At 43.3% G+C, this 144179-nt stretch overlaps 1 protein-coding gene and 1 pseudogene across 1 annotated transcript; both read right to left on the bottom strand.

Moving 5' to 3' along the window:
* Positions 1-23169: 23169 nt before the first annotated feature.
* Xdh (xanthine dehydrogenase) lies at positions 23170-87924 on the bottom strand. The gene is made up of 36 exons (XM_052186300.1): positions 87769-87924; positions 82958-83015; positions 80100-80196; positions 78828-78933; positions 74921-75047; positions 73847-73908; positions 66485-66553; positions 66084-66170; positions 64817-64958; positions 61983-62075; positions 61366-61517; positions 60312-60405; positions 58575-58684; positions 56542-56726; positions 54571-54745; positions 53364-53447; positions 51589-51758; positions 50336-50459; positions 48266-48385; positions 47397-47493; positions 45855-45979; positions 44947-45080; positions 44451-44538; positions 44261-44347; positions 37821-38012; positions 37531-37676; positions 36573-36654; positions 35416-35511; positions 34785-34913; positions 34127-34201; positions 32632-32684; positions 30283-30397; positions 29404-29469; positions 27822-28010; positions 26166-26342; positions 23170-24358 (listed from the first exon to the last, which is right to left on the bottom strand). Exons 1-36 carry the CDS (start codon positions 87808-87810, stop codon positions 24308-24310), a joined length of 3999 nt encoding a protein of 1332 aa, XP_052042260.1. The 5' UTR covers positions 87811-87924; the 3' UTR covers positions 23170-24307.
* On the bottom strand, positions 71891-73829 carry LOC127687743 (40S ribosomal protein S6-like; annotated as a pseudogene).
* Positions 87925-144179: the final 56255 nt, after the last annotated feature.

Here is a 144179-nt window from a genome sequence, read left to right as displayed (position 1 = left end):
CCTAGCCTTCTGACAGATCCCATTTACGGACACTAGGTGACTAACAAGACGGACTGTCTGTCGCCATGAGTCAGAGTCAAAAGTGCCACCTGTGTCACTCCTAATGGGATTAAATAGCCACAGCACTGAAGTGTGATCTTGTGACTGCTTGAGGAACACCCACACACGTGATTGTTCATTGCCCTTTTTACAGCTCTGTGAGAAAGGCAAGTATTCGGCCCAGTCAGAGGAAGGAGGTAGCTGAGGTCTGCAGCCTGAGAGCTGTAACAGTCCCTTCAACTCTAGGGTGTTCACTGACTCCAAACCAGAAGGCTTGCCACTGGACCACACTGCCTTTCCGGCTACTAGCGCGTGGGGCAGAGCTGGACTGAATTCACTGGCCTGCGGGCTATGCAGCCTTTAGCCTATGTGGCTTATGGAGACTTATGTCTCACCAATAACTCAAAGTGGTATCCCGACTCCTCATGCATATTTCAGAAAGTCTGGCTTGACACAGCATCCAAGGAGGGAACATACAAAGATTTGTGACAACATTTAAATTCCTTTTTGAGACATCACCAGGATAGTACATATAGACATGTGTGGTCATACTGTGTCCAGGGTATGCCATCATGGACAAGGGGAGAGAACATACCAGTTGGCCTGTGAAACAACAAAGCCTTTTATTATTCCCACCACATAAGCAGAATCCATAATCATTGAAGGTCACACAATAAGGACATGGGAGCCTTGTTTCTTCTGGAAACCCCAAGTACAGGACCCCAAAGCAGGGTTTACAACCATAAAACCTTCAAGCATCTGAGCCAAGTTAAAGCTATAATTTCTACCAATCAGAACTCAGAGATTAGGGGCTTTCTCCAGTGTTCCATCATTGTCAGCTGACAGGGAGTGTGTTTTCACCTGACCAATCGAATCATTTGTTCTTTCTGTTGTTAGGAACAGACATGATGTTTTGGGTGACTATTGTTAAAATGGAGTCTAAAGCCAAAATGGCAGTGCTTAGGACAAGTTCTTTTTATCTGCTCACAATGCTATTTAAATAGCCAAGAGTAGAAATGAATCAAATGCCCATCAAGAGGTAAATGAAATAATCAAAATGTGGTGTATCTACACAATAGCGTAGTCTCAGCCAGGAAGGAATGGAGCACGGGAGATATATATAACTCATTCTCAGAAATGCCATGCTGTGCCAAGGAAGCCAGAAACAGAAAGCTGCAGTCTCAGTGTAGTAGTATGGGGCAAAACCAGAACAGGGAAGTGGGAAGGGGTGGATGGGAAAACAGGGGCAGGGAAGGGCAGGGGGAGGGAAGGGGGCTTATGTGATTTCTGGGGCGGGGGGGAGGCCTGAAAGGGGGAGATCATTTGAATGTAAATAAAAAATATATTAAAAAAAAAAAAAGATAAAAGCCGGGCGGTGGTGGCGCACGCCTGTAATCCCAGCACTCTGGGAGGCAGAGGCAGGCGGATTTCTGAGTTTGAGGAGAGCCAGGGGTATACAGAGAAACCCTGTCTCAGGGGAAAAAAGAAAAAAAAAAAAGAAAAAAAAAGAAAGCTGCAGTCTATGCGAATTATATGCAATGTTCAGAATAAATTCATAGAGATCGAAGATAAACTGGTGACTCCCAGAGCCTGGAGGGAGGTGTAAGAAAGAACGTGTGTAAGGACAGAAGTTTCACTGTATGGTAATGTCTGGGAACTAGAGAGCAGTGATGGTCACTCAATACTGTGGAAATACTGAACAGAGTTGAATTCTTCACTTCAAAAGGATTGATTTTATGTTCTGTGAATTTCACTTCAAATTATGTGCAAAAATTAAGTCAATAAATCATAAGACAAAGTTAAACAAAACAAGATACTGCCAATGTAGATCCCTCAAGAGTCTATATGCCCAGGCAATGTGGCTGTCTGGATCTCTGTTGGTAAATCAGGTATTACTCTAATGAGCCTGCCTTTATAATTATGGTGGTTTGAATAGATTTGGCCCCCATACTCTCCTGTGTTTGAGTGCTTGGCCCATAGGGAGTGGCACTATTAGGGAGTGTCCTTAATGGAGGAATTGTCACCGTGAGGGAAGACTTTGAAGTCTCTTATGCTCGAGCTACACCCAGAGTGGCACACAGTTTCCTTCTGCTGCCTGTGGATCATGATACAGAACTCTCAGATCCTCTAGCCCTATGTCTGCCTGCAAGCTGCCATGTGAGGACAGTGGACTAAACCTCTGAAACTGTACGCTAGCCCTAACTGAATTTTATTTACTTTATAAGAGCTGCCTTAGTCATGATGTCTCTGCACAGCAATAAAACCCTAACTAAGGCAATAGGTGAATTGGTCTTTTCCCCTTGTAGCTTTTAATATACTTTCTTTGTCTTGTACATTTTGACTGTTACATACAATAGGGAATTTCTTTTCTGGTCCTGTCTACTTGATGCTGATAACATCTCTTTATTTAGACTGGGGAACTTTTCTCCTATGATTTTCTTAAAAATGTGTTCTGTGTCGTTGATCTGGATTTCTTCTCATTCCTTTATACGTATTATTCTTACATTCTGTCTTTTCCTGCTGTCCCTATTTCCCAGGGTTTGTTTGTTTGTTTGTTTGTTTGTTTGTTTTGTATTGTTTTTATTTGGTTTGGTTTTTAGATTTAACATTTTCTTTGACTAAGCTATCCATTTCTTCTACCTTGTCCTCAACACCTGGAATTTTTTCTTCCATCTTTTAATCTGTCGGCGAGGCTTACCTCTGGTTTTTTTCTTTGATATTCTGAGTTTTCCATTTCCAGGTTTATTTTTCAGTTTGGGTTTCCTTTAGCAAATCTGTTTCTTTGTTAAATTCTGCTTCCATGTCTTTAATTGTTTTCATCATGTCATTGAACTGTTTATCTTTTCATGATTTTCACTAAGACATTCATTCATATCCTCCTTAGGTTTTTGACCATATTCATAATTCCTATTTTTTGGAGTCCTTATCTTGTGCTTCAACTAAATTGCTTTTCTCAGGGCCTGTTGCAATAGGGTTGCTGGCTTCTGAAGATAGGCTGAAGGGAAAGGCTGAAAGTGGCAGCAGGGAAGAACTAGGGGATCCCAGGTCCACACCAAAAGGCTAAGCACCTAGAGGGTAGAGGTGAGCGAGGAGGAGGGGCCAACACTATCCATTCTAATGAGGATACTGACTTCTCAGTGGGTGAACCTGATCATCCTTAGAAGAGGTGAAGAGTCCAGCAGAGCCCTCTGGACCAGGAAAGACGTGGTGACATTAGAAATTTTTCTTCTTCCCCTGAACATTTCCTCACTTTCTCTAAGAACTATGAAGATCAAAGAGTTCTAAACTCGTTATTTGTGGGGAAGGTTTTAGTACTAATTCTGTTCTGGAAACATCTTGCATTTTCCCTGCTGTGTTTCGTCTCTCTTACCCTGCATGTCTGCTAGGGTTTGCCTTTTGATTTTTATCTCCCTTCACCTCTCTCCTAGTAGATATGTAGGATTCATTGAAGTTCAGTTATCTGTGTGACCTGCTAAGATTGGGCAATGACATGGAAATCGAAATGGCAAGATAATCACCTACCACAAGTGTCCAGCCAGGGGTAGTGCTTTCTGTGTTGTATAGAAGTCAAATACCCCAAGAAAAGATAAAGTGAGTTCTCCCCAAAACAAACCTCTGACTTGAAGATAAAGTTCCCAGGAGTTGTCTGGCTTCCATTATCCATTGCTGGTCTGAGGACATAGCTTAATAGAGTTATGAGAGGGACAGAGGAAGAAAGGGTTTTCATACAGTGCCGTGAGGTAAGGGGTTATTTGTGTGTCTGGGGAATGTTTAAATGGCTATTGTTTGTTTGTTTTCTATTGTAAACTCAATGAAGATTGGAATTCTAGAGCCAGATTTCCAAGGATTATGGCTACCAAAATTAAATACACACATGTTCCAGTATTTATATTAATCATTTTAGGTACATAACCATCTCCATGATGGAAATGAGAAAATAAGAGGCTGGTGAGATGCTCCGTGGTAAAACACATTTGCTGCTCTTGCAGAGGATGTGGGTTCAGTTCTCAGCACCCACATAGCAGTTAACAACTGTCTGTAACTCCAGATCCTGGAGATTTTCAGATCCTTTGCTAGCACCAGGAAAGCATATGGTGCACATACATACTAGTTGACAAGACATTCATAGACATTTTAAGTGGGGAAATCCAAGTATAAAGGATTTAGCAAAATGCCCAAGTTGTATGGCAAGTAAACAAGGAATTAAAATGGAATCCCAAAGTCCTCCCTCTTCCTCCAATCCTTAACTTCTCTTCTCTCCTTCTATTCCTGTGTGTGTGTCTGTGTGTGTGTGTGTCACTGCTTCTTTCAAGTTTGCATTTCTTGAATGCAAAAGTTGTGTTCTTTAACAACACAGATTCCTTGAAGAAGCGCAACTATTCTGTTCCCTCTGTTCCAGTCTGGCCCAGCAAGACACAGGACAAAAGGCAATAGTCTATCACCCATTACTGCAACCAGGGAACTGAGATAGTTCTTAAAGATTTTCTCACCCAGGACTAAGCCACCTATACAAATCCCTCTACTAGCCAGATGAGGCAATGAACAAAGATATGTACTGTTTCAGTGGCCTTCATTTTGCCCAAATTCTCAGGGAATGACTGACTGCCTGTGATTTCTTCCCCCCCCCCCCTCCTGACACTATCTAAAGTAACTCTTCACGGTATCAAGAAAAGCCATCTTGGAGAGCCAAGATGAGCTACAGATGACAGGAGACACACGTCTTCACTGAATTCTCCAGGATCATCATCATCTTTAGGACTGTCTTAGACCTGGCTTCAGATTATATATGCTGCACATGGAGTCACTGTGTCTGTGAAGCCTTTCTAAGCTCCTTAAATGCAGGGCCAGCCCCAAGTAACAACTGAAAGAGTCAGACAGGAAGACCCACGGAAGATGGTGTATTGGACAGATTCGCCATCGTATCTTCAAGAAAGATGTTTGGTGAACGGTATTAATCCTTACTCAACATTTGTGAGTGAAGTAAATGCAAAAGAGACATACCTTATAAACAAATCCATGCTTGGCTCCACTTCCTCTGAGGGGCGTTCCTGACTCACCCTACCCCTTCTAGCATCTGACTCCTCTTGGTCGGCCATAGAGCTCCTCTGAGTACCATGTCCTAGCCTGGAGACTCGGGGGCGGGGAGCTGTGGGGGATCTGGAGCCCAGGTAGGAACACTCTCTGCCTTGACTGGCTACTGGTGGATGTAGTCTGGCATCTCCCTATTTAAAGCTCGAAATGCCTGCTCTTGTTCCACAGACAGACCCTTCATTAGGAGCTTTCCAGACCCAAACCAGCTGCTCCAAAGAGCGGCAATTATGTCAACAGACCATGACGCCTGCTTTCAGGTCTCTTCACACCTGTCTGCCAAGAGCAGAAATACCGCAGAAGAAGAGCTCTCTCGGCTGTGCTAGGTCTGGTAAACATCCTACAAATATCCAGGTCTGCCAGTGGTGAGGGAGGTGGTGGTCAGTCACATGCAGGCCTCCTTGTAAGAGCCACCCAGCAGCAGCTTACTGATATTTCTTCAGGGCTGTCATGTGCTGGGGGTGGGGGTGGGGTCAGCCACTGAGGATGGGAAGACCCTGGGATGCAGTTAGACTGCAGAGAGCAGTGGGTAACAGATGAGCAGCTCTGAGTAGCATTTACTCAGGGCCTGTTAGGCGCAGGCCTCTATGACAGAGACTTTACTCATTGTCTCAGTCCCTCCTCACGTGGATAGCATGTCCAGCCTTTCAACTCACTCATGCCCTCACTCAACGTTGTAATCTACAAAATTCTTCCTCTGGTAGTGGTGGCACACACTTTTCCTCTCAGCTGAGGCAGAGGCATGGCTGACTGCTGTGAGTCTGAGGCCAACCTGGTCTAGAGACTGAGTTCCAGGACATCCCAGACTACACAGAGAATCAAATGAGTTCTCATTCAAGGACTGGGCAATCAAGTTACGAAAAAAAGATAATTCCCCCAAAAATAAGCCTCTTATACTGTTTTACTTATTTTTTATGTTTACTTTTTATTGGTTGGTTTTATTTATTTACATTTCAAATGTTATGCCTCTTCCCAGTTTCCCCTCCACAAACCCCATAGCCCCTTCCCCCTCCACCCTGCCTCTATGGGGGTGCTCCCGCACCCACCCACCCACTCCCTCCTCACCACCCTAACATTCCCCTACTCTGGGTCATCAAGCCTCCACAAGAGTAAGGGGCTCCCCTCCCACTGATGCCAGATAAGGCCATCCTCTGCTACATATGCAGCTGGAGCCATGGCTCCCTCCATGTGTTCTCTTTGGTTGGTGGTTTAGTCCCTGGGAGCTCTGGGGCATCTAGTTGGTTAATATTGTTGTTCTTCCTATGGGGTTGCAAACCCCTTCAGCTCCTTCAGTCCTTGCCCTAACTCCTCCATTGGGGACCTCATGCTCAGTTCAGTGTTTGGCTGCCTGCATCAGCATCTATATTGGTCAGACTCCGACAGAGCCTCTAGGGGACAGCTATACCAGGCTCCTGTCAGCAAGCACTTCTTGGCATCAGCAATAGTGTCTGGGTTTAGTATCTGCAGACGGGATCTAGACCTAGATCTCTAGGTAGGACAGTCTCTCAATGGCCTTTCTTCCATCTCTCTTCCACTCTTTGTCCCTGTGTTTCCTTTTGACAGGAGGAATTATGGGTTAATATTTTTAAGGTGGGTGGGTGGTCCCATCTCTCAGCCAGGGGCTGTGCTTATCCACTGGATATGGTCTCTAGAGGTTCTATCTCCCCTTTGTTGGGTATTTTGGCTAATGTTCTCCATTCTTAGGTCTCTGGCATCTAGGACTTTCTAGTGGCTACTTATTTTTTATTTTCATATGTATGTATGTATGTATGTATATATGTATGTATGTAGGTAGGTATGTATGTACCTGCCCCCTCTTCCTGGTGCAGACTGACCATCTCGTCAGCATCCTGTGTTAGACAACAGACTGGAAAGAGGCAGGAGGAAGTTTTCCTGGCTCCTCAGAATGGAGGTCAGAGTGTCACTTTCCTTCCACAAGGCCCCCTGCAGTTTTCTGTAAATACACACAGCTTGGAATTCCTGCCCAGCTGTCAGGAAAAGAAACAATAACCATAGAGACCCCCACAACCCAGGCCCCAACTGTGCACCCACAATCCCTACTATGTTTTGGGTCTCCCTTGAGGACAGCTCAATCACCTAAGATGGGTGAGAGAACCTCACTGAGATCATTGTCAGCCTGGAAGAAAATTATACCCAAGGCCTAGGAATGCCTAGCTAGAATTAAATCCATCCAAAGCCTGCTATTCCTCCTTGTAGCTGAGACATGGAATCAAAGAACTCATAGAGGAGGGCCTGATGCTATCACCAAGAAGGAAAGCAAACTGTGTTATCTTCTCTAAAGACTCCCCCAGGTGCTACCTGCCAAGCACGTTAGGCTCTTTCTGACCTATCAGCATCCCGAGGAATGGCCTGGGCTAGTTTATGGTAGAGGGGCCCCTGGAGTCAAGCTGAGGCTGAGGGAGAATTTCAGACCTAAGGTGAATGCTATGTGAAAGGAGGTGAGGCTTCTCCATGGACATTGTCACAGCTAAATGTCCACTAAGCAAAGGGGACACCTCTGGGCTCCTCCCTTGAATCCAAGCTGGCTTCAGAGTCTTGCTTCAAACACACCTTTCTTCTCCCAGAGTAGCCTTCTCCCAAAACATCAAGGTGAACGTGACATGGCATTGGTTGAAGCACTCACTGTTTCAGTTTTGAGTTGTGTCTGATCTTTTCTTCTAGGTGTTCCTTTGAGTATCTGTACCTCCCAGGTAAGATGCCTGAGAAAGCAAAAGGAAGATGTCCTACCACCATGCTGTCTGTTTTCCCACCTACAGAGTTCTGGTATCTATGAATTATATAGCCCCATTTCTCAAAAAAAAAAAAAAAGGTACTATTTGGGAATCATGAGAAGACGTCATTAAACTGATCGATGACTGATACTTGAATATTTTGGGTTCCTGTGCTATGGAGTCAGAAGAAAGATAATGCACGCCATCCTCACAGAGGTTGTCCGTAGGGCCTGGAAGGAGTGAGTAGAGCCTGCTGCTAGCTAGGTCAGGAGGAGAGAGGGTCACACTTGGTAAGTCACATGGGTGTCTCTTGCAGTCTTGTGTTGACTTCCAACAGTGAGTGGGAAATGAAGCAGTCATGGGGCAGAACCTCTTGAAGAACATCTAAGAAGCAGTGGCTCTGAGTGTCACTAAAGATGGAGCATTAGAGATACAACGTCAAGATGCCCAGGTCCACCCCAACCCCCAGTACTGAAGGACTAGCTCTCCCAGGCTTCTATAGGTGCAGCTAACGATAGCCCCTTCAGAATGGCTCTGATGGACCAGAGTTGCCTCTTCCCGTCAAGCCACAGCCACTTCCTGAACAAGCTCCGTGTTATGACTGGTGGCATAGGGGAAAGCCTAGCCCTGGAACCCTGAACCCAGGCTGATGTTGCAGCCACCAGCCTGCACAATCTCAGTTCCCTGCTACTCTGTCAATATCTCAGACCAGTCTGAATCAGCATTTTATTTGTTTGTTTGCTTGTTTGCTTGTTTTCACAACTGATGTACTTAAAGCTATGCTTCACTGGTGGCCAGCGTTCATGGTTCACACGAGGGTTATTGGAATTGTATAGTCCATGTGTTTATTTAGTTAAGCATCTAATGATATATTTTCTACAGTACAGGATTATATGGTGCTTTTCTGCCCTGAAAACCCATGCCCCTCCCCCTTCACTTGTTTGTCCCTTGCTGTCCCCAGTCCTCTGCTAATTGCCAGTATTCATGTTGTCTCACAACTTTGCCTTTTCTAGAATGCCATATGTAGCCTTTTCAGATGAGTTTTGTTCATTTGATAATACCCATTTAAGGCTTCTCTGAGTCTTTAATGAACTCATAGTTCCCTACTTTACAGTGCTATATAATATTCCTTTTCCTAGATCAGTGATTCTCAACCTATGGGTCTCGACCACCTTTGTGGTCAAGTCACATATCAGATATCCTACATATCAGATATTAACATTACAGTTTATAACAGTAGCAACATTACAGTTGTGATGTAGAAGTGTTAGGAGCTCAGTACAATGTGAGGAACTGTATTAAAGGTTACAGCATTAGAAAGGTTGAGAACCAGTGGTTTACATGTATCATGGTTTCTTTATCCATTCGCTTACTGAAAGGCAACTTGACTTGCTGCCAAGTTTCTGTAAATATCCTACTTCAGGCTTCTGTGTGGACCCAAGATGTCTCCTTGATTGATCAAACAGCAAATAGCACACTTTCTATATTACATTTATTGTACCTTTCCTGACCTCTGTTTTCAGCAATAATGATGACTCTGTAGGACCGTTTGAGGTTTACTTAGGTAATGCACATGAAGTCCTTAGCCTGGTGCCTTGCTTGCACTTGGCAGCTGGGATTCCAAGTGTACACGGAAGGGAAAACTGTTTTTTTTTTTTCTATAGCTTGGCTTGATGGAGACATAACAGAGCCCTGCAATACATATGAGACTTCTGCCCAAGTCTCATTTCTGTTGCTGTAATAAGATAACCCAACTTGGGACAGATAGGATTTTTTGGTGTTGGTTTGGTTTCTTAGCTCATTAATTCCTGCCTTGACTTCCTTGCCATGATGACCCGGAAGCACCCAGCTGCATCTGAACAGAGAATGAACATGTGTGTGTAGATTCTCTTCGCTTAGGTAGTCCATGGCCACATGCCCAGGGAAAGGTGCTGTCCACAACAAACCGAGTCTCCCTACAATTATTAACAGTAATCAAAGCAATCCCCCACAGATGTGCCCATGGCCAGCCTGATCTAGACAATCTGTCACTTCCTTCTAGGGTGTGCCAAGCTGTCTGGTAAACAAATCACCGCAGGCTCTACCCCCTTGCCAGCCACTGCTGAAATGACTGAAGGTCCAACAAAGGTCACAAGACTAATTACAGCTGTCGGGTGTGAACACCACCTAGCTACAGCTGTCGGGTGTGAACACCACCTAACTACAGCTGGCGGGTGTGAGGGACCAACTCCGTGTGACCCAGGTCAGCTGGGTTTCTGAATTAAAAGGAACATGGAGATTTGAGTCAGTTTAGATTTAAGTCAGTTTAGATTTGAGTCAGTTTCCCGGAGTTCTGTCCCACTCTGTGAAGAAGATGGTCTTTGCAGTTGACCAGCCTTCAGCTAGGGGTAGGTGTCTTTGTCATCCTATACAAGTGCAGTGACAAATTAAACGCAAGAGCAATAAACTGGAGTAGTGACAAGAGGTTGCAATATATAGAATATCATAGTCATGGCTCATCTGTCCACACTCCTAGGCAGTACAGGGCAATAGGACATGCAGTAAGAGCGTCGTGATACCGTGGTTCTTCATAGCTACACTCAGAGACTCTTCTAGGCCGAACTGAATCATTCAGTCCCAAGCAGCCTGACCTACAGAGGGGAGGTGGAGATAAACCAAGGGTTGTTGTGTTTCCCCAGACAGGGTGCTGCTGTGCCCCTACGCATATGCTTCCTTGTGATGTCTGTTCCCCTCCCAGGGATGCCTCTCCTAGACTTCCACCACTTAATCACATGAATAAAACCATGCCCCCCCCCCAACTGAAGCTCACAGGCGTGCAAAAACAGGCATAACAGGCATACCTGTAACCATCATGATAGCTAGTGGGTGGAGGAGACAGAGAGGTCCTTAGACGTTTGTGGGCCAGGTAGCCTGGCCTCTGTGACAAAGTTCCAAGCCACTGAGAGATACTTCTTTAAACAAAAGGTAGGAATCCCCCTGGACCAGTATTCAAGGTTATCCTCTGACCATCACACATGCACTGTGCACATGTGCACTCCCATGAACACTCCCAAGCACTATACAAACATACGTGGGTGTAAACATACATTAAAATTAGTTGCTGTCCAGTGAGATTGAAAATTCAGCTCTTCATTTACACTAGACGTACTTCAAGTGCTCAGTAGTAGCGGCATGCGCTGTGACCATAGGGTTACATACAGGACGTGTCGATCATCACAGAAAATTCTTATGGACGGCAAAGTTCTGAAACATTCTTCCCCTGACTTCCTATCCATCCTTCAAGTCTCAGCTCAAACATCACTTTCCCACAGAGTCCCTCTCTGACCTCCAGTCTAAATTAAGTTTCCCTGCTTTCTCACACAGCCTGCGATTTTTCCCCTTGAGATCTTACAACTGTTTGCCAAGTGATGGCTGAGCCTTCGATCATTTCCTGTCCACTTCCAGAACACACTCCTTCCAGTGGCCCATCAGGTCCAGCCACTGCCTCAGGGCATTTAGTAAGAGCTGGCCACGTGGTAGATAAGTGGGACGATGAATACTTGTACATATGGATGAGTGATCACATCAGTGACTTGATGAAGAAGTGAAAGCTTGGCAGGGCGGTGGTGGCACACGCCTGTAATCTCGGCACTTTGGGAGGCAGAGCCAGGCAGTTCGAGGCCAGCCTGGCCTACAGAGTGAGTTCCAGGACAGCCAGGGCTACACAGAGAAACCCTGTCTCGAAAAAACCAAGAAAGAAAAGAAAGAAAGGAAGAAAGAAAGAAAGAAAGAAAGAAAGAAAGAAAGAAAGGAAGGAAGGAAGGAAGGAAGGAAGGAAGGAAGGAAGGAAGGAAGGAAGGAAGGAAGGAAGGAAGAAGAGGTGAAAGTTTGGGACCACACACTCCTGGGATGTAACTCCAACCTCCATGTTTGCCAGTTAGCCTTCAGGAACCAGCACCTTCTGTGGAGAGAGAGAATGTCCTTGCCTATCCCGGAGTGCTGTAGGTGTGGGTGGGATGGCTTATATACAGCCTGGGGCGTGGAGTCAGTGCCACAGGGATGTGCATTACTCACCCCCACCTCATTCCTTGATTATGTTTCCTATGGCCTTCTATCTGGCCTCAAGATCCCTTCCATCCTCCCTGCCTCTCTAGCCCTGACTACTAAATAGTCTTCATCCTCACCTACCTGTAAGAGGTCATTACTTGCTTTTAAATTGCCACAAATGAAAGATCAAACCAAAAACATATCCCCAATATGGACAGCCCACTCACTCTGTCTAGTGGACCCTTACCCTGTGTCCTCCCTGTCTCTCTGGGAACCGACCTAAGCCACTTCCTCACTCAGAACAGGAAGAGGCAAACTTCACTGTGGGCTTGTTCTTGGAGTAGCCAGTGCCTGCACCCCAGCCCCATTCTCCGTAGGCAGCTTGTACCTGTGAACCGCCTGCATCAGCATCCCCACCAATGTTCCATAAAATGCAGACTCTCTGGCCCCTCTAGACTCATTGGATCAGAATCTCTGAAACAGCCTGGGGCAGTGTTTTCAACCATAAGTTCCAATGATTCACTTGCCCTTATCAAAGCGTCCCAGACTACATGTAGGCCCACAGAACATAGTGCAGATTCCTTTAATAAACTACTGATCTTTTCTTAATTTTCATTAAAAGATCTTTTGCAAAATACCTCTCTAGTAGATTTTCAAGTTTATTTGATTATTCAGAATTAACATGTGGTATTATAACCTTATCTCAAACATCAACCAAAGGTTTGACCCTGAAGCTGTGGCATTAGAGGAAGATGGTGGACTCTTTTAAGGGGTGGAGCTTTGTTGAGGAGAGTTTGTCTTTATTCTGGAAGGAGAAGTTGAGATCATGGTGAGGAGACTTCCTCTAACTCATGCACCCAAGACATACTCAGATACTTTGTAGTCACAGGCCCAAAACTACTATGAACTGAAATTAAGAGCCAAAATTAACCCTTCACCTTTTTTTCCCCTCTTTTTTTTAATTTATTTTTTATTCGATATATTTTTATTTACATTTCAAATGATTTCCCCTTTTCTAGCCCCCCACTCCCCGAAAGTCCCGCAAGCCCCCTTCTCTCCCCCTGTCCTCCCACCCACCCCTTCCCACTTCCCCGTTCTGGTTTTGCCGAATACTGCTTCACTGAGTCTTTCCAGAACAGGGGGCCACTCTTCATTTCTTCTTGTACCTCATTTGATGTGTGGATTATGTTTTGGGTATTCCAGTTTTCTAGGTTAATATCCACTTATTAGTGAGTGCATGCCATGATTCACCTTTTGAGTCAGGGTTACCTCACTTAGTATGATGTTCTCTAGCTCCATCCATTTGCCTAAGAATTTCATGAATTCATTGTTTCTAATGGCTGAATAGTACTCCATTGTGTAGATATACCACATTTTTTGCATCCACTCTTCTGTTGAGGGATACCTGGGTTCTTTCCAGCATCTGGCAATTATAAATAGGGCTGCTATGAACATAGTAGAACATGTATCCTTATTACATGGTGGGGAATCCTCTGGGTATATGCCCAGGAGTGGTATAGCAGGATCTTCTGGAAGTGAGGTGCCCAGTTTTCAGAGGAACCGCCAGACTGATTTCCAGAGTGGTTGTACCAATTTGCAACCCCACCAACACCTCTTTCTCCACACCCTCTCCAATACCTGCTGTCTCCTGAATTTTTAATCTTAGCCATTCTGACTGGTGTAAGGTGAAATCTCAGGGTTGTTTTGATTTGCATTTCCCTAATGACTAATGAAGTTGAGCATTTTTTAAGATGCTTCTCCGCCATCCGAAGTTCTTCAGTTGAGAATTCTTTGTTTAACTCTGTACCCCATTTTTTAATAGGGTTGTTCGGTTTTCTGGAGTCTAACTTCTTGAGTTCTTTATATATATTGGATTCCTTTTAAGTTAAGAATCTCAGCTATTTCGTCCTAACAATGGACACTGACAGCATTTTACATGAGGAATTTAGCCAGGTTTGCAGTGGACTTGAGGCTACTGCTACAAGAGAAGGCAGCCATTCCGTGAACATTCTGTGAACATTCGTGGAGGCCTGCATCTATGAAGAGTCACTGCAAGTCCCCATTTATATTGTCTTGAGCCCTCATCCCTTCACACTGCTGCTCTTCTCCGTGAGTTCTGATAATCTACAGTCAGTTCTTCCCTCTGGATTCACAGTGCAGAGAGAAAATGTAACCCTATCACAAGCACAGTTAGAAGACTTGAAGAGGAACAGCTTACTTCTTGTCTTAATTAGGGTCTCTGTTGCTGTGATGAAACATCATGACCAAAAGCAAGTTAGAGGAGGAAAGGAATACACTTTCAGACCATAGTCCATCACTGAAGGAAGTCAAGACAGGAACTCAAGCAGGGCAGGAACACAGAGGCTGGAGCTGATGCAGAAGCCATGAAGGAGAACTGCTTGCTGGAAGGCAGGAGCTTACGCAGAGGCCATTGCGGCTAGGGGTGGGGTGCTGCTTATTGGCTTACTCCTTATGGCTTGTTCAGCCTGCTTTCTTACAGAACCCAGGGCCACCAGTCCAGGGATAGCACCGATCACCACGAGCTAGACCTTCCTGCATCCATCACTAATATGAAAACGGCCCACAGGCTTGCATACTGCCTAATCTTACGGACGCATTTTCTCAATTGTGGTTTCTTCTTTTCCAGTGACGAGCTTCTATCAAGTTGACAAAAACTAGCCAGCATACTGCTCAAATACAAATAATATATCAAAGCTTGAGGAAATGAGTGTGTACACAATCATCCCAAATTGGACTTAATAGTCAGAGCTCATTAAAGGAATCAGCCCATTTTCCACAGGGAAACATAAAGTATGGAATAGAGGAAGTAGATAAAGACATTTGAGTGACCCTGAGTCAGGTTCTGAGTATAGTTATTGTCAATTCGTTCTTTTATTGCCCTGGGGAGAGAAAAAAAACAAAAGCACCTCCCCTAGTACTTCAGGCCAAACCTCTTCCTTTAGGAGAGCCAGCTTCTCTGCCCTGTCCTGTCTCTCAGAGGCTTCTTTCAACTCCTCCCTCAGGCTCCACACTAGACAAACACAGCCTACTGAGCTGGTTGAGGTTTCCCTCGTCCTTAGAAATGAGCAATTAGTAGCATCCGCAGCCCCTATCTCCTTACCCTTCTTGCCAGGGGGTTGGTTGACTCACTGCCTCTCCACTGGGGAAACCACAGAACACAGAACCGCTGGATATTAAGCTCTGGAAAGTTCCTGCAGGTCCTGAAGAGCTGCTGTATGTGGACTCCCCTTCTCCTACCGGGAACCACAGCGGGCTTTAATGCATGGGATCCTGCGTGGTGGGGATCCACTCAGGTGAGGAAGCTGAGGAGAGGAACAGGGTGGTGTTCCGTCCATCCCCATCACCGCATGCCTGAGCCTGCTTCCAGAATGACTCATTGTACAACCCCAATCCACGTAGGAGCTGGGTCTCGGAGTAGCCCACTTTGAGTTTTTGGTTTCCTCTGCTTTATTCCATTTGTGTTAACACACACAAACACATCGAGGTCTTGATAGTTTGCAAGTTCTTGACCTGCGAGCCTACACAAAATGTCTACAGTTTTAAACATGAAAGTTTTATTCACATGTAGCAAAATGTATCCAACCAACATACAGAATGTACCCATCACCTCCTGTGTCCTTCCTATTCACTCTACATCCGCCAAAGGAAAGCCCCAGGGAAGGGACTCAGTTCTGATGAAGGGAACAGAGGCAGGAGCCAGGAAAAAGTAGATGCAGGAAAGATACTGTGTCCTCCTCCTCTACAACATGGAAGCCAAAGAAAACCCCAAAACATAAAACAAAAACAGAAACAAAAAACCCTTTATTATTTATTTATTTTGTGAGTCTGAAGATGAAAACCATATCCTTGCATATGCTAAACAAGTGCTTCCCCCCTGAGCCACACCCTTAGCCCTGTGACATGCCTATTGCCACATCCTTTCATTTCCAAAGGAAAAGGCTTTCCAGAGATGTCTCCAGCACCTTCCAGAGATACCTCCCTGGTCACTCCTTTCACCAGCTCAGCAGCCCATCAGTCTCACACCTTGGGCCATTCCCCAACCTGAGCCCACTGGGCTCAACATCTGGTACAATGATGCCTCTTCCTCTGAGGAGCCCCCCCATAATGTCACAGCCTCAGCACCTCCTCCTTTTCTTTGTATGCCAAGGGCACCACCTAAAGCCTTCAGGAGCCACTGAGTTAAGAACAGAACATGGTGGTTCTACCAAAAGCCCTCTTCTCTGTGAAGGCACAAGGCAATATACTTCCCAGCTATGACTACATCCAGATAAATACCTCTCCCACACTCCTGCTGAGGGTCTGATAACATCCTGCTTCACAGGTCTGTAAAAAAACAGCTTTGTTATGTTCACCTCAGTCTTGTTGATGATGTTAAAACAACTTGGGAGCAAGCCAAATGTCAACGCTGGGAGAGTTCATTAAATAAACTATGGTTCAATCTATACAATGGAAAATTACATACCCATTATAAAACAGCATCAAGGAAGCGTATAAATAGGCATGGAAAGCTGGGAGATATACTGCCAAGTTTTAAAGGCATCTTGCAAAACATCCAAGTGTTAACAGAGTTCCTCACAGAAGCTCAGCATTGCCGGACATCATCTCATTCATATGATAGGCTGTCGCTTTGTGTGAGGCATGAACACTATTAAGTGAAAGTTGTCTACTGACAGTGACCAGATTGACAGTTGTAACTGTGTGAGGGAAGAACACGCACAGTGGGTATGAAGTATTATGACATCAATTCCTGTGCAGAACTGACCCAGTGTCCGTTTAGCCGACGGTTGCCCATGTTTCCTTCAGAAGGCCTTTCTCTGTTCAAGAACTCACATGCACAGTTCATTGTTTGGAAGGACTGACTGGTTTGTATTGAGAGGACAGGTGGTTGTTTTCTTTGCTTCTCAGGGCTGGTTTCGAGCTCCATGGTTTTATTTCTCATCACCTCCCACCCCCATTCCTTTCCCAAAAATCCATTCCTCACTGACTCAGCAGATGCAATCCACCCACACATAACAGGCGGGTCAAAAGCTCCTTGGAGATATCCAGGCCTTAGTCCTCTGGATCTGGGGAAGTAGGTTACACAGTGTTACCAACGTGACTTTGCAAATGTTATTAAGGTGACAGACCTTGGGGCTCTGTGAGATCCAGTCCCATGAGCACATGAAAGCACAGAACTTTGTCTCTCTGGACTCAGGAGACATTCAGAAGTGGTCGGGGAGCCTGAGAGAAGATGTCTCCCAGACAGCTTGATGACTGGCAGCCAGGAAGAAGTGGGGCCCTCGGTCTTAAAACCACAAAGATGCAACCAGCAGCCCAAATGGGCTCAGATTCAGTCTCCACAAAGGAGCCCATCCTATAACACCTTGATTTCAACTGTCTGTAGTTCTAAAAAGAAGACCTAGTAGAGCCTCACTGTGTTGTCACCATGGGTAAAGAAGGTATTGTGTTCATCTGTAAAATTTTCAGTAATTTGCTATGTTAATAACTAAGAAAAATCGATGCACTCCAATGGTTTAGGTCGGTCTCCCTGGGACGTCCGTGAGAGCTTCTTTCGCCGCAGGGTAATGCTATTAGAAGTTCTACGGAGCCTTAAAAGGTGTGTCCTGGAGGCTGAAGAGGTAGTTCATCAGTTAGGAACCTTTGACTCACAATTGTGAGGATCCAAGTTTGGATCTGTCTTACTTTGGGTTTTACTGCTGTGAACAGATATCGTGACCAAGGCAACTCTTAGAAGGACAACATTTAATTGGAGCTGGCTTACAGATTGAAAGATTTAGTCCAGTATGCTTAAGGTGGGAACATGGCCACATCCAGGCAGGCATGATGCAGAAGGAGCTGAGAGTTCTACATCTTCATCTGAAGGCTGCTAGCAGAATACTGACTTACAGACACCTAGGACAAGGGTATTAAGGCACTGGCCCACAGTGATACACTTACTCCAACAAGGCCACACCTCCAAATAGTGCCACTCCCTGGACCAGGTACATACAAACCATCCCATGATCCCAACACCTATATAGCAAACTGGGCATGCCTCACGCATCTGTCCCTCAGCTCCAAGGAATATGTGGGAAGCAGGAGGATCACTGGGACTTGCTGGCTTCCAGTCTAGCTGTTGAAACACAAGGTCCAGGTTCTGGGGGAGATGCTGCCTCAAAGGAAAAGATGGAGAGTGATAGAGGCACGTCCAATGTTGTTTTTAAAGAAGTAGGTGACAGTAGGTGGTTCTGTATCGTTGGAGCCATGCCAGAGGACTTCCCTGCCCTCATGTAGCAACTCGAATGTTGGTATCTGTTCCACCACATGCTTCAGCCACAAGCTCTGCCAGAGGCCCTAAGCAGCAATACTGCCTGTTACCATTTTGTCTAGGCTCCACCCCACAGTTACCTGGCAACAGCCTGGTGTGCCTGACTCACTATAAAGGGGGATGCTTGGCCCCTCCCCTCTCTCTCTCTCTCTCTCTCTCTCTCTCTCTCTGTCTGTCTGTCTCTCTCTCTTTCTCTCTCTTGCCTTCTTGCTCTTACTCTGTCCTCTCTCTCATGCTCCCCCTCTCTCCATTCCACTCCGCCTTCTCCATGTGCTCATACCTATCTATCTATCTATCTATCTATCTATCTATCTATCTATCCATCCATCCATCCATCTATCTATCTATCTATCTATCTATCTATCTATCCATCTATCTATAAAATACAACACTAGCCAATCTTGGACTTTGAACCTCCCTAACTGTTAATTAGGCATAAACTGCCTTAGGCATTTTATCATGGTAACCTGAAGTTGACTGAAACACGGAATATCATTTAGCATCAGTACAAAGGCCACTTCCATAAACATCCTGACTCCTCCAGCCACAAGTGAGTTTTTCTTCCTCTGACCTTTCTAGTCACTCAGCTCCTGAGTGTCTCCAGCCATTGCTATAGTCTACCTGAGCTTACTATTACTTCTGCATAGGACATAAGTCTCCTCCTGGGTTCTGTGATGCTGGGAGTGACGTGTGAAGCTGACTCGTCTTCGTTTTCCTTTCAGAGCACCGCACAACAGCTAGTGTATAGTTAGTGCTAAATTTTTGCTGGAGGGATGGCTCACTAGCTGGATGGATGGTTATTGTTTAATAAAATGAGTTGCTATGACAGTTAGAAACGGGAATACGAACCTGAGGATATTGCAGATGTGGGAAAGAATAGCTAACTTGTGATGGATACTGACATGACAGAATAGAGAAAAAAAAAAAAAAAGAACAGGAAGAAAAAGGAAAAACTCTAAATATTCCAAAGGAGTCTAAAGGTGCTTGGAACTTTAGCACTAAGGTACCTAAGATGTAAATTGATAGATAAGACAAATATAGCTGCATGTCAGAATAAACGATTGTGACACCAGGTGGGCGAGGCTGATGGGCTCCTTGTCCAGTCTCATTTGTCCCACTTAGTTGTGGGGAGCCGAGAGGCAAACTTCCTCCCATGCCAGCGTGCTGGGAAAAATAACAGGAACTGAGACACGATCATCTTTCACTGTCATGTATGACACGTGATCATCCACCACTCTATCATATACATCAGTGTGTAATGATAGAAGCGGGTCTCACCTGGTTCAAGGCCCCAGTTATCCATGCTCGCCCGTTCCCCATTGCTCCACATCCCCCCATGCTCTATCGAATGCATGCCTTGGCAGCTCTGAGAATTCTGCTGCCTACAAAGTGTTTGGCAGGTGGTGGTGGAGGTGATTGTGCTGGAGATTGAACCCAGGGTCTGATGCATGCTAGGCATGTGCTCCACCATTGAGCTATGTCCCAGCCCTGCCCCCTAACCCCAAAAAGCTCCTTGTCCTCATTCACTCCTCACAGCCACAGGCAAGCCTGGCTGGCGAGCTCATCTTACTATTTTGCATGTGAATAGAGTGACAGGGAAGTGAGCGAAATAAACTTGCCTGAGAAAGAAAGGAGAGGAAGGAGAAGGGCTTGGGCAGGCTATGCCTGTTTGCTTCTGACACCTGAGAGCCAGCAGAGCCACAGGTGTCACTGTGTCAGTCTATCCCAGGTGGAAAGCAAGACAAAGAAGTGTCCACAGGGATGTCTCTGCCTAGGAGGGCAACTGAGAATATGCTACCTAGTAGGAACACAGGAACACACACAGTCACTTGTCGATAGCTCAGGCATTAGGACCATTAACTGAACAGGCAGCCCAGGCACAGGTCACTCATTCTGTCAGAAAGACACTCCAGGATCCCAGATTGATGGACAAACATGTCAGAACAAGTACAATCCCAAGATGAGAACCCTTGTTCTTGCTCCTCTTCACGGAGCCCTAGAAGAGAAAGGGGATGCTACTTCCCTCCATACTGAAAGGGGGACAGGGCAGGCAGGGAAGATGTCAAGCTGGGACAGAGGACCCAGGGCATTCCTCATGGGCCACGCTGGAGCATGTGGCCTCGTACGATGTTAGCTCCTTTTCCCATGTTCCCAATGGGGGGATACTAAACCCTCCAGATGGTCATCCTGGGTGGCCCCACTCTACCATGGTCTACTGGTCCCCTTGCTGCGTCACTGCAGGAGTGCTCCTGACCCTGGCCTTGAGCTATCCTGAGGCCTCAAGTTGACTTGACCACAGCTGGTCAAGCAGATCTTTTAGTCTGGATCTCCAAATGATCTTCATGAGTCTCCCTCCTTTCCTCCCTGGTTGGAGAGATAACACACACACACACACACACACACACACACACACACATGCATACACACCTACGCATACTCTCCTCTCTTTGTCAAGGACATGTACAGCCTTCTGGCTTCAAAAGAAACCTCTGTACAATCTCTCAAATGTAATACTCGACTGCTGTATTCCTCTGATGCGGATGATAAGCTACCGGAGGTAAAACCAGTTTCCCACCACTCCCTCACACAGTTCCTTTTATGTGACGATCTGGCACCTTGCTTTTGGAATGAGTGTGCCTGCACTTAAAGCTTTCCTCTCCACTTGCAACTTAAGGAAGAGTTAACACCTCTTTCCCAGAGCCCGGGCCTATAGGCACAGAAATCAAACATTCCCATCTATCTCAGGCCTCAGGTTGGTCCTTCCCCTCCTCTCCAAGCAGGGTAAACCTGATTCTCAGAGTGAAGGCTACAGAAGAGAAACCCCATCTCATCAGTAGATTCATGGTTTGGTTGCAAAAACAGGAACTCGGAGCTGAGAGGCAGTTGTCTGTGCCTCTGCCATTAAATGTCTGTGGGGATCTAGACAAGCTGGCTACCCACCCTGTGAGCTCGCATCTCTCATTTCAGAAGCAGCGAGTAGAACTCTGTGGTCCCCAAGTTCCTTCTGGTTTTAGGATGCTGAGTTGGTCTGGGGGATTGTAAGCGAGGCAAGGCCTTGGAAGGTGAAGGACAGAGATGACGTCAGAATCCCTTTGGGCAGAGTCTGTCACTTCCACCAGTGTCAATGGCTGCTTTGTTTCAGGGGACAGGACAGTCACAGGGCCTGTCTTCCCAACTTAGGGACATGTCCTTCTCTACTTCAGGATAGAGAAAAAAACAAAAGCTTCCTGGGTCTGGGGCCATCAGGCCGATCTTAGCCATTCAAGGAAACTGCAAGATCCAAAACAGGCAGTACTGGCCTTCCAAGTGCTCCATCAGCTAAAGACAAAAATATCACGGGCTTGGGGATGTTCCTGGTCATAAATCAATCAGCCAGAACTATTTCTGTTCTTATCTTTTGGTCCTTAAGACCTCCATCCTGCCCTCTCCACTCTGCACCCTTAGCCCTGGAGTAGGACAAGGCCTCCCAGCTTCCCTTACCACAAGTTATTATCTTATCCAATATGGGAGTCCTCTCTCGCTCACACACACTCATACACACACACACACACACACACACACACACACACACACACACACCGCCACTGCAGTAAGTGGGTAGGGATTCTGATGCCTTTATTACTTTCCTGCACAGCAGGGGTCCATTCCAATAATCCGATTGACTCCCTCCATGGTATGTCAGGTCTCTCAGCCTTTTAGGCAGAGAGCTACCCCTGGCTCTCCTGGGTTTCCAGGAGGAAGCAGTCTGGACTAAGCCACCTCACCACCACCGCCATGATGAGAGTTAAGTCTTGTCACTCTTGTGCTTACAGGGATTAGAGTACCTGCCCCTTAGGGCCACTTGGAGGATTAAATGAGGCTCTTTGATAAAGCATTAAATTTGGCACGTGGCATGTTGCAGATGTTCAAAAAACAAGAATTGCCTTCCCCTGCTAGCCTTCCATCTGGGGGTCATCCTTTCACGTCTTGAAAAAGCTCCTTTGAGAAGATTTTTGTCAGCCTGTCAGGTTCATATCCAGCTCCTGGGGAGGCCCTTGAGGATATCCGATCGACTCCTAGATCCTAAATCAGTATCCTAGTAATAACCACAGATGCCGTGCTGCTGGGCCATCTGGAGATTCCTGCCTTATCCTCTGGCTTCTTCCGCCCTCTAGAGGCTTCCATGCCACACTGCAGTTGATGTTGGCTAGCCCCAGAAAGATGGAGGAACCTGACTCCACAGACTTGAGGCACTATCTAGATTAAAGTAAGACAACAGGCAAGGCAAGATATCTAAGGAAGTCAACACTTAAGAGTAGCATGGAGATTTCTAATTCACAAAACACTTTCCGGGCGAGTTCCCGTGAATGCTTTGCTCTTAAGTCAACCTCAGCACACAAAGGAATACCAGTCATTAACTATTCACTCAGTAGAACTTCGTTAATGAATGATAAATCTCAGGTCCTATCTCACAGTCTTGCAGAAAATCATCTGAACCAGGTCTATACAGCTCAGTGTAAATACCAGCTTGGTATTTAAAGCATTGTCAACTTCAGCCATGCCGTAGAAACAACATATCTAAATTACATTGAAAGGCATTGGTTGGTTGCCTCGTAACAAAGTGCTAATGTTCATGATGCCCCAGGTTCCATTCTAACATTCCGTAAGTGGGACAAGGTGGCAGATGCCTGCAGTCCTAGCAATTGGGAGGCAGAGACATGGGGATTGTAAGTTGAAGGTTACATTCATCTATACAAGTTTGAAGCTAGCCTGGGGTCTTACCTCAAAAAAAGGTGGGGAGGGAAGGAAGGAGGAAAATGAGAAAAAAAGAGAATATGGTGTGTATGTGTGTGTGTGCGCGCGCACACGTGCGTGCGTCCATATGCTTATTTTTTTAGAAATAATGACTGGCCGCACTGTGGAAGGTGCTAGTATTGGATGGGAGAACCCATAAACATCTCTCCTATGGCAAACAGCTAACAGACACACATTTATTAGGATATCACACATAACGGACCACATCATTTCTGCTTACCCTTCTTCCACGGCCAGACATGCAGACTGTGTCTGGCAGGCTGTGGGCTTGAAAGGAAGCCACCTGAGCCCATCACTCTGCCCATTCAGCACTGTGCTGTGCTGGGACCTCCTGCCTGAGCAGTGAAGGGGGAGGCTTGTCTCTTCCTGTTCTTACCAACTGCGAGCAAATGGAAGAATCTACGCAGGGTGCATTAGGCCCAGACATTGCATAAGAGCAAAGGGGGCCAAGTCTTTGATCGTTGCAGCTCCCTTATGTAACAGGAGTTTTCGGGTCATGTATTTATAGACTTAGAGCAGGGAATGATCCTAGTGATTATTGTGGTCTAACTCTTTCATTTCCCAATTAAATGCATCACAGGAAGAGAAGGTATTTGAAAGGCGAAGATTTGAAGTCGAATTTGGGCTTTCCCCTCTGGTTGATATTGATCTCAGTATCACAGTTTCTAGGTCAAAATTATTCTAAGGAAAGTCCTTAAACAGAACCTTCTCTCTATATATATATATAGATGGGGTGGGGAAAAGGGACCCAATACACGGTAGGTATTCAATGATTGGATTGGCTGGAGTTTTGCACCAGAGAATAACCTACCCTTAATAGCTCAACTGTACTAGAATCAACCTCACGTTCATTTCACTTTTTTAATGTCTTCCAGGCTGCAAAGGGAGTTAGAGTTTTTGATCTCTCTCTGCTGTCTCTCTGAAAACTGTGAGTGTGGATCTGAGGTGACAGCATGGCGCTCCTGAGGTGGCGGATATAAGCTTCCCGGAGAAGGCATGCAGATCGACAGAGACTTCGGTTTAAGCATCAGGAGGTGTGTGAGAATCCTGGTTACACAGGCCAGGCGGTGGAGAAGGGACATAACACAAATACTTCCTAACTTCATTTCAAACATGTGATTAAAATCGACTCAAAATTATTGGTTTGTTTGCAACTCTTATTTGGATCCGAACCGTCCATTTTCTTGAGAATGCCATCCTGCCGAGTCCCAAGCAATGTGTGGAAATCTGGATACTACAGTATGCACTTGTGGCTCCAAGGACTCCTTGCTGTAGTATAAACACTGTTGGGACCTTCTCTTCAGACCCTCACAGACCAGGATTTACAGTTCTCTGATGTTCCAGTGACACACTAGAAAGAAATGAAAGAATTCTCACTGCCATGGTTTTTTTTCTGCGGTGTCCCTCCCACTCTGTCCCATACACACCACAACCAGCACCATACCAAGACAAAAATCCCTATTTTACAGTCTCGGTTATGGGGGGGGGGGGACACTTCCAGAACAGGACCCCTTAAGTTCCTAGTTCTTCCTTTATTTTTACTGAGCACGTCCCATGTAGTCCAGTGGTCCCTTTATGCACAGCACTCACAGTCCTTAGAAAGCACAACTGTCATGTGGAATCAGATGTTCATGCAAGTCCACTGAGATTAGTTGTCATCACTAGAATGCTGCTATAGAGGAAACAGTCTTTGTTCTAGGTTGGAGGTATCTGCAGGTCTCTTTAAATGATTGAGTTTTGCATCCCATTCCTTGCAAAAAGCTAACTTTGCCACCTGCCATTAGGTACCACTCTGGTTTTTAAGATATAGGGCTCAGGTGGCCATCAGCAATGGCATCGTGGTGGGTTCTGGGTCATAGGAATGAAGCAACATAGTCATGGGAGCTTCCCTGCATGAGATATGTTCTCCAGTTCTCACCTCAGAGCTAAAGCTATCAGCAGGCACGACAATGGCCGGCCTGGGAATCCACCTGTCTCCTTCACTCTTAGTATATGCACAGAGGTCTGATTTTCCTGCCATGAGAACTCTCCTATCCATTCCTCACGCGTGTCACATTGGGGACAATAAGTACTCACTTTACCTATAAACCCAAAGGCTATGAAATGTCAAATTCCACCCATCTGCCAACCCAACAGAGGCTCTGAGTATAATTAGAGCTCTCTGTGTATAGCGACTGCATCACACAATGTAGGCTAGGCTAGCACTGAGATCCCGTGAAGGAAAAAGTGTTCCTAGCACGCTTTCACCTGGCATCATCCACCAAAAGTAAAAGAAAGAGGCTTCCCAAAGGGATTCTGAGGCCCATAGAATTCCTCTACTGACGTTCTCAACCTACAGGTCATGACCCCTTAGGGGGTTGCATATCAGATATCCTGCATATCAGATATTTACATTGCAATCATAATAGTAGCAAAGATTACAGTAGCGAAGAAAATAATGCTTCGGTTGGGAGTCACCAAAACTGTATTAAAGGGTGTGGCATTAGGAAGGTTGAGGAACACTGCTCTACTACATGGCCCCTCCATGGTGGGGGTCAGTTACCACATTATGTGGTCATCTGTTTTCCCAAAAGGCTGGCTGCAAAGTCCTTGAGAGTATCTAGCTATGTCCCCAGGATCAGAAGGGCAAATGGTGATGTTGAAAGAAACATCATTAATCAATCGTATCATTTCCCTTCCCTCTCCACAGTGTCTCACATGGTGTTTTTAACAGAGGAGTCACCCAGATGATAATGACTAGCAGCAAAGACTGGATGCTCTGCAGATTTTCCCTTACCTGGAGCCAGCTGGGAAATGATGAAATTTCCAGGTAGCAAATGGCTGTACATTCCTCAACCCTCCCACAGAGAAAGAAGCCCACGGCCAAGAGGCAACTTCAAAGGGGCGTGTGTGTGTGTGTGTGTGTGTGTGTGTGTGTGTGTGTGTGTGTGTGTGTGTGTATGTGTGTGTGTGTGTGTGTATGTCCATTATTCTCTTGCAAATTCAACTCAGTATCACGAGGCTCAGGGAATGCAGTCCTTGACCCAAGCCCCACTCACCCACCCTCAGCCCTGGTGAAACAGGGGCTGAGAGTTCGCCCCGCAGCACCTTCCCCTGAAGTCTGCCAGTTAGCCCCTGTCTACCCCAGGGTGGAGTGGGAATTTGCTGAAGTATCCTACCAAAGTGGTGAACTGGTCCACACAAGCGTTTCGGATCTTCTCTGGAGTGGCAGGGCTGTCCAGCTGGAAGAGCTGTTTCCTGTTATCATCTCCATGCTGAGCTCGAGCTGCGCGGATGGCATCTTTGATGGCAAAGAAGATAGAAGAAGCCAGGAAAAGAGGCGGCTCCCCGACAGCCTGAATGGACAGAATATAGAACAGAGAGTCAACCGGAGCGACTCCTGACTTTACATCATCACGCAAGCCCAGGAGGCCAGGCTATGAGCCCTGCACTGAGACGCCAAGGGATGCCCATGAACAACTCCACCCAGCTCTGATAGAACCACAGTAAATAAGCCAAAAAGAAGCAGCCAAAAGCAACAAAGGCCTAAGAAATTAGTCCTTAAATGACTGATCTTCATAAGACTTTCTAAAGCTCATACTATGTAATTTTCTCTGATAATACCATAAAGTGCACATTAAATAATTATATGGTATATCTTTGAAAGTTACATTAAATAATCATTTTTATTACTGAGACGGGGTTTGGCTGTGAAGCCCTGCCTGGCCTTGGAACTTTTGTAACCCAGGTTGTCCTTGAACTTTTGTCCTATCTCGAAATTGTCCTACCTCGGCCTCTGAAGTACCAGGATTACAAGTGTGCACTACCATGCCTGGCTACTGTTTTATAAATCAAAAACTTGGCATGAGTTTTAGCCTCTCCCTCAGTTACTGGCCCAGGGGAATAGTCTATCTGAATCCTTGACAGCAATGCTGAATATGCACTGTAATTACATGTACAGATCTGCTAGGATTACAAGTACTTCCTAATAGAGGTTGACTTTTCTTCCCTGTGAGGCATAGATAGAAGACAACCTGCATCAGAATCACCAAGGATACTTACTAAAATGTATGTTTTAAGGCTCTGCCTTCTTGAACTACAGAACCAAAATTTCTGGGGTTATGATCCTCAGAGATACATTTTTTTTTCATGAATCTAGCGACCCTAACACATGGTACTTTGTAAGAACCCATGGCCAAGGTCACAATGCATTCCAGACCCTACCCACCCTCAACAGCATAGTGAACCATGACATGAGAAAATATTTCATCAGCTAGCTGCAAGTCATGGTTTCCTTCTTCAGAGGCATGGGACTACACTGATTCTTAACCACGGTCTGTGCTTTTTATGGTTAGGAATAACGGAAGCTCTCTGTGGCACAACTCCCCAGGCTTGTTAGCACAGTTTTAAGATTGGATCTCAACAACTAGTGGGGATGACAGAATGTATGGGAAGATGCTCCCCTCCTCTGCAGTGAATTTGCATATTCTCATAAGAACATGGAGATGCTGTATCTGTGAAATCATCTGAGGACCAAGGGCCATGATGTGTGACAGAGAGCAGCATAGCATATGACTTTGAGCCATAGGATTTGCTTAAGGAATCTCTATGAGGCTCCCTAAAGGAGCCAGCTTCAGTCAAGATGATCGAGATGTGTCCTCCTCAGCCAAGTTTCTTCCGTTCTCAGCTCTGCTGCCTTACCAAGGCCAGTGCCAACCCTCTTCCTTCTTTCAGAGGGATCCCTTGCAGAGCCACTAGGCTGGTGACTGAAACTCTTTATCACCCGCAATGGTCTCCCATCCTAAAGGTTAGAAGGCAGCACGTAGTCACAGTACCTTGGATGCATAGATGGCCCTCTTGTTGGGGCAGTCTCGGAGCAGGGATACTCTGAACTCAATAGGGATGCTGCCAAAGGCAGGGATCTTGTAGGTACTGGGGCCACGAGTATGCAGGCTCCCCTCAGGGGAGTAGTGCAACTCCTCCATAGTGAAGAGACCGAGGCCCTGAACAAATGCCCCTTCTACCTGCAAGACAGAAGGTCACCATGGTTACCACCTCCCCTCCAGTCCCCAGAACAGATACTGGTGACTACCATGGATGTAAAACCTGACCTATAGTAGGGCCTAGAAGGGACCTAAAACAGCCTTCAAATTCCTGCCTGACTCTTGCCACAGGACCAAGGCATCCCTATTGGCCTGTCGCTGAACTTGGTGTCAAGCAGAACATACCTCTGCTCAGAATGTGTCAGCAGAGTGGTAGGTACCATTTCGCACTAAAACCTGCCACTGTGTGGATGGAGATGTCTCCGTCTCACCACTGGTGATCCAACACCAGGAAAGCTCATAGGAGGGATTTCTGGAGTAGTAAATCCTTTGAAACTTACCTCTAGCCTTGTTGGGGTCCCACTCTTGCCTGTATTCTGAGAGGAAATAGCCCTATTATGGCTTACAGATCTAGGGCATCCTCTACACTATGCTGGTCCCCATCCACTCTCCCATCCCTATTCAGAAGAGTGATATGTGGTATTGCCGGGGCTGAACAAACACAAGAGGGCAAATGTCTGTATTCATAGGACTTGATGCAATGCCTGCCTACAGAGGACATTCTCCAAGCAGACCAAATGTGTGTGTGTGTGTGTTGACCAAAGACGAGATTAGCCTTTTATATATTTTTAGAAATGTACTCATATTTTCTACCCAGATGCATCTATCTCAAATTACAATTCCCCCTTCTTATCTTCTCCAGCTTGACCTATTCTATGAATCCCGTATTTTCCAAAAATGGTTTTCATTTGGGAAAGTCTTTTCCTACTCATGGTTGAGCTCATGCCTTTTGGCAGATCCCTCTACCACTCCAGTCTTGGTTCCATTTTCTTCCTAGAAAGTATTTATCTAACTGCTGGGTCAGTGGGTAATGGGGAGGCAGCCAGTTCTTCTGACCTCAGACCCTACTGTCTAGGAATCAATGCCAGTCTCTCCTTTCCCCATTGTGCTCATTCCCAGGTACTCAAACACTCCCTCCCTTCCCCCCTCTCCCTTTCTTCCCCTTTCCTATATACCTCCTCCCTTACTCCCTCCCCCTTTGTCCCATGTGTGTGTCTGTGTGTGTGTGTGTGTGTGTGTGTGTGTGTGTGTTATATGTGAGCATGCAATATTTCCTTACACACTATACTGGTGTCTGGGACAGGTGGCTTCCCTTTCCAGGTTAAATTTTATTTATTTGTTTTCTGCTTTGATGATTGAATGAATGGCCATCAATCTAACACTTATTCAGAATGAGGTTCCCCAAGTACTATGCTCTGCCTGCTTAAAAATGACGACATGCTGTGTACCTGCTGACCTTCAGTAAGCAGGGTGGGGGTGGGCACACTGCTGGCCTATTTATTCTGTTACCGCCCTGATCTCCCATAGACCTTACTTGTCCAATATCAATGGCAGGATTCAAGCTGGAACCAACATCCATGACGATATCTGTACGGAGATTCTGTGGATGGAAAATAGTTTGAGAAGAACAGAATACCTGAAATCCCACAGTGTGTTTGATAACTCTTAGATTGTAAATCCCAATCCAAATACCATATTCCCAAGCACAGAGCCCTGAGCATGTAGAAACTAGGTTCCCACCACACCTGGACTGCTACTATCAAAACTGACATTTGAGATCTTAGCATCTAAGTAAAAGTCAGGTCGGAGCTGATCTCACCACACATCCACACATGAGTGGTAAGAGAAGGTCTCCAGGGACTGGGGCTTTGAACCTGAGTCTGTGCAGATCTGTGAGAAAGCAGTCAACAAAGTATATTGTGGCTGAATCCAAAGCATGATGGTTTTATAGAGCCTGTAAGATAATAGCTACATTATTAACTAGCTGAGGGGCTAAGGGTATAATTTAGCTGGTTGAGTTCTGGCCTTGTCTGCATGAGTCCCTGGGTTTCCTTGCCCAAATAAGCAAAAGCTAAAAATAAATGACTGAAAAAATATAGGAAGAAGATATTTGTGGCACAGAAAAGTTCTCTTCAGTTTAAACTTCAATGTGCGGAAGTATTCATGTATGGAGTGGAGTCCTACACGGTTCCACATGGCAGCGCTCAGTACAGCAGCATTCAAATGGTTGAGGTAGAAACTATGAGGCTCATGGTCTAAGGGACGTGCTCTCTGGCCTTCACAGAGCCATCCCCGGCCTCTGGCATAAGGCTGATTATCTAACCAGAGAGCAGGCCTGGGCCAGCCATTCAGATTGCAATTCAACTGTTTTTCTTCTCTTCTCTCTTAGGTTAACACGTTGCAAATGTCTTACCTTATGATCCCCTGTTAAACAGTCAATTTCTACTTCAGAGCAAGCCACCCCATAACTGAAATAGTGGAAGGGATTCCCAGAGTTTGTTTCAAAGCTGTAGCCAAGGTTGGGTGTCCTGGAAGAGAAAAGAGATAAAGGTTTATGTGTGTTAGACAAACCCACCCTTTTCCACACACATTTTGTCCCATAAAGCTGTAAGCCCCAAATGTCTTCATTTTCCTCTCAGCCATCCTCCTCCAAAGCCCACACATTTTGAATACTCTGAACTTTTCATGAAAATGGGATATTCTAGAGCATTCTGCTCATGTTTCATTTTTCCAAAGCCAACGGTATAAGCATTCTGTAAAGTTTGGCAGCATTTGGCAGGAGCGTGTTGCTTTCTGTATGGTAATAACAGATACAGACATGCTAGGACTCATGGAGAATGTGGAAATCACTCCCTAACAGTGAGCCTGAATCCAGGTCCTCGGCACTGCGGCTCCGGATGGGACGGTCCCCGACTGTTCTCACAAGCTCGCCTGCTCACCTTTCTTTCTTTTGTTCTTTCTTTCTTTCTTTTAAAGATTTATTTATTTGTTATATGTAAGTACACTGTTGCTGTGTTCAGACACACCAGAAAGGGGCATCAGATCTCATTACGAATGGTTGTGAGCCACCATGTGGTTGCTGGGATTTGAACTCAGGACCTTTGGAAGAGCAGTCAAGTGCTCTTACCTGCTGAGCCACCTCTCCAGCCGCCGCCCGCCATCCCCACTTTTCTTTAGGTGAAAGGTCACAAAAGTAAGGTCTCATCCCAGCCTAGGTGCATCCCCCAGCAGAAACTCCCCATCTCCTGGCCCCTTTGGAACTTCAGCAAGTGATGTGAGAAAAATGTTATTAAGAGACACAAATGTTCTGAGTCTGAGTGCTCCGTACAATTGCCATAATGCATGGGCCATATAAACCTGTAATCACATAAAGTATGCCATCCCTATGTAATTATATATTGTACATACATTCACTATACAATGTATGCTTATGTGACTATGTATAACACTTGTATATAATACTTATATCCATATAAAGTATGCTACATAGGAATAATATGAGCTGACATGACCAAAACTCACTCTTAAATCAAACTAACACAGGCCGAGAGACAAGACTCAATTCCGGAGAAACTTCACTGTCTTTGACCTCCGACTTCATCTTGTTTATCCAGGTGATTGGGGTGGTTTGAATGGATTTGTCCTCCAGTGACCCATGTGCTTGGATGCTCAGCCGTAGGGAGTGGCACTATTAGGAGGTGTGGCTTTAGTGGAGTGTGTGTGTGTGTGTGTGTGTGTGTGTGTGTGTGTGTGGCATATAGCTCCCCGACAACCACATATTCATTCAAAACATTTTAAAACAAACTTAAAAAGCTTTAAGTTAAATTTCCCAGAATCATGGTGATGACTAATTTTAATCGTTAGCTTGACACCGTCTGGAATCATCTGGATAGAGTCTCAGGGAGGCACTGTTTAGATTGGTCTGGCCTATGGACCTATCTATGAGGGGTTTTCTTGGTTTGGTTAATTGGAGTGGGAAAAGCCATCCTGAATGTGAGCATCCTCGTGTCGTGGGCTGAGATGGAGGTGAGCTGAGTGTAAGCACGCATGCGTGCCTCTTCTCTGCTCCTCACGGTGGGTGTGCTGTGACCCAATCACTAAGGATCCTTCCTGCCACTGCAGCCATGGAGCATGGCCTGGAGCTATGAGCTCAACCCTTTCTCCCATACGTTATTCCTGTCAGGGCATTTTATTATAGCAATTGGACAGTAACTATAATCGTGTCTTTTTATAACTCCAAACAGGAATGGGAGGTGTCTCTAGCTAATCACACAGGGACACAATTTTAAGACTATCGCATGCATATGTTCCCTCCTATGCCTCACTGCACTAATAGAGTTCCAGCATACTCTGTATGTTGTAAGGAGATTACAGACTCTAAATCCTCCTGTTCTCCTAAGGGAAAGTCACTGTGAAGACATCCCATGTTCTGCACAAGGAAACAAGCAGGTTGCCCAAAACCTGTCATGGTGCAGCTCAGTGCCCGCCCCATGTAGAACATGGGGCAGATTAGTCCTTCTTCTAGGAAACAGCACACACAAATGTCTGCCACTGGAGTCATCTAATACAGCAGTTCCTGTGTTTGTTCCTTCATATTTAGTTTGTAATTGTACATAATGAAGCATCTTTAGACTGAATGAAATCAGCACAAGTCCCACTGATGTGATAAAGCTTCTAGGGGTGCTGACTTTGTCTGGTCAGGGCTAACCAGCATTCAGAACTGTCTGCGCATGGGGATGGGCAGGAAGAGGATCATACTCACTTATAAAATCCAGTAGCAGACAAGCTCACTGCACTAGTGTAGGCATCCATGACCTGAGGAAGACAATAGCCATCAGAAGGGGACAATTGTGGTTTCTAAAGACCTGGACTACTGCTAAGCTATTGCTATTCACATATTGCAGATGAGAAAACTAAAGACTTAGAGAAAACACTTTTTTGATCTAGGATCTATACTAGGCATATGATATAATACATATGTTGGACTGTGGGTGACTTGTCTATGTTATCCGCTCATAATGGATACTGGACTACAGAGCTGGTAGCACAGCACAAAGCTCAGGTTGAGTGAAAGAAAATTATCAAGGCTGTTGTGAAAAATGCTCCAATTGACTACAAACCTATGCACAAGCCACCCAAATTAAATTGGAGTTGAGCAGTCTTCATGCATATTGTACTTAAGGGCAGGAGTGTGGAAAGGGAAGTTAAGATCAGACAGGGTGTGGAAAAAGAGTAAATGTGACACAGTAGCTTGTTTTCTCTGAATCTGGTGAGATGGGTTGTATTACAGTCCCATTTTATTACTTCCCTCTTCTTGGTCCCTCCTGTGTGTGGTGTATGTGTGTGTGTGTGTGTGTGTGTGTGTGTGTGTATATACATGCACATGTGTGTATACATGCATATGTGGGCATGGGTGTTCATATATATGTGTGCATGTACATGTATACATGTTTGTATACATGTATGTATACACATACATGTGTACATGTTTGTATACATGTATGTATACATGTACGTGTATACATGTTTATATACGTGTATGTATACATGCACATGTGTGCATGTTTGTATGTGTGTGTGTGTGTGTGTGTGTGTTGCACTGCTAGAAGTTGAACCTATGACCTTGCATATGCCAGGTAAGTGTTCTACAATGAGCTATATCCCCATCCCTTGACTTCTTGAGACAGTGTCTTTCTACATAGCTCAGATTGGCCTCTAATTCATAATCTCTCTGCCTTTACATAGGATTATAGGCATGCAATACCTCTGAGAATTTTTTTGTATGCAGACATAAAGTCTAGAAAGAATTCAGACAACTGGGCTCGTTCTTATTGGGATTTTCTGTTCTATCATTCCTAGCATCTAATGGGACATCTGGGGCTCTCATGGATGACATTTCAGTTGCCCCAGACATGAAAGCTGGGTAAGAGGAGGGACTGCCAGGGAGGCCCTCAGAGACATGGAGTTTCATTGGGCCTGCTGACATATGTGTGGATCCATACCTGAGTGGGCCAAACCATCATGTGGAGGTGCTTAAGACAAACAATCCATCCTTTAAGGCTTGTGAAGGACAGAACCCTAATCTCCTCAAGCATAAGCTCATTCCTGCTCTGTGACTCCGACAGAGCTAACTGGCTACATGTAGGTGACTAGGTCATCATCTCCTCCGTGTGTTAGGTAGGGACAGAAGCCCTGCTGTAGCTGATGTACTTCTCCTTTGGGAAAAAAAAAAGCAGCTTGGACCTACTCAGACTTACCCACTCCTCCCAGGAGCCTTTGGGTTTCTTTTCCTTGAAGGGTTTCAGTCTTTTCAGTATGGTCTGACATGCTTCCTGGAGAAACCCCACCAGACATCAGACATATCAGTGTTCTGCCCTCTGTACCACCTGACACCCAAGCCACCTGCATGGCTCAATGGCCTGCACAGTAGGCCACCACTGGCCCTTGTCTAGAGAGCCCTCCTGACACCATGCCTGGGCTGAGAGAGAGGGAACTTCTGAAGGACTCACAAGGAGGTAGATTCCTCTAGTACGCTCCTTGTCTTAGGATATCTCTCATGTGAGAAAGAAGTAAGTAGCTGGGATCCAGGTGAGTCAATAGGAGAATATCAATTTCAACCCACTATCTTGTGTCAAGTTCCAACCCAGGGTAGCATTCCTTCCCAGAAGCCACTGCTTTCATTCTGATCCCCCTCCCACTCTGTACCCAACTCTCCTGGCTTTGATAGACACAATTAAGCTGGAGTTTCTCTATTAACTGGACATGTGGAGGAAGCGTATCCTCCTGGGTAGTGGAATGAAGTCATGACCATAGCCAAAGATCCTATTACAGAGCATCAAAGGGACCTCTTGAGACCTCCCCACAAGCCCAGAACCCATTCACAGCAGCTCAGGGTCCCCTAGGTTCCACACGTACGTAGATGGCCTGGCCATTGATGTCCGCGCTGGCAGAGGCGGCCGTGGGAGAGGTGTTGGGAACAGTGTTAGTGCTTGTCTCAGTTATATGGATCTTGGAGGTGGGGATTTTCAGAGCTCTGCTGGCCACCTGCAACAAAGGAGACATCACTCTCTAGGACATAGGTTATCATGGAACTTGGCTGCCCAATCTTATAAGGTCTATTCTGTTGGTTCTGGAATGTGGTCCTATCTGCCTGAGTTTGAAGGAGCACTTTTTGTGGGGTCTGCTTGGCTAAGACATCTATAAGCCCATTATAAGAAAATACTGGAATTTCTTTTTAAATCTGGATAAACCTCAAGAGCCAAACAGATGTTCCAACTGCGATCCAGCACCATTAGCCCAACTCCCCCCACAAGGTCTCACCAAGTTTGGAAAATGAGCTGCTTTCATACATATGATGAGCTCAGAGCCCAGGATGTAGGTAATGGAAATATCCTGGGGGATTGTCTAGTCAATCCTTTAGCACAGATAAGAGGGGAGAAGACTTGTCCAGGGCTGTGTGTAAATGTACTCTCTGACCTCTTGCACATCTTCATGCAGCACCTTTCTGGACACCAGACATCCCAAACGTGGTCCCCAGACTTCTCACCTGAACCATCTTGGTGTGAAGGCCTTGACCCATCTCAGTACCTCCGTGTGTCAGCAGCACCGACCCATCGGTGTACACATGGACCAGGGCACCTCCCTGAGGAAGGAGAAGGCCAGCCACAACATTTGGTAAATGCTGACTCAGTTCAAGCTTTGAAACTGAAGATACAGAGAGCCCAGGAAGAAGCAAGCAATCACCCATGGTTTAGTATGGTTTTTTTTTTTAAGATCCAGGCAAAAATTAAACAATGTAAGCCTCAATATTTAATTAAGTAGCCCTTCAGGAGTTAGAGAAATGCTTTCATCTCTCTGTGTATCTGTCCCTATGCTATACCTGAAGAAAGAGAATGAAGAAGTTGAATGTCTGTCTTGTAACCAGGAAGGGTAAGAACTAGAAGGTTGACCCCAGATCCCTGCCTCACCCCTCCTTCACACACTACACTAGTAGGGCTATGCAAATTTTATTTCAGAAGCAGAGAGAGCTGCCAGGAGCCATTCTCACATAGATCTCAAAATCTCCTCCTTTCATCTTACATGCTCAAGCTTGCTTTTAGAAGGAAAAATACTAGCTTTCAGGTTTGCCAAATAGCAAGTTTGTCAGTACATACAGAGCTCACCTGAGTTGGTTAGAACAAACAGAGCTCACCTACAGTTAGGTTACTATAGCAATCTCTTTTCACTTCACCTCCTCGTAATCAATTTAGCTTGCCAGGTTCCTTGGAATCCAGACAGTTTTGTCATGAGATTCTGAGAGACAATTCTGAGAGACTACTTCCTAGAGACAATGTTTAGAGACAGTGCTTGCCCCCTGAGAAACTGTTCCCCAGAGACAATGTCTGCCCCCTCATACCTCCTCCCTACATCCTGCTTGCTTTCTTTTATATTGCAGTGTATAAAGCAATAAAATTTGACAGCTTGATCAGAATCCTGTCTTGCTGTCTGTCTCTTGTTTCTCTTGTCCCCCATTCTCTCCTAGGTGGTCCAGGGACCCGTCGACTGTCCTGTGGGTCGGGACAGACAGCCTCCTAGTCAGGCCTGTTACCATCGATGAGAGACTACTTTTACCCCCCCCCCAAAACAAACAAACAAACAAGCAAAATCAGTAATGGAATGGTGTGCCAGTCCAGAGGATATGACCAAGTTACCTAAAGCAATTACCTGGTTCAGAAAAGGAAGTGTGAAGCTTATTCCAAACTTTGTCGGTATTATACAGAGCCCTCTCTTTTTCCAACAATTCTCCCTGGAAAGAAAACAACATTCAAGGTCCCACTCTGTGGACCTTTCTGACCTAGAACTCACAGATATCTGCCTACCTTGGCCTCCCACATGCTAGCATTAAAAGAGTGTGCTGTGCAACCTGGCCAGAAAAGAGCCTTCTTATAGAATACATACTTATGTATATTTCCATTATCATCTTTGCATTAAGTCAGAACAGGACGTCCTTGAAGCCACTTACACAGTCACTGTCATAACTTGAATTGTGCCCCAGTAGGGTAGACAAAAGTGAAACTGGTGGGAATCTAGGTCTCTGGTTTTCCACTGCAGGTGGTATAGACATCAAAGTACTATCAAATTTCCTCCCTAAGTAAAATGTGCATTTAGACAGTGTGTCCTAATGACATCTGATTGTCCTTGTCCCAAGACAGAAGATAACGGTGCTTTCTCTATATATTTGTTCAAATACATAACTGTGGAGAAGGCAGAGCCAATATTGCTATTCCCACTTTACAGATGAGTAAACTGAGGCCTGCTTCAGAGAAACTGAATGACTGCCAAAGTCAAATGCATTTGCTAATTTCAAAGGGAGGCACATAGCTGTGGTGTCCATGGCCCCCAACCAATGCTCTCGATAATGTGGTGCTCTCAGGAGACACACAAATGGATACAGATGAACCTCAATGGATGTCTGTGATGCTGAGCGAAGGCTGGAGGCTCCTTGTTCCTGGCCTAATATCATCCACAAATATTAAAGAGAAAACTGTCAATGAGCCAGCAGGTTCAGCAGTCTCAGAGGGGTTCATTAAACCATCAGCCTGTTATTTGGGCACAGAAGAAAGGCTGGACCACAGCAAACCAACAGAGCACAGGAACAGCAGGCTCCTCGCCCTAGGCCTACCTGTTGAATTTCTCCACTTCCATCTTGCGAGTGAGATACTGGGAGCTGGCTATGCATTCATCCCAGCACCTGGGCAAGGTGAACGCCTCCAGCTTCTGGTTGAAGTGGGTCAGGTCCCCTTCTTTGTACATGTTTTTTCTCCGTACCTGTACAAGAGAGAGATTAGGTCTTGTCAGCTTCTGGCCCCTCTGCAGTGCCTGGTTATATGCCCTGCCCCATGAAATGCCCCGTGTAAGGGCCACTCTACCGCCCCCCAAAGGGCTTACCCCCTGCCTGTGAGAGCAGCTCACCTCCTCTGCAGGCAGCCCACAGGTTACAGCGACCTCACTCATCCAGTGTTCTGCGATTAGCATCCCCTGAGGACCCCCAAAGCCTCGGAAGGCTGTGTTGGAGGGCAGATTAGTCTTACAAATCCTCCCGGTGCCACGAATGTTGGGGATCTTGTAGGCGTTGTCCATGTGGAACAGAGCTCGTTCCATTATCTGAGGAAGAAGAAACCAAAAACCATAGCAAAGGCAAAGCCATTGATTTCCTTTGGGATGTCAGCTCAAGAAACGCACCCAAGCCTGTCTTCCCTGGACCGGCCACCAACAACTCTATCTCAAGCCCGTGTGGTTTCTCTCCTAGAACAACTTTCACCTCTGTAGGTCCCCAACCTAGCTTCCCACATGGGAATCCTTCCCAGGACCTCCAGTTTGAACTGACTGTTGGCCTCTTTCAAAAACAAGTTGATTTTTTTTTCTTATCGGCCTCTTTGTGCTTCCACCTTATGTGAATTTGTCTTCTTTAAAAACAATTTGTGTGTGTATATGTGTGTATTTATGTAAAATAACATTTTTAAAAAATGGCCATGAATTTGAGAGAGTGTAAGGAGAAATGGGAGGGGTTGGAGGGAAGAAACGGAAATGATTTAACCATATTTTAATTTATATATAAAAAACAGTGCTTGTATTTGTTGTGTTCTCCTCCTTAACAAACCCTGAATAAAATTCTGCATTGAAGAGTTACTAATTTCCTGCTGCGTTTTAAAAGCACTTTACTGGCATGTTGTAGTTCTCAACACTGAGGCATGACGGGCTGTGCTCTCAACCTTCCTAAAGACTCTAAAACTCAGTCTCTAGCTTTCTAAATTTCACAGTGAGTCTATTTCCTGTGTTGTGCTTCTCATAAATTGTCTTTTCAAATCTTAAAATTGATATCCATTAGTTTGTGTGCATGATGTGTATGAGTATAATGTGTGTATATGATGTGTATATAATGTGTGCACACAATTGTGTGTGTATATATTGTATGTGTGTATAGTGTGTGTGTATAATGTGCGTGTGTGTGTGTGTGCGCGCATGTGTGCGCGTGCACACACACACACACACACACACACACACAGCTTATGTTGTTGCTTGATAGCCTCTGCCACTGTTTGTTCCCGTTATTTTTTTTCTTTTTCTGAGATGTCAATTATTTGGACCTCCTGAGCTGGTTCCCAATTTTTCTTGTATTTTGTTTTCTACCTGCACAACATTTTCTCTCTGGGGGACAGCCATTCAGTTCCTTTCAACTGCTCTTATGTTTGAATTCACAAGAGCTAATTTCATTCCTGGACTGGTCTAGGGTTACAGCATGCTGTTCTCTCTCTCTCTCTCTCTCTCTCTCTCTCTCTCTCTCTCTCTCTCTCTCTCTCTCTCTCTCTCCATTTCTCCCATGTGTTGTGTTTCTAGCCTCTTTGCGCTCCCACAAGGAAGGGCTATGTACTCAACACATTTATAGGATTGAACTACAAGGTTTTACAATCTTTGGGGATAACTACCGCATGCTTGTCAACCTGATTTACTCTAAAACACTAAAACATGTTACACATGGTGAGAACGCTAGAAATACTTCCTGTTTTGAACATTTGTAATAGTAGGTCTAGAGTGTAAAGTTTTCTAACTGAACTAATTAGATCCTAGCACAGAGGGAGACCCAAAAGACATAACAGGAAACCTGCTTTTCCTAAAATGTTACTTTAAAAAAAAATAGAAATCTAAATGTGTAAAATAGTCTGGTCATAAAATACTTTAAAAACTTTAAAGAAAACTTTTAAAAAATACCACCATCAACATAAATTTGATAATTCTTGCAATTTATTTTATTTCCCCCATTGCCTCTACTTACATTTTTTTCTATTTCTTTTTAAGCTGTACTTATTGGGTTACTTGAGTGGGTGTGTCACAGTACACATGTGTAGGACAAAGGACAGCTGGCAAGAGTCACTTCCCTCCACTAAGTAGATGCCACGATCAAACAAAGTTCACCAGGCTTGGTGCCAAGCACCTTTGCCCACAGAACACTCTCTTTCTGGCCCTACAAGTTATTTTATTTTAACACTTAAATTATTCCCAGCTCATCCGCCAGAGCTGTGGCAAAGTGAGAAAGGCACACAGCTGCTGGCTTATCCCTGCCACGTATGGCTCAAAGAGCCTCAGCAGGAGCTAAATACAGAAATGCCCAAGGACCACGTCTGACATGAGTCAAGGTTTTATCCTGACAGACAGATATTCAGCATTAATATACAGTATTACAGCGTGAAGACCTAGCCCAGCCCAACCAGTATCATTAGATGATAGATAGATAGATAGATAGATAGATAGATAGATAGATAGATAGATTATAGATAGATGACAGGCAATAGATAGATAGGAGAGAGAGACAGAGAGAGAGGGGGAGAGAGAAAGAATGTTCTAAATCAACAGTGATACAAAATATTCTAAAAGGCAAAGTAAAGTGGCAGAAACACTACAGTCCTTAGGAAGCAAGAAATGGTGTGGTAATGAGTTCTAGGGTTTGAGGCTTAAGGTGTTTTGTTATGCTTCTAGAACTCAAACTTTTACGAAGGTCAAGCGATTTAAAAATGTCAATGATTAAGACTAAAAAGGATAATCCCCATAAATCCTGTTCTTTCTATCCAAAAGGTCAATAAAAACGTAGCCTAGCAAAGGTCTTAGACATTAACTATTATACTCCAACTGAATGCCACACACACACTCATAGATATACACCCTTACATATACATACACTCACAGACACACACATTCACACACACACACACACACTCACACACACACACACACATTCATACAAGTTGTGACCCCATTCCTGTACACACATCTGCAAAATCTCATCAGAAACCGATGCTTCCATTTTCATGAGGCTACTATGGGGTGTCCCAACACTCTTGTTGGGGTGGTATATCAGAGAAAGTCGGGTATGGATCTAAGACTCACCACTGGCTACCTGTAGCCATTTGTAAAGCTCTACCCACATTCTAAATAAAGCCATTATTTTAAGACCCTGGATTTTCACACTCACTTAGTGGAAAGACCTCTTACTTTCCTTCTGGATGATGTCAAGGGTCTAATAAAGAACCAAGGCCTTCACCATATCCCTGATGCTCTGTAGCTAGTCAGATGTTAGCAGACTTGGCGCACAGCTGCTGTATGCTCACAATTACATTATCCTATGCTTCCTTGACCTCTACTCAGAATACATAACTTTCTCTCCTGCTCTTTCCATCTTCTTCCTCCCAGTAGTAGCTGGATACAGTTACTTGAATAAGAATGGCCCCATAGGCTCATATATTTGAACATTTAATCATGAGGAAGTGGCACTGCTTGGGAGGGATTGAGAGGTGTGGCCTTATTGGAGTAGGTGTGGCCTTGTTGGATGAAGTGTGTCACTGGGGGTGGGCTTTGAGGTTTCAAAAGCCCAAGCTAAGCCCAGTGTTTCTCTTCCTGCTGCCTGTGGATCTGGATATAGATCCACAACTACTCCTCTACTCCCAGCTACTCCTCCAGCATCCTGCCTGCCAGTGTTCCACCATGTTCCCCGCCCTGAAAATAACCCTCTGAAACTGTAAGCAAGCCCCAGTTAAATGCTCTCCTTTATAAGAATCGCCATGGTCATGAAGTTTCCTCACAGCAACAGAACAGAGATGAACACACTGGGCCTCCAGGTTGCTTGCCTGTTTTCCTTTACATCTAATAAATTGATACTTGAGTTTCCATTAGAGTCTGGGATTTTTGTTTTCATTTTTGGTTTCTTTAATTTTTTTTATCTAGGATACCAGGAGTCTGAAAAAGGGACCCAATTTTGAAGAAGCCACTATAATGTCAAAGGATCATATGAGTCTAGATTCCCCGACCCTGCACAGCAGCAAATAGAGTCACCCATGCCTCTGTAAAATCAAGACTGTTATCGCACACAGCAGGAATGAGGTACCAACCTCTGTTTCCTTCTGATGAATTAGAAAAAATAGTTAATTAAAGTGGAAAGTAACATGCGAATCTCAGAACATCATTGCCTATATATTAACATAGAATTTCTTCGGATATCAATGATGAAAATCACATGTTGCTCCAAGAGACATCAAGATTTCAAATTGAACTAAAAGGAGTAAACAGAAGCTAATGGGATGACTCAGAGGGTGGTACAGGCACCTGCCATGACCTGGGTCCCATGGGACAGTGGGAGGAGAAAACTGACTCTTTAGACCTCCACATGTGTACCGTACCATGACACATGTATTTACACACACACACACACACACACACACACACACACACACACACACACGCCTTTTTAAAATATTAAAGAACAGAGCTAACTCTGAGGCCATGATGATGTTAAAATTACCTGACAGACAATAATTTTAACACAACCACAATACCAAAATGAATCATCAGCACACTTGACACAGAGCCTCCAGAAGTAAATAGTCTCGGCAAAGAAACAAGATATAAATAAGAATGAAGTGACTATTTAGATGAAGAATATGGAACTATAATGAGTAATTCATTGGATCACTCTAATAGCAGAGAAAAGACAGATGGGAGAATCAATGGCTAAAGAAGAGAATAATATGCACTGTTCCATCTAAGCTGCACTAAGAAAATAGGTTGAAAAAAAGTCTAAAGAATTTCAAGGACTCATGGAACAATAATGAAAGACCTTATGTTCATGCCACCTGGGCCCTGAAAATGGTAAAAGATATTAAAAAATACAGAAGTAATAGCTGAATTTTCCCAAGAGATATAAATCTGTAAGTCCAAGTTTCTAGCAATTGCAAAGCAGAATAAACTTAAAGAAATAAGTAACAAAACAATCGTGATTAGATTTTTGAAAGCTAAAAAACAGAGTCGCTATAGAACCCATCCTTTTTCATCAAAGGAAAACTAATTCAAATCATGAAAGTGTTCCCAAAGGAAACCATATGCACCTGGCAGAGGTGGTGCATACCTCTAATCTTAGCACTCAGATGGCAGATCTCTGTGAGCAGGTGGATCTCTGTGAGTTCGAGGCCAGTCTGGTCTACAGAGTGAGTTTCAGGGCAGCCATGACTGCAACATGGAGAAATCCTGCCTCAAAACAAATAAACAAGCAAACAAAGAAACCCATCCACCATCTGTGTTTAGATGAAGTGTAGCAGGTACTGAGTGGGAATGTAGTTAGCCCCAAGGCCCATGCCTTGTGAAAACATCCTTCAAGACTAAGGAAGAAGGACTGGAAAGATGGCTCAGCAGTTAAGATCCTTGATTACTCTTGCAGAGGACCCAGATTCAGCTCCCAGGCCCATGCAGTGGCCCACAGGCATCCATAATGCATGTTATAGGGGATCGAATGCCCTCTTCTGACTTTAGAGGGCATCAGGCATGCACGCGATGCATAAACATTCGTATAGGCAAAACACTGATGTGTGTGTGTGTGTAATATATACAAAATAAAATAAATAAATCTCCAAATAAGGTACTTAAAAAGGGAAAAGAATAAGAAAGAAACCAGAACAGCTGCAGCCATCTCAGATGAAGGAAACTTAGAAAACCTGATACCTGACAACATATAGTAAGAGCATGGCCTCAAGAAGCTCTCCAAATAAAAACAAGATGAGAAAAACAAATAAATTTGAAATGTTAAAAAAGAAAAATGATACTATTTTTTAAAAAAGTGAGTAAAAACTGGGTCCTTGGGGCTGGAGAGATGGCTCAGCGGTTGAGAACACTGACTGCTCTTCCATAGGTTCTGAGTTCAAATCCCAGAAAACATATGGTGGCTCACAACCATCAGTAATGAGATCTGACTCCCTCTTCTGGAGTGTCTGAAGACGGCTACATATAATAAATAAATAAATAAATAAATAAATAAATAAATAAATAAATATTTTTTAAAAAACTGGGTCCTTTTGAACTGCCAAGATTATTTCTGACATTATTAATTCATTTTCCAACATATGCCATAACAGAGTTGCCATTTCTATTCCTTTCTTCCATTTTCTGTCCACAAATGCCACCTGCCCATGTCTCTGAGCCTCTGTTTTGAGCTGACTGATTTTGAGAAGTGTTCTTTGCTCATTTAAGCTCTCTGAATTTAATTTGTTCAAAACTTTTATTTTATAGACACTAATATTACATCCATTTGTCACACACACACACACACACACATACACACACACACACACACATCTCTGAAGATGTATACATGATAGGGCTAGCATGGCAAATATCTTGAACAGAAAGGACAGCTTTCTAACCATAGATATAATACGACCATCCTCTGCTTAGACATTGCCCAAGGATGGGAAGCTGAAGGTGAGGAGCAGTTAGTTAGGTGACTACACAAAAATAGCAGGCAGGGAAGCCCACAGGCTTGCAGCATGCCCTTGGCCTTCAGTCACTCCTAGGGGCAGGCAGATCCTACTTACACTCCGAGAGAGATCCTCGGTGTTCCCGCCATTGCTGAAGTGAGCCACCTCCAAAGCCACTATCTTCCCAGTCTTCATAAAGCCGACCTGATGAAAGGAGAGTCATTCTCAATAACACCCGTGTCTGTCTGTCTGTCCTGATCTATCCCACCTGCTTACACTACCCGAGGAGACAGAAAAGATCACGAACCTTGTATTTAGCCAGGAAGGGATGTCTGCCACCAGTTATCAGCATGTCCTCATCACGGTCCAGCATGCAACGTACAGGGCGGCCTGTCCTGGGGCGGCGGGGGACCAAGAGGGTTAGAAACCTGTGAGCCTCCTGCAGCCTAAGCCCTGTGTGTCTTGGGATGCTAAGCAGTGTGGAGATTTGCTTTCCGTGTATGCAGTGAGCTTTGCAATGGTGGTGCTGTGCCGAAGAACACGGGAATGCCAGGCTGTGAATCCTCGCCTTACTCCTAGGGAGCTTACAGTCATTTAGGGAAGATGAGACATGAATACAAGGTACAAAGAAGCTAGTGGGGGTATCCTTATGTCCAAAGGTTTAAAACACAGAAAAACAAGAAATCAAGGTAGGGACAATTACTTTCAAGAGGAGACTCTAGAAGGACTTCCTGAACAGCTGGAATTGTTCAATTCCTCGGATAATCTAACTGAGGCAGGGGAATGGCAGCCTAGAAACTCACTTGTATGCAGCCAAGGCCACTGCCGTGGACACTACAGTGCTCCGCGTCTCCTTGCCTCCAAAGCCTCCACCCATTCTTTTCACTCGGACTACAATTCTGTTGTCTGGAACGCCCAACATCTTTGCAACAAAGCTCTATGGAAAAGAAAAAATGACCCTTGCATTGACACATCCTCTGGACTTTTTCAAGGCCTGACCTCAACCTGTCCAGCATGCCTGGTCCTAAGCACTACTATAAATTGTGAAATTTCTGAAGTGAAAATCCCCCTCATCTCCCATGGTGCCAGGATCCAGAATTTGCAATTCAGATATTTCTTTTTAACCAGAAGGGCAAGATAATAGCATACATTCAGAGCAAAAAAAATCATCTCACTTGGCAAGGGCTTTTAGGTCAGAATGGTAAGAATAGATACCAAAAATCCTGGCAACCAATATCATGTTCCATGTAGTATATGTACATGTAGTATCATATTGATACTAAATGTACAATATCATGCATAGATAGCTTTGTCTGCTAAGGTAGCAGTCCCTATGGTTACCACATAGCCCCATACTTGATTTTAAAAGATGAGATATTTGGGCAGGCTATGCCTAGATATAATTTTGATGCTATGTTGGCCACATAGCATCAAAATTATAAAAGTGAAGACTTCCTAGGTTCTAGTACGAGTACTAAAATGCATCTGACTGATGACGTAACACTAGCAAGCTCAATCTTACTAGTTAAAGTTGAATGGCAAGTTCAAACCCCACCCCCCACCCCCACCCCGGTGATGAACAGGATCTGATTCCAAGACTAATAATCATGTCCCTTTTAGGATCCGTATCTAATACCTTCCCATTTCCTACCCTACCCAGCCTGGTCTGCTAAGATCTCACTTGTCACTGCCACCACTGCCTTGAGCTGACCTGGGTTTTCATGGTGTTCTGTGTACCCACGAAGAGTTCCATCTCGCCTGCCTCGCCTTTCGGCACAGCAATGGTACAGTTGGTCTCCAGGTAGAAGTGCTCCTGGCCACCAATATACAATTCTCCTGGGGAAGCAATGATCGACATCCCATGAGCCCAGATCTGTACAGGGATCTGCCTGCTGTGGTGGATAACCTTGGTTGTCAACTTGACACATCTGGGAACTTCCACTGAAGAGTTGTCTCCATCAGATTGTCTTTTAGACATGACTGTGGGGCACTTTCTTCATTGCTAACTGATAGAGGAGGGCCTACCCACACTGTGGGCAGTGCCATTCATGGCAGATGGGCCTGGGTTGTATAAAAAAGATAGTTGAGCAAGCCAAAGAAATCATGTCAGTTAGCAGTATTCCTCCACATTCAGTTCCTATTGCCAGGGTCTCAACACGGCTTCCCTCCACAAGGGACTGGAACCTGGAATCCAAACAAACCCTTTCCTCTCAAAATGCTCCCAAGCAGTGTTTTATCACAGCAGCTGAGAAGCAAACTGGAACACTTGCTGAAAGAAATAGTCCACCGGGCTGGAGAGATGGCTCAGTGGATAAGAGCACTGACTGCTCTTCCAAAGGTCCTGAGTTCAAATCCCAGATACCACATGGTGGTTCACAACCATCCGTAAGGAGATCTGACGCCCTCTTCTGGGATGTCTGAAGACAGCTACAGTGTACTCACATATAATAATAAATAAAATCTTTAAAAAAAAAAAAAAAGAAATAGTCCACCAAGGAACCACCAAGGAACTATCAAGGAATCACAGTCACCCAGGTGACCCATTGGGGTGGAAAAGGGTCTTAAAGTCCTAACAGTCTGTGAGTTATGCCTGTTCCTCCAATCCTCTTCCCATCAAGGAAGCCAGAGTAGCATTAAATACAGTGGACACAGTCTCCTCATTGCAACCACTCAGTATCTGGGATTCCTAAGATGACCATTTTAAAGTTTTGGAAAAGGTAAAAGAAAAGAAATTGGTGAACATGACTGGAAGAGTATCATTCATAATGGGTTCAACCGGTCCTGTTAGGGAATTAGTTAGCCTGCTAGTGACTTAGCAGGGCCTAAGGGTCAAAGTAGAAAGGTACCACAAGGTGACTGAGGGTAGCCTTGGAGTTAGAGTTCAGGGAGGATGGGGAGGGGCAGAAGCTCACAGAGGGTGGGTAAGAACATCTTCAGGCATCTGGTAAGGGTGGGGAATTTGTCCCAAAGTTGGACACATCTGTGGCTATCAACCTCCCTACACAGCCTTCCAAAGACAAACTGTAGGATCACTTGGGTATGTCCAACCCGGAGACGGAAGAATGAAGGTTTAAATGGGAGAGGCTCTATCCCTGCTAACTGTCTACAGTTTCATTCCAAACACCAGAGGTTTCTTATAGTAGAAAATGCTGTCTACTCATTTCTCTTGTCTGGGGCCCCCTTTATGTGCATCTTTAGAATTTAATTCGCAAACCAATGCCACCATCCCTTCCTCTGCATGGCGCCACCATACCTGAGACAACATTGTCAGCTTCAGAAAAGCCTTTCTTAAGATCTCCTTTCTCGATTTTTATCTCAGGGCCATAAAAGGAATTGTTCTTTATTGCATCCTGTGGGTCAGAAAAGAAGCTTCAGGAAGATGATTCTGATCAGGAAGAGAGGAGCTTTCTAAATTACTGCCCCTGCCTCCTCACATATGTGCTGCTATGAGTTCCTTCATTCTCTACAGCACTCTCTAGCGGAGTTCAGGGAGTCATGTTCTGTCTATCTCCTCAGTGGGAGATGGACAGCTTTGAGACTTCTGGAAGAACAGAGAATCCCAAAAGGAATCAACTGCAGCTGAAATGATCCTGAAGAGCTCAGCTTGGTCATTAGTGGACTGAACCCAGGATCATGAAAGGTAAGGCTTCCTGGAGCATAAACTGTAGGGCTGGAAGGAATTCTAAAATCTACTTAGAGATGATCCTTATCTTTTGATAGGGGTCCCACTAAGTCTATCATATTGATTCAATGTACCTATCACACAGAGTGAACGACATAGCTTCAACTAGCTGACCTTAAACAAACTCAGAACACCTATATTAGCCTACAGTTGGGCAAAATTATCTTGCACAAACCCTGTGGTCAGATGCAATGTTGGATATATGTTTTGAGTATTGTACTTAAAGTGAGAATCTGAGAATTTGCAGGTTATGCTTGTACACTATTGTTAATCTGTGGAATCAAAGTTATTTAAACAGAGCCAAGGGAAGCTGTTGTCAACCGTAGTCAGATTTCTATGTGCTACTCAAGCCGAAAGCTCTTTCTCCAGAGAATCCTCCAAAGAGATGCCTTGAGGACAGATGCCCGCTCCTCTACAGGAGCAGCCTGTTTCTCAGTTACCTGGATTGTGATAATGGCTGGAAGATCTTCATAGGTGATTTTCACCCCTCTCGCGGCTCTCTGTGCATGTTCTGGGGTGTCAGCGACCACAGCACCAATGATGTGCCCAACACAAGTAACCTAGGAGCAGAGCCAAGCTGTTAAACACCATAAAGTTCATCAGGAAGCAAATCTTTATGGATATTCTGAAAAGCCAAAGGTTGCCCCACCCTTCAGTCAAAGCACATCTTAGGAATGCTCTCAGGCCTTTCCATTTCCTGACCCTACTAACTGAGGTCATAAGCCTCCTCACAAGAACTTAGAATGAGTGTAACAGGAAGAGGTCACTGGCAGACAGAATAGAAAGATTTCAGTTCAATGCCCAGTTCTTGTACTTTCAATCTGGTAGCTTATCGAGAAGCTGCACAGGATAGAATATGGACAGTGGCGCTTCTTGTCTGCCATGAGCCAAACAGAAGACATGGTCTTGTTTCTCCGCTTCAGTATCTTTCCTCCAGACCACTTTCCATCTCAAAGTCCACAATCATGTCTTATAACTTCATCTACATCAGCAGTTCTCAACCTTTGGGGGGGGTCACATATTAGATATCTTGCATATCATATATTTACACTCTGATTCATGACAGTAGTAAATTTACTGTTATGAAGCAGCAATGAGATAAGTTTATGGCTGCAGGTCACCACAGCACACAGAATTATATTAAAGGGCCATGGCACTGGGAAGGTTGAGAAACCCTTGCTCTAGATGCTCCAATGCTACAGGTCACAAACAATGCTGGTTTAGACATGATAATACCTGTTTTTCAATTTATAGTGATTGTTGCTTTCTTTTATTAAGCCAGTCCCTTAAAACTGTGTGTGTGTATACGTGTGTGTATGTGTGTGTGTGTGTGTGTATGTGTGTGTGTGTGTGTGTGTATGTGTGTGTGCGTGTTATGTGCTTTGTAGATGTCCATGTGTATATATGTGCACATGCATGTGGAGGTCAGTATCTCTCACTGAATCTGGAGTTGAGTGATTAGCTAAACTGAGTGGCCAATGATCTTTCAGAATCTGCCTGTCTAGATTATATGTGTGTGCCACAACAGTTCATATTTTGCATGGGTTCTGGGAACTCATGTTTTCATGTCTATGCAACAGCACAGTAGACTGAGCCATCATCTATAGAACTTGAAATGAATCTTCCTTGGAGATAATTTTAATCATATACTCACCAAAAAATAATTTAAAAACAGCAATTATACAGCTTATCATATGCAAGGTTTCCCACAACACTAACCAATTCTCAGCATGCAAACCTTTGGGAATTCTTGCTGAAGGACCAATAGGTATTGGTGTAACTGCTTCTGCGATACTGACCTGCTTGTACCCAGTTGATTCTCCCTACAGATGATGCTAGCAACACTCTTGGGGCTCTAGACATTGATAAACTAATTTGTTCTTCTACCAGACACTATAAATTTCCTCCACAAATGCTGTGGGAATCCTTTTGTTTGCAGGGTTTTATTCTTTGCTTCGCCCTCGCATTAATATAAAAAGGCCATTAGCCTTCCGCAGCACCTACTTAAATCTAATTTGCATCCTTCAGTCTGTATTAGAATTATAAAATAACCATCTGGGAACTATTCGTCGGGTGAAACATTTGTTGCAACTATGTTCTGTTATTGCAGGTTTTCATACAGCTGAAATAAATAAATAAACTCTCATAGAAGTGGGCTGTCTAGACCTAGTGGTGGGCTTATGATCCCATTTCTAGTTAGCTCATTTAATGGATTCTTATCTTCTTTCAGTAAAGGTGCTTAATGCTAAACCTTATAATCCTGGTTGTTAACTCATACAGTCACCAGCCTTGTTCTCCTACTATTTTGACATAGAGTTTCCTATTGTGCAGAAACAGCAGCCATCAATTAAATAACCAAATAACATATCCTGTCCCTTGTGGATTATCCCAAATACTGGCCAAATTACATGACGGCCAGAATATATGCAGGATTAGGAATTTGGAACAATCGGCACAAATTAAAGGCATGATATTTATTCCAGTTATTTCCGATGACACATCCAACATACCTCGTCCTTTGCAAAGACAGTTTCATCGTTGAAAACGCCAGTTACATTGCTGTTAGGGATATCCTCTGAGGTGAGGAAGCAAACAAACCCTGGTACCTTCTTGGCTTCTGAGGTATCGATGGACCTAGAGAATGAGCAGAGAGCAGGACTGGGTCAGCAAGCTGAGGAAGGAGATACATTGTCTGACTTGGGGAGCCTATCTCACTTAGTGATCTTCCTCTGCAAATAGTTTTCCATCTCTGTCTTCTTCACGGTTACATCCTAGCTCATTTCTATCCTCTTCTGACAATGGCGATTGAATACCTTCCATGGAGGGGCCATTGTGCCAACGGTTTCTGGGAATATAGGATAGATCAGATGACCCTTGTCTCCACAGATCAATGCCAGCCCATCTGGACTCCAAGTACGGGGAGCTATATCTAAGAGAAAGGCAATGGCCCTGGAGAGCTCTAGTTAGAATTTATCTCACTGGAACCAGCACTTTAGGGCCTTTGCTATGCCATGGATACAGTGGCCCTGAACATCTGCTCACAGACAATTTTCTCTTAATAGTACTAGGCCAATATAGCAGAGAATCCTAGACATGATTATACAATCTGGAGCTAAAAAGGAGGATACTGGAGTTGGCCAAGTCTAACAGACTATAGAGCAGAGATAGCTCAGGGAAAGTTCTAGAAAAGTGCCTTGAAAGGCTCATCTTCCAAGCAGGTTATTACTCATATTTTTTTTTTAAAAAAAAAGAAAGCAATTACCATTCCTTTCCAATATTATAGTTAAGGAAATGAAAGTTTGAGAGAGTCAAGTAGCTAGTCCAAAGTCAGCCAGCCAGTTAACAACATATCTGGGATCAAAGCCAAGGAAGATGATGGGGTTCTCAGTCAGTGAAGCATCTGTTCTTCCAACCCACCCCTTCTCATACTGATGGGGTAGAGGTTGCTGCAGCATAGACCATCTGTCCTGGCACTGTTAACATGGGCTCAAGGCAAGGGCCAAGCAAAAGGATTCATCTATAGCCCTCACTGGTAATCATGCCAACTGAAACTAACTGCCAGACTGCCCTCTTACCCTCTTGCCCTCCCACCAAGAGATCTCCAGGTAGCATGCCTGAACTCTTCCCATTGCTCTCTGATGGGTCCAAGAGGACTTCCTGACTCTGTTCTAGAATGGGGAGTCCTCCAGGGGCCTCACGATCTTGGAATCTCCAGCTCCTACAAAGCATGCTTCTCACTGACTCCCTGGGAAGCAATACTCACATGATTTTAGCATGGGCCCGGGTGCTGGTGACCAGCCTGAGGGACAGCTCATTCTCATAGCGGGGGATGTCATCACAGTACACAGCCTCCCCTGAGGCCTGCATGTTTGCTGCCAGGTGAGGTAAGGGCCGGCCCACCATGTCCTCCTCAGACTGATCCTTGGGCACCTCCTGAAACAATATGGTTACCAAGCCGGCTGAGCTTCTGAGGACACTGTTTCTCTATAGGCCCAGGGGATATCAGGAACTAGGAAGAGCCAGATAGCTCTTGGGGTAAAGGACACTAAAGGGCACATAAGAAGTTACTGACAGGGTAGCCATCGTGTAAATATGTCAATAAACAACAAAAGAACCTAAATATGTGTTATACTATACTATACTGTGAACTGGGCTATACCATATTCATACAGCAGAGTAACAGGCAACAACTCAAACATACTTTTGAAGAATTTAAAGCAGAAGAAAGAATGCTTATATTAAGCATAAAACATCCTATATGTGTGTATATTGACTAATTATATACAAAATAACACATCATTAATATCATATAGATGATATATATCCATATAAGCATAAGAAAATAGAAGTAAAACAAAATACACGAACTTTCCTTGGAGGTGAGATTTTGGGAGACTTTTCTTTTCCTGATCATATTTTACTATATTTCCCAAAACGTTATATTAATTTTATAATCAATTTCTATTTTAGTTGTTTTCAGAGTAGTAAAGTGTCTAAGACTTACTGAGCGTTTTATGTTCCATGGACTTCTAAGCAGCTTAATTTAATTTTTCAGCCCTAGAGATGAACCCAAGGCCTTACTCAGCTCTAGCCCTGAGCTGCATACCCAGCAAACACACTTCCATCCTCCCATTCTGTGAAACGAGTTTGTCATTATCCACATGTGTAGGTGGGTCTAATTAACTTGCCCAAGAAGCACAGAGGTGCTTTGCCCAAGGTGACAGAGTAAAGAAAGGACAAACTGTATTCCAATCAGACACCCATACCCTAGAACAAGCTCATCTGCCGGCTACCAACTCAGGGCTCAGCCAACTGCAGCCAGAGCCTGGTTCTATAGATTCTTGCTTAGCTTGGCACATTTATTTTGGATGTTTCGTTTGTTTCATTTTCAGAGACGGAGTCTTCTCTATCCTGGACTGTGTGTCTGAAGATAGCCCCAAACTCTTCCTGGTCCTCCTGCTTCTATCTCTCTAGGGCTGGGATTATGGGTATGCTCCTCCACAGTGTTTATGAGAAGCCAGGGCCTGAACCCTGAAAAGTAAGCACCCTACCAACTGAGCTATATCCCCAGCCCCTCATCCATTTCTACGTTTGCAGCTGTTTTGTGCTACAGCGACGGGACTTAGCCATTGTAATGCACCGCCTGGCTCACAAGCTCTCAAGTGCTGACAGCCTATGTGCTGGCTTTTAACCTAGACCATCCCCCCACGAGCTATTAGAATTATGTGTTTGTGTGAAAAAGCACACTCGTGAGCGCCTCTTCAAGGAGACTTTTGGATTGTCACAATCAGGGTCAGGAAGGACAAAATGGATTTTTCTTTTCCCTGTGGAACACAGTTTAACATCCAGTCCTAAGAGAGAAATGGAGGCCATCAAGGGCAAGACAGCTGCAGTGGCAGCAGTGTGGCTCTGGGGTCCTTCCCTGGATGTCTACACACAGGGTCCAGGACTTTCAAGTCAGTCCTTTGCCAAAGCTCAGCGGGAGTCATCACGTGCGGTTGTGGGGGCCCTGTTATTAGACACACTGTGTGTACTCACTTGGAATAGCTGGACGTTAGCTGGAGGATCCTTCTGAAAGAGCAGGGTAGCACTGGCAAAGGTGGGGTCCACTTTACCACACACCTGTGGAAGTGAGAGAACAGGGAATTCTGGGACCAGGTCTTGTCGTTTTCTTCCTTCCATCCACAAGTGATAGAAGTGATGACCCATCCCCTCATTCCCCATCCCCCATCCCCTTATTCCCCATCCCCCATCCCCTCATTCCCCATCCCCCATCCCCTCATTCCCCATCCCCCACCCCCTCATTCCCCATCCCCCATCCCCTCATTCCCCATCCCCCATCCCCTCATTCCCCATCCCCCACCCCCTCATTCCCCATCCCCCATCCCCTCATTCCCCATCCCCCACCCCCTCATCCCCCATCCCCCATCCCCTCATTCCCCATCCCCCATCCCCTCATTCCCCATCCCCCATCCCCTCATCCCCCATCCCCCATCCCCTCATTCCCCATCCCCCATCCCCTCATTCCCCATCCCCCATCCCCTCATTCCCCATCCCCCATCCCCTCATTCCCCATCCCCCATCCCCTCATCCCCCATCCCCCATCCCCTCATTCCCCATCCCCCATCCCCTCATTCCCCATCCCCCATCCCCTCATTCCCCATCCCCCATCCCCTCATTCCCCATCCCCCATCCCCTCATTCCCCACCCCCCATCCCCTCATTCCCCATCCTAGAGTTCTGAGGACAGTGATCTGTCTCAGAATGTAAATGTGAGCTCCAAGGACTCAGAATACCTACACCAACTACATTTCCAGCCACCTTGATCCAGTACCGTGCACCCTTAGTCCTTTCTCCAACACCCCTAGCTTTCTGCCCTTCCACATTTATGCAAGCCGTTCTCTTTGTTGGGATACCACCTCACCCCCAGCCTTCCTTAAGTCTTGCTTATTCTCCTTTACTCTGGAAATATCTAATAATATGGAAGATGGTCATGACATCAAGGAGAACAAGTCCCTTTAGTCAGCATGATTCCAGATCTGCCTACAAAGTGACATATGCAGGCCCAAAGACAGATCTCACATCAGTAGCTGAAGTGGTGACACTGTCCCCCAACAGTCCTGACCCATGATCTTCTACTCTCAAATGTTGAGAAGGGAGGACAATCTTTGCCACCCAGACCAGCCTCCTGAGTCCCCAAAAGCTGTGCTGAAGACACCTTTTGCCTGACCCTGCTCCACACTCACACCCTCAAGGTCCGCTTTGCCCAGCTTCTGAAGCACTGTCAGGTAGAACTTGAAGAAGAAGCTGAGGGTGAGGGTGCGCCGGAATTCCACCATACCACCAGGAGCGTCCGGGGTCAGGTGCAGCTCCTCCGCCAAGCCAGCACACACGCCCTGCAGCAAATCCTCATTCCAGGACCTGGAGAAGGCAGAATGTGGGCTGGCTTCCTCCCACTATCTCCATCGCTCAGTGTGGAGCATCACACTCAACCCCTGTCTGAGAGGCCTGGGTTCAGGTTTTGCCTCCCATGCCACAAACTGCCCAACCGCAAGCTGACCTGGTACCTTAGTCCTCTCATCTTTAAAGGCACACACAACTTTCTCTGTATACATACATATAGACAGACAGACAGACAGACAGACAGACAGACAGATGATAGATGATAGATTGATAGTAGATAAATAGATGATAGATAGATAGATAGATAGATAGATAGATAGATAGATAGATATAACAGACAGACAGACAGACAGACAGGTAGATAGATAGTAGATAGATGATAGATAGATAGATAGATAGATAGATAGATAGATAGATAGATAGACAGATAAACCATAGATACATAGGTGATAGATAGATGATAGATATACAGATAGATTAAAATTCCTTTTGGAATTATTAAGATTATAATAGAATTATATTTCTTCCTTCCCTTTACTCTCTCCAAACCCTCACATGTAGACCTTCCCACTGTCCTGCAAGTCAATACCCCCTTTTTAATTGTTACTGCATGCATGTAAATATATACATTTGTGTTCCTAAATATGACCTGCTTAGTTTGTATAGTGTTACTTGTATATATTTTCAAAATCCCCCCCAAATTAGTAACTCTAGCTTCTTATAAAATACTAGGCAGTGTACTAGGTGTAAGTACATTATGTGCGTTGTGTTCATTTAATTAAAAATTATTATAGGGAGAAGTCTGAGGCCCATTTTCCCACCAAGAAATTTTGGACTAGAGAGACTAAGCAAACCAGCTCCCGTTACTCATGTGGTTAGTGGTGGAGCCAAGGAGCCAAGTTTCAAGTTCAGCTCTATCTCTTGTATGTGGCTGTCAAAAGCATCACATAAGATAATGTCAGTGAACCACTTGGCACAGCTGCTACCTTGTGGTAGGCCTGGTTCTAGCAGAAACAAGATCAATCATATAAATATCGGTGGTAGTAGCGATAATAATAGTAGAAGTAGTAATAATGGTAGTAAAATTAGGGGTGATGCCACCTACCAACAATAGCAGTAATACTTCTAATGCCAGTGAGAGGCATGGTGGTAACCATAGTAACAGTAACACCAGGCATGGAAGTAGTAACATCGATATAACAATAGTAATAGTAACACCAAGCACGGAAGTAGTAACACTGATAAAAACAACACCAGAAATGCTGCTACTCTAGAGCTGGTAGTAGCAGTAGCAATATGACTACTACCTACCAGTAGGAGCAGTGGTAGCAGCAGCAGCATCTGTGACAGCAGTATAATAGGAGTGACAGCGATGGCAGAAAGTAGCCATAGTAACAGTAGCAGTATGCTGCTAGCAGCCATAGCATACAAGTGCTTAGCTTGTAATGGTGCTAGCTGCACAGGCAGTAGTAAGAGCAGTAGCAGCAGTAATGCTAACAAAATAACCCATAAAAGTAGGGTTACCAATGGCCATGTTCATAATAATGTAAGGTTGAAATCAGAGGGGCCAGCAGCAGCAGCAGCAGCAATAGTAGCAGGAGATACTACCACAGCTGAGGTGCTAGCCATGCAGTGATATTAGGATGAATAACCACAGCTGTGCAACCACTGGCAACAGCAGTCATGATCACAGTAATAGAATCATCACCAGAAGGAGCAATAAGAGAAAAGTAGCAGAAGCCGCTGCAGCAATAGTAACACCCCAGGAGTCAGGGCAGGGGTGCGGCCAGCTTCGTGGTACAGCCCGTACTCACTTGGACAGCTGCTTCGGAGTGGTCTTGAGGGCTGAGATAGTTCTGTCGGCCATCCCTCCAAAGCAAAGCGACAATTCCTGCACCTCAATGGTCCCGGGCTTGAACAGGACTCTCATGCCACTAGTCACCTTGGCAATGTCATCTTCTCGCCTGGAGGCCTGCTTGAAGGCTGAGAAAAACTCACCCTAAAGGAAAGAAAAGGGCCAGCATGGAAACACAAGGCTGTGACCAGATGGCAGGTGGCAGGGAGAAGAAAAGGAAAAGATGTGACTGCCTTGAAAACCGGTGAGGAGCTAGTCTCAGGGAGTAAAGACAAGACATATCCTAGACTACATTTTTCGAAGTTCCCAGTCATAAGCTGGAAAGGGTCAAGACTTGCCCCTGCTAGTCAGGCAATTTGGGGGTAGGTGGTCTATACAGGGCAAACAGCTGGAAGGAAAAAGATACCCCCACAAAAACTCCCAGAGACCCATTCTGATGCCAGTATCAGAATCCACTGGCCCCTCCCGGGACTTCCATGAAAACTTGCACGCTGCCCCTCCAGCCGGGATAGGGAGCTGTGGTTATAGGCTATGACACACCCTTGCCTGTGGCTCCCAGATGGTGTAATGTGTCCCTCCAGCCAGTACACTGCAGATTGAGACATCCTGTTTCCCGTAAACCTGTGTCCCTCTGTGAAGCAACTGCTGCTTTGTGTTAGACACATGCTTCTCTCCTGGGCCTGAACCAGGTCTGTCTCTATGGAGAGGAAGGTGACATGAATCACTTTCCAGGAAAGTGCCATGTGGCACCTGCCTTCTGCACTGTGTTGGTCCTCAGTTTGTCGCCAGCCTGGCTCTGCATATTTTTATTAATGCTAAAGGGCCTTTGTTCTGAAGGAACCACAGAGCCTCCCCCAGACCTGAGTCTTGGTGCTGACATGGCCTGGAGCAGCTTTGAAAGCAGGCAGTGTTCCCCGTGCTAGTCCCAGGGCCATGCTGGTGCCACCAGCTGTCAGAGTAATGGTGTCCTTTCTTGATAAAACTGTCTAGCTCACAGCAGAAAGTCTCCTTCCTTTATCAGATGATAGCTTTTTTAAAAGACCATACCTGAAAAATAAGAGCTGAGGCATCTGAAGCCTGGCTCTATCCCCTTCCCCCACTCAATTAAAAAAAGAATTAGTGATTCGTGAAATTCTAATTTCTGAGACTCGTTGCTCAAAATAGTCTATAAACACAATCTGGAAAATCATTAGGAGGCCACCTCAGGGGCATAATTGCTCAGATTGAATTAGCATTCTCATTAAGGAGGTCAAAATCTGTAAGAGCAAACGATGGCTATGTGCTTCCTGGAAGCCGTAGTTGTCCTGGCAGCTGCTCTGTTGGCCTTGCCCAGAAGGTTGTAATATGTCTGCTGTGGCTGTATTCTCAGTTGGTGGCTACTGCGAGGAGAACTACACTGGGCCAAGCCACCCAAGGTGCCACATCTGCCCAAACAAATCAGAAAAGATGCTCAGAGGGCCAAACATCCAGCAGTGTCAGGTTAGAGCAGGTCCAAGGTCGGCATATGAGTGTCTTATAGCAGCCTCTCCACTCTGCGTACAGGACCTGTACACTTCACCTTCAAAAGATTATATCATTGGCATGGGGCAGGAGGAGCAAACAGAGATGTTCTTGGGACTGTGCTGAACTGCTGGTTGATAATCACCATTAGCTTCATACATCTACCAGGAACCTCGTGAGCTCTGTCCTTCAGCCTTCCCTATAGTCGGCATGTTATGGTGTACCAACTTTAGATAGAGTACATGGGTCTCAGAAAGGCAAGACAAGTCACCCTAGACCCCATGTCTGACTGTTGAGTTCCACGGTCCATGCCCTGAAATATCTTGTCCAGAAACGGTAGGGTTGGTTCATCAAAAGCAGAACCAGTGACAATGGATCCATGTTAAAGTTGGAAGATGTTGATATGGTTCTGAGACTGTCTTTAGGCTCTTTATCTGGAATCTAACACTGGTACAGTTTGAGCAGAGCCTAGGGCGACCTCTGCTGCCTTACCTCTCTGCTGTAGGGAATCTCAATGCACAGCAATATCTCCTCTGGACTGAGCAGAGTCCTTCTGTAGCCAGGGAAGAAGGTATGGTCCATCCGAACAGTTCTTGTGGTACCTGTATGCAGACAAGATGGTGGCCATGTGTAGATGAGGCTAGGGATACACTAGGAGCAGAGGACAGTGCATCAGTGGGACATGTTTCCCTTCATGCTCTCTGATATCACAGTCAGAGGAAGCAGGTGGCAAAATTAGAACCAAGTCTCCTTCTGAGGGCCCAAAACAGTGTGTGCTGGCCAATGTCTATTTGAAGGGAAGAGAGCTCCAGTCTGTAGTGTGTCGTTTTATGGTGTAAATAGACCCACCATAGCCAAGGTCAAGCGGCCACGCAAAGCCGCTGAGTGTGAAGCCAGAATGAAGGTGAGAGAGATCTGTGTCACTGCCCTCATCGCTGTCTTCTGCCAGAAGAACTGACAAGGATTGTCTTTGGCTAGCTGGCATCTGGGAACTGCAGAAGGATTTGTACAATTTGGGTACTGCAGCATATGTAACAAGAAATCTTGTGTGGTGAATCTCTAACAAGTTTCTCTGACAGACAATAATTCTCTCATGTCACAGTTCACTGAAGGGGGAATTGTCATATATTCTGGCCCTAGCACACTCTCAAGTGAGATATCCAGGCGGTCAGTCCAACTCTGAACCCCCTACTAAGACTATAGAAATCAAAGTGGAGGTTTCAAAAGAAATAAAACTACCATATGACCAAGCACTTTCCCTTCTGGACAAAACCCCAAAGGAACCTACATCCCAAGATGCCCATGTTTATTGTTGCTCTATTCACAACAACAAGGAAAGGAATCAGCCCAGACACGCACCAACAGATGAGTGGTTAACAAAACTGTGACCCACAGAGAAAATGAAATTCTAATTGGCCAAAAAGAAAAAGGAAATTATAAAATGTGCAAGAAAATGGACATGGCTGGAAAATATCCTATCAAGTGAGGTGATCCAGGCTCAGAAAGACAAATAGTTCTCTCTCTCTCTCTCTCTCTCTCTCTCTCTCTCTCTCTCTCTCTCTCTCTCTCTCTCCTCCCTCCCTCCCTCTCCCTCTCCCTCTCCCTCTGCCTCTCCCTCTCCCTCTCCCTCTCCCTCTCCCTCTCCCTCTCCCTCTCCCTCTCCCTCTCCCTCTCCCTCTCCCTCTCCCTCTCCCTCTCTCTCTCTCATCTGAAGCTCCTAGCTTCTGATGCTTTCTGTATATACTTTGAAGGGCTGAGTGTAGGTAGAGGCTAGGAAACTAGGACGGGACCCATGATGGGGGGAAGGGGGTAATGGGGCTTTAAGGGACATGTGAGTAAGAAGAGTAAGGGAAGATAATTAGGTAAAGTTAAAGTATAAGGAGGAGAAATATTGGGTATAAAGGGGTACAGTGAGGACAAGATAGGGGACAGAAAGACACAGGGGAGGCCCAACCAAACCTAGAGTGTATGAAAATGTAAGGAAACCTGTTGTTTTGTATGCTAATTTAAAACATAAATTTAAGAAAGAAAGAAGAAACAAAAATGAAACAATACTCAGCTCTCTCGGCTTCACAACCTGGATTGGTCTCCCTGCAACTTCCGTGATTGAAAACCTTAAAGCCTTTGGGATCACTGAATCCAGGGCCTGTTTCTCTAGAAAAGGGCCCATACAGTAAAACTTGCCTCCCCTGCGTCATTCTTTCTGGATCTCCATCTCAGGCAGCTCACCTCTAGACACGAGGGTCAGCTTGGCTCCACTGGCCATGAACACGGGGTTGAGGTCAGAGATGGGGCTGGCAGTGATGATGTTCCCGCCAATGGACTAGTGGGAACAAGCAGAGAGTGAGTGAGTAAGCTTCTCAGACCAAAAAACCTGAAGTCACAACACTTGGGATGGGTTCTCAGCTCTGAAAAGCACATATGTGGGTAGCTCTTGCAAATCATTTCCCCTCCCCCAACTTTTTTTTTTTTGGAAGGATTGAGGTGAGTTACTTGAGAAATAAGGAGTCAATAAAATGAAATCCAAGGTAAAGATCAAGGAAAAAGAAGGCAACTTCTAGATGAATAGTTGGCAAAGAGCGACTTCTAGATGAATAGTTGGCTCTTTTGGGATCTGAACTTCCTGGCAATTTGACAAGAATCAGATAGAACAGAGGAAAGACAGCTTGAACTGAGAACAAAACACCTTCTCAGAAGCGCTCTTAGGGGAACTGGGAACAAGGTGTCACCCTCTGCATTGGTGTTTTTCCATCTGAAACCAGAAGCAGCACATTCTTCTTGGACAGGGTAGGGGCGTTAAAAATGTGCTGTTCTGTTCCATTTTAGCCTTAATAGCAAATTTCAAATAGTAGAATGGGAGAGAGTTATTCACATAAGAACTATGTGAATCCCAAATGGAACAAGGAACATAAATGTTGCTCTCTACAAACTAGAAGTGTCAGGGTTGCACTGAAGGCTGACAAATGAAGGGTCAACAAATGGACCCTTCCCTCCTCTCCAGGGGGCTCTGTGCTTCTGGTTCTCCTCTAAACCCTGAGGGGGTCCATCCCCTCCCAGGTCTGGCTTCTCTAAGTTAGCTCTCATTCACATCCTGAGAACCTGGGCTAACGTGAGAAATAGAGAGATAGTTCCTAGTTCCCCTAAGTGTGTTGTCTCTCCAACCCTGAGGGAGAAGTGTGAATGTTTCTCAGCTGTCCACAGGTTACCTTTATGAGAAGTTCCCAGGGACTTATCCCAAAGCTGGTTTCCATCCCTCCTCTCTGCCTCCGACCCAAGGACTCACCGCCACAGACTTGACCTGCTTGCCCGCAAACCAGCGCAGCTGCTCTGTCACGCCTCTGAACACCTCTGTCTTTTGTTCTGGAAGTGTAGCAATTGCATCTACCAGGACACTTTCCACCAAGCTAAGGGGGCAAGCAGCTCCAAAAGAGATTCCTGTGGATACATGCCGGAAATAAAGTCACTCCTAGCTGGAAAGACCTTCCATAGGCTGCTCATGTTAAATGGAGTCAGGCTAAAGCAAGACTCTTTCATCTTTATAAGGCCTAGAGAAGCTACATAACGAATGTTACGTAAACCGGGATTATGCCTATACCTATGGAGTCCATAATCAACACACATTCCCATAATCCAGTAATTCTCAACTCAACAAAAAACAAGACCTCTGGAAGTGAAGTTCTGGTTTAAAAGGGGGCGGGGCACACAAACATGATCATCCCCATCTCTCTAGTTCCATGGTCACATGATTTAATGTGTCATCGAGACCAGCCAACACCAGGATTCTCACAGCCTCCTGCAAGAGGTGATCTTGCATGCTCTGTGGAGGAAAGGTGATCTCCTTCCCCAATCGCCCCTGCCCTGTGCCCGGTGGGCTTCAGGGGGATCAGACGGCAGCCTTACCCTCCGGGCCATGCACCACTGAATTCAGTTCAGGGATCCAGGCTGGGCAGACGATCAGAGGAAACAGCATATTCTTAAACTTCATTTCAATGCCTTTGGGAAATAAGAAACTTGGGTTAGAGACATTAGCCATTTCCCCACATCACTCATGGGACACATGGCTTGTTTTAGCATCACACTGAGCACCAGGAGGGGGCCCTGGAATAGGAAACAGAACAGGCAAGGAGGAATTAGGCTAGTTAATCTGTCTTTCTCAGTCAAAAACAAGTAGAAAAATTGAACTCAGAGTCACTGCAATGCATTAATATTGTGTGGTAGCCTCAGAAAACTGGGCTTGTCGCTTTCGGAGGACCCTGCGATACCACTCCTGGGCACATACCCAGAGGATTCCCCAGCATGTGATAAGGATATATGCTCCACTATGTTCATAGCAGCCCTATTTATAATAGCCAGAAGCTGGAAAGAACCCAGGTGTCCCTCAACGGAGGAATGGATACAAAAAATGTGGTATATATATACAATGGAGTACTATTCAGCCATTAGACACAATGAATTCATGAAATTTTTAGACAAATGGATGGAGATGGAGAACATCATACTAAGTGAGGTAATCCAGTCTCAAAAGATCAATCATGGTATGCACTCACTGATAAGCAGATATTAGCCTAGAAACTTGGAATACCCAAGTCATAATCCACATATCAAATGATGTCCAAGAAGAATGGAGGAGTGGACCCTTGTTCTGGAAAGGCTCAGTGTAGCAGTGTAGGGCAATACCAGAACAGAGAAGTGGGAAGGGGTGGGTGGGGGAAGGGGAGGAGAAGGCTTATGGGACTTTTGGGGAGTGGGGAGCCAGGAAAGGGGAAATCATTTGAAATGTAAATAAAAATATATCGAATAAAAAAAGAAATCATAAGACATTAAGGAATGTCTGAAATTCTTCCAAACACTTTATGTTTTAACTTACTTGATATTCCTAATAGACCTGTGAGGGGACTGTAGGTTTGTTTCTGTCTATAGACGTGAAACCTAAAGTGTGGAAATGTCCAACTTTAAAAAAGAAAGGATCATTTATGTGCATGTGTACATGTGTGCATGTGTGCATGTGTGCATGTGCACAGTAGAAGCATGTGCATGCCATGGTATACCTGTAGCATCAGAGAGCAGCTTTCATATATGTGCACATGCACAGTGGAAGTGTGTGCATGCCATTGATGTGCATGTAGCATCAAAGGGCGACTTTCAGAAGTTGGTTCTCTCTGTCTACTATGGGTCCTGGAGATAGAACTCAGATCATCAGGCCGATGTAGCTAGCATCTTTTCCCCACTAAACTATCTCACTAGTCCCAAGTATTTTGCTTAAATTCACAGCTAGGAAAAAACATGTTTCAGTCTTGGACCCATAGTCAGGGGTAGGATATAATAGGAAAAATCCTTAAATTCAAACAATAGAAGAAAATGAGATATAAAACTTTAAACCTGTCTTCTAGCATCCAGTATACAGTTTGGGCTCCTCACGGTGAGGATCCCTCAGACTTCAAAGTCACACCACAGAGGTATGTCTCACACCCAAACACAATGTGTCACAATGCTACAAATGGAGGCCACTGTACCATAGCTGTGCTTCTTAGAACAGGGCCAGTATTGTGCTCTATTTTTGGTCCAAACCAGGTTCTCCTCTCTGGCCTGAGGGTCTAGCCAGAATCTAAGGAGTTGAGCTCCTTCAGAAACCAGAGCCAAACTCCCAGCAGCTGCTTTAACTTCTCAAGCATGGTGTGTCAATCGCCTCTCAGCACTCGTGCACTAAACAGAGATCCTCTGATCTACCCCTCACTGTGCTATGAACTTCCTGGATCTCACTAGGCTTGAGAATGCACCAAAACAAATACCAGGCAAGCTACATTTAGAAGTAGATAGAGAAAACGAAGGACCAGGACCCTCTGCCACCACTGTTGACTCATGGGACACCAGGGCTCAGAGTATATGACCTGAGCCTTCTTGGCCTTCTCAGCTATTGTGAGTCCCATACCCAGATGGTGGCATGGTCTAGCCAACCTAGTCTCCCTTGGACATCTCTCCACTGCCCTACTAGATCATGTGCAAGCCTGAGTCTCTGGTTTCAAATCCTCAACACCCATGTAAAAGACTAGGGGTGGCTACGCACAGCCATGACCCTAGTGTGGTCTGCGGGCTGCTCAGCTATGCTCCAGGTTTATTGAAGATCATGTTTCAGGGCTACAAGGTAGCATGTAAAAGAACAGGACATTTACTACCTTCATTTGGCCACCACAAGTACACACGTACAACACATACACACACACTCACACACACACACACACACACACACACACAAACACCTATAGACCTCTGGCATTGATTAGACACTGGCCTGGACACTTGGCCAGCACTTAACATATTTCCCTATCCCTCTTAGACCAGGAGAGGAAGAAACTTTTTCTCTTAGATCTTTGTGTCCCTAGCTCTTCCAGAAAGGATCACAGTTGGCGCTCTGTGGATGCTCATGCAGAAAATCAGCAAGTATGAGGATCCTGCCTGCTATCCAGGCAGCTCTCTGAGACACTATATCACTCCATATACAGTATCGGAAGAAAAGGAACCTTTCTTAGGAAGCCCAGGCACAGATTTGAACCAGGCCTCACTGACTCCAAAGCCAATATCTTGGGAATCCATGTGCACTGCGATTCTAAGTGTGTTCCCTGAATACCCAAATACCCAATAAAGGAATGAGTAGAGAGCAGGGGGAGAAAACTCAGGGAGAGAAAAGAGCGACAGAAAGATCCCAGCAATACCCAACGGTCTCCATGGAGTCTCACCTATCTCCGTGTTTCCCACCACCAGCTTGGCATCAGGGTGCTGAGCTTTGAGGTCAAGCAGTTCTCCGATGGTCGCAGCCTGGATCCAGGTCACACGTTCCCCTTCAAAATGCAGCTTCTTCTGGGGAGTGTCTTTCAGCCTCTGGGAAGTGTAGTTAGCTTACTGTAGGTCTCCTTCCTACCACCATTCACCCAAGGAATCACTATTAAATCTGCAATGGGGTCAACCTGTTTATTGACTTGTCTGATACTGAACTAATACTGAACTGCAAATGCCATGGGCAAAAGCAAGGGGGAAATTACGTACAGTAAGGTGCTCTGTTCCATGTTCAGTACACCATAGCATGGTGAAAGATGCACTCTGCGCATAACTTAAGGCTGAAGATCAGAGGTTATGGAACCTGCCAAAAGCCACCTGCTGTGAGGAGCCCAAACCAGAAATCTCAGGTTCCTGACATTATCCCATACCATCTCCAGGAGGCACAGAAGACAAGGAATGGGAAAGGTTAGAGGCCAGGAGGACAGACATCCAGAGAGCAAAGATCATGTGGAGGAGAGGGCTGAATCTAGTAGATATGGTTGACACTGAGTGGTAAAAGAAATCCCAGTTGTTAAACTGATAGTGTCTTCAAGAGTCCACCGTCCAGAGGAGGGTATGACAGTGACACTGATAATCTATCCCCCGATCTGTTGGACTTTTGAGGCAAGGTTTGGGAGCCTACATCCCCAAGAAGTAGAAATCAGAGAAACACTGGAGGGGGCTTGAATCTTTCCTTGCAATAAACACAAACGGAAATGATAAAGTAGGCATGAGTCTCGAAGATAGAACCTCAAGCCGTGTTCATGCTCTTTGAATGCAGCTCTGTTTTATGTTTCCTTTAAAGAAGTAAGCTATCTGTAGAGAGGGATATAGGTTGGTTGGTGGGCTTACACAGAGAGATAGCCAGGACGTCCAAACTGATACACAGTGGATATACATAGTGTATTACTACAAAGACCAATCTGTTCCCATGGGGCTTAAATCCATCAAAAAGAATGTGGACATGGAATCTGTAACTGCATGTACGACACAGGTAAGGAGGAGCAAGGGAACATGGGATAGGCTTTACCTCCTAGAAGTGGCAGGAAAAGGAAGGAGAACTAAGTTTAAATGTATGGCCAAAATATAAGACGGAAATGTAAAGTTCTCAGCAGGTGTGTACACAAAATAGAACTCTGGGGCTCATGGAACAGATATTTGTCTAGACTTCTTCCCACTATCACCTACCAGCAGCTCTGGGGGAAAGATGGGCTCTTGGGTGGGATCTAAAGGTTTGAAATCCTCTGGATTGAATAAAGAAGGTGAGGGAGAAACCTGCAAGGAAAGAGAACAACCGTAAGTACCAGGTGCTAGTGCTGACTGACCCAGCTCTTCCTTCAGGTGAGCTCTTTCCCAGGTAGAGAGGACTGTCTGGTCCTGGGAGAAGAAACAAGGCTTCTCTGGCAGCATCTTCATCGTCTGAGCATCACCGAGGTAACCAGCATCTTCATCGTCTGAGCATCACCGCCTCTCACCGATCCTTTTTCCAGCACCACTTGCAGGGATGTGGAAAGAGCAGCAACCCACACTCACCCGTCCCAGGCCTGAGACTGCCCCACTAGGCTTCCAGAAGCAGAAACCCCCATTACCGTTTGGTCTTTTGTCTGGTTCATGCAGCAGTTGGGGTTGTTTCCACTTCCTCCACAGCACCCACCATCCTGAGAAGATGACACACATTCATTCACATGAGGATATTTCCAGTTTCACAGAACCTAAGTCCATTACTCTTATCTACTGAGGCCCAGATCTGCTAATCCCAGCCTGTGTCAACAGGAGGAGCACCACATCTCATCCAGACTGTCTCACTCTGAGAGCTGAGGTCCCTGCTGTGTGCTCACTCCACTAATGTAGATCAAGGAAGTCTTTGGAACAACAGGGAAATTTGAATTTTTTTTTTTTAAATCTCTGCAAAAGCTAGGCTCTACTTTATCTTAGGAAGGCCCTAAGAGAAAATGTCTTACCACTTCTCACAAGCCACAAGAGGTGCTACTTTTAGACCAGTTGAGATTTATGAAGTTTGGCTGGGAGTCTCTGTAGCTGGGGTCTATCATGAATGTCCTACATCAGCACCGATCTCAAAGATGCAGCCACAGCCCGTGTGCCCAATGGCCTCTACTACTTACAATGTATTTCCCACAGAAAGCTAAATGTTCCACTCCTCACTGTGACTGTGCTCCCGAGAAAGAGCATGGGTCACCCCTCGCTTATGGGGAAGCGCTTGCTCAAACCTCTCAGGAGCTCTGTGACCAAGCACAAATGAGAAGAGATTGCTCCATTCCTCAACTGAGGCAGCACATGGTGGATAAATGTGTGTTCGCCTGCCAGACAGATTCAATTCAAAAAGGCAGGAGACCATCCAAAATCATGAAGTTAATGCTAAGAGACAAATGTGGGAGACTCAGTTTTCTGGGGTACCAGGTCATCATGGAGTAAGCTGGAGGCAGGCTGCCCTTGTGTGAGTCAGGAGAGACAACTTTTCATGTTGGCCTTTCTCCAAAGAGGGGACACCTTCTACCTGTGCCTGAAAAAGTTCTTAGAAGGACTTGGAAGTTGAAGGTGTGGCCTTTGAGAACAGGTAAACACAAGAAAGAGAAAGCCTTGCTAATTCATACCCCACGGAGCTCTGTGTGCAGAGCCCTCTGGCACCTCAGCTATGTCCTTGAATACCAGAGCTGTTCTGTCTATTCCAGACACACACACACTCTCCCATCATGCCCTTCTCTGTGCTTAGACAGGGAGAACCAGCCCTTAATATCTCTTCCCAGCTTTCCTCTTAGAAAAGGAGTAATGAGGTTGCATTCTTAGACTTTCTGGAAGCAAGAAGAATTTGCATACAGCTCACCCGGACTTCTTGAGGAAGGACATATATTACATAAGCAACGTTTTCCAGACAACCAGTGTTGCAACATATTACCACTTGGACCATTTCCTTGATAATTTATTGGTATATTTATGCCCTAAATTATTGTGATGTATACTGAGTCACGCAGAGTTTCTGGAGGCTGACATTCCTGTCCACACCCTCCCATGCTCTCTGTTTTATGACGCAAGCAAGAAGATAACTGCCTAAAACACTCAAAACACCAAGAGAGAGAAATTCAACCTACTTAGAATTCTGTAAGCTTTGAGACTGTAAACAGAAGAAAGGAGCATAGGATGTACACATGTGACCTCAGTGCTTAGGAAGCAGAGGCAGGAGAATCACTACAAGTCCGAAGCCAAGTGTGAGATCATAGGTACAAAAGCCCAGTCAAGAAGACATAAAAACCCTTTATCTGGAAGTTGGCAGTGGTGGTGCATGCTTTAATCTCAGGATCCAGAGGCAAAGCCAGACAGATCTCTGTGGGTTTAAGGACATCCTGGTCTATGTAGTGAGCACCAGGACAGCCAGGGCCACACAGAGAGATACTGTCACGCCCCCAACCCTAAACAAATCTTAAAAAGCCTTAATGTGTATGTAGATAACAGTAAGGCATCAAAAGAAAAATATTGCAAGATAGCAAGATAAGGTTTTTAAGTGTTTTAAACCAAACAAAATGAAACAGAGAAGTACAAGGACAATTACTTTCAGTGGAAATGGCAACACTGTTCATTCAAAACAGACAAATCCTGCAGAGATCAGGAAGGGCGCTGCTAGAACTGCGAAACTGTGAAGTAACACATGCAAAAGGAACTCATTCTACTTTCCTGACAAGGCACGTGTACATCATTAGTACATTATTTGTTCTGAGGAAAACATTGTTTCCATTTAACGAGATTTATTTTCATTTTGTAGGGAACACCCTTTACCGAGGCCATCCTATTTACTGTTTATTTAGAACTTAGAGATCAAACTTTGGATTCAGACTCAGTGTTTACAAAGATGTTAAGTTAAGGTGAAGTCTGATTCAGAAGAGCCTTAAAAGCCACATCTCTTCTGCTTTGTTTTGTTCTAATGTATAAATGCCCATAATGAGATCTGTTACCTCTCCACCTTCCTGCAATGGGCAGAACCAAAAACTATGAAACAAAGACTAAGAGAAACTGTTGAAGCTGAGGTCCTGAAGGCAGAAGGGCATCACGGAAATGATATCTAATATCCTACCTGACTTGAGGATTCCTCTTCTGGAATTCCAGGTGCTGAAGGTAAAAGTTACTCATGACCCTGATTTCTAGGAAGCAGCCATGACAGGAATGGTCTGGAGATTTTCCCTAAGTCTTCCTTATTATCCATTTAATGTTTATTACTCCATAGTCATCACCCTTCCTTCATTTTGATATGAGTAATCTGTATTTATCCCTTAGATAGTCTGGCTCACAGCTTATTGCTTTCATTGATTTCTTTTTAGAACTAGATTTTGTTACTTTGATTTTTCTCTATGGAATTCCTGGTTTCCATTTCATCAATTTCTGCTCTAAATATGGATTCTCCTGCTTCTTTTAGATTTAATTTGCTCTTTTTTTATTTTCCTAAGGTGCAAGCCTCCATTATTGACTTTCAGATTTTTTCCTCTCCTATTTACATTCTCTGATATAAATTTCCCTCTAAGCAATTTGACAAAATATATTTTCAATTTTATTCAGTTCAAAATACGTTTAAATTTACTTCGGGATTCCTTCTTTGCCCCAGGTGTTATTTGGAAGTTTTTATATTTTCCAGCTCTCTTTCCATTGTTGGTTCTAATTTAATCACAGCCTAGTCCCCAGTCAGACCCTGTGTAATTGCTATTATTTTTTATTTGTGTTATAGTGTAGAATGTGATCTATCTTGGTGAAGGTCCCATGTAAGCATGAGGAAAGTGTCCTTTCTGTCATTTCTAGCTGTGGTAATAGAGACACTCTAGCTACATACAACTAATTGATGGTTCTGTGAATTGATTCACCTGCATCCTTCCTATTTTTTTTCTATCTCCAGGATATGGCCATTTCTGATACCATGACAACAAAATATTAAACATTGAAATCGTCTGTCTTTTCAGTTCTGTAAATTTCAAGTTTAGTCAGATAAAAAGTTTTTTAAACTTTATCTTGGAGTTTCTTTTCATGGTGCTCTGCTCTTACTCACATACACGTTAAGAAACTCTGTGTCTCTGCACCGTGGCTTTTGGACCTGTGAGCTCACAGCAGGAGTGCCTGGACACGGCCTGCACTACACAGGCCCATCAACATTCGCAAAGCCCCATTTTCCCATGAGGCGCTATAGGCAGCTAACGGTTGCCGGGCAAAGGGGAGCCATATATATTTCTTAGTGGTGGAGCCCTGGTTGCTCTTGCTTAATAAACCCCCACGCATGCTTTTAAGAAAACACTGTGTGTCTTCTTAGAGCATCGGTTCTTTTATTGATCCACTCAGTGGCCTAGAATCACTGTGCAGCCTGGCTTCAAACTTAGAGAGATCCTCCTGCCTCTGCTTCCCGAGCACTGGGATTACAGATGGGTGCAGAATTTGTCTCCCTCATCGAGGGATTTTTTTCCCTCAATGATTTCAGCATGTCGCTCCATTCTCTTCTTGCTTACTCAGTTCCCTGTGAGGAGAACATGACCCTTAGCTGTGTGCAGATCAGCTGTAGTTCTGGATTCTTGGAAGGACTATTTCTTATTTTCTAAAAATTGATTTTAATACATGCTGTAGGGATAGTTTGGTTCTTGCTTTATTTTGTTCTTTCTGACACTGATCTATCTTGGTGTTCTCTGAGATTCCTGGTTATGTGGACTCAAAGATTCCTGGTTTGGACTCAAAAATCCATTTGGGGACCTTCTTGTTCATATTGTTGAAATATTACTCCTGCCCCTTGCTTTCCTCTTCTTCTGACTCCCCTTACACGCATGTCACACCCCTGCGGTTCCATAGTTCTTGGTCTCCTGGTTTATAGTCTCCTCATTTCTTCTCTTTGTTCATTGGCTCTGGGAGTTTGCATTTTCATAACCTGAGTCTCAGGTCACAAAAAGCCCAGCAAGGACATTCTTCATTTTGTTACGGTGGCTTTGGTGCTAGTGTTTCCCTACCATTCCTTTATGGAATTCCTTTCCCTCTGTTTACACTACCTATCTGTTATTGCATGTCTATTTGTTCCATTAAAACCTTTAGCATAGTAATTATATTATTTTTATGAAGCCATTATTCGATTGTTCTAACACCTCTGTCACATCAACTCCAATCCTGCTTTATGTTCAGCCTCTTCAGATTGTGTTTGTCTTTGTGTAAGTATTGTGATTTTTTTTTACTGGAAAGGAGATATTTTGTACTGAAAAAAAGATCTCTGTCAATACACCTGTACTGAATAAAAGGTCTTCTGTCAATATGTGCATCTGCCTCTACACTATGAATCTCACAAGGACATTTCTGGAGTCTATTCCTCCAGGTGGCTGGAGAAGTCTGAGGATGAGAATTAATCTTCTTCCTAGTAGGATAGTCTGTGATGTGATGTGATGTGATATATGATATGATATATGTGATATGATGTTATGTGATATATGATATATGATAGGATATATAATATGATATATTCTGTGATGTGGTATGATATGATATGATATATGATATATGTGATTTGATACAATATGATATATGATATGTGATATATGACGTGATATGCTATGATATAATGATATATGATATGATGTGATAAATGATATGACCAGAGAAGGAGAAACTCTGGTACAACATTTTATGTTTCTGCTTTTTTCAATAGTTTTTTGAGATTGTACTGTAATTACAACATTTTCCCTTTCGTTTCGGATGTTCTTTCTTGTGCCTGTGATTGTCTGGACTTCCCTGTCTATCTTTTACTGGAGGAGCAGCATCTGGTCCTCTGAATTCCCTCCCCAGAAAGAATCAGAATAGAGCTCTTACCTTCCAGTTGTCTGGCTTTGCATGGACTGAAACATCTACACTCCTCACACACCATAGTGGAAACAGAAATCCCATTTCTGCCTGCTTTAATGGCTCCTCCATTCCCTTCCTCTCTGCTAGTCAGACACGGTCCTTTTTTATATCAACCTGTGCCAGCTCATACTTTAGTAGCAATGTGCTATGTATGAGAAAATAGGAAATCGAAGCTTGATGCGGACGGAGACGAAAGTAAACCGTCTCTAAGTAAGAATCACGGGGACTCCAGGGAAGGAACATGAAGGCATTTCTGCATGCGTGCCCAGGGCCAGGCTTTTGGGCTGCTTAGAGCTCTCCTCCACCGTGAAGTCATGCACCAACTCTGTGAGGCTGGAGGAGAGCTGAAGCACTCTCAGGGCTAGTTAGATTGTCTGTCTTTAAGCAGGATCCTAAGATGGGTGCACAGTGACAAGATGAACAGTCCTTACTTCCCAGAGAAGCCTGGGCAGTTCATGAAGAGCATATGTCAGATAAGAGAAGACAGGTGTCAGCCCTGTTACTTAAAGGGCCACTTGTTGAAAGCCTAAGCTGTACTAGGTATTGTCCCTAAAGGCTCTGCAAGAGGTACTTGCATTTTTATTTCAAACTCTGATCATGAATTTGCTCCTCTCAAAGTCTTATTTTTAAGTGGAAGGGAGGGAGGGGAAGGGAGAGAGAGAGAGAGAGAAAGCTTCCTTCATTCTCTTAACCAAACATTTAGCATATTCCACAGCCTCCTCATTTTGCTAACTACTACATTATTTCCTCAACATAATACATCAACATTTGTGTTGCAGGACACGTGAAATAACAAGTCGCTGAATCTTTGGCCCTTTGGTTCTGGGCTTGTATTCTTTGTTTAAGGACTTTCTGGCAAAGTATTTATGGATATCATCTTACTTGGAGAGACTGAAAAGCTTTCAGCTTCGGCTAGCTCTTGTGGGCCCCAACTGTCAGATCACAGTAGTATTTACCAGTCCAGGAATACCCTTCTCTCTTTTGTGCTCAACAACCAAATTGAGACAGCTCAGACTGGCATCCACAAGTCATTCCTGAACCAACTTGCACTTCCTCTCTCCAGGTCTCCTTGGTCTATTACAAGAATTTCCCTTACTCAACAGTAGGTGCATCTGGCATGTGTCAAGACACGTTGCTCCATGGGAAAGCCTTGTTTGCCATTCTCAGCATGGATTCCCACCGCTTAGACCTCCCATTCTTCACCCAGAGCAGCAGCAGCAACTTAATTTTTATAAACACTCCATGGTAGCTATTATAATCCTTCACTCATAACCCACCGTTTCTAGTAGTTCCACCTAATTGCAGAGCTCCTGCTTCATGATCAGATTGCTGGATCTCTACCTACATTTAGCCTTCCTGGGTTACATAAGCCCAACACTTTCTCCTGGTGTGCCTGCCCTAAAGGTTAGCAAGGAACTCCACTGCCTTACTCCCCACAGACACACAATCAAACCATGATGAGAAAGTTTGATTGAAGTTAGAATTCTCTTAACCCAGCTGGGGAGTCAGGTAAGAGCTGAGGTGGATAATTCAAGAGCACAGAGGCCAACACTCCAGCCTTACCATATAGCGGGTATGTCTGTGTTTATACCTCCCAGTGCTCACACACTGCGCTATGGTTTCGGACTAGAGGTTTATGAACTCCAAAGTGGTTCCCAAACTGTCTGGAGATCTAATTATCAGCAGAGTGCCAACTGTGACAGCAGCTAAGAGGAGGAGGGAGGAGGGGTATGAGGCTGAGCCAGGCAGGGATGCTGTTAAATGCCACATTCGGCACCTGTGCAGGCAGAGCCTGCCAATCATCAAGGAAAGTGGCCAAACCTCAAGGCATTGTGGGAAAATAACACTTGGGTAGTGCACATCTTCCAAAGAATCTGAGCTGCAGGCCTTCCCAGCAGGAAATTTCACACCAGGGATAAGACAGCATCTGCTTGCCTTAGCACATAATCCTAGAAGGAGAACTCATACAGTGGTTTGCTTCATCCTTCTTTCCAGTAGACCTAAGGTCCTTGGCATCCTTCCCAATTGTGCTTTTTGCAGGTTCCTGTTTCAGGAGCAGGTGGTACCCATTCCAGGGCCCCACTTACCTTGGCAAAGGTCCGGAATCCCTGGAGGATGGGTCTGTAGCCTGTACAGCGGCAGAGGTTTCCTATGGCCAAGGGGAAAGTTGTAATGTCAATGCTCCCTCCCAGGTGATAAGGAGGAGCTTATGACTTTGCTGCATGTGCTTGACCTTTGACATTCTATGCCTGCTGCCTATAGCGTCCTGTTCCTGCTTATATTTCTGTCTTTAAAACATCCATCCTGATGCCTTTCCAGAATGCCTACAACGAGCCCACCCTGGCCTTTCCAGAGTGTCTGATCGCCTTCCCATTGAGCTTCTCATACTACATTACCAGTTATGCTTCCTCTTCAGAGTGGAGTCCCTGGAGGAAGGGACTCCCGTCTTTTATCCTGTATCCTTCCCACTTCACATAGTACATAACATAGGGCTCACAAGAAGTTGGAACAGGTGATCTGCTGAGATGTTGAATAGATGGGAAACTTTCTGGATTTAATTCCCTAGATAGAGAGCTACAATCCAGTCACAGGAGATGAATTGCGAAGCCAACAACTGCTGTGGCTCAGCATTGAGTCTCTCATCCTCCTGAGCAGCAATCCCCCTGGTCAAGCTTCTTCTGATGGAAGTCAAGTGAAAGAACCCTATCTTATGGGACCCTAGGCCAGCGGCTCTCAACCTGTGGATCACAACCTCTTTGGTAACAGTCTGTCTCCAAAAACATTTACATCATGATTCATAACAGTAGCAAATTCACAGTTGTGAAGTTTTAATGAAAATAATTTTATAGTTGAGGGTCACCACAACATGAGGAACTGGACTAAAGGGTCAGTTTCCCAAATATCAGTGGTCCTCTATGCTAGCTGTCTTGGGACAAGGTTAGCCCATAAAGGATAGGTTCTAGACATCCTAGGAAGCAAGGACCAACCTGGCCAACCAGAAGACAAACTGCCCAGCAGATCTTGGCCACCATGTTTTTATGGCCAGAGCTTTCAGAAAAGCAGCATCTGGAATCCCCAGTCCATTTTTGACTGTCACTGTATTGACCTGTTCAGGACCCATGTGCCATCCCACTCCCTGGGCTGTGCCTAAAGGTCCACACCTTGGAAGGCATTCTCGATCTCCTCAACAGTAGGCTCGGGCTGGTTTCGGAGTAGTGTGTACATACTCATGACAATGCCAGGAGTGCAGAAGCCACACTGGGAACCATGGCTTCTGGCGATTCTCTCCTAAAAAAGACACAGAACACATGCTCATGTTGCCAGGAACCCCACCTCCCCAGATCCTTCATATTTGCTTAAAGCTGTGAGGGTCTCCACCAGGCTACCAAGCCCATCTGAAGCAGCACAGATCCCTCATCCTCAGAACAGAGGTCATCATTACAGCTAAGAATTTAAAAGGGCAATTCACATAAAACCCTTTATCTTTTTCTCTTTTTTTAACCACTCCTTATTTCTTTCTGTTTGTTTGTTATCGAACAACCCTAGAGCCCTGAACGTACTAGGCAGGGACTCTATCATTGAACATCTGTAGACCTTTTTCTACTGTTTGTTTGTTTGTGATGGTGTCTCTTTGTGTAGTGCAGGCGGGCCTTGAACTTGGTTTCCTTCCAGCCTAGCCCCCTGAACCGCTTGGGTTACAGGCTCCAGGACAACCTTAAACTCCTGATATTGTCCCTGGCATTCTGTAGGCATTCTTCAACGTTAGCCATTAGTGGGCAAGTCCTTCAGAAAATACTGATTGTTCTAGCACAGGGAATTTAGGAATTTACCAAGGTTCAAGTATCTTAAACAGAAACATGGTGCTGTGTTCTTTTGGCTACATGAGCCTGAAGTGAAATTCAAGCACCACTCCTGAAGGACCACAGAGTGTGCTCTATTCCACCCACCACTGCCTTTCTGGTTTGTTAAGGGAAGGCACCGTCAGGGCACAGGGCGGACATGAGAACTGGAACAGGAGCGAAGCTGAGGCTGCTATATGCATGGGATGCCACAAAACTCCCACACAAAGCTGGTGGATTTTACTAAAAGTTCCTGTTCCTCATCCACTTTCTTCTTTATCTGTCTCTTGGGAATCTCTCTTGGTACTTGAGTAAAACTGGCAGGATGTTGTAACATCTATATCTGTAGTCTACCCATTTATTTTGTGAACATGGACCAAGAACCTAGTATGCAGTAGGCATAGAAAGGTTGTATAAACCGAGAAGAGAGATGGGGAGAGATTACATGAAACCCATACTGTAATAGTGTAATTCTGATAAAAATGGAATAAGAAAAGTTCCATGTGGTCGCCAGTGCTGTGCAGAAAATGTGTACAAGATTATATGATCCAGAATGACTGGACCACTCTAGAAAGGATCTCGAGTCTGGTTTCAATATCACAGTTTGGATCAAGAAAAGAGAACTGTCAGCAAGAAGGCTTGATACAGCATGAGCTTGGCGTGCCAGAGTGGCTGAGAGAATATGGGCGGAACCTGCTGATGCTAAACACTTCGGGTGGGAAAGCAGCTCCTCACAAGCCAGGACAGGCTACAGAACCTTCTCTGTGTGATGGCAAGCCTTAGGAGATTTCAGGCAGCAGTGATGTGATTCATGTCTTTAAAAAAAAAAATCACTCTGGGCCACTGAATGGAAATTGCATTCTAAAAGCAAACACAGAAATGGGTCTGTGGGATATAGTATAGCCAGTCAAAAGGAGATAATAACATGGACCAAAGTATGGAGAGTAAAACAGATGGGGGAGGTGTCATAGATGGTTTAGGTTGGAGAGAGGGTCCCACTTCTGGATGGACAGGGTGTAGTATGTGAGAGGATCAAAGATTACTCCTAGATTCTTATCTTGAAAAATAGAATGGACTGCTTTGCCATTGGCTCAAGTAGAGCAATAAGCAAGAAGAAAGATGTTATGGACAAAATGGACTTTTCCTACAGTTGAGATTAGACATTTATGCTGTAGTGTCAAGTAGGCAATTGCAAATGAGTCTCACTTCTGAGGAGAGGTCAAAGTTGAAAGTACAAGTGTGTACCTTTTGCAGGTAGTGGGTGTTAAATGTAGCTGCTGTGAGAGTGTAAGAATGGAGAAGGGCAGGACTGAGGCCAGAACCTGGATACTGTGGCAGTCTGTGGGGAGTCAACATATCACACTAATGGGAGTAAGAGAAGAAAACATGAGAAAGCCAGGAAACAGGAAAATCAAATGCACTGGGAGTAGAATCAGTCATGCTGCTTATATGGAGATAAAATAAGAATGCCAAGAGTAAGTGTTGACGCTGTTGGAAGGGTGGGTACAATTCCTGTGTTCAAACTACCCATTCTTCATTTTGCTACAGAGAAAACAACAGGCTCAAATTAAGCTCACACTTCTTGCAGGTTGGGAAAGTTTAGAGGCTAACCTTTTCCTGTCTAAGAAACAGAGATGAAGCAATATCACCCTCACCCTGCTCTGACACCACAGACTAGATCATGGGCTCCTCCTGTGGAACAGAACCTGTTTGATTATCTGGAGGCCCTAGTGCCTGGTGTCTTGGAAGGAGACCAAGGAAGTGTCACCACCTGAAAGACATGTCTCTTTAAATGGCCAAGAAAGGACTAAGACCTGGGTTTAACTCTGGAACCATCTCTGATTGCAATTTTTCAAGGAACTCTTGCCTTAGTTATCCTGGGGCGGGGCTGCTCACTGTTCTGCCTCCACCTGTTTCAATTTGGCCTAAGAGCATCCAAGTGCTCTCTTCAAACTCCTGGATTTGCAATATAGTCTCCCTCTTGGTTCCTGACTTCAGTCCAATGCCAAGGTCTAGTTCCACAAGGGAGAACGCCCCCCCCCCTCCAGTGAGCTATCTATAAGTATGTGTGGTTGGCCCTTGGAGTTGCTGAGGGTATAGATAACCTTGAATTTCTGATTCTCCTACCTGCTTCCAAGGACTAGGATTACAAGTAGGCAGTGACCCATACCAAGTTTATATGGTACTGGTAATCCAATCCAGAGCTCCATGCATGCTAGGAAAACAATCTTGTCAACTGAGTCACATATCTTATCTTCATTCTCAAGAGAGTAAAGGTATGACAGTCCATATTCGTGGTGGTTAATATTGATCAATAACTTTATAGGACATATAATATAGGAAACAAACCTCTGGGTGTATCCCTTGAGAAATTAACTAGATTAAGCTTTCCTTTCATCAAGGCCATGAGGGTTTATCTGGATTAGTCCAGGTGGGTAAAATGGCTGAATCCAGGACTGGATAAAAGAAGTAAAGCTAGCGAGATATGAGCACTCTGGTGTTCTCTGCTTCATAACTGTGGGTGCAATATACCCAGGTGCCCCAAGCCCTGATTACCATGGCTTCCCTACCATGGGAACGAGTACCCTCAAACTGTGAGTTAAAATAAGTTCTTCCTTACTCTTTTAACTATGAAAGTGGCCCATTTTCCTTTGTACCGGTTTTGAGACTGGTGCAAGGGTAGAAGGCCCTTACTACTTATCTCTAACTGCTTCGGGACAGGCATTTTGCACAGGCAATGTGTAAAGTAACTAATTCGACATTTGTATTATCTGGGGCGGGGGGCGGGAGATGAGTGTTGCAACTGTAATTACCACTCGATACAGCAGGAAGTACATGGGCTTCTATGGGGAGTCATGGAAATCTGGAATTGGGGGACTGTCAATTGTCAAAGCATACTCAAGAACAAGATGCCCTTCCTTGCCTTCCCACGTCTGGAGTGAGGATGCCCCTGGACACTGGATTCAGCTGAGTTGTTGTTGTTGTTGTTGTTGTTGTTCCAGAGGCCTCATGCAGTGTTAGATCATCCTGTCCCTAGTCATAGGGGAGCTTTGGGTGTGGGTGCATGCTCTCTCTACCTTGTAGCATCTAGAAGAGACTCAGAGGGGGCCCTGGAACAACCTCTGTCACTCAGGCTGTGAAGTTTTTCCCAATGTCTCAGAGCAAAGCTACAGCCTTGACCCAAGCACCCCTGCGAAACGCTCTGGTTCACATTTACCACCCTACTCACCTGTACAGGATGCAGCTTCTTGGTGTTTCCTATGCCTTCCACGGTTGTCACAGCAACATGATGCAAGGAGCAGATGGGGGCCAAGCAGGCATTGACGGAAAAATGACTAGAACCACAGATTAAGGTCGTTCCATTGCCACTGGAGTCATCAGAGCAGCACAGGGACTGCCTCATAGGGCTTGGGGGCTTTCCGAGCGTCTCTGCTCTGTGCTGTTTGTCTCTGCTGCTGTTGTCCTTGCCACACCACCTAAGACCCTGAGCTAGGAACAAAGGGGCTCTATTCCAGCTGAGACTGGGCCTCCTTAGAGTCCCAGTGGGCCAGCTACCATCACACCAGTCTCAAACTGGAACAAAGGAAAATGAGGTACTTTAGGCAACCTCTTATCCCACTGAAAGAGGGCACCGGAAGGAACTTTTCAGCAGGCTATAGCCTTGAAGCATGCTCTTCTCTCTGCAGGACCCTTCCTTGGTCCTCAGTATTAGAAATTCACATTATTTTTGCTTTCATTCCCTCTCTTCCTCCATTTCCCCAGAGTAAAGGTAGAGATGGGACTCTAGCCCCTTACCTGTATCCCTGCCTTAGTTATCACTCTTTCATCAAAATAGACAACACCAGTTTCTTAACAATGTACCAGATCTGTGCTAGGGGCTGAGGAAGGAAGGCTAAATAACATGAAATCTCTACCCTGGAAAAGCTTGTAGTCGAGGCAGGAGATAGAAGTGGATGTGGAAATGTGATGTAAAAATCTGGCAGTGAATGATTCAGGAGTGCTGTGTAGAGGGTGTTAAGAAGTCTGCATAGACAAGGAGGACCTATCTCAGCCACGAAGCATCAAGCAGCACTTCTTAGAGGAGATTCTGTTTGGGCCCAGTATTTCCAGGTAGAAAATTCCTGGGTGAGAGGACATGCAGATCAGGAAACAGTATATAAGAAGATCAAGGAATACGTAGGTCTGGGCCATGAGTTCTCATATTATTCAGCTTGAGGAGCATTAGGCTCTCAATGCCAAAGGAACCTGGGAAGAAACTCGGGGACATACTATGAAGTGTTGGAAGAAGATTTTATGGGATGTCATGTAGAATGGTCATTTTATCAGTAGTCCAAAGCTTGGTCCCCATTTATCAGCCAGGAAAGATGCCCTATAAGACATCATTCTATACTCTTTGTTCATGATTGACATCTTCTCAGAAACACACATGCTCACACACTCACTCACAAGATGATCCACATCCTGCCTTCCCATGGAGCACCAGGCAGCAGGCAAAGGATACATGATCTTGTTCTGAAGACGGTCATACTTGGATATCATCACGGTGCATGCCCCACAGCCTCCTTCTCCACAGCCAAGCTTGGTTCCACACAGCCCCACTGAGCAGCCACTTGTTAAGGATGCAGACCAAGAGAAAGGACCCTACAAATAGCTGGGAATGCTGGGTAGAGCCTCATAGGCCCAACTTAACACACAGCTGAAGCCCTTGATCCAGGAGGCTTCAGACCTCTGGCCTCCTCAATCCATGATGCTGCACTGTACCATTCAGATGTAAGGACAGAGCAGCTCCATTGCATTGAGTCAGTGCCCACATAACACCACCCAGGACACAAGCTCCAGGCTCAGGGTCTCTCAGTGTTTGAGCAATAGGACCTTGCATTTCAAAGACAGCATATGGGGCACTGAGATGAGCAGTGATGTTTCTCAGCCATTCTGAGGACTTACCAAGGCTTGGATTTTTTTTACCCTAAAATCTACAGGCTGATAAAGTCCCAGAAACCAAAATCAAAGTTGAACCAGGTTCTTTAATATCTCCCACAATATATTCAAATGAAAAATAAAAGATTGGGAACCAATAATGGACCCAGCTCTTACATATATTGTGGAAAGATAATCTGTTCCCTTGTTAACTGGTAGGCTATTCCAAACCCACAGCAGTAATGTGGCCATCTTTCTTGAGCCGCACAGGTCTCTTTGCTTAGTTTCTGATGGTCCCTAAGGCCCCATCTCTCTTCTGAGGATGGGAGACACAGAAAATTATTAGCAGGTGACCTTATCCTCCATTTTCAAGATAAAATTAACAAAGAAAACTGATATCACATCTTACATTGAAAGCTCTTGATTTCCACAGCAATTTGCTTAGGCAAGAGCTACTATTTCTTTGCAAATTAAAATGCAGAGCAAAACCAAGCTGAGGCCTAAACTGTAACAGGAGCTGCACAGTGTCATTTTGTGTGTTATAGTCCTCTGACTCAGAGTCTCCTGACTCCAGAGCTGTGTGTAATCCACCTCCTCCTCTGCCAAAGAGGTGTCCTAAGACTTCAAGATTTCTTTGTTTGCTTCTTTGTTCTCATTATCTGAGATATATATAGTTATTTTCAGCAGATATGCCTAGAAAGTGTATGGACAGAGACAGTATGGCGGCAGTCTAGTCTTTATCTTCTAGCCTTGACATCTTTCTAGAAACCCTGGAGTTGAAGCGAGGCTAGAACATTTCTTCTGCTCTTACAAATTAACTTCCAACCCAGGCTACAAGGAAGAAGGCTTTATACTTTCCGTGACAACTTTCAGTTTTAAATTTCATTTGAGCTTTGGTTTACTAAACCAGACCACTGAGATAAGGAGTTTCTGGGGCTCTTAAATTTCAGAAAGGAAAACTGAAACTAGTATAAAACTAAAATGAGCTTTGTTTTCAGAACATGGAAATTCATCTCAACAACTTCCTAGTGGGGTTGGACTGGTATCAGAATCTCCCTTTTCCTACTCACTGAACCCACAGAGGAGCCACCCGGGCCATCTGCTGAACCTTCAGATATGCCCATACCAAGTCATCCTCTATGCTGTCTGATAGCAGAGGGTTGAACCAAAGTTAAGGCTCTTAACTTTGAATCTGGGCTCACGTTTGTGAGTACTGAACAAGTGGGTCATTCATACCTCTGCGACAGAGATGAGGACCATAGACAGATGTCAAAAGGAGCAACGGGTCCCAGAGAGTTGCCAGCCTGGATGAGAAATGTATGGCTGTACCTTCCATCCAGGGTCTGACAGAACTTGCCCAGAATATATTTAGTGAAAAGCAGGTCACTTAATCAGTGCTGGCCTCACTTCTTCTCAGAGGGAGATAATGTTATACTTCCACAGAATTTCTGTAAAGATTATGTGACATCAGCTATACAAACTACTTTGAACGTTGCCTGTACATGACAAGTATTCATTAAATGTCAGCACCTATATTTTCTGTTGTTTTTGATCCAGGGTCTCATAATACTTTAATAACACGAAAGAACAAAAGGTGTGGGATCCTACAGAAGCCTTCCCCACAACGGATGAAGAGCAGCAGCCCAGGACACTCTACAACAGTGCTTCTCTGCCTTCCTAATGCCGTGACCCTTTGATACCTCATGTTGTGGTGACCCCTATTATTTCTGTTGCTACTTTATAACTGTAATTTTGCTACTGTTATGAACAATAATGTAATCACCTGATATGCAGGCTATCTGATAAGCAACCTCTGTGAAAGGGCCATTTGACATCTCTCCAAAGGGGTTGTGACACCCAGGTTGAGAACCACCTCTCTAAGGTGTCTCCTTCCTTTGGTGTCTCTAAAGCCTGACACTGAGCAGTTGATGCCTTACACAGTACCCACTGCAATCATCCTTTCTCAGGAGGATCCCTTGTCTGGTATTGCTCAATATAGCTTACCTAATATATGGAAGGCCCTAGGTTCAATACCCAACAGTGCAAGAAAAAGTAATAGAAACCCCTTTTCTGGTCTCTGTGGGCCTATAGGTCCAGAGAGGCTCCTGGATAATCCTGTATGTGATAAACAAATGTCAACTAAAGAAGAGCCCACTACTCCTAAGGCGAAATGACCATGAAGCTCATGGGGCTCTCATGGGCGCAGAAGATCCTGAAACTCCAGACTCTTTGCTGAAGAAATATGAAACGATACCATGAACAGCCTCTCATTTGAGGACTGAGAGTTTACAGTCTAGAAAGTCAAGGATTACCCAAGGCCTCCCAGCTATACTGAGTGCCATAGCTGTCCAGAGTTCTCTGAGGTCACTGGGAAATTATGTAAGCATCAGAGAACAGCCCCATAGTCCCCTCGCCCTCATTTCCATTGAAGAATCAGGATACACTTTCTTCTAAGGTAGACCAGCAGTGTTGTTTCAGGATCTGCATTTTTCTCCACCACCTACCAAGAAAATACAGCAAAGAATCACCTCTCTGTTCTTTTTCAGGTGATTTCCTCACTTTCATCATTCACCCCAAAATCTGTAGAGTTAATGGACACAGAGTAGATAGACCATGACAATCAAGGCATTGTTTTCTCAACAATCCCATTAAAAAATGAACACACGAGCTATAAAACACAATCATGCCCGTGGGTCCTAGAATTCCACCTGGACACACCACAGAAGCTCAAGGTCTATGCTGCCAAGAGCATCTTCTAAGTCCAGTATGTCACCTCATTTCTCCTGCCTCTTCCCAGCCACACATTCTAGAGTTGGAGCTATCAGCACAGACTCTAACTTTGCATGCTTGAATATGCCTGCTCAGACTCTGCGTGTGATGAGAGAAAGCTGGATATGTAGTCCTTGCTCATAGCAACGTGTTGTGTGTAACAAGCTACACACTAACAACATGAACACACTACGACAGAAGAGCCTTCTCAAGACAAAATCCCATCCATGTGTTCAGTAAGGCAGAAAAGGCCAATGTAAGATGTTCTCCCAGATGTAAACCTTCAAAGAAGATCCAGGAGGGGCCATTTCACTACTCCCCATACTTAAAGGCAGAGAATTTGTAATAACAGATCTTTTAAGAGAACTGAGCTATATATTTGCCCCAGAGTTTCTTCAAGTGAAAAGAAAAGAAACATCTGCCTCACAACTTAAACTAAAAGAAGGGATACCCTTTGTATCATATACAAATCCATTCCTCCTTCACAGCAGTATCAGGGGCCAGACCAATCCAAGACTTTCTCAGAGGCCCCAATGAAAGAATAGGAACTTTAATTCTATATCCTTGTCCAGGAATGGACTTGGCAGGGCTGGAACCTGTATCTTCTCAGAGGAGTCAAGGCGGCAGCTTCTGGGGACCAGGCTCTTCCACCTGGGCTGTGGTTATCAGTCCCAAGGCAGATGTGTCTGCAGAACCCTTGGTTCTCTTTGCCAAGATAGTCTGACTTTGCTCTGCTGACTTTGACCATTTTCCTCTTTGCAAATAGAACACACGATGCTGTACTTCATAAGAATTCTGCTTCACATGAGTCATCAGCTTGGGAGAGACCTCTTGGTCCTAGCTATTGCTTTTGCTTCTTTATTTCTTGTTTTCCCTATTTCTTAATCCTGGTTTTTCCTCTTGATATGTCACCATGCAGGACCCATATTCCTGCAGGTACTGGACAGCATAGGACATATAGTGGTCTGCCATACCACAAGTAAAGGTAGACCTAGCATAATGTTGTTAACTAGAAATCATGTGTTTAAACTCCTCCTTAAGCTTACATGGACAAAGTGGAGGTATTGGTTCACATTCCCAGAGTTTAATAGGTTCAAGCATTTTGTTAGCAGTGGATATACTACATCCCATCCATGATGTGGATAGGGCTGGCTTGAGTGTATTTAAATCACTCTCAGGAAGGTTACCTAGAGGAAGTGACAGGGCAGATAATAGAAGTATTCTTTGAACAATGGCCCCTTCATGTTGGGGTCTGAGGTAAAGCAGAGGGTGTAAGAAATGCACATCATTCATGACATGGAATGCATGAGCCAACGCTCCCTGCCGTAGCTCCTGAGGAATCCTTGATGCCGTCAAAAGAATTAGCTCTGAACAGTTGAAATGGCACCTTAAACCAGAGCCAGTTAAGTGAGATGCTTCTTGCTGTCTCATGAATCATTCTAAGTTTTGTATTGACTCTAAATAATACATTCCTGAAACTTGCAGAATTTCCCCTTCAATACTGTTTAAAGGGAAGTATGAGATACAAAGTATAATCCTTAGACAAATATTACGTTCTTTCTCTCATTTGGGATCCATAGATTTTATCTGTATGTAGGTGTGTATGTATATGACATGATGGTACAAGTGAAACTATGTAGGGAGAAAGGGAGCTAACGGGAGGGGAGGGGAGGAAGTGGAGTATATGGGTAATATGTCAACATACAACATATTTGTCTGATTTTTAATTCAAATTTAAAATTAATGTTTTTCTTAATTAGTTTTCTTTTATAATACCCCAGGATTCCAGCTGGCTCAATATCCTGGTTATTAAGGCAAAACTTATTTTCTTGGAGAAGAAGTAAAAAATGACCCAAATCACCTCTATTACCCTCCCAGTAGGCATCAGTGACCTTAGTGTACCATTTGTCCCCATGTTTCTCCCTCCTTTATAGTACATCACACTAGTCACACACACACACACACACAGAGAGAGAGAGAGAGAGAGAGAGAGAGAGAGAGAGAGAGAGAGAGAAGAGAGAGAGAGAAAGGATAAATTCATAGAATTTTTTTAAAAAGTGAATAGATTGTTCTGAAAATTTGGACTTTAAAAAAATTAATGATTGCTGGACATTGTGTTGTGTTGTAGTGGTGCATGCTGTTAGTCACAGCCCTCAAGGCTCAGAGGCAGGCCAATCTCCGTGAGTTCGAGGCCAGCCTGGTCTACATAGTAAGATCTGTTTTTGAAAAAAGGAAGGAAGGAAGGAAGGAAGGAAGGAAAGGAGGGAGGGAGGGAGGGAGGATGGAGAAAGGGAGAAGGTCCTAAGAGATGATAATATACTATATGCATTAAATCTATAACATTAAAATTATAATTAATCAGTGAAGAATTAAATCTGCTTGCCTCCAGCTATACCCTCCTCCTACAGGGATTTCTCCTGCATCCCTCTCAGTAAGACTAGAATCCTGGCCCCTTAAGAGGACATCACCACAATGCTGGTGAAATATTTGGCAACTCTCTCCCTTTAGTGCTGAGTCCAGAAGATGACAGGTCACCAATGTCAATGCCACTCCCAGAAGATCCCACAAGCACTTGGTGCCTCATACCTGAGCCCTCTCTAAGCCCACTAGTGTAGATAGAACCATGCACAGGGTCGAAAACAGTAAAGAAAGAGGTTCCCGAGGAGAACCGGCTGCCATCTTTCCACTGCTTCTTTGGTAATTTCTTTGCACAACATCTGTGGCCCAATGCCTAGAACATCTTGAAGAAGGAAATGAATCTGAACTTACTCAATCTGCCTCCGCTCGCCCAAATTGCCCTGCATGCTGTTGCTTATTACCACTCACTAATTTGCCCTTACTTTCTCCATCCTTCTGGAACTTTCCCGAGAGCTCACACCTTTTTAAATGACAAATGTGGCTGGTTATTCATCACGACAACCTGACAGGATCAGAAGCTCCCAAGGATAGAAGGGATTGGTATGATGCTACACTCTAAAAAAATCTAAAAATCACTTCTCTACAGTGCCAATAAAATGCAAGGAGAAGCAATTTCAGCCAAGCCAGTTTGCCTCAAAAACACTCCTTTCTAGACACAGAGGCTAACAGCAAGCTGTCCCCTCAGAAGAACAGTAGGTCACACACAAATAAGCACCGCATGTACCTTAGAGTAAGATATCACCTTCATAGTACTTTGAACCTCCCATTAGCTCATTGAAAAAAATTCATTTATGAACGTCCCAAAGATGATGTCTGTGTGTACACAGAATTTCCAGGAAGCCAAGTTTAACATCTGTGTCTTACACCTCTGTGATGTAACTGCTGAGCACAAAAGACATTTAAAATACTGAGTGCAAAAGCCTTACGACCAGTGTAGATATTTCACCCTAGCTCTTGTCCTGGTACCACCTGCCCAACTCAAAAAGGCAATATATCAGAGAGATCCAGGGATCCAAGGATGGGATCACTCACACTGAATCCACAGGCTTTACAGTACTGGTGTTGAAATGGCTCCTAAAGTTTCCATGCTAGTTACCCAAGCAGATCCTGGCAGTCTAAGTCCTTAGGAATTCTAGGAAGCACATGTTCATTCTTGCAAATCTCCTCAGAAGTTACTCAGTGTCTTCAATCAACACAAACATGTCAACATAACAAGAAAAGTAGAATCGTTTTGGGGGATCCTTTGGTCCACTCGTGGTTTTATAATGTCCATGTGGTCAGCAGTGGGGGGAAATGACAGTTCTTCTCCTGTGATCTCACACAGGAAGCTGCAGTGCTGGGAGCACCTTGAAGGGAGGCAAACAGCACCAGAAACAATACACTTACCTTACTCCTTCTCTCCCCGCACTGAGTTGAAGTTGCAAAGATTCTCGGGCTATCAGGGACTTGTGGACCCCATACCTCTCTGTCTACATTCACAAGTGATGTTTAAGGGGTTTGCAGTATTTACATATAGAACTGAGAGATGGGGGGGGGGGGGGTAGTCCTTTCTGAAAATAATGATGACAATAATGGCTTGCCACAAGGTGTCAGTATATGTCACCACACAGTAAATCAGTTCTAGCTGTTAAAGCTATGTACAGGATCATAGATCAGAATCAGCGGCTATTATATGTGTTTTATGTCCTGGCATTAGCATAAAGATGCCCACCTGCTGCTCTTCGTAGTAAAGAGCGCCCTCAAAACACCAGGCTAGACTTACTTAATCACAGGCAGAGCGAACTACTGGTGACCCCATCTCATCTCACCTAGACTCTATTCCTTTCCCATCTCTGAGCCAGTGTGCCCACTATCATGGAGTGGGTATCCCTCTCTCTCCCTCCCCTTCCTCCTTCGCCCTCTGAGTATCTTGCCTGTGTTCTTCTTGCTCAAAAGTTTCCAAACTACAGCAATACCTTTTAAGGGATGAGACCAGAACAAGCCAAAAAAGTGTCCACATAAGAGAAATGACACATGTCCCTTCTCAGACAGCAGAAGCTCTAAACCGAATGCCAACTCCCACTTACCTTTTTGCCATTCACAAAGAAGACCAACTCGTCTGCTGTCATCCTGGCTGCTGGAGTCACTGAGCTCCTACTAGGTATTTGTAGATATCACTGCCCTGCAACTCGAAAGATACGCCTCCTAGCAAAAATGAAACAAAGTTACCCAATGAGAAAGAACCAGCTCCAGGCATGGACAATTCTTGGCATGAGTCACAGGTTTGCACAATCCAGGAAGGACGGGACAGCCACACCGCAGATCCTACTCTGTCCTCCTAGTCAAAGTGCAGGCATAGATTAGGGAGGCCTGCATCTTGGCACCAGATGACTGAATTCTGGGCACCTGCCCTTGTGGAACCTGCTTCATCCTCCTCCCACTTGGCATACCAGGAAGAGAGGGAAGGAGCCGTTTGCCAGCCCGTGAAGCTGATTCACTCTCTTCCCCTCCACACTTGTTATTTTCCCAGACAGGCTCACCCTGACACAGACTCGCCACTGGCATGCTCAACCATGCTCTCAGGGCCTGGGAGGAATGTGAAGGTCACAGACACGGATCCTCGTGTCCAGACACAAACCCTGACCTTTGACTACAGCCTGTCACTTATCGCCTGAAGGACTCAGCTGTTTCATCCTGGAAAGGGACACCAAAATGATAACCAAAAACAGAAAGCTGAAACACAAACGGACTCTCGGGTGCACCTTATAAAAACTTGCAGAGAATGGAAATATTTGTTCCTTTTGAACAGTCACGGGAACAATCCTGAAACCTAATCATGTTTGAGACTTTCACAAAACTTGTCAGGTCATCAGAGGAACTCATACACCAAAACATGTAAATAAAAAAGCTAATACAACATCATCACAATATGAGAACCAGCCCCATCCCCCATCAAGTACCATTAACTTCTGGTGTAAATGCCTGTGCACAGTGTCTGCTCAGGCTACACCGGTGGGCTCTCCCTGCTCCGCCCTTCCCACCTCTCGACTCCACCCACCTTCACATCTGTCCTTCCCTAGTCCTGCTGTCACTCAGCCACTCAGTCAACCTACAAGGGAAACTTCTCATCGTCCTGGAGGACCACAGAAAAGGAAGAAAAATGCATGAGTCAGATGTGCCCGGTACAGCAACAAGATCTTGAGAAACAGAACTCTTGGGACAGTCCCATCATCAACACAACACCCCTCTGCTGGCACAGCCCTGACACAACCAAGAATGAATATATTTGTCAGTTGACTGATATCCCAGTTTGCCCCCAGACTATGCCCCAAATCCCTGTAAGTTTCTCCATCCAGGGTAAATGGAGATTCTGATCATCATAAAACAGGGCTTGCTCGCCAGAGTCAAATTCCCTACAAAATGGGTCACTTGGCTGTCAGGGATGTTAGTGACATGTCTGGTAGGGCCATTGTTGTTGATGGTAATGATGATGCCGATGATGATGATGATGATGACGATGACGATGATGATGATGAGACCAGGAAATGGCACTAAACATTCCAAGGCCAGGACAATCCTTCACAATAAATAACTGTCCAACCTACAGTGTCAATCAAGCAGAGGCAGAGATCAGGTGACCTGAGAGGGAGAGGGGCGGAGAGAGGGACTAATGCTGAATCTAAGATGTGCTTTGTAACTCCCTGTTACTCACACTCCTATGAGTATTGACTGGCTCTTCTGTTCACTGACTCCCTTCAGAAGCTCTGCCTTTCCCCCACAGTGCCAAGGAAAGCTGTGAAGGCTGGATTTAGTGTTAGCTCCATCTACCCCAAGACTATGTGAGGGCTTATGCACCACTGCCTTGGGTTCGGTGGTCACATTCACAGACACGGTTTATTATAACTACTGTGCAAAATCAGTTCTGCCAAAATGTAAATAAAGAAGGCAACTGTCCCAGCAGATGTTGAGCAAGTACTGGATGAAGGATATAGGAATGGAAACTGAGGGGTTTATAAATGCCCACAGTAGCCCTCCCCTGCCATAGTCTGAAGGCACGAGTCACCTGACTGAGGTAGTACAGGAACAGACCAAACTGAAAGAGATGAGAGATTAGCTGGAGCTGACTTCACCCCTCAGGGAGTCGGAGTCGTCTGCGAAGGGAAAGAGCAGCCCACAGACACAGCTCCAGAGTGAGAAAACAGAACTCTAAAGTTAGGAAGTTCACACCACGCATCACTCTGGACCCCAAGGCCGCTGGTGCCTTATGGAGTCAGAGACCCCTGAGAACCACAGGAAGTAAACGGGTCGCAATCGCTGGATAGAACCAGTAAACCTAAGGCACACAGAGTGTGGCCATAGCTGAAATGTGGTAAGGAAACCGGAAGTGGAGAGATTTTCAACGCGCCCCACCCTGACCACAGCTGAGAGAAGCTATGTGGATAACAGGAAGCCTGTGGTGGAACTTGTTGCAATGCACTGATGAATCTGTAGAAATGGGCTTGGAGCTTTCTCCTAACCAACATGAAACATGGACTGAGAACATATATATTTCCATTCATTGTTCATCTGCATCCATATGGTTTTTATTTTATTTTTTTGTTTTCTAGATATCTTAGGTTTTTTTTAATTCTTTAAGTGATTTTCTGCTAGTATGTATACGCTTATATTTTAAGTTCAGGAGTTGTGATGTGACTTGTGTCTTGCTGGGGAAAGCCCTTACATCTTCCTTTTCTCTAAATTTAATGGAACACTTTCTTTGCTGCTTTTCGTACATCTAGCCCATATTCTTGATTTAATTCTTACCCTGTCCCCTCCTATCCCATCGTCCACAGCCCTTCACGTTACCACTTAATATGTGACTTTCTCCCCCAATGAGAACCCTACTTCTCCTGCCTTTAAACTTTCTAGGAAACACTAGTCAAGAGCATGGTATCTTCGACAGCTAACCTGGGGACTTCCGGTGACTCATAATAGCTGCTGGTGATAATTAATCTAAGTGAGAACAAGCTACCAAAAATAAATGAAGATATCCATAAAGCAAAGATAGAAACCATAGGAAAGGGGAAAGAGCTGCAAACCAGAAAACAGATACCCAAGAGAAGCACAAAGCACACCAAAGAGACACAAAAGGCATGAGAAGATTTCCACTATAACAACCCACAGGATGAAATTTTCTTAACAATAGAAAACAAAGATGATAGGATGTTGAACTACATACACATGCAAAAAAAAAAAAAGATTGCAGAGTTTTATCAGAAAACAAATCTTTTTCAAAGGACAAATAGAGGATGCAAATAAACAGATAAGGAACTTAGCTTAAGTTATGAAATTGATTCAAGACACAGAAAGAAAGTTGGCAATATGGCATGGCTATAAGAATCAGTAACTTGGAGGAAAGGATTAAAATATGGAAGAAAAATTATCAAGGAAATGCAGTCTGTACAAGGAATAGCAAGATTCTGGAGATGAAAGAATAAGTCAGGTAACAAGTAACACAGGAGAGCATCACCAGAAAACATGACCAAGAAGAGGAACTCATCTCAAGGGTAGATGCCAAGGTTGGGACAGTAATGCACACAGACATATAGAAGGGGAAATGAGCTAGGGAGATTTCTCGGTGGCTTGAATGATTGTATGGAGTGTAGACGTTGGGTCCCCAGAACCCACATAAGGGCCAAGTGGGCATTCAAGCGCACCTGTAATCCCAGACTGAGATGGTAGATACAGAAACTCTCCAGAGCAAGCTATCTAGCAAGACCCATACTGACAAGTTCTGGGTCTGATTTTGAGGCCAATGGACATCACCACACAGGCCCATATGCCCAAGAGAACAAAGTCAAGACTGCATGGTATGGAAGAAGGTGACAGACAATCAAATGTCTGAGATGACCTAGCCAATGATTTTAGCCAAGGATTGCCTGAATCTAGAAGGGCAGACATACAAATACAGGAAGCCTTCAGAACCCCAAGAAGTCAGGACCATACTCAAAAATACAAAGCAAGAAAACCATAAGAGGAAAATGCCCACACACAGAGGCAAAAACATCAGAGTAACATCAGATGTGATGTCAGCAACCGTAAAAGCATAGAATAATATATTTGAATCCTTAAAAGACATCATTGTTAGCCAAAATCGCTACACTCTGAAAACAGATGAAGAAAATAAGCATATCTCAAAACAACACAAGCCTATGCATATATTAAATAAATAAATCATATAATTCATAACAACTAGGCCAGCACTAAGAACAATCTTTAAGGATTATTATATAGAGAGAAAGAAGAAAGTAAGTTTCACACATGAGAACACAGGAAAGAATCTCTGAAAGGAACAAAGGAGACCTGGGAAAGAATCAATCATATCACAGCGAACTTTCAACAGTGCCAGGAACAGAAGAAACTGCTAATCATCCCACAGACAAGGGCAACAAGCAGCAAAATCATAAACAAGAGCAAACTTCCTCCGTTATAGCCTTGAATACCAATGGCCTTAAGACAGTAATTTGAAGACACAGACTAATTGACTATATACTTTTTTTATATTTTCACAGTTATTCATTCTTTTATCTTGTATAATTCCTTTGATAAATTTAAGAAGTATTTGAGGACTGGATTGATGTAATATTGGCTATTATACTTGTACTGTTTTCAAAAAATCTGTTTTTACTTATTTTGCTTTGTTATCCTTTTTTTCTATTTTCTTTTCTTTTTTAACATGTCTACCTTTTATTTATTTTTTAATCATTTTTTATTCCATATATTCTTTATTTACATTTCAAATGATTTCCCCTTTCCTGGGAAAGGGAGAAAGTCCCCCCTCCCTGAAAATCCCATAAGCCCTCTCCCCCCCCCCCCCATTCCCCAATCAAGCCCTTCCTGCTTCCCTGTCTTGGTATTCCCCTACAGTGCTGCACTGAGCCTTTCTAGGACCAAGATCCTCTCCTCCCTTCTTCTTGTGCATCATTTGATATGTGGATTGTTTCATGTTATTCCAAGCTTCTCTCTGCTTATCAGTGAGTGCATACCATGTGTGTTCTTTTGTAATTGGGTCACCTCACTCAGGATGACATTCTCCAGTGGCAACCACTTGCCTAAGAATTTCAAGAATTCATTGTTTTTAATAGCTGAGTAGTATTCCACAGTGTAAATATACCACATCCATTCCTCCATTGAGGGACATCTGGGTTCTTTCCAGCTTCTGGCTATTATAAATAGGGCTGCTATGAACATAGTGGAGCATATATCCTTATTACATGCTGGAGAATCCTCTGAGTATATGCCCAGGAATGGTATAGCGGGGTTCTCCGGTAGTATTATGCCCAGTTTTCTGAGGAACCGCCAGACTGATTTCCAGAGTGGTTGTACCAGCTTGCAGCCCCACGAGCAGTGGAGGAGTGTTCCTCTTTCTCCATATCCTCACCAGCACCTGTTTTCTCTTGAGTTTTGGATCTTAGCCGTTCTGACTGGTGTGAGGTGAAATCTCAGGGTCGTTTTGATTTGCATTTCCCTTATGATTAAGGGAATTAAGGATGTTGAATATTTCTTTAGGTGTTTCTCAATCATTCAATATTCCTCAGGTGAAAATTCTTTGTTTAGCTCTGTACCCCATTTTTAATAGGGTTATTTGGCTCTCTGGAGTCTACTTTCTTGAGTTCTTTGTATATCTTGGATATTAGCCCTCTGTCGGATGTAGGGTTGGTAAAGACCTTTCCCAATTTGTTGGTTGCTGTTTTGTCCTTTTGACAGTGTCCTTTGCCTTTCAGAAATTTTGTAATTTTATGAGGTCCCATTTGTCAATTCTTGATCTTAGAGCATAAGCTATTGGTGTTCTGTTGAGGAAATTTTCCCCTGTGCCCATGTCCTCAAAACTCTTCCCCAGTTCCTTTTCTATTAGTGTCAGTGTGTCTTTATGTGGATGTGCTTGATCCACTTGGACTTGAGCTTAGTACAAGGAGATAAGAATGGATCAATATGCATTCTTGTACATGCTGACCTCCAGTTGGACCAGCACCATTTGTTGAAAAGGCTATCTATTTTCCACTGGATGGTTGTAGCTCCTTTGTGAAAGATCAAGTAACTAAAGGTGTGTGGGTTCACTTCTGAGTCTTCAATTCTATTCCATTGATCTACCAGCCTGTCACTGTACCAATACCATGCTGTTTTTAACACCATTGTTCTGTATGACAGCTTGAGGTCAGGGATACTGATTCTCCAAGAATTTCTTTTACTGTTGAGGATAGTTTTAACTATCCTTGGTTTTTTGTTATTCTAGATGAATTTGAGAATTGCTCTTTCTAACTCTATGAAGAACTGAGTTGGGATTTTGATGGAGATTGCATTGAATCTGTATATTGCTTATACAATAAATAAATAATGCAAGATGGCATTTTTACTATATTAATCCTGCCAATCCAAGAGCATGGAAGATTTTTTCATCTACGGTCTTCTTGGATTTCTTTCTACAAAGACTTGAAGTTCCTGTCATACAGATCTTTCACTTGTTTGGTTAGAGTCCCAGCAAGATACTTTATATTGTTTGTGGCTGTTGTAAAGGGTGTCATTTCCCTAATTTCTTTCTCGGCTTGTTTATTCTTTGAGTTTATTCTTTGATTTGCTTGTGTTAATTTTATATCCGGCCACTTTGCTGAAGTTGTTTATCAGCTGTAGGAGTTCTCTGGTGGAGTTTTTTGGGTCGCTTAAGTATACTATCATATCATCTGCAAATAGTGATAATTTGACTTCTTCCTTTCCAATATGTATCCCTTTGACCTCTTTTTGTTTTCTAATTGCTCTAGCTAGAACTTCAAGTACTATATTGAATAAATAAGGAGAGAGAGGGCAGCCTTGTCTGGTCCCTGATTTTAGTGGGATTGCTCCAAGTTTCTCTCCATTTAGTTTGATGTTGGCTACTGATGTTTGCTGTATATTTCTTTTATTATGTTTATGTATGGGCCTTGAATTCCTGTTCTTTCCAAGACCTTTAACATGAAAGGATGCTGAATTTTATCAGATGCTTCTTTAGCATCTAATGAAATGACCATGTGTTTTTTTTTTCTTTGAGTTTGTTTATGTAGTGGATTGCATTGATAGATTTCTGTATACTGAACCATCCCTGCATCTCTGAGATGAAGCCTACTTGATCATGATGAATGTTCGTTTTGATGTGTTCTTGGTTTCAGTTGGCAAGAATTTTATTGAGTATTTTTTCATTGATATTCATAAGGGAAATTGGTCTGAAGTTCTCTTTCTTTGTTGGATCTTTATGTGGTTTTGGTATCAGTGAAATTGTGGCTTCATAGAACTAGTTGGGTAGTGTTTCTTCTGTTTCTATTTTGTGGAATAGTTTGAAGAGTATTGGTGTTAGGTCTTCTTTGAAGGTCTGATAGAATTCTCCTCTTGGGTGTATTAGCTTTTTTCTGTTCTAAAGCTTTCAGGTGTACTGTTAAGCTGCTGGTGTATGCTCTCTCCAGCTTCTTTTTGGAGGCACTCAGGGATATGAGTTTTCCTCTTAGCACTGCTTTCATTGTGTCCCATAAATTTGGGTATGTTGTCCTTCATTTTCATTAAATTCTAAAAAGGTTTTGATTTCTTTCCTTATTTCTTCCTTGACCAAGGTATCATTGAATAGAGCATTGTTCAGTTTCCATGTGTATGTGGCCTTTCTGTTGTTTTTGTTGCTATGAAGATCACCCTTACACCATAGTGATCTGATAGGAGGCATGGAATTAGTTCAATCTTCTTATATCTGTTGAGGTCTATTTTGTGACCAATTATATGGTCAGTTTTGAAGAAGGTACCGTGAGGTGCTGAGAAGGAGGTATATTCTTTTAATTTAGGATGAGATGTTCTATAGATATCTATTAAATCCATTTGGTCCAAAACTTCTGTTAGTTTCACTGTGTCTCTGTTTAGTTTGTGTTTCCCTGATCTGTCCATTGAGGAGAGTGGGGTGTTGATGTCACCCACAATTATTGTGTGGGGTGGAATGTGTGCTTTAAACTTTAGTCAAGTTTCCTTTATGAATGAGGGTGGCCTTGTATTTGGAGCATAGATGTTCAGATTGAGAGTTCTTCCTGATAGATTTTTCCTTTGATGAGTATAAAGTGTCCATCTTTGTCTTTCTTATGACTTTTGGTTGAAAGTCTATTTTATTGGCTATTAAAATGGCTACTCCAGCTTTTTTCCTGGGACCATTTGCTTGGAAAACTGTTTTCCAGCCTTTTACTCTGAGATGGTGTTTGTCTTTAACACTGAGATGTGTTTCCTGTATGCAGCAAAATGTTGAGTCTTGCTTATATATCGTCTATTAATCTATGTCTTTTTATTGGGGAATTGAGTCCATTGATTTTAAGAGATATTAAGGAATAGTGATTGTTGCTTCCTGCTATTTTTGATGTAATTTTTATGTTTGTGTTGCTATCTACTTTTGGGTTTGTTGATAGAAGATTACTTTCTTGCTTTTTCTAGTGTGTAATTTCCCTCCTTTTGTTGGTGTTTTCCATTCATTATCCTTTGAAGGGCTGGATTTGTGGAAAGATACTATGTAGATTTGTTTTTGTCATGAAATACCTTGGTTTGTCCATCTATGGTAATTGAGAGATTTGCTGGATATAGCAGTCTGGGTTGGCATCTGTGTTCCCTTAGAGTCTGTATCACATCTGCCCAGGCTCTTCTGGCTTTCATAGTCTCTGGTGAGAAGTTCAGTGTAATTCTGATAGGTCTAATTGACTATATTTAAAAGCATAATCCATTTATCTGCGGTCTCCAAGAAACTCACATAGCTAGGGAAGTAACTGAGATTCAAAGGTTAGAAAGCAAACTGTCAAGGAAACAGAAGCCGCAAAGAGTCTGGCAGAATGATTCTGATAGCTGATTACATAAATCTCAAACCAAAACCAGTCAAAAGAGATGAGGTAGTTGACAGGGTATTAACAAAAGGAACATTTCATCAAGAAAATACAACCATAAATACTTATGTCTTGAACTTTGAGACCCCAGTTTCGTAGAAGACTACATAAACCCAGATATAGTAATAATGGAGGATTTGGTGCTCCATTGATATACCTGGGTAGGCCTTCCAAACTAATAATCAGTCATGGGAGCTCAGAGATAAACTACATCATAGATCAAATGGAACTAATAAATCTGCAGAACATTCCACCCAGATGATAGAAGTGAACTTTCTTTTCAGCTACATTTGGAACCATCTCTAAAACTGACCACATTATAGGCCACAACACAAGTCTTCATAGATACCAAAAAAATTAAAATAATCTCCCACATTTTATCAGATCACAGTGGCCTAAGCCAGAAACCAATATCAAGAACCTCAGAAAATATACAAATATCTGGAGACTGAATAATATGTTTTTTAACAGAAAATGGGTCATTGAGGAAATCAGAAGAACTTAAAAATTCCTAGAAACAAACAAAAATGGCAACACAAATGAACAGAATTCCTAGGATACAGGTAAGTCAGTCCTAAGCACTTAAGCATTCACATTAAAAGAACAGAAGGGCTGGAGAGATGGCTAGGCATTTAAGAATACCGACTGCTCTTCCAGAGGTCCTGAGTTCAAGTCCCAGAAACTACATGGTGGCTCACAACTGTCTGTAATGGGATCTGACTAAGACAGTGTACTCACAGACATAAGATAAATCTTTTTTTTGAAAAAGAAGGTTCTCAATTAAATAGCCCAATGAGTAACTTCAGAACGCCTCGAAATCAAGAAGCCTACTCCAAATACAGTGGACAGAAATAGAGTTGTGAATTAGAGACTGAGTTTAATACATGGAATTAATGAAAGAATTGCTTCTTTGAAAGTATTAACAAATTTAACCAACTTCTAGACAGACTAATGAAAAGAGACATAAATTAAGAAAATTAGAGCTGAAAAGAGCATTGTTGTAATGGATTAATGAAGGCATATCAATAAGGACTGCTTTGAAATTTAATATTATTGGAAAAAATGAAAAAATCTAGAAGAAATGGATAAATGTCTAAACTCATATAGCCTACCAAAATTAAAGCCAGAAGATATAAATAATCCTAACAAAGCCATGACAAAGAGACTAGAGCAAAATTAAAAAATTCTCCACAAAGAATGTCTCAGAGCTAGACCCATTTATTGCCGAATTCTACCAAACTTTCGAGGAACCAAACTTTCTAATACCAACACTTCTCAAACTGTTCCAAAAATTAAAAATTTTTGAACACTGAACAACTGAAAAATTACTGAACACAGTCTACAAAGGCAGTGTAATATCAATGCCCAAACCAGACAGAAACACAACAAAATAGAAAACCACCAAACAACCTCCCCAATGAATATGGATGCAAAAAAATCCTCAACAACAGCAATAAAAAAGAGAAACTTAAAGAACTTACATGTCTCTAGACTTCCAGAATTAATAATGTGAAGATGACTTTACTTCCTAAAGCAATCTGTAGATTCCATGCAACACTTGTCAAAACTCCAATGACGTTCTTCACAGAACTAGAAAAGAACAGTCCTAAATGGATATGGAAACACAAAGAACACGAAGGCCAACGCAACTCTAAGTAGCAATAATACAAACAAACCTATGAGTGGTTAGATATCAAACTATGCATAGTGTCAAGGACAATGTGGTATTAGCGTAAAAGCAGCCGCATAAACCAATGGAATGTGGTAGAAGACCCAGAGGTAAACTCACACAGCTATTAACATCAAAATTTTGACAAATTTTCCGGGGGTTGGGGGGGGGGGTTGGGTTGGGTTGGGTTGGGTTGCTTTGCTTTGCTTTGCTTTGCTTTGCTTTGCTTTGCTTTGCTTTGCTTTGCTTTGCTTTGCTTTGCTTTGCTTTGCTTTGCTTTGCTTTGCTTTGCTTTGCTTTGCTTTGGTTTTAGTAAAGGTTTTTGTAGTAGGATTTGATGATTTTTTTGGATTTCCTCGATTTCTGTTGTTATGTTTAGCTTTTCATTTCTGATTTTGTTAATTTGGATACTGTCTCTGTGCCCTCTGGTTAGTCTGGCTAAGGGTTAATCTATCTTGTTGATTTTATCAAAGAACCAGCTCCTGAATTGGTTGATTCTTTTGTTTCTACTTGGTTGATTTCAGCCCTGAGTTTCATTATTTCCTGCCATCTACTCCTCTTGGGTGTATTTACTTCTTTTTGTTTGAGAGCTTTCAGATGTGCTGTCAAGCTACTAGTGTGTGCTCTTTCAAGTTTCTTTTTGGAGGCACTCAGAGCCATGAGTTTTTCTCTTAGCACTGCTCTCAATGTGTCCCATAGATTTGGGTATGCTGTGACTTCATTTTCATTAAATTCTAAAAAGTCTTTAATTTCTTTCTTTATTTCTTCCTTGACCAAGTTATCATTGAGTAGGGTTGTTCAGCTTCCATGTATATGTGGACTTTCTATTGTCTTTGTTGTTGTTGAAGACCAGTCTTAGTCCATGATGATCTGATAGGATGCATGGGATTATTTCAATCTTCTTGTATCTGTTGAGGCCTGTTTTGTGACCGATTATATGATCAATTTTGGAGACGATGCCATGAGGTGCTGAGAAGAAGGTATATTCTTTTGATTTAGCATAAAATATTCTAGAAATATCTGTTAAATCCATTTGGTTCATAGCTTCTGTTAGTTTTACTCTTTCTCTGTTTAGTTTGTTTCCACGATTTGTTCGTTGCTGAGAGTTGGGTGTTAAAGTCTCCCACTATTATTGTGGGAGGTGCAATGTATACTTTGAGCTTTAGTAAAGTTTCTCTTATGAATGTGGGTACCCTTGCATTTAGAGCATAGATGTTCAGAATTGAGAGTTCTTCTTGGTACATTTTTCTTTGATGATTATAAAGTGTCCTTCCTTATCTTTTTTGATAACTTTAGGCTGAAAGTCAGTTTTATTCAGTATTAGAATGGCTACTCCAGCTTGTTTCTTGGGACAATTTGCTTGGAAAATTGTTTTCCAGCCTTTTACTTTGAGATAGTGTCTGTCTTTGTCACTGAGGTGGATTTCTTGTATGTAGCAAAATATTGGGTCCTGTTTATGTATCCAGTCTGTTAGTCTATGTCTTTTTATTGGGGAATTTAGTCCATTGATATCAAGAGATATTAAGGAAAAGTTATACTTGTTTCCTTGTATTATTGTTGTTAAAAGTGGAATTATGTTTATGTGGCTGTCTTCTTATTGATTTTTTAATGAAAGATTACTTTCTTGATTTTTCTAGGGTGTAGCTTCCCTCCTTGTGTTGGAATTTTCCATGTATTATCCTTTGAAGGGCTGGATTTGTTGAAAGATATTGTGTAAATTTGGTTTTGTCATAGAATATCTTGGTTTCTCCATTTATGGTAATTGAGAGTTTTGTTGGGTATAGTAGCCTGGGCTGGCATTTGTGTTCTCCTAGGATCTGTATGACATCTGTCCAGGATCTTCAAGCTTTCATAGTCTCTGGTGAGAAGTCCAGTCTAATTCTGATAGGCCTGCCTTTATATGTTACTTGACCTTTTTCCCTGACTGCTCTTAATATTCTTTCTTTGTTTAGTGCATTTAGTGTTTTGATTATTATGTGACAGGAGGAATTTCTTTTCTGGTCTAATCTATTTGGAGTTCTGTAGGTTTGTTGTGTGTTTGTGAACATCTCTTTCTTTAGGTTAGGGAACTTTTCTTCTATTATTTTGTTGAAGATATTTACCGGCCCTTAAGTTGGGAGTCTTCTCTCTCTTCTATAGTCTTAGGTTTGGTCCTTTCATTGTGTCCTGGATTTCCTGGATGTTTTGGGTTAGGAACTTTTTGCATTTTGCATTTTGCATTTTCTTTGACTGTTGTGTCAATGTTTTCTATGGTATCTTCTGCACCTGAGATTCTCTCTTCTATCTCTTGTATTCTGTTGGTGATGCTTGCATCTATGACTCCTCATCTCTTTCCTAGGTTTTCTATCTTCAGAGTTGTCTCCCTTTGAGATTTCTTTATTGTTTCAACTTCCACTTTTAGATTCTGGTGGTTTTGGTCAATTCCTTCACCTGTTTAGTTGTATTTTCCTATAATTGTTTAAGGGATTTCTTTGTGTTTCCTCTTTAAGGGCTTCTACCTGTTTACCCGTGTTTTCCTGTATTTCTTTAACAGAGTTTTTTCTGTCATTCTTACAATCCTCTCTCAGCATCATGAGATGTGATTTTAAATCCAATTCTTGCTTTTCTGGTGTGTTGGGGTATCTGGGACTTGCTGTGGTGGGTAGCCCTGGTTTCTGTTGGTAAGATTCTTCACTTGCCTTTCGCCATCTGGTTATTTCTGTGTTAGTTGGTCTTGCTGTCTCTGGCTGGACCTTGTCCCTCCTGTGGGCTTGTAAGTCTGTGTCAGTGCTCCTGGGAGATCAGCTTTCTTCTGGCAGGCTGTTTCACAGAGGGCTGTGGATTCACCAGCTCCCTGCAGATGGTGACCAGAAGGATTCTGTCCCAGCTGCTCTACTGATCGTATGCCCTGTGCACTCTAGCAATTGCTCTTCAGACAGTTATTGGAGAGAAAGTGGAGATCTCACCTCCACACCCAGAAGTGAAAGCACTGCTGGGAGATCAGCTCTCTTCTGGCAGGCCTTCAGCAACAAATTTCTAAACAGAGTCTTAATAGCATAAGAAACAGCTCCAAGAATTGATAAATGGAATTATATGAGATTGTAATGCTTCTGCATTGCAAAATAAACTATCATCAGAGTAAACAAGTATATAGAATTTTAGAAAATCTTTACCAACTATATTGCAGTAAAGAAGTTAATAGCTAGAATATAGAAAGAACTGAGAAAAGTAAAGACAAAAACTGCAAATAAACAAATGAGCCAATGAGCTGAGCAAGCAGTTCTCAAAAGAAATACAAATTGCTGGCAAATATTGTGTGCTGGTCCAATTGGAGGTCAGCATGCAGAAGAATGTGAATCGATCCATTCTTATCTCCTTGTACTAAGCTCAACTCCAAGTGGATCAAGGACCTCCACATAAAACCTGACGCACTGAAACTAATCGAAAAGAAACTGGGGAAGACCCTGGAGGACATGGGCACAGGGGAAAAGTTCCTGAACAGAACACCAATAGCGTATGCTCTAAGATCAAGAATTGACAAATGGGACCTCATAAAATTACAAAGTTTCTGTAAGGCAAAGGACACTGTCAAATGGACAACACGGCAACCAACAAATTGGGAAAGGATTTTCACCAACCCTAAATCTGACAGAGGGCTGATATCCAATATGTACAAAGAACTCAAGAATAATAACCCCATTATTAGAACCAAATAACCCTATTAAAAATGGGGTACAGAGCTAAACAAAGAATTTTCACCTGAAGAACTTTGAATGGCTGAGAAGCACCTTAAGAAATGTTCAACATCATTAGTCATTAGGGAAATGCAAATCAAAACAACCCTGAGATTTCACCTCACACCAGTCAGAATGGCTAAGGTTAAAAACTCAGGAGACAGCAGGTATTGGCGAGGATGTGGAAAAAGAGGAACACTCCTCCGCTGCTGGTGGGATTGCAAGATGGTACAACCACTTTGGAAATCAGTCTAGCAGTTCCTCAGAAAACTGGACATGACACTTCCAGAGGACCCTGCTATACCTCTCCTTGGCATATACTCAGAGGATTCCCTGGCATGCAATAAGGACACATGTTCCACTATGTTCATAGCAGCCTTATTTATAATAACCAGAAGCTGGAAAGAACCCAGATGTTCCTCAATGGAGGAAAGGATACAGAAAATGTGTTATATTTGCACAATGGAATACTACTCAGCAATTAAAAACAATGAATTCATGAAATTCTTAGGCAAATGGTTGGAACTGGAAAATATCATCCTAAATGAGGTAACCCAATCACAAAAGACTACACATGGAATGCAATGATAAGTGAATATTAATTAGCCCAGAAGCTCTGATTTCTCAAGACACAGTTAGCATATCAAATGATACCCAAGATGAGGGAGAGGGCCCTGGTTCTGAAAAGAGTTGATCCAGCATTGTAGGGGAGTACCAGGACAGGGAAATGGGAGGAGGGTGATTGGGAAATGGGTGGAGGGAAGATGGCTTATGAGACTGATGGGGAGGGGGGAACCAGGAAAGGGGAAAGCATTTGGAATGTAAACAAAGAATATAGAAAAAATTTTTTTAAAGTATTCAACATTCCTAGGCATCAGGACAGAAGAAAACTTTCAGGAGCCAATTCTCTCTGTCTACTATATTGGTCAAGATGATAGAAATCAGCTTATGAGACCTGCCATATCACTACCATCTCAGTGGCCCTGAATTTTTAAGTAAAATGTAATGGCATGGAACTCCAATCAGAATGGCTACCATCGAACAAATTTCAGCAAGTTCTATGTAGAATGTGGGAAGAGAAAGATTCTCATCCACTGTTGGTACATAAGTGGTAAACTGGTACATTACAACCATCAAAACCCTGTGGAGACTTCTCCAAAACTAAAAATAGCTCTGCCATATGACCCAGCTACCCCACTCCTGGGCAGTTACCCAAATGAGGCTACATCCTACCACACAGGCACGTGTGCATCTGTTCCTTAGAGATCTTTTCACAATAGCAGGGAAATGGAATTGGCCTAGATATCCATCAATAGATAAAAGAGTTGAAATTCTGGTACATAGATACGACTGAATTTTATTCAGCCATAAAGAAAAATTAAAATGTGAAAACTTCAGGAAAATGGGTGGACCTGGAAAACATATTAAGCTAAGTGACCTGGACTCAGGAAGACAAATATCATGTCTCTGTGTTTATATTCACCTCTAAGCTTCTAGTGTTAAATATGTGTATCTAGGTAGAAGCAAAGGCGATGTCTTAGTAACTGATTTATTACTATGATGAAACTATGACTAAGGTAACTTATAAAAGAAATCATTTCATTGGGTGCCCTTTTTTCCCACAGTTTCAGAGGGTTGATCCATGATCGTCGTGACTGGGATCGTGGTGTGAGGCAAGCAGGCATGATGCTGGAGCAGACGCTGAGAGCTTTACATCCTAAACTCCAGTCAGTAGGCAGGGGTGGGGATGGGGAGGGGAGCTGGGCCTAGCACACTTCCTCAACAAAGGCCATACCTCCTATTCCTTCCCGAACAGTCCTACTAACTGGGGGACAAGCATTTAAACATGTGAGTATCTGGGCCCATTCGCATCCAGACCTCCACAAACCCAAACAAAAGCAACATGGGTTCTGTGAGTTCATCTATGGCACAGCCACGTCAGGTCCCGACGACATTCACAACTCTCCTCCTCAATGCCTTTGTACCCCCTTCTTTCATAGTTTCCTTAAGACAAATGCCATTTAAAATAGTCCGCAGCATAGGTTATTCATACAAAACAGGCCTGCCGCTCAGGAAAGCAGCAGTTCCCACGAGACTGCTGGTGACACTGTTTGTTCTACACAGCTGTTCAGCTGAACTGCTGACCTCCTGGCTGTTCTCCTCAGCTGAGAAACCAAACTACTTGAAATATTTTTAAGCATGTGAGACTTTAGATCTTCAATATCTTATATATCCTAAAAGTCATAGTTAATATTCACTTTAATTGTATATTTACTTCACAAACATGTATATTTTACGTTTGATTTCTAGGTTAACTAATATTATCATTTTTGTCCTGTGTTGTCTTGTGCCCTTAGCCACAAACTGAACTGTATCAAACGCTATAAAACTGTAATATTCTGATCATTCCTGTGATTGTCTAATGTTTAATTATAAAACTGCTCTCAAAGTCTGTCAAGGCTCTAAAGAAAATTAGAAAGATGTGCTCCAGCGTCACAATTCTCTGAAATCTTATGGATCAATATCTGTATCTGGATTTGGATCTGGATCTAGATAGATAGATAGATAGATAGATAGATAGATAGATAGATAGATGATAGATATTTGCTTTTCAAGATAGTTTCTTTTTTATTAGATATATTCTTTATTTACATTTCAAATTATTTCCCCTTTCCTGGGAAAGGGGGGAAAGTCCCTTCTTCCTGAAAGTGCCATAAGCCCTCTTTCCTCCCCCTGTTCCCCAATCAACCCCCTCCCACTTCCCTGTCCTAGTATTCTCCTACACTGCTGCATTGAGCCTTTCCAGGACCAGGGGCCTCTCCTTCCTTCTTCTTGGGCATCATTTGATATGTGAATTATGTCTTGGGTATTCCGAACTTCTGGGCTAATATCCACTTATCAGTGAGTGCATATCAAGACAGAGTTTCTTGGTGCACCCCTGACTGTCCTGGAGCTAACTCTGACCTCGATCTCAGAGACACACACCTGCCTCTGCCTCCCAAGGGATGAATGAAAGGCCTGTGCCATTGCCGCGGGCTTCATCTATATTATTAAAGCCTACATATGCATTAACTTGTTTTCATGGCAAAACCTTGTTATTCGCTCATAATCTCCCTATGACTCTTTTTAAAAAGGGTTGGCCTGCTGTTGGATGGAGCTAGGGAGTTAGCTCAGTGGGTAACAATGCTTGTCATGCAAGCCGGAGGGTCCAAGTTCTTGTCATACTAAATGATCTTTTAATGATGTTTCAGTGATGTTAAATGTGCTTCATCAAGAGACTTTTGGGGAAACCTATGTAGAACTTGCTATGAATGAGCTAGCTGCTGATGTTTGAATCAGCCAGTTTGATACCTTGGTCAGCAGATAGGTGGGCCTGGCACCCAGTTCTATGGGGTAGCAAGGTGTATTTGGTCAGAACTGGTTAGCTTGAAGCCTGGATCTGTGAGTGTGGACCTGGGGCCTGTTTCCCACAAGGGCCAGCCTGAAGCTTGAGTCTGCAGAGGCTGAGATAGCAGCAGAGTGAAGCCTGAAACCTTAGTCTACAGAGACAGCCAAGGACTAGGATGCAGCCTGGTACTCGAGGTTCCCCTTGGTGTTCGACTGTGCCAGAGGCTCAATCTGCAAGCCTTGGGGCTGTTGAAGCTTTCTTGGACTTGGATTTCCTGAATCAGATCCAGTATTCAATTCAAGAGAAACTCTGGTGCTCACTTCTGTCTTCTTCCCCCAACTGAACAGTCTCTCTCCACACCAAGAACATGGTGTTGGAAGAGTGGACACAGATAATATAAACCCATATTCCTGTCTTTCCAGTGTATCTCTTCAATCTGTGTTATGCCCAGCTACTGTAAACTCATACCGGATTTTCCTAGCTCTCATGAAGCTCTTTTCAAGTGCCGACTTTTATTCAAATTGATGTTTTTGCCAGAATAGGAACACCAGAGGGTTCTATGCTGTCATCATGTTAATGTCAATTCCCTCCCTCTGAGACTTCTCAGGCTACCAAAATTAAAGACAAACAACCTAACATGAGGACTTTTTTTTCAAACTGAAGGGTCTACATGTGCTTTCAATGTTGTAATGAATCCTGACATTTGAGGTGTGTTAATAGAAATTTATGGTCTGAAAATAGACCAGCTATAACTTACATTGGATTGCATTAACTTACCCCACTTTCTTAAGAGAAATCTTGGCTCATACTGCATGTCACATTAGCACAAAGAGTCCCAAAGTCCACAGAATACACAAACAAAACTCCTCCCTGAAGCAGGCTCCTTCCCTGTTAGAGCATCATTTCCAGGAAATCGAAAGAGACCAGAAATGATAAAATGCTGCCAAGAGCATGTGGTTGCTTCTGAAAACAGGATTTCCCTCAGAGCCAACCACTCCCTGAAGGAAAGTGCATTCAGACAAGGCTTTAGAGCTCATCTCAAAGGCCAACACTGAACCAACACTGAAAGCCTTTCCTGATTTTGAGCCTATGTCTCGGCCTGTCACACTCCTGCTGTATAAACTGCAGTGTGAGCCTCTGTTGTGGTCTATACACTCCCTGTTTGTATCTTCATGTACAGTCTTGTCTGTAACGCCGTGTTCATTTTCTTTGCAACAAATTTTACTCGCAAGGAAAAGAAAACTTTTCTTCCAATCTGCTCCATTGTCCTAAATTATCTTGTACTGAACCTGATTACACCCTTATATGTGCCCCAGTCTGGATAAAAGATCTTGCTGGGTTCTCAGAGCATCATTACCCAATGCTCAGTTTCTTCTTGGCCCTGCCAAACATTTATATTATTAAAATGGTTTTAATAATAGTCCTTGACACCTGAATAGGATTTATCTCCTCCCTTGTATTCATTTGATCCTTCTAATAGTCCTGTGATGTGAGCGAGGGAGCTATTATTATACCCCCTCTCTAGACAAAACAAATGAAGACAGGCGATGTAGACTTGCCAACTGTGGTGATGGACAGTGCCAGTTTCTACATCTGTCACCAACTTGCCAATAAAGAACTCATCTCTTTGACGGAACCTCAGTAATAAACTGGGATTCACCCAGCATTCAGGGCATCCCCGTTTGCCCGAACTGCAGCCTTCTGACTGGGAGTGTACTCCTCCAATGCCTGAATGGTAAGCCTCTGGGACCAGACTGCTTACCACTCTCTGCCTGGGGCTAATATAGGGTCATGGGTACAAGAAGTCTCAACAAGTCCTTGGTGAATTGCATCCACCCTGCAAGGAATGAACTAAGTTCCCAACACAGTTTGAGTCTCTGGTTTTATCTAAGCATAGGACTTCCCACAGCTCTCCATTTGATATAATCCTAGCATCAGTTAACTTTCCTCACCATCTTTTGCCTACCTAATCATCTGTTAGGTAATCTGTTAGTCTTCCCTAGTATATTCTCTAATGATATTCCATTTCTCTTGATTTTTTAACATATCATATAAAAATAGACACAGAGTCAAAACCAAAATATTTTTATTGTAACATGATTCTATACTACAACACACAGAGACTCAAGGCTTTAAAAACCCTCAGAAGCAAATTTAAAACCACTACAACTTTAAATTTAAATTTAGATTACATTTGAATTATTACATATTCCTCTTCTGCTTTGACAAAGTCTTTTGTACTAAGTAAACCGGAAGGTCACATGGCTATTTGTAGTGATGACAAGGTAGTGTGTATGACCAGCTGAACACCTGGGAAGGCTCTCTAATCTGAGCTGCTCTCACATCCTACAGGATTCACCGTAACTTCTTCACTGACTCAAAGAATTAGCTCACAGGTACCCTGAAGGCAATACTGGCCAGCAGGGACCAACGCGGAATATGATATGAACATCAAGGCATCTCTCACTCCCCTCACTTGGTTTGATTGCCTTGTTATCAGCTGAAATGCTACACAATGATTGTACTTGTGTATGTATTGTTTCTGCCTCCCCGTGGCCAAGGGAATTCAAGCATGAGGGTCGATCTACCTGCCCATCAGATAGCTATGCTCTCTTTTGCTACTGAAGACTATGGGAAAGCCACTGCATAAGAAGTGAGAAACTTCGTTTTCTGAAATTCTTATACATGGATAAAGCCATGTGGTTGAGGTTCTAGGAAGTCAAATGGGTGCCTGTAGGATATACAGTATCCTGTCTCCTGTTTTTTGTTTTTCCCTACAGGCAGGCATCAATATCAATGTCTAGAATGACCTTAGAAGTCACATAGTGGACATAACATGGCTTTGGGCTATCTCATTCCTTAAACGATCCCTCAAGCTAAATGTCTCTCTCCTACTTGCACATAAATGCATAAAATTTTTATTTAATCTAAAAGGAAAAAGATAATTAACATGAAGCATTACCTGGCTGTAGTAGACATGATACAGTAGACTCCTTCTCATCCACAAATTTGATTTTCACAATTTCAATTAGTCATGATCAGCCATGATCTGAAAACATCAGTGAAAAATTCCAGAAATAAACAAATCATAAGTTTGGAACCGCCTGCTGTCTGGAGTAGTATGACCACATCTCAGGTACCCTGCTCTGCTCCGCCAGAATGAGTCATCTGCACAGTGCACCAGCCTCCCGTTGTTTATGTGAGGCTTTGTTTTAACATCGTTTTGAGGCAGATAAGCTTTGTTTTATCGTCGCCCAAAGCACAAGCCCGGTGATGCTGGAAATCAAAATACGCCACAGAGAACCTAGAACATGCTTTTTTAATTGAAAGGCTTTTTATGTTAGGAACACACATAATAAACAAAGGATTTGACACCATCCATGGTTTCAAGCCTCCTGGAATATGTCCCTACACATAGGAAGGATTAGTATAATGCTATTGTATTTATTCCGGAAATGTTTGATGACATGAATGAAAAAGCATAACAACAGTAATAGCAAGCCAGCTTGCTCACATGCAAAGCTGCATAAACAAACGTCACAATGAGCGTGAGCTCCTATATAGAAGAACTTTGGTCTTATCCTCAGGCTCTGGGCCTTGGTTATCCCATTCCTTATACTTTGTTGTCAAAGGTGGGCCGTACACCTTATACATCTACTCATTTGTCAACTCTTGTGAGATTTGGCCCTTTGACAGTCATCATGCCAAGTACTCAGTAAATCTAGGGCCACAAGGGGCTTACAAGTGTTGTTATTGTACCTTATTATATATTACTATACCCATGATGCTCTGGGCCACCATTGTAGGTGGCCATTGAGCTTATTCCCTGCCTTCAAAAGTCACCACTCCCCCAGCAAAGATGCCAAATGCAGATTTACATATTAAGATATTTTAAATGGCAGCTTCTAAGGACTCAAAAAGCACCAAAAGATCACCTGCCATTCCCATTCTGAATGTCTTAGTTCTAGAACTCTCCAAGGGAATGCACTGTTGTGATTGCTTTTCTTTATTTTGCCCTGTCTTTGCTTTTAAAAGGAAGACCTCCTTCTGTCCTACAAAAAGAGGCCCACGAAGGCAGAGGGTGGGGGGATGAATTGAGTGGCTAAGAGCACTTGCTGCTCTTGCAGAGAATCAGGGTTTGGTTTTCAGCATCCATACAAGAGGCTCACAGTGTCCTGTTACTCCTGTTCTAGGGGATCCAACAACCTCTGACCTCCAGATAGTACCCATAAACTCACACACAGTCACACACATATGCTAGATTTTTAAAAATGAATATTTATAAGAAAGAGACCCACTGCTTATATTCTCAGGCAGATAGTGCCCAAAAGAGAAAAGTTCCCAGAACAAACTGTCTACCTCACACCTATTAATTCAAGAACATTCCTTTTTCACAGCCCTTAAGAGAGGGAACCAAACTTGGACAGGCCTGGCCATCACTTTGTATCCTGTGCAGGGCACACACTAATGCCATTGATCATACTGAGCTCGTCCTGTCCTCAGGGGATCAGATTTTTTATGGACTCTGTGTCACCATTTGAAGGGCATTGGCCTCTCTCTCCAGAGCCTTAAAGCAAACCAGTTGACATTTGGCAGTTGTAGATTAAAACTTTAGCTATTCGTGAACAATTCTGAAAAGTTATTGACCATTTTAGGGCATTTTATCATGTGCTATGGATATACATCTCAATAATGAGAAACGGTCACTGAAGGTCCCAAGGGACTAGCTCAGATTTCTAGCTTTGTTTTATGGTGTTTGGTAAGGTTTTGGAGCTTAAGACATTCCTGTATCTTTCCCAATTTACCAACCAAACTCAAAGTCTTTAAAAAGGAATACACAGCTCTTATAGTAAATATTGCAGCTGAAGGCCTCAAGCCCTGAGATTTGTCTGCGGGTTGAGGCAAATTATCTTTATAGTGATCATTTTGAAGAAGACAAAATTTTATTCAGCAGCTAATGGCCTGTTATTGGTCATTCCTTGGTCATCTTACTTTTTGTTCCAAAAATCCCTAAGACATAAATATAACTTTTACTATACAGATGATGAGATATAAAGATTAAGCTAGCCCACAAAGTCACATGGGTGGTTAGTTGAAACTAAGATTTGAACCCAAGTACTGTGCTTCTAGAATCTCCCAACAGCACCAGAAAACTGAGGCTGAGTTTTTTCAGTCAGAGACTATTGAGAAATATCTTTTATATGGGAGAGCATTGAAGAAAATCTCCCCACTGGCAGAACCTCAGGATCACTAAATTGGACTCAACAGTAAGAGCTTGGCTTGAAATAAGAAAGAAGAAGATAGAGACTGGACTAACAACAGCAGCACGTGTTGCAGCACAGGCAAGTACAGGGTCCTAACAAGAGGTAGATTGCTCTGTGTCTGGGCTAACAGCTACTCGAGAGTGATTTGTGGATAGAACTACCTGGTGATCAAAAGTCTGAGAGTTGGCTAAGCAAATCTTAAGAAGTTTTGATTTCCAAGATTCTTGTAAACCATGAAGAAGTTATAAGGAAAGGAACACCTTTAGTGGATAGCAGTATAACCTTAGCTGTCACTCATGTGAAACCTTGGCTCCTTGAGGACCCCTAAGAAGGCCCAAGACTACATGTTCACTCTCCTGGGAGAAGCAGATACAATAGAACTTGTGAATGCTATCACTTTGCCAAGACCCCAGGTCAAGAATATGCAAAAAGAACAGAAAAGTGTTCTTGTGAGGTCTGCCCAAATTAAACTTGGTTTTCAGTCTCCCATAAAGACAAGAGGTTTCTGGAAAGTAGTTACTGGTGGCTTGGAAGTTTCCAGGAACATAAAGAGAACATAAACTTGGTGTGTACTTTTTTATTAATTTTTTAATTCTTGAGAATTTTATACTGGTGGACAATGAAATGTGATCATATGTGTGCCCCTTTCCTCTCCTCCACATCCCTAATACACCCCTCTCCCAACATCATGTTTCTTTTTCTTTCTCTTCCCTCCTTTCTTTTTCTTTCTTTCTTTCTTTCTTTCTTTCTTTCTTTCTTTCTTTCTTTCTTTCTTTCTTTCTTTCTTTCTTTCATTTTTAAATAGCCAACTAAGTCTAGATAGGACTGCCCATGTCTGCATGTGTGTAGGGCTATCCACTGGACCATGGGAAACCTACCAGCAGCCACGCCCTCCCCTCCATGTATAACACCTATGGGCTAAGTGAAGTGAATGTAATAGGCTTGAGGCTAGGCAGATAAGAAAGAAGACAGGTGTCCTAAAGGAAGGAATAATAGAAGAACCGTGTGTCTAGGAGGTGATGAGCACAGAAGGACAGCTGTAGTTCCCTCAAAAGCAAGGAATCTGGAATGGCTGAGAAGCATTTAATGAAATGTTCAACGTCCTTAATTCATCAGGGAAACAAAAATCAAAGCAACCCTGAGATTCCACCTTACACCCAGCAGAATAGCTAAGATCAAAAACTCAAGTAACAGCATATGCTGGCGAGGATGTGGAGCAAGGGGAACACTCTTCCATTACTAGTGGGAGTGCAAACTTGGACAACCACTTGGAAGTCAATCTGATGGTTCCTCAGAAAAGTAGAAATAGTTCTACCTGAGGACCCAGCTATACCACTCCTGGGCATATACCCAAAAGATCCTCCAACATATAACAAGGACATATGCTCCACTATGTTCATAGCAGCTTTATTCATAATAGCCAGAAACTGGAAATAACACATATGTCTCTCAAGCAAAGAATGGATACAGAAAATGTGGTTCATTTACACAATGAAATACTATTCAGCTATTAAAAACAAGGACATCATGAATTTTGAAGGCAAAAGGATGGAACTAGAAAATATTATCCTGAGTAAGGTAACCCAAACGCTAAGTATGATATGTACTCACTGATAAGTAGTTGTTAGCCATAAAGTACAAAATACCCATGATACACCCCCACAGACCTAAAGAAGGTAAAAGGCCCAAACAAGGATGGTTGAATCACACTGGGAAGGGGAAACAAAATAATCATAGTAAGCAGAGGGAGGGAAGGAACTGGATGGAGATGCTAGGGGCCAGATCAGGTGTGGGGAGAGACAGGAGAGAGGCCCAGAGGGTCTGGAGAATGAACAGAAATCTGCAGCTGCTGGGGGTGGCCGTGGAAGAAGTCCCAGAGACCTGGAATAGGGGAGGCAACCAGGAGTCAAGGTGGGTGACCTTAGCCAAGATGTCTAACTGTGGAAACATGGAACTGGAAGAAGCCACCTCTTCTAGACAGGCAGGACCCACAGTGGGTAGAGAGGGACACCAAGCCACCCACAAAATTTGTGACCCAAAATTTGTCCTATCTAAAAGAAATGTAGGGATGGAGCAGAGACTGAAGGAAAGGCCAACCAGTAAACAGTCCAAGTCAAAACCCGTCCCATGGGCAAGCACCAATCCCTGACATTATTAATGATACTCTGTTATGCTTGTAGACAGGAGCCTAGCATAAATGTGCTTTGAGAGGCTCCACCCAACAGTGGACTGAAACATGCAGATACCCACAGTCAAACATTGGACAGAGGTTGGGGACACTTATGGAAGAACTGGGGGGGGGGGAGTTTAAAGGCCCAGAAGGTGATAGGAACCCCACAGGAAGACAGAGTCAACTAACCTGGACCCCTTGGAACTCTCAGAGACTAAGCCACCAACCGAAGAATATACACAGGCTGTCATGAGGCCCCTATCACATATGTAGCAGACATGCAACTCAGTCTCCATGCCTGCGTTGCCTGGGAGAAGATGTGGCTAACCTGTCAGAGACTTGATGAGCCAGGCTTAGTGGATATCAAGGATGGGGATGGGAATGTTCTCTCATGGGAGAAGGGGGATGGGAGGAAGGACTCTATAAGGAAGGAACTTGGAGGGGGAGCAGTGTTTGGGAAATAGACAGACAGACAATTCACATCCTTCTAATCAAATTTCTTATCCCCAGGCCTCTTGGCTGTCTTCTCTCTCCTGTTGGGTAGCCAGACCTGATTATTACTAGTTACTACCACTCTGCCAACTGTCATTTTCCAGACCTGATTACTATCAATATTTTCTCTCTCTCAAAATGTCCCCATTCATCATCTTTATCTCTTTATCATTATTATTCTGAGAATCCCATGGTATTAATTGAAATGATGAGAATCTGTGTGCTGAATGCCTTGTGAATGTATGCACATAGCCCAGTGGTCATATCTACAATTCCACAGGAAAAGTGTGTGTGTGTGTGTGTGTGTGTGTGTGTATCCTTAAAATAAAGATATGCCAAGCTGCTTTCAGTGTCCACCTTGATGTTTCTACGGTGATGGGCTATAACCTGGGATTATAAGCAAAAATAAACCTTCTCTTTCCTAAATTGATATCTGTAAGAGTATTTCATCACTGCAACTAGGGCAGAAATAAATAATTAAATGAGGCTATTGCTGAAGTAAACCTAACCATGTTGTGTTGTGGGGATGAAGGTAGAAGGCTTTGGAATTTTGGCCTTGAAAAGTTTATAGCTTAATGGCCGCTTTCTAATGGGAGCTTGGAAGATGGAAATGCTGGTAGGAATGCAGACAGTGGGGGCCCTGCATGTGAAGTATCAGGAAGATAATGAGGCCTCCATCAGGAATGGGCGTGGGAGCCATTCGTATGCATTTTTAGCCAAGAATCTAGCTTTGTTCTGTGTCCTGAAGAAGCTAAGTAAATCTAAATTTGAAGGTGATAGAGCAATTTTTGGTAGGGAAAAACTCAGGATGGACTGGTGCTAAAGAGGCGGGCAGAATTAATTTAAAAATAATTCAGCCCCATTATAGAGAACCCTCCTTCCTTATATTACACTAGGGTAATAGGAAAGTGTTTCCTCGGGGTCAATGCACAGAAAGTGATGTCTCTGAGATCCAAGAAGGCTGGGGTACACCTCAAGCTAAAAGCAGGACTTAGCAATGTAAGAGTTATCCACTTGGTACCGGTTTGTAAATCATAGAAATCAAAAGTCAGAGGTGGTGCTTGAAGGGCAGTTGAGGCCTGGAACCTTTGACAAGGTTGGAATCCCTGAGGAAAGAAGCCCAGCGGCTATTGAAACAGTGACTGTAAATCCTAAGCTATAATAAGACCCCAGAACACTGGAGATGCCAAGACTGTGGATTGTCCATCAAGGAGAACTACAAGTGTGGAATGGAGCTGACATAATCCTAAAAGAAAACCTCTATCAAATATAGGCAGCAGAGCTGAAGGGGTGGGGCTGCCCACGCCCTTTGGGTCCCAGAAGATTTTATTGTAAGCTCCAGACACTGATCACAAAACCATGAGATTTGTTGTTCTCTCTATTGAATTTTAGTATTGCTTTGGTATGAGTGTTCATTTGCTATGCCCTACTCGTTCCTTTCTGGAATTAGAGTCTTTATTCTGGGCCATCATATGTTGAAAGTATTTAAATTATTTTTATTTGATAGAATTTCAAATAAAAGGATTTGGACTTTTAAAGTGTTGAACTTGTTAAAGACTATAGAAATGTTTATGGTAGGACTACATTTTTTTACGATGTGATAGACATGAGGCTTATGAACAAGGCTTAAAGTAGTTTGTATATCAAGTTGTCAAGGGGTGGAGTTGTGATGGTGAGTTTTAATTGTGTACTTGACAATTAAGAGGAAAATTAAGAACTATTATTTCCCACGCTTCAGGCCTGAGCCTGATAGAATCCTGTTTGTTTGAAAACACTAGTTTCTCTTTTAAAATGTCTCCATGATGCCTCATTTCCCTCCTCCTCCTCTTCTTCTTCCTCCTCACCATCCTCTCTCTCTCTCTCTCTCTCTCTGTCTCTCTCTCTCTCTCTCTCTCACAAAGAAATCGGTTTCACTGTGATATTTTCAAGCAATTAATATTATTATACTGTGTGTTTATAACTGAGTGGCTCTTAGAAGCACTGGCAACAAACCCGTACAGAGATCCAGCCAACACTGGATTTAAGCCAGTGGGAAGAATTGAGGAGGAAACCTCAGAGCTGCAAAAACAAAGCAGCCACTGCTCGCAACAGGAATCCGGGGACAAGGAAGTGAGTTCCACTAAAAATAGACTCACTCGCCAGAAGTGCTGGTTTAAGAGAAACAGCTTTCCAGAAAGGGGTGGGCCCTGTGGGTGTTGGCCAGAGTTCATGGCTCCATCTAAATGATGATTGGTGGGGTTCTCCTAAAGGGGGTTGGGAACAGCAGTCACTAAAGGAAATGGAATGGGCACAGGGATAAAACGGAACACGTGGAGAAACTGGTCCAGCTAGAGGATGAGGAAGGCAACAGATGGGACCTTGTCTACCTCTGTGGTCTACTGGTCTCTTGTTGCATGAGTCCAGCTTGTCTGTCCCAACGCTTGTAAGTCGTTTGTGGGGAAAACAATGGTCATTTTGAGAATGGTTGAGACCAAGGGCTGGTCTACCCATCTCCACCAAAAGCCCCAGAGAGTAGTACAACGCTTCCCACTTCCCTGCCTGAGGAGATGCTGCTCCTGCAGGAGAGTGACCTCTTCCCCTTCCCAAGACCCTTCTGCTTCCCCTTGTCCCTCTATGAAAATGAAAGTACCCTCCTGCAGACAGAGGGTGTGAAATCTGGCAGTGACTTTCACACTGTGAGGGAAGCATGAAGCTCCCTTGGACATTTGTAGAATGAGCTGGTACATCCATCCTCAAGTCCTTTTGGTAAATTCAGCTTACCAGAGCCTAAGAACAAGTCAAGGGAATCATATGTCACTGCCAAGAAGCTAACTGGCATCAGTTTCACACGCCAGCACCCTCCCTCTCCTTCACTAAGGGCCCGAAGCTCTGTGTCCTTTTGGCTAACATCCATGGTGGGAAGGGGAAAGAAGGGGGAGGGCAATGAAGAGAGGATAGTGTACAGGGTGGGGAGACACTACTCTGGACAAACAGAACTCAGATAGGCGGCTATTCATGGTCCTATCAGGAGATCCTCATAGACAGTTGCCATGGGTCCTGAAAGGCCCAGTACAGCCTCCAGCTGAGAATTAGTCACCCACAAAGTTGATAGGGTAGCTTGAGAACAGACTCTGTGGGAGCAGGGAGTGGCACTGTCTGATCTGTAGGTGTCAGTGGGTGCCTTATCATGCTGCCTAATTATGATGTTCTTGCTGACTTGAAGAAGACACAGTTGGTTCTAGAAAGAGCTCTGGGGAGAAGAGTCTTGTAGCTGGTTTTGCCTCTTCTAGAGCACCCTAGTATTTAGGCAGACATTAGGTGATAGCTGTGGGTATCTGAGGAGACTCCCTAGCTTGGTCCTGTGGGAGGGGCTAGTACCTTGGATGATGCACATCTCTGGCAGGCATGTGTGTCCTGTTACCGTCTCTCATGGGAGACTGGAAGTCAGGATGGGGCCGAGAATGCTCCTGACCATGATTCCCACAACTTGCTCCCATCATTCTTATAAGAACAAACGCTTGTGACAAAGAAACTATTTTCAGGAGACTTGGAGGGGGTGCAAAATGTCCTCTTATTTGCAGGCCAATTGAAAGAGTTATTAAGAAAAGGGTCCTAGGATAAGGGTTAGAGAAGAGAATAATGTAATCTGAGAGACATGAGTGTTCTTATAACTAACTACGTGCTATGCAGATTAAGAGGTCAGCGAGAGGGGTGCAGCAAGCATAGAACTCAGATATTTGCAAATTCAAGTGGTAACCTTGGTAAGATCCTTATGTTCTTTAACTGTGTCCCCATCTGTAAAATGGAAATAGCAATGTTTGCCTTAGCTGGAATTGTAAGATGATGTTTGCGAATTGCCAGGAACAAGAGAGGTTTTTCTGAGCAGAAACGGAGCTTTGCAGTTGTTACATTGTTTCAAGTCACTCTCCCCAGAACTTCCTGGTCCGGTGTATCTAATGACAACCCAATGAAGTTCACTAGGCACTTCTCAGAAGGAAGCTCCCTGCATCCACACTGAGACAGCAAAGACGACCCAGGAAGGTAGGCGTGTGGGCTCCTCCCACCAGGTCTATCTGGGGCCACATTGCTCAAGTGAGTTAGTTGATGATACTAATTAGATGATGACTCTTTGTTTCAGTTGCTGGGACCCAAGCAGAGCTCAAACTAAGAGACCTCTAATAGCAGGGCTTCAGGACCCCTAGAGGATGAGATGGGTAACTACAGTCTTACCATCGACTCAGAAATATCTAATCCTGTTAGCCCTGTGTTCCTGGGTCTTAACTGGCCAGATGCACCCGCACACAGTTCTGACTTCCCATACCCGGAGATACTTGGTCGAGTCACACCTGCCGAGATGAGATGCACATTTCAGCCAGTCACGTGGCCGCCTGCAACTTCAAAGAACTGAGCGCATCACTTGACCATAGGTTAGATTCAACTGTAATCACCAGCCCTCAAAATTCCCTGGGTATTGCCCTGAAGAATGCCTGAGGGAGGCAGAGAAGTGGAAGCAGGGCCAGGGCCGGGCATTAGGACAGCAAGGGTGGTCAGTTGGCAACTGTCTGAACATTGGTTCCGTGGTCCCTTAGCGAAAACAGAAATGGCGACCAACCACAGCACGAAACAGCTGTGAGGCAAAAATGAGATGGGATCCAGAGCATCACTGGGCACCTTGGCTTCATGGAGAGGAAGAAGGAACAGCCATTCTCAGCGTGGGAAAGAAGGAAAAGGGCTGAATGGTGGTGCCACCAGGTGTTTAGATTTGGTAGCAGGAAAAGACCGAGTTTTAAATTCCGCGCTGGGTTTGGTAGGTGATGCTGTATTTTGTTTGCAATGAATACAGGACAATTAAAGTATCTGTCTTAATCAGGGTTTCTATTCCTGCACAAACATCATGACCAACAAGCAAGTTGGGGAGGAAAGGGTTTATTGAGCTTACACTTCCACGTTGCAGTTCATCACTAAAGGAAGTCAGGACTGGAACTCAAGCAGGTCAGGAAGCAGGAGCTGATGCAGAGGCCATGGAGGGATGTTCCTTACTGGCTTGCTTCCCCTGGCTTGCTCAGCCTGCTTTCTTATAGAACTCAAGAGCACCAGCCCAAAGGTGGAACCACCCACAAGGGGCCCTCCCCACTTGATCACTAATTGAGAAAATGCCCCACAACTGGATCTCATGGAGGCACTTCCCCAACTGAAACTCCTTTCTCTGTGATAACTCCAGCCTGTGTCAAGTTGACACACCAAACTAGCCAGCACAGTATCTGAGAGGATTATGGGCTGGGGTGAACCAAGTCAGGAAAATGGAGATGTGTGGCTATTCCTTGAGAGGGCGAAGGAGCTGACGTCAGCAGTGGGGCAACTGGCTGTGCCCACCTCCTGCCTAGTGTTGAAAGTCATGCACCTACAGAACAGTTACAGTAGAAAAGAAATGCCATATGTATCTACCCAGCTGGGCACACCTGTGTGCCTCGCTTTACGTGGTACTGTGTTAAAACAGAAAATCTAGGAAGAAAATAAGGTTGGGAGTGTTTGCAAGGGAGCCATAATAACACAGGGGAATCACAGGATGAGCTGTAGAGGGGAAAAGAAAGAGGGGAAGTAATGTAATTATATTTTAATTAAAATATATTAAATAAAAATAATGGGCCATAAGCTCAACAAAAGAGAAGTGACGTCAAAAAGTGTTGGCTTATACAAGAATAAAGAAGGCATGTGGTCATTAGCAGGGACTGCTTCACAGAACCAAGAATGGCATCTGAGAGCAGAATCAGTGAATTCCTGTTTAGGACTTGAGGCAGTGGCAAGTGGGAACTCCAAAACAAAGTTATTAATGCTTTAATTTATATACTATTTGATGCATAAATCAAGTGCATTGTTGATAATTTTGGGCAAATGTATATACTCATTTTACCGCCACTATTTATAGCACTCTAGAAAGTCGTCACTCCCTCTCCCCAGGAGTAGGGATCCTGTTCCAATTGCTGCTGCTACAGGTTACATTACTGTTGTCTGAGGGTTTCTGTCAATGTAACCGTACAGAATATCTTCTTTTGGATCTTGAGTCATTCCCCTGGTGTAATAAAATTCACCCATGTTCTTCTGGCTCTAGTAATTCCTTCTTTTAGTTTTAACTGTTAAATGGTTTCTCACTGGGAAAACATTCCACAATTATGCATCTTTTCTATTATCTTTCTCTAAAGAATATCATATTGTACATTAGATGTAGGCTTAATTTCATAAGAAATGTCTAGGTTGTCCTCCAAAATGAGTGTCACATTTTACATTCCAACTACAGATGCTGTAAAAACCTTAGTTACCCCACAACCTGTCCAACGTTTAACATGTTCATCCATGTTGATTTTAATAACATGGTGTTAAAATCATGTTTTGTGGTGTTTTCTGCTTCCATTTTGACCTCCAAGATATTGATACTTTTGAGTAATTTCCATGTGCTCCTCTGTCAGTTTCGTTTCTTGATTGATGCAGCGTTTATTTCAAATTGAAGCTATTCTCTTTTCTTTACTGAACAGATGAGATCCTGTCTATTGATTTTTGTGAATGGTGTAAAGCAGGAGTAAGATTCTCATTTTCTCATACAGTAACCCAGGTGTTCTATTAAACTCATGGTCCCAACTCAGATCACATTGGCTTCTTTTGGCAACTTAAAGAGTCAATCAACTCTCCATCTGAGGATCTGTTTCTGAATTATTCCAAGCGTGTCTAACCTTTTGATGTTGTGACATGACAATTTCATTGTGCTTGCTAGTTTTATGTCAACTTGACAGAAACTAGTTATCTGAGAGGAGTGAACCTCAACTGAGAAAATGCTCCATTATACAGGGCTGTGGTCAAGCCTATAGAACTCTCTCTCTCTCTCTCTCTCTCTCTCTCTCTCTCTCTCTCTCTCTCTCTTCTTCTCTCTCCTCTCTCTCTCTCTCTCTCTCTCTCTCTCTCTCTCTCTCTCTCTCTCTCTCTCTCTCTCTCTTAGCTATCCTGGATTTTTTGTTATTCCAGATGAATTTGAGAATTGCTCTTTCTAACTCTGTGAAGAACTGAGTCGGGATTTTGATGGGTATTGATCTGAATCTGTAGATTGCTTTTGTCAAGATGGCCATTTTAACTATATTAATCCTGCCAATCCACAAGCATGGAAGATTTTTCCATTTTCTGAGGTCTTCTTCCATTTCCTTCTTCAGAGAACTGAATTTCTGGTCGTATAGATCTTTCACTTGTTTGGTTAGAGTCACACCAAGATACTTTATGTTGTTTGTGGCTATTGTGAAGGGTGTCATTTCCCTAATTTCTTTCTCAGTCTGCTTATCCTTTGAGTATAGGAAGGCTACTGATTTGCTTGAGTTTATTTTGTAACCAGCCACTTTGCTGAAGTTGTTTATCAGCTGTAGGAGTTCTCTGGTAGAGTTTTTTGGGTCAGTTAAGTATACTACCATATCATCTTCCAATAGTGATAGTTTGACTTCTTCCTTTCCAATTTGTATCCCTTTGACTTCCTTATGTTGTCTAATTGCTCTAGCTAGGACGTCAAGAACTGTGTTGAAAAGATATGGAGAGGGGGGCAGCCTTGTCTAGTCCCTAATTTTAGTGGGATTGCTTCAAGTTTCTCTCCATCTAGTTTGATGTTGGCTACCAGTTTGCTGTATATTGCTTTTACTATGTTTAGGTATGGGCCTTGAATTCCTGTCCTTTCCAAGACTTTTAGCATGAAAGGATGCTGAATTTTGTCGAATGCTTTTTCAGCATCTAATGAAATGACCATGTGGTTTTTTTCTTTGAGTTTGTTTATGTAGTGGATAGCATTGATAGATTTCCATATATTGAACCATCCCTGCATCCCTGGGATGAAGCCTACTTGGTCATGGTGGATTATCATTTTGATGTGATCTTGGATTTGGTGGGCAAGAATTTTATTGAGTATTTTTGCATCAATATTTGCAAGGGAAATTGGCCTGAAATTCTTTCTTTGTTGGATCTTTGTGTGGCTTTGTATCAGCGTTATTGTGGCTTCCTAGAATGAGTTGGGTAGTGTTCCTTCTGTTTCTATTTTGTGGAATAGTTTGAAGAGTATTGGTGTTAGGTCTTCTTTGAAGGTCTGATAGAATTCTGCACTAAAACCATCTGGTCCTGTGCTTTTTTTGGTTGGAAGGCTTTCTATGACCCCCTCTATTTCTTTAGGAGTTATGGGATGGTTTAGATGATCTATTTGATCCTGATTTAATTTTGGTATTGGTATCTGTCTAGGAAATTGTCCATTTCCTCCAGATTCTCCAGTTGTGTTGAGTATAGGCTTTTGTAGTTGGATCTGATGATTTTTTGAATTTCCTCAGTTTCTGTTGTTATATCTCCCTTTTCATTTCTAATATTGTTAATTTGGATACTGTCTCTGTGCCCTTTGTTTAGTCTGGCTAAGGGTTTATCTATCTTGTTGATTTTTTCAAAGAACCAGCTCCTGGTTTTGTTGATTCTTTGTATGGTTCTCTTTGTTTCTACTTGATTGATTTCAGCCCTGAGTTTGATGATTTCCTGCCTTCTACTCCTCCTGGGTGAAATAGCTTCTTTTTGTTCCAGGGCTTTCAGGTGTGTCATTAAGCTGTTAGTGTATGCTCTCTCCATTTTCTTTTTGGAGGCACTCAGGGCTATGAGTTTTCCTCTTAGCACTGCTTTCATTGTGTACCATAGATTTGCTTTTGTTGTGCCTTCATTTTCATTAAATTCTAAAAAGTCTTTGATTTCTTTCTTTATTTCTTCCTTGACCAAGGTATCATTGAGTAGAATATTGTTCAGTTTCCATGTGTATGTGGGCTTTCTGCTGTTTTTCTTGCTATTGAAGACAACTTTTACTCCATAATGATCTAATAGGAGGCTTGGGATTATTTCAATCTTCTTATATTTGTTGAGGTCTGTCTTGTGACCAATTATATGGTCAGTTTTGGAGAAGGTACCATGAGTTGCTGAGAAAAAGGTATATTCTTTTGCTTTGGGATGAAATGTTTTATATATATATATATATGTTAAATTCAATTTGTCCAAAGCTTCAATTAGTTTCACTGTGTCCCTCTTTAGTTTCTGTTTTCCTGATCAGTCCATTGAGGAGAGTGGGGTGTTGAAGTCACCCACAATTATTGTGTTAGGTGTAATGTGTGCTTTGAGCTTTAGTAAAGTTTCTTTTACAAATGAGTGTGCCCTTGTATTTGGAGTATAGATGTTCAGAATTGAGAGTTCTTGGTTGATTTTTCCTTTGACCAGCAAGAAGTGTCCTTCCGTGTCTCTTTTGATGACTTTAGGTTGAAAGTCAGTTTTATCTGGTATTAGAATGGCTACTCTGGCTTGTTTCCTGAGACCATTTGCTTGTAAAATTGTCTTCAAGCCTTTTACTCTAAGGTAGTTTTTGTCTTTGACACTGAGGTGTGTTTCCTGTATGCAGCAAAATGTAGGGTCCTGTTTATATATCCAGTCTGTTAGTCTATGTATTTTTATTGGGGAATTGAGTCCATTGATGTTAAGAAGTATTAAGGAATAGTGATTATTGTTTCATGTCATTTTTATGTTAATTTTATATTTGAGTGGTTATCTTCTTTTGGGTTTGATGAAAGAAGGTTACTATCTTGCTTTTTCCAGGGTATAGTTTCCCTCCTTGTATTGGTGTTTTCCCTCTATTATCCTTTGTAGGGTTGGGTTTGTGGAAAGATATTGTATAAATTTGGTTTTGTCATAGAATATCTTGGTTTCTCCATCTATCATGATTGAGAGTTTTGCTGAGTATAGTAGTCTTGACTAGCATTTGTGTTCTCTTGGAGTCTGCATGAGATCTGCCCAAGATCTTCTAGCTTTCATGGTCTCTGGTGAGAAGTCTGGTGTAATTCTGATAGGTCTTCCTTTATATGTTACTTGGTCTTTTTCTCTTACTGCCTTTAATATTCTTTCTTTCTTTGTTTAGTACATTTGGGATTTTTATTATTATGTGACAGGAGGTATTTCTGTTCTGGTCTAGTCTGTTTGGAGTTCTGTAGTCTTCTTGTATATTCATGGGCATCTCTCTCTTTAGGTTAGGGAAGTTTTCTTCCATAATTTTGTTGAAGATATTTGCAAGCCCTTTAAGTTGTAAATTTTCACTCTGGTCTTTGCCTATAATCCTTAGGTTTGGTCTTCTCATTGTGTCCTGGATTTCCTGGATGTTTTGGGTTACAAGCTTTTTGCATTTTGCATTTTCTTTGACTGTTGAGTCAATGGTTTCTATGGTATCTTCGGCATCTGAGATTCTTTCTTCCTTCTCTTGTATTCTGTTGTTGATATTTGCATATATGGCCCCTGATTTCTTCCCAAGGTTTTCTATTTCCAAAGTTGTCTCCCATTGCAATTTCTTAGTTGTTTCTACTTCTGTTTTTAGATCCTGGATAGTTTTGCTCAGTTCCTTCACTTGCTTGTTTGTGTTTTCCTGTAATTCTTTAAGAGATTTTTGTGTTTCCTCTTTCATGGCTTCTGCCTGTTGACCAAAGTTCTCCTGTATTTTTTTAAGTGATTTTTGCATTTCCTCCTTATTTGCTTCTATCTTTTGAGCCATATTCTCCTGAATTTCTTTAAATGATTTTTTGTGTTTCCCTTATAAAGGCTTCTAACTTTTGATCATTTTTCTCCTGAATTTCTTTAAGAGATGTATTTATATCCTTCATGTGTTCCTCTAACAGCATCATGACCAGTGATTTTAAATCCAAATCTTGTTTTTCTGGTGTGTTGGGGAATCCAGGGCTTGCTGTTGTTGGAGAATTGGGTTCAGATGCTGCCATATTGCCTTGATTTCTGTTAGTAATGTTCCTATGTTTGCCTTTTGCCATCTAGTTCTCACTAGTATTAGTTGGTCTTGTTGTCACTGGCTGGTGCCTGAACCTCCTGTGAGCCTGTAAGGCTATTTCCACACCACTGGATGACTGGGTTTCCCCTGGCACAGATTGCTGATGTGCTGCCCTCCTCTCCTGTGCTGTTAGGCCCTGCTGTGTCTTGCCCAAGCAATGTTATACTTGGGTTGTCTCAGTGAACCTGGTGCTTCCCCGTCTGCTCTGTCATGGAGCAAAGATTGTGGCAGGGAATCACTCCAAGTGCTGATCACCACGTAGGACACAGGACCCACGACCGGCTGGCTCACAGATGAACTGCCTAACTGCCCAGGTCCTGGATGCAGGCAGACCCCCAGTGGTTTGCACCCCCAGAGATCTTAAACTCAGGATATCTCAGAACCTGGTGCTGCCCCCTCTGCTCCATCAGGGAGAGAAGATGGCAGTCAGGAATTACTCCAAATGCTGATCACCACATAGGACACAGGACCCATGACAGGCTGGCACACAGACAAAAGGCCAATCTGCCCAGGTCCTAGATGCAGGCAGACCCCCTGGTGGTTTGCGCTCCCAGAGATCTTAAACTCGGGATATCTCGGAGTGTTCTCTTAATTAGTGATTGGGGTAGGTAAGCTCACCTCACTGTATGTGGTGCCACCACTGGGCAGGTGGTCCTAGGTTCTATATGAAAGCAGGCTGAGCAAGCCACAAAAACAAAGCCAGTGAGCAGAACCCTCCATGGCCTCTGCATCAGTTCCTGCCTCTAGGTTCCAGACCTGCTTGAACTCCTGTCCTGACTTCCTTCAACAATGAACAGTGATGTAAAAAAAAAAAAAAAAAAAGTAAGCCAAATAAACCCTTCCCTCCCCAACTTGCTTTAGTCGTGGTGTTTCAACATAGCAATGATGCCCCTAACTAGAACAGTCATCTATAAAGTTCATGTATGAGAACCATGTAATTGAGTAGCCCCGTAACAACAAAATTAAAGCCTTATAGTACTTTAAATCAGTTTGCAGTGGTGTGTTGGGCCACATTCATAGCTATCCTGGGGTGCTTGCAGCCAATGAGCTACAGGCTGACTGCTCCTAATTCTACTGTCTACTTGTGTCTGTGCCCCAGTGCCTTAATCTTGTTTTGTAAGGCCTGTTGCTAGGAAGCAAATGTCCTCTAATAACCTTTCCAAAATTGTTTTAGCTATTCTGGGTCTTTTGTACTATTTTCTGTGTTTTAAATCAGCTTATAAATGTCAACACAAGTGTCTAGTGGGATTTTGTTTGAGAGTGCATGTCTTTAGAACAGTTTAAGAAGGATTGACATTTAGGCATTTTATGCTTTTGAAGTTATAGATGACATTACCTGGAAATTTTCATTTCTCAGTGCTTCGTTGCCTCTATAAAGAAACATTTATATTTTACATACTAATTTTAGTATCTAAATTCTATATACTAATCTTGGATTCTATAATGCTGGTAAGTGCCAGTGTTCTTTCACCTTTTGTTTTAGAATAATAAGTCTTAGTTATCTATGTCTGATATTTATGACTTTGTCTGATAAAATGACTTTGTCAGTTTGCTTTATATCAGCAGATGACCTTGCCATGCCCTTCTTGTTCATAGAAGGAATAAACTTAGGTTTTATGCCTTTCTTATTTCTCCCCCTGAACATTAAAAAGCTTCAAAGTAGGAATCAAAACTTACTCCCAGATGTATTTGTCATCACAGTAAAAGTCTGACATTTCAGAAACCTGTGATAAATACTTGCTGGTGTGTTTATTAGGTGTGCTACAGATTGCGGAAATGCCTTGGGGCTGCTATTTGATTCTTGGCCACACATCAGCTCTTAAAATGGAGTGACAACTCATAAACAGGAAGACAGCCACTGACGAAAAACTACTTTAAAAAGTATTAGTTGTTTCATAGACTGAGTTTTATAAAAACATTATGATAAAATGCCAAGGCATAGCCAGAGAGTTCTCTTTGATAAGGCCTGACAGGAGCACTTTTAAGGAAGTAGAAGGGCATATAGAGAAGACATGGAGGCTAAGTAGTCACCCATCATAGAAGAAACTATCGTAAATAGCTTACTTACTACCTTGATAAACCAAAAAGCAGAGAGCTTGGGCTGTGGCCACCAATATTATCTTCAAGGTACATCCTTCTCCCACCCCCAGTGGCCTACCCAACCCAATTATGCTCTGTAACCCAAAGGTCCCACAACCTACTAGGGGGCAAGTGTGCCAACACATAAGCCACAAAAGACATCTCACATTCAAACCATAGCAGTGGCCATTTTGAACTGGATGTGAAATAAGACAACACATTATTTTAAATCTGAAGTTCTAGCACAAAGAACCATTACAAATAATAATAGGACTCAATGTCACCAATAATGATTCCTACATATATAAAATAATAAAGGTTTTTGAAAAATTAGATTAATCTATTCAATACTCATGCACAAAGTACAATATTTAGCAATAATAGTGTTATTAAGACATGATCATCTGGTTAGGTAGCTACTGTTAATTCAAAGTTTTTTGCAAAATAATAGGTAACGATAGTATCTACCATTTATTGGGAATGCATGCTAAGGGCCTCAATTATTGATGTTATGTTACTTATCAACAGTTAGAGCTAGGTTTTGCATCAACTGACTCTTGTCAGTGGGAAGGTTAAGGTTAAATTACCTAAGCCATGTGCTGCTCCTTTGTGTCTCGAGTCTAGACTGTAAGCTTAATCAATACACTAGGCCTTCAGATTCATCCTGTGCTGAACAAGAATGCCTCAGTGGTCTTCTCAGGGACAGACTGAGTTGGTCACAGATCCTGGGCCATCGCCACATGTCAGTACTCTAACCAATGCCTACAATTGGTCTCTGCCATAAAACAGGCTCTCAGCAAACTTAAACAATGCTCTGAAGTTCTAGCACAAAGAACCATTACAAATAATAATAGGACTCAACTTCACCAATAATGATTCCTACATATATAAAATAATAAAGGTTTTTGAAAAATTAGATTAATCTATTCAATACTCATGCACAAAGTACAATATTTAGCAATAATAGTGTTATTAAGACATGATCATCTGGTTAGGTAGCACTAATGCTAACCATGAACCTAATATGTGTCCATTTCACAGCTCAACAACTGAAAGGTGATTTTGTTAAAACTTCCCTCCTGGTGCCAACTCTGTCCATCTGCCCTAGCACCTTGATGCAGTTTGTTGATCTCCACTTTCTGGCTTTAGAGCTCGGTGAAGGCTTATTTCTGATGATCTTAACTTTTTAAGTGTTGTATAGTGACATTAGTATTGCTACTAAAGATGCTTCTTAAAATCTGTTTTAACTGCATTTAATGCTATTGCTTTCTTTGTGCATTTTATGATTTTCTATTTTTTTTACTGATATCTAAACTTCTTAATCTTTAAGTTTTAGGCATGTTTTATAAAAAGGCAAATGATGGAACTCTATGGCATCATTTTCAAAACCATTCTATTTTAGCTAGCATATTTTCCCATGTGTATTTTTTGTTAAAATACTTGTGGTTTTCCTGTCCTTTTATTTTGTGCTTCATTTTCCTATGATTTTCCTTTCTTTCTCTTATTTAGTTTAATAACTAGTATTCATTGTTTTTCTGATTCTGTTTCTTTTTCTTGTCTTGTCTGACATTTTTGAATGGTATTCTAATTCTCTTAATACCTATCTTTGAAAGTTACCATTTACAATTTTTTGAAACTTTGCTTTATTTCATTTTTAAATGTTCTTTTCTCTTTCAAATAAGCCAGAATTTTAAAACATTCATCTTTTCTAAGAACAATCTGTCAACTGCTTGGCAACAAATGTGACAAAAGAAAAAGAGAGCTGATCTAAAGCAAAATGTTTGCAGGCAGGAGATATAAAGTCAATGCAAGTGCTTACAAAATAGTAAGTGTCTAGACTTCAAAATTTCATGATGTGAAAACAGAAATTTTGATCTGCCAAGAAAAAAAGTACTTTTACTTGAAAATATTTATTTTTTTAAGGCTAGAAGAAACTTCTTAAAATTTTTTAAAAGTACAGTGTGTGTGTGTGTGTGTGTGTGTGTGTGTGTGTGTGTGTGTAGGTGTATATGTGCATGTATTTGTGTATATTTATATGTGTATATGTATACATGTGTGTGTTTATGTGTGCATGTATGTGTGTATGTGTGTGCATATGTATGTGTGTGTGTTTGTGTGTTCATATGTGTGTGTATGTTTGTGTATTTGTATGTGCATATGTGTGTATATGTGTGTGTATGTGTGTATGTGTACTTTATGCAAGTATACACATATACTTGCTGGGATGTCCAAGAATAACTTAAGGGAGTCATTAGCTCCTTCAATCATTTAGGTCTCAGAGATCCAACTCAAGTTGCCAGGTCTGGCTAGCAGAAATTTTTATGGTCTAACTAAGCATCTTATTTCCAGAGAATAGAAATGATCTGCCTGAATATTGATCTGTGAGCATAGAGAACACTGTAAAAGTACCTTTTATCAGCAGCTATTCATACATGGAGGTGGAGAGAAAACCCGAATATGAAATATTCATGTTCCTTAAGACAGTTCCTTCCATAAGCCTCTTTCTCCAGGCATAACTGATAGATTCCCTTGCCTCAGGGAAGGTGGTAGGAAACCTGATCACACATAGAAAAGAAGGAAAAAAAGGGGAAGGAGGGAAAAATGGAGAAAGGGAGAGAGGGTGTGTGAAAGGGAATAAAGAAAAGAAAGAAAGAAAGGGAGGAAGGGAGGGAGGGAGGGAGGGAGGGAGGGAGGAAGGAAGGAAGGAAGGAAGGAAGGAAGGAAGGAAGGAAGGAAGGAAGGAAAGAAAGAAAGAAAGAAAGAAAGAAAGAAAGAAAGAAAGAAAGAAAGAAAGAGAAAGAAGAGAAAGAAAGAAAGGCCAATTGCCAATTGTGTAATTACAATTGCTATCACTAGATTGCCTTAATTTTTTAACAAGTCACATGTGTTCAGGCATCCAAATCACATGTAGATAGCTATTGCCTGGATGATAATGAGTGATTCGTATCTCCTTCATTTTCTGAAAAACCCATACAACTCCTTTTCAAGTTGGCTGCTCAGATCATTTAAAGATTTTTAAATCTATGGTCTCAGTATCAAAGCACAACAAATTGATTTTTCATGGCTAATCCAAGGTTCAGTAAGAATATCTACAAATAATGAACTTTTGAAGTTCATTAAAAAAAAAAAAAGCCATCCATTGCTTTGCAGACATATCTACTATACAAATGGTAAATCATGTGAAATGGTGCTTTCTAACTGGTATTTTGTAGAAAGTCAGCTCTAATGGGTATCAAGTGATCACTAGGGGAAAAAATAGTCCTAAGTTCAATTACACATGAAACTTTAGGATTTAAAAAAAAAAAAAAAGCATATTGTATTGCGGATTCTCTAGCTGATCCAAACAGAATATTTTCCCCATATGTTCTTTTGTGGAACACAGGTTTAAAATTATAATTAAAGAAATACAGTTTTTGTTTGCAGGGTTGGAGTGATGATTACATGGGTAAGAGTGTCTTATTTATAAACCTGAGGTCCTAAGTCCAATCCCACAGCACTAATATGACAGCTAAGTATGACTGCACGGGCCTGAAATGGCTGCTTTCAGGGATGGAGGTAGTAGAGCCTCAGAGCTCCCTGGCCAGCCAGTGCAGACAAAATGGTGAGCTCCCAGTTCAATGAGAGACCCTGTCTCAGGGCAAGAAGGTAGAGTGCAGTAGGAGACATCCAATGTCCTGCTCCGGCTTCTGCTTGTATTTCCATGCACATATGCATAGCACACACGCATAACACACACAGCATATAAACTTTGCAGATGACACAATTATCTTTCTCACTGCTTTTCAAATCTGTTAAGATAGAAATGGCTTAAAATCTACCACTTGAACTACTTTTAAACGTCCAGTTACAAGTTCCCAGTCCCAGCTAGCACATCTACAATGCAACCCCTACACCTATGACTCAGGAAACATTGTTGAAGAAAGGATAAAAATTGAGAAGGAGGAGGAGGAGGAGGAGGAGGAGGAGGAGGAGGAGGAGAAGAAGAAGAAGAAGAAGAAGAAGAAGAAGAAGAAGAAGAAGAAGAAGAAGAAGAAGAAGAAGAAGAAGAAGAAGAAGAAGAAGAAGAAGAAGAAGAAGAAGAAGAAATAGTAGTAGTCTAGGTGCCTGCTGCTAGATAGTGTAGATAGTGTTTTCTAGACAGGACAGGGATACTACATCCGTGAACTCTCAACAATAGGGCAGGCTAAATAAGACCTGTATAATCCACCACAACAGTTGACATGCCAATGTAGATAAGGGATAATTTACTAGGTCCCACCCAAATAAAAGAGCTATAAAAAAAACAGTAGCAACTGAAAGAGGGAGAATCAGTCAGTGTTCTCCAAGGACTGATCCCCTGGTAGGTTAACCCATCCCAAGTGGTCAGCACAAAACACACATACATAGGAGCAACGCTAAATGGACTCCATAGGTTATATATACATGAATATGAATGTGTGTGTAACACTAGCAATTATAGGAGAGATTATGAACTTGAGAGGTACTGGAAAGGATTCATGGGAACAGGAAGCATGGAAATAATATAAATACAGTACACATATGAAACTCAAAAATAAAAAATGTAAATATAAAAAAACACAGTTCACTGAAGAGGCCACCTCCTGTAGCAAGGCAGGAACCCCAGTGGAGTGATAGGGACATCAACCCACCCACAAAAGTTTCCATCCTGTCTACAAGAAATGCAGGCCCAAGGGATGGACCAGAGACTGAGAGAATAGTCAACCAATAACCCATCCCATGGGCAAGCACCAATCCCTGACACTCAGAGTCTGAACCACCAACCAAAGACCATACACAGACTGAACCTAGGCCTCCCCACACATATGTAGCAGATGTGCAGCTTGGTCTTCATGTGGGTCCCAAGCAATTGGAGTGGGGACTATCTCAGAAGCTGTTGCCTGGAAGTGGGATGTGTTCTTCTAGCTGGGCTGCCTTGTCTGGTCTCAGTGGGAGAGGATGCGCCTGGCCTCACAGAGAGAGCTGATATGGCAGGGTAAGGGATACCCAGTGGGGTCCCAACTCACTCAGAGAAGAGGGGAAGGGTTGCAGGAGGAGGTAGCTGGAAACAGGGCAGTGAGCGGAATGTAAAGTGAATAAGTAAGTAACAAAAATAACCATAAAAATAATAATTAATAACCACAGTTCAATTCCACTAAATGCATTTGTGTTACTTTGCAAATATTGTGATCCATCTCTAGAACCTTTTACTCTTTAAAAATTGAAAGTCCCCAGGCTTTAAAGAATACTCCTCACCCCCTCCCTCCTTCCAGCCCTGGTAATCATCATTCCTCTTTCTGTCTCTATGAAACTGACTGCTCGGGGTAACTCCTAAGTGGAGTCTTACAGTATTTGTCTTCCTTTCTGGCTGCTTGGTTTCCCTTATCATAATGTCCTCCCGGTTCACCTGTATTGCACCATGCATCAGAACTCACTCTCCTTGTATTCTATGGTAAATTGTGTCTTGCTGTATAGATCATAAATTACATTGGGCTGATTTGTTAATGGGCACCTGGGATCCTTCCACATCTTGCCTGTTGTGAAAAGGGCTGCTATATTCACTATGCTTTATTTACTATAAATGTTGCTGTTTCTGTTCATGACTCTGAAAAAAAAAAAAAAACATTAGTCCAAAACTCCTTTTTTTTTCCTTTTTCTTTTTGTCCCTGCCCCTCACAATATGCTTTCTATTGATTAAAACCTCCTGGCTCTGAATGAGACACTAAAAAGCTTTATCCATCTTGTGTCAAAGTTTTTCCACAAGCTATGTGTTCTGCCCTTTCAAGCATCTGGCAACCACACAGAACCTTCTAGAGAGAAGAGTTATCTATTCCTCCTTTCCCCACTCAGCTGGTCTTTGTCTCTAACGAACTTCAAACATCCATGCACGCTCTCAGAAGGTGTCCATGGGAACCCAGTGACAGAGTTTAAGGGTCTTTTTTTTTCCTCCCACTTGGAAAAAAAAATGCTCTCTTCTAAAAAGGAAGTGCCTTTCATCACGTGTTTAAGATGCTGTGATTGCAGCCTTTCCTGGGATGAAATGTTACTGCTCTCACTGGCCAGTTACGCCACATGAGGTAGGAGGAAAGTCTAGATCAAGAGCAGCCCCAGTGTCCACCACAGGAAGCCGTTATCGACACCTTCCCACAAGGGCAAACTGAATATCGAGATGTTAATGCCCTCACTCCGCGTGCAGGGCATAAAGTTCACATCACATTCTCCAGCTCCAGGCAGACGACTCCCCGCCTCCCTTAAGTCAATTTACAACTTCTGATTGCAGGGAATCTAGTTCTCCCAAGCCCTCACCAACTCCCCCCACCTAATTGCTCTGACCCTCCAGATTTAAATAAAACCAGACCACACTAGATCCTTCACTTTACAAGCAGCCAGTACCCTCCCTGGCTCCTTCAGTTGGAGTTGGTGGAGGACGAGAAACTCCTCTTTCCTGATCAGTGTTGACTACAAACCTGCCCCTTTTGAAGAATTCTGGTACTTGGAGCATTGTCGCCTCTGAGCCTGTTTTCTTCTCCTCTGCTTTAGTTTGCTTTGGTTCATACCTGGAGCGCAGTCTCTTCCCCTTAAACTCTCAGAGCAAAGCATGGCTCGCTCACTCAGACATGTATGAAGAGTAGGTTTAACAAAGATCCCGGAGTGCTAACAGGGGGTCACAGCCCTTGAAAGCTTCCCAGAAACAAATACCGAGGTTTTGCCTGCCTCCCCTTCTCTGTTCTATAGGGCTTCCTACGCCCTTTTCCTGACATACCTTTGGTTATGGAAGGGAGAAAGAAGGATAGAGAGGTCTGACTCCTTGGTCTCCTGGAAGTACCCACCCAAAGTTGTGTTTCCACTGTGCCTTCTTCAGTTGACATCAGCCAACCTAAGAAGTTGTCCAATGACCATTTTAATGTCAAGAAACAAAACAGTACATTAAGATGCTTCCCCACCACCCCTTTTCTAAGAGACAGAAAATCATCTTAGTCATCAAACTCAAGTCCACTCTTCCTACTCAGATCTAACCTTCACTCCGGTGCTACACACCTTTCTAAAGATTGTGAGAGTCAACCAGAGATCATGGCAAAGTCCTATGCAAGTTGTAAACCCTGCAGGATGAGTTTGTCATTGGCAGAACACCCACAAAGGTGAGATCTGCAGCTATGTGACACTTTCTCCCCTAGCCTCCGGCTCGTCCATGTTTGCACCAGAAAGGAAGTTGGTCTCCTTGGAATCATAGAGTTTGGGAAGTCAGAGACACTATTTTGGAGAGTCCGTCTAAGCACTATCCAGGAAAGGTGAAAAGCCAGAGTCCTTGTTAGTCTGGTCCTGGGACTAGTCCCTCCATGATGTGGCTCTTGCTCTGTTTCCTGAGGCCCACTCAGGAATACGCTTGAGACGTGAGCTCTAGTGTGAGCGGAGAACGCATAGAGAAGTGCTGGTCAAGCTGGCACACACTTTTGGGCATCTTGGCAGTGCAGCCCACACTATAAATTATTAACCTAGCATTTTGGTTTTGTAAATTCTCTTCTTGAAAGGCCTGTTAGTGTGAATCAGCCACATCAGCCTTAATGCAGGGCCTATTGAAGGCCCAGCACACTCTCCAAGGGAAATGTTACATGGGTTAAACCTCTTTTGTGCTGAGCCAGCTTATCTTTCCCAGACAACTCTCCTCCTCCAGTTCCTCAAGTCCTACTGTTAGGTCCAAGGAAATAGAAAACATCTTTAAAAACTCAAGCAGGAAGGGATTTAATTCAGAGAAGTAGGTCTTTTGAAGTTCATCAAAAGAATCTAAGGATCAGGTTCCAAATTGGTCATCTGAAAAAGCCTTAGAGAAATCAGGTTCCTTTACAAGAACCACTCCTCAAGCCCATAACTGTAGCCACAGAAGCAGAAATCTAGCACCTGTCAACTGCATCCCATACCCAGAAAACCAGAGACCAGACAACCCAATCTGTAATTAAGATTCAAGAGCCTGTGAACAGCATCAATACTTCTCTACTCTCAGGAAGATGGGACCTGAGCCCTGAAGCTATCTGTTGGATTTTCTTGTGTTTCTACAACCATTTTTTCAGAGCTGGGGGATACAGGAATGGCCTTCAACTCACTTCTAACTTTAAGAGTGTGTGTGTGTGTGTGTGTGTGTGTGTGTGTGTGTATTTCATGGGTGAGTGGGTGCACACCTGTGCAATGCCCATAGGAATGAGAAGTAAACCTCAAGTGTTACCTTTAGGAACATCATCTACCTCTTTTGAGACAGTCTCTCTCACTGGCCTGGAGCACACCAGAGATCCTTCTGTCTCTACTTCTCCAGCACTGGGATTACAGGCATGAGCCACCACACCAGAACTTTTGCATAGGTTCCTCAGATAGAAATCAAATCTTTACTCTTATCATCCCATTAACCCTGGGTTGGACTTTTCATGATGTTATAATCAAGGTGTTGTCTGGGGCTGACATTGTCTGAAGGCATGACTAGAAATGATGCTACCACTGCTGAGATATGTCAGTCATAGGGCTTGTCACACAGCTCATTGCAGACTTCAACTCCTTACTATGCAGATTTGTCCCAAAAGAAAGCCTGTGTATATTCATGACGAGCAGCTTGTCCCAGAGCAGGAGACTGCACACTGCAACCCAGCATGGTTTCTGTGCTACATTGAGTCACTATGAGTAACCACTTTCAAGGGATAAGAAATTATGATGGAACCTATAATATAAAGATGAAGAGAGATTGGATGATTTGGGACACATTTGATGGATGTTGTGATTGTGTGTGTGTGTGTGTGTGTGTGTGTGTGTGTGTGTGTGTGTGTAAAAGAGAAAAATTAAAATATCTACAAACATTTGACCCATGGCACAAAATGAATAACAATATCATTTAATAAGAGGTGAAGAAGATCAGAGGGCAGAAAAATTAAGATCTGCCTTTGCTTGTTGTGGTTATGATTAAAGACTCAAGCTCATTTATTGAGCGAACAAATATGCTTACATGTTTGGAGAAAAGACATGATGAAACTTGAGATACAAATACAGGAATTACCAAAAATGGCTTATTAAATTATGCCATGTCTTTATCTGAGATCTCTTGGGAAGTACCAAGAAAATAGGTCTTGACACTAAATCCTAGGAAACTAAATCCAAATTTCATTATGTAAGATGGTTAAGAACCATAAGGAAGACTATGAAGGTATGACCAAAAAGGTAACAGGGGGAAAAAATAATGTGGATTCTGAGAGCCAAAGCAACTTGTGGTTTTGAGAAGCAAGTGTAATTGAACGTTGATTCAGATAAGAAAATAAAATTGAGCATTGATGGTAACAAGAAACTTGGGGAAGAAAGGCTTTATTTACTTACACTTCCACATTGTAGTCCCTCATTAAAGGACATCAGGGCAGGAACTCAAGTGGAACAGGATCTGGAGGCAGGAGCTGATGCAGAGGCCATAGAGGGATGCTGCTTACTGGCTTGTTCCTCTTGGCTTGCTCAGCTGTTTTCTTATAAAACCCAGGACTTCCAGATCAGGGATGGTGCCACCCACAATGGGCTGGGCCCTCCCACATCAATCACTAATTAAGAAAATGCCCTACAGGCTTATTTCCAGACCTGTTTTATGAAAGCATCTTCTCCATTGAGGTTCCCTTGACTTTAGCTTATGTCAAGTTAAGATAAAACTATTCAGTACAATGGATGTCACTGGTGCCCTCCCCAAACATGGTTCCTATGAAGGTGAGGGATATAGGTAGCTGAGGAGAAAATGAGAAATAGAATATTGAGAAATAAAACAGACACGGGCCTTTCGATGAGTGTTGCAACCAAGTGGCCAGAAATGTAGAACAGTAATTCAAACTGCCTAGGGACATGGGTCTGTCTCTGAAAGGAGGGATCCTAGGCAGAAGCAGGGCTGTTCACGCTGTGACAGGAGAGAGGCTGTTGCAAGTGGCTGATGGAGTCTGCGGTATGAGCATGAAGCCACTGTTTCTGTTTTGTCCCTGGGAGACCCACGTTGTCTAAACTTGCAAGGCCCAAGATGATTCATACTGTTTCAAAACACAAAAATCAATAATAACAACAACAACCAAGTGAAGCAGTTTCCCACGTGCCCTGTGCCATAATCACTTGATTGGGTCCTTTCCTTGGGGACTGTTAGCTCCATAAAAATAAAATAGTGCTCAATTTGCTCAACACTGGTTCTCCGGTGCCTGGAGAATTAATTGTGGAAAGTCAATACAGTGAGTTTAATTAACCACTTACTCCAACCAACAGATGTAAGAAACAAATACCAGCCTCCTACTTACGTGACTAAGAATTAGGCAGCTCTATAAATCCAGTACTCTTTTTAATCCCCATTTTGGGTAAATTGAGGCACAGGGAGATGAAGCAATGTATCATCTTTGTGTCACTATAACATAATACCTGACACAGGCTGAGGGGGAGTGTAGGGGAGAGAGACAGAAAGACAGAGTCAGGGAGATCTATGATTTTGGAGTTTGAATACCCAAGGTTCTATTGGGTGACCTGATTGATTGGCCTCTGATGTGACCAGTGAATGGCAGAGCATCATGGCAAAAAAAAAGGGCATGTTGGAATAAGGAGTCACCTCTCAGGGGGAATCGGAGAAGCTCTGGTATCCCACAAACTTTCTGAAGAGCATGTCCTTAATTGATCTAAGAGCCTCTTATTTGACTCCACCGTGTAAAGGTTCCATGCCACTTTCCCTAGGAGCCAAGCTTTTAATCAAAATGGACCCTTGGAAGGCACTTGCTATCCAAAGCATAGCAAGTAATTTGCCCATGACTCCAGAATTCGTAAGCAAAAGCAACAAAATTCTAATCCAGGTAGTCCAGCTCCGGGGTCTGCCACTTAAGTCCTAACTTGATGGGTTCACTGCCTGTCCCTTCCCATATAAGGTGTATTAGGGCACTGTCTAAACACCCAGAAAGCACCAGCCCTCCACAGACTGGGAGTAAGGGGCTGGGCTCTCTCCCTTGTTCTCATTCACTGTCCACAAGGGAAACCCTGCTCTAGAAACCACTGCTGCCTTTGTTTTACCTGTTTTTGCACATGAGAACATTTCTAAAAGCAACTAAGTCGTGTGTAGGCAAATCCCTGATTGGTTCTGCTAGGAGCAATGTCTAAAGTTCACATTGGGCTCAGAGAGGAGCAGACACAGGAACTGAGTCATCAGTTTCAATGAGAAAGAAGGCAGGATCTGGAAAGGTCACCGAAGGATCAGCAGTTGCACTGAGTCTGGAAAGGTGCATAGACATTTGTGGGTAGACTAGGAGAGAGAAGGCTGCTGCACAGGGGTAGGAGGAGCCCCAGAGACACAAGGGCCTTGTGAGAGAGGGCACAGCTTCCAGTGCTAGGGCCTCTCGATGTAGCTAAACTGAATATGATACTCTTTTATTTGTGTTCTTTTGTTTTTGTTTTGTTTTGTTTTAGACAGTGTATCTAACTATGTCCCATGCTGGCCCTGAGCTTGTCATGTAGTCAAAGATAGCCTTCAACTTTTGATTCTCCTGCCTTCACCTCCTAAGTATTATGATTATAGGCCTTTGCCACCATGCATGGGGCCCCAGTTTGTACAGCACTGAGGCCAAAATCCAGGGCTTTCTACATGCAATCAAACACTACCAAAACTGAGCTACAGACAGCCAAGGCATTTGACCTTGAGGTGTTCCCTGAGGTGAGGCTATTATCTTATCCTTGTTCACCATCCAATCATGATAGCAGTGGGACCAGAGGCCAAAGGCCTTGCTCTGCCTCCTATTCAGTGCTTATGTCGAGACCATCCTTGGACTCACTTGTCTACTGGAGAAGGCTAAGCTGAGCTATCAAGACATCAGTGCAGCCAGAGAAAAAGGCTCAGTAGCCATCGGCATGCTCAGAACTGCCCATGGCCCAGAACCCCATCAAATTCACGGCCATTGACGGAGCTCCACCATGTGATTTGACTGCCATTGGGCTCCCATGGCTCGAGATCCCTGCACCCATTCTTCTAAGACTTGCTGGCCTTTCCCCAAACACTATGTGCAGTGATTTTTGCAGTGTGGAGCAGATCCTGTGGAATGATCCTGGCTATTCTGGAGTGTATGTTATTAAAGGTATGGATTACATAACTCGCCTTATAGGAACTTTAACCACACTGTTAAAAAAAGCAGAAGCGCAAAGAACCTCCCTGGGTTTAATCTGAGACTGGTTTCAGCAAAGAGGAAATGGGAAAGAATTCTACAGAGGATCATATCAGAAGACTCAGAGGTGGAAGGAAACTTCGTGTATGAGGAACTGTGAAGAGAGAAACATGGAACATAGTAAGGAAAGCCACGATGGAAAAATGTAGGGTGAGGTACCGATCTAAAGTCTAGTTCCCTAACTGATTCTTGATTTGGTCAATAAAGAAGGTGGGAGTCAATCAGTCACTGGGCAGAAGGAGCAAATGGGACTCCCGGGTCCCAGGAGGAAAAGGAGACACAGGAAAAGAGAAGAGGCTTTTCGGCCAGGCTTTGGAACAAGGAGCGTGCAACTATCATGTAAGATCTTGGGGAAGCTAAAACCAGTGGCCTCCACAACTGGTAGATAGCCAAGGAGGTCAGTGGAGGTTAGTTGATACAGGTTAGCCGATAAGTTCAGGGAAGGAGATTCTGTGCCCAGCAACTGTGCTAGTAGGCAAATTCTAAAGTAATAAAACCATCTGAGTGTTTTTCATCCACAGAGCAAAGGTGAGCAGAGAGAGGGGGAAGGAACGAAAGAGAAGCCAGGAGTGGGGCTGAAAGCAGCCAATCTTGGAGCTAAGGCGAGAGGGGCCAGATCTCGGGCTGTGCTCCTGGGCAAAGGCCAGAGAGTGTTTTTAAAAATTACATGCAACAGGAAAGCGAGACTCTGGGGGACGGGGACTCTTTATCCCACAGCATTTAGTTGAATGTGGAAAGGATTGCTGTATTTTCTGGGCAGAGGATTGTTTCCATGGGGTAATAATGAAATTCCTCTCTCTCTCTCTCTCTCTCTCTCTCTCTCTCTCTCGTGAGTACACTGTTGCTGTCTTCAGGCACACCAGAAGAGGGTGTCAGATCTCATTACAGATGGTTGTGAGCCACCATATGGTTGCTGGGAATTGAACTCAGGACCTCTGGAAGAGCAGACAGTGCTCTTAACCACTAAGCCAAGAGGCTCACAAAAAAAAAAAAAAAAAAAATCTAGTCAAGTTCTACCAACTGAGCTACATTCGCAGCCTAGAATCTCAAATGTTAACGAGGAAGAACTCTGTGGTAAGAGAAGGATGCAGATGCTACTGAGAACTTCAGCATGGCCTCACTGATGTGCTGTAGCTACACCCTTACCTACTCACCCCATTACAATAATGGATTTTAAGCATCAAGCTGTGACAGGCTTCCCCCTTCGGTGCTAACACCCCCATTGAGGCATCCAATTATGGTCTGTTATCAGAAAGAGCATCTGAACATCTAGTGTATATTAGAGTCCCATAGAGTCAGTTCCCAGCATTCCCCTTTCTGCCCTGACCTCTGTATCTACAGCCTTTGTTTTGTCTGAGAGAAAACTGGGAATTAAATGGGCTAGGAATTAAATGTGGGGTTCTACTGTGCCATTAATAAAAACACTAATAAATTGGATCTTTACATTTAATTGCTCAACCAAGATATTCTATGCTCTGGGCTTTGGCAAACCTCTGGTGAGAATGGCAAGTGTGTATGGAACCACAAGACCCCAGACTTTGAATGTAAACATCAGACTCTCAATTGCAGAACCAGGAAACAATATGGTGGCCAGGTCCTCGGGCTGGCCCTTAACCTTCACATTCTTCACACATCAACACTTCTTTCCTATAGAAACAGAAACCAAGAATGCTCTCAGAATTTCCTTGAAGTCACCAGAGAACAGAGCCCATGATGGGACATGGGACCTCAGTGGGATGATGGAATTGGACTTGGCCATCAGAAATGATTGCCTATTAGGAATGAGTGCTGATAGCACACATTCAGAAAAGGCCACAAGATACTGGTGAGTCCGCAGGGCTCCCCAATGGACAGTTTCAATCCAATGGTCACATGGATGACCCTGCTTAAACTAAATGGATCACAGACTTAGCCAAAGTCATGAATCTCAGAAAGGAAATGGTAAGAAATGGGGGTGACAATGTTTGATAGGAATAGGAGAAAATAAGAGAGGGTAGGGGAGAAAATAGGCATTATGCATTATGTACAATGTATGAAATTATCAGGTAGGACACATATTTGCCTAACAATATTTTTTAATTAATTTATTTATTCACTTTACATCCCAATATCAACCCCTTCTCCTCCCAGTACCCCCTCACACAAATCCTCCCCCATTCCCCTTCCCCTCCTCCTCTGAGATGGGGGAGCCCCCTGGATCCTGTGTCCATGTCCTCTACCCACCCCAGCACATCAAGTCACTGTAGGACTAGGACATCCTCTCCCACTGAGGTGAGGCACAGAGGCCCAGCTAGGGGAACAGATCTACAGGCAGGTAACAGATTCAGGAACAGCCCCCACTTCAGTATTTGGGGAACCCACATGAAGACCAAGCTGCACTTCTGCTACATATGTTCAGGGGCCCAGGTCCAGCCCATGCTCACTCTTTGGTTAATGGTTTAGTCTCTGGGAACCCCCAAGGGTCCAGGTCGCTTGACTCTGCTGGTCTTTCTGCACAATCCCTCTCCTCTTTGGGTCCCTCAGTCCTTCCCCCAACTCTTCCACAAGACTCCCTGAGCTCCATCTAATGTTTTTGCCCAGAAATATTAGAGATATATAAAGTCAGTTTTTATCCAAGGGAGTGTATATTCAATGTCCGCTAAAGCCTTTTATTCCAAGAAAGTCAGAAGGGTAAGAATTACATAAGAGTGAGTGAGACAAGGTCTTGGTTGATGTTGTGTCCTGTAGAACTAACCTGGACAGACGAGGCTGTAAGGCAATGCTACACTATGCCACACACACAAGTGTGTTTCTCAGACTCAGTGACCCAGAAGCCGCCAACGATGCATCAATATTCATAAGGGAGATTGGTCTGAAGTTCTCTTTTTTGGTTGGGTTCTTCTGTGGTTTAGGTGTCAGAGTAATTGTGCCTTCATAGAACAAGTTAGGTAGTGTTTCTCCTCTTTCTATTTTATGGAATAGATTGAGAAAAATGGTATCAGGTCTTCTTTGAAGGTCTGGTAGAATTCTGCACTAAGTCCATCTGGCCCTGGGCTTTTTGGGTTGGGAAGCTTTTAATAATTTCTCCTATTTACTTTTTTATTATTGTCTATATTCTTTGCTTACATTCCAAATGATTTTCCCTTTTCTGGTTCCCCCCTCCCCATAAGTCCCATAAGGCCTCTTCCCTCCACCCATTCCCCAAGCAACTCCCACTTCTCTGTCCGGGCAATCCCCTACAATGCTGCATCAAGCCTTTACAGGACCAGGGCCCTCTCCTTCCTTCATCTTGGGAATGATTTGATATGTGAGTTGTGTCTTGGGTATTCAGAGCTTCTGGGCTAATATCCACTTATCAGTGACTACATTTCATGTGTGTCCTTTTGTGAATGAGTTACCTCACTTAGGATGATATTTTCCAGTTCCAACCATTTGCCTAAGAATTTCATGAATTCATTGTTTTTAATTGCTGAGTAGTATTCCACTGTGTAAATATACCCATTTTCTGTATCCATTACTCCATTGAGGGACATATGGGTTCTTTCTAGCTTCTGACTATTATAAATAAGGCTACTATGAACATAGTGGAGCATGTGTCCTTATTGCATGGCTGGGAATTCTCTGGGTATATGCCCATGAGCAGTATAGCAGGGTCCTCCATGCCCAGTTTTCTGAGGAACTGCCAGACTGATTTCCAGAGTGGTTATACCAACTTGCATTACCATCAGCAGTGGAGGAGTGTTCCTCTTTCTCCACATCCTCGCCAACACCTGCTGTCTCCTGAGGTTTTAATCTTAGCCATTCTGACTGGTATGAGGTGAAATCTCATGGCTGTTTTGATTTCCATTTCCCTAATGACTAATGATGTTGAACATTTCTTAAGGTGCTTCTCAGTCATTCAAAGTTCTTCAGGTGAAAATTCTTTGTTTAGCTCTGTACCCCATTTTTAATAGAGTTATTTGGTTCTCTGGAGTCTAACTTCTTCAGTTCTTTGTAAAAAAAAAAAAAAAAAAACAACTACATGGTCATTTTATTAGATGCTGAAAAAGCATTTGACAAAATTCAGCATCCTTTCATGCTAAAAGTCTTGGAAAGAACAGGAATTCAAGGCCCATACCCAAACATAGTAAAAGCAATATACAGCAAACCGGGAGCCAACATCAAACTAAATGGAGAGAAACTTGAAGCAATCCCACTAAAATCAGGGACTAGATAAGGCTGCTCTCCTCTCCATATCTTTTCAATATAGTATTTGAAGTCCTAGCTAGAGCAATTAGACAACATAAGGAGGTCAAAGGGATACAAATTGGAAAGGAGGAAGTCAAACTATCACTATTTGCAGATGATATGATAGTATACTGAAGCAACCCAAAAAACTCCACCAGAGAACTCCTACAGCTGATAAACAACTTCAGCAAAGTGGCTGGTTATAAAATCAACTCAAGCAAATCAGTAGCCTTCCTATACTCAAAGGATAAGCAGACTGAAAAAGAAATTAGGGAAATGACACCCTTCACAATAGCCATAAACAATATACAGTATCTTGGTGTGACTCTAACCAAACAAATGAAAGATCTGTATGACAAGAACTTCAGGTCTCTAAAGAAGGAAATCAAAAAAGACCTCACAAAATGAAAAAATCTTCCATGCTCATGGATTGGCAGGATTAATATAGTTAAAATGGCCATCTTCCCAAAAGCAATATACAGATTCGACACAATCCCCATCAAAATCCCAACTCAGTTCTTCATAGACTTAGAAAGAGCAATTCTCAAATTCATCTGAAATAACAAAAAACCCAAAATAGCTAAAACTATTCTCAACAGTTAAAGAACTTCTGGGGGAATCAGTATCCTGGACCTCAAGCAATACTACAGAGCAATAGTGTTAAAAACTGCATGGTATTGGTACAGTGACAGGCAGGTAGATCAATGGAATAGGATTGAAGACCCAGAAATGAACCCACATACCTGTGGTCACTTGATCTTCAACAAAGGAGCTAAAACCCTCCAGTGGAAAAAAAAAAAGATAGCCTTTTCAACAAATGATGCTTGTTCAACTGGAGGTCGGCATTCAGAAAAATGCGAATTGATCCATTCTTATCTCCTTGTACTAAGCTCAACTCCAAATGGATCAAGGACCGCCACATAAAACCAGACACACTGAAACCAATAGAAAAGAAACTGGGAAAGACCCTTGAGGACATGGGCACAGGGGGGAATTTCCTGAACAGAACACCAATAGCTTATGTTCTAAGATCAAGAATTGACAGATGGGACCTCATAAAATTACAAAGTTTCTGTAAGGCAAAGGACACTATCAAAAGGAAAAAAAAAAACAGCAACCAACAAATTGAGAAAGATCTTCACCAACCCTACATCCGACAGAGGGCTAATATCCAATATATACTTCTCCTATTTCCTTGTGCCATATGGGCCTATTTAGATAGTTTACCTGATCTTGATTTAAGTTTGGTAGGTGGTATCTCTCTAGAAAACCCTTCATTTAATCTAGGTTTTCCTGTTTTGTTGAGTATAGGCTTTTATAGTAAGATCTGATGATTTTTTTGAATTTCCTCTGTTTCTGTTGTTATGTCTCTCTTTTCATTTTTGATTTTGTTAATTTGGATACTGTTTCTCAACCCTTTAATTAGTTTGGCTAGGGGTTTATCTATCTTGTTGCTACCTTCAAAGAACCAGCTTCTGGTTTTGTTGGGTTTTTTGTATTGTTTTCTTTGTTTCTATTTGGTTGATTTCGGTCCTGAGTTTGACTATTTCCTGCCTTCTACTCCTCTTGGGTGAGTTTGCTTCTT

Source organism: Apodemus sylvaticus, chromosome 6 (genome assembly GCF_947179515.1).
Source record: "Apodemus sylvaticus chromosome 6, mApoSyl1.1, whole genome shotgun sequence".
Taxonomy (NCBI): Eukaryota; Metazoa; Chordata; class Mammalia; order Rodentia; family Muridae; genus Apodemus; species Apodemus sylvaticus.
Note: the sequence above shows the minus strand (reverse complement) of the source record. Positions and strands in the feature narration are given on the sequence as shown.

What these genes read in the sequence shown, in the direction of transcription:
- Xdh (XM_052186300.1), bottom strand. Translation starts at nt 87,810, where the DNA reads ATGACAGCAGACGAGTTGGTCTTCTTTGTGAATGGCAAAAAG. An exon ending in AGATTCCCTACAGCAGAGAG is followed by an intron (nt 56,727 to 58,574) that starts GTAAGGCAGCAG and finishes TCTTTCCTTTAG; the next exon opens with GGTGAGTTTTTCTCAGCCTT. An exon ending in GTGGGCTGCCTGCAGAGGAG is followed by an intron (nt 37,677 to 37,820) that starts GTGAGCTGCTCT and finishes TCTCTTGTACAG; the next exon opens with GTACGGAGAAAAAACATGTA.